The sequence below is a fragment of the Bufo gargarizans genome, chromosome 4 (assembly GCF_014858855.1).
Source record: "Bufo gargarizans isolate SCDJY-AF-19 chromosome 4, ASM1485885v1, whole genome shotgun sequence".
In the NCBI taxonomy this organism is placed as follows: Eukaryota; Metazoa; Chordata; class Amphibia; order Anura; family Bufonidae; genus Bufo; species Bufo gargarizans.
Genome location: NC_058083.1, coordinates 476,718,822 through 476,863,000, shown reverse-complemented (window position 1 = coordinate 476,863,000; position 144,179 = coordinate 476,718,822). Strand labels below are relative to the sequence as shown.

The window sequence follows — 144,179 nt, the reverse complement described above, 5'->3', positions numbered from 1 at the left end:
ACCTAGATAAGGCAGGTAAACATATTAGCTACTTTTCTTTTTTCTTAGCTACACTTTTTTGCCCCAGACACTAGGCATGTACCCAACTTGTTTGGTGCAAATTGAGCAGGAATTATGACACATTTAGTTTAATTAATGTTAAATTTATGTTGTCCTAGATTGTTCCCTTCTCCAAACTCTTCACCCTTTTGTGAATAAGCCTGTGAGCATCTGTTCATTGGTCTTCTTTAGTGACATGGTTAACATATTGTTACGCTGAGCGCTCCGGGTCCCCTGCTGGCCTCGGAGCGCTCACAGCGTATGCCCCCAGGCAGCACTCCAGTGTCTCGGCGTGTGCGTCCTCGCTCTCTAGGGCGCGCGTGCGCCGGGACTCTTAGATTCAAAGGGCCAGTGCACCAGTGATTGGTGCCTGGTCCAAAAGGGTTATTAAAGGGTTAAGGTTTGTGAGAGGCAGTGCTGACTTAATTAGGCTGCACCTGTGCACTGCCCATTTATACCTTCTCCTCCCACAGCTTCCTGCCGGATCTTTGTGCTTTGTGCCTCAGAGAAAGCGTTCCACTGTGTTTGTTTGCCTTGCCTGTTGCCGAACCCGTTGCTACCGTCTACTCGCCTTTGAACCTTTGCCGCCTGCCCTGACCTCTGCTACGTCCGACTACGCTCTTGCCTTCTCCCTGTGTACCACACCTTATCAGCTGCCAGAGAGGTCGAGTTGTTACTAGGGGACACGACCTGGTAGTTACCGCCGCAGCAAATCCATCCCGCCTTGCGGCGGGCTCTGGTGAAGACCAGTAACTGCTTAGAACCGGTCCTTTAGTACAACCCGCGCCATCGCCTCTCTGGTCCAGAGGATCCACTACCTGTCCTGCCGGTACGTGACAGTAAGATCCGGCCATGGATCCCGCTGATGTTCCCCTGCCAAGCCTAGCGGACCTCACCACTATTGTGGCCCAGCAGGGTCAACAGCTGGCCCAGTTGACCGCTATGTTGCAGCAGCTCCTGCCTTCTCAGCAACAGCCAGCTCCTCCGTCTGCTCCTGCTGCGTCACCTCCGCCTGCAGTTGCCACCGGTTCCAGAATCCGTTTGTCCCTACCAGACAAATATGACGGAGATCCTAAGCAGTGCCGTGGGTTCTTGTCGCAGTGCTCTCTCCACCTCGAGCTTCTGTCCGACCAGTTTCCTTCTGAGCGAGCCAAGGTAGCCTTTATTCTCAGTTTACTGTCCGGGAAGGCCCTGGCCTGGGCTACACCACTATGGGACCGCGCAGATCCTGCCACCGCTTCCGTCCAGAGCTTCTGCCTAGAGTTCCGGAATGTTTTTGAGGAGCCTGCCCGGGTTACCTCCGCAGAGACTGCCTTACTAAATTTGACCCAAGGAGGTTCTTCCGTGGGTGACTATGCCATTCAGTTCCGCACCCTGGCCTCTGAGCTGAACTGGAACAATGAAGCCCTTTGCGCCACCTTCAAGAAGGGACTTAACAGTGAAGTAAAGGATGTTCTGGCTGCACGTGAGCTTCCTTCCACTCTTAGTGACCTCATCTTGCTGGCCACTAGGATAGACAAACGTTTCGCCGAAAGACAAGAGGAACTCCTCCTTGAAAAGGAAAAAGCTCGTCCTAGACGCTTTCCTCGTCTGGCTCCCGTTTTTCTGCGTCCACCTCAACCCGCTACTGGGCTTTCCGCCGTGGAAGCCATGCAGGTGGATCGGTCACGCCTGACTCCGCAAGAACGAAGCCGCCGCAGAAACGAGAACCTGTGTCTGTACTGTGCCAGTACCGAGCACTTCCTTAGAGATTGTCCTCTCCGTCCACCGCGTTCGGGAAACGCTCGCACCTAGTAAACGTGGGAGAGGCGTTGCTAGGTGTGGATTCTTCCTCTCCACGTCTCATCATACACGTGCAGTTGATCATCTCTTCCAAGTCCTCTTTCTCCGCAGCCGCCTTCTTGGATTCCGGTTCAGCTGGCAACTTCATTCACGCCTCCTTGGTTGACAAGTACCGTATTCCAGTAATCCGTCTACCCAAGCCGTTTTTCATCTCTACTGTTAACGGTGAGAGACTCTCTGCCACCGTGCAGTTCCGTACCCAGCCTCTGCAGATGGACATCGGAATATTTCATACCGAGGCTATAGAGTTCTTTGTCCTTCCCTTCTGTTCCTCCGAACTCCTCCTGGGTCTGCCGTGGCTTCAACGTCATAGTCCTATCCTGAATTGGTCCACCGGTGAGATCCTGCGTTGGGGTTCCTCCTGTTCGGACCGCTGTCTCAAGCCTGCTCTGGTCAAACAGAACCCGCAAGTTTCTCCGCCTTCTGGGCTGCCCAAGCCATACCATTCCTTCGCGGATGTCTTCTGCAAGAAACAAGCTGAGGTCCTTCCTCCTCACCGATCCTATGATTGCCCGATCGACCTGATACCCGGTTCTACTCCACCTCGGGGCAGAATTTATCCTCTCTCACCTCCTGAGACTCTTGCCATGTCCGACTATATAGGTGAGAACCTACAGAGAGGATTCATAAGAAAATCTTCTTCTCCTGCTGGGGCCGGTTTTTTCTTCGTGACAAAAAAAGACGGCTCCCTCCGCCCCTGCATTGACTACAGAGGTCTTAATAAAATTACCATCAAGAACCGTTCCCCTCTGCCTCTAATCTCTGAGCTATTTGATCGTCTCCGAGGGGCTAAGATCTTCACTAAATTGGACCTTCGAGGGGCCTATAATCTGATCCGTATCCGTGAGGGAGACGAATGGAAGACCACCTTTGACACAAGGGACGGCCATTTTGAGTATTTGGTGATGCCCTTCGGCCTCTGCAACGCACCTGCTGTCTTTCAGGAATTCGTTAATGATATTTTCAGGGACTTACTTTACACCTGCGTGGTCGTATACCTGGATGATATCCTCATCTTTTCCTCCAATTTGGATCAACACAGGGTCCATGTGCAACAAGTTCTTACTCGTCTTAGGAGAAATCGCCTGTACGCTAAACTTGAAAAATGTCTTTTTGAACGGACCTCCCTGCCTTTCCTGGGATACATTATCTCAGCCCAAGGACTTCAAATGGACCCAGCCAAGCTCTCGGCGGTTCTGGATTGGCCACGCCCCTCTGGTCTCCGAGCCATACAAAGATTTCTGGGCTTTGCGAATTACTACAGGCAATTCATCCCTCACTATTCCACTCTGGTAGCTCCTATCGTGGCCCTCACAAGAAAAGGAGCTAACCCCAAATCCTGGCCTTCCCAAGCCGAGGAAGCCTTCCAGTCCCTGAAATGCGCCTTTGCCTCTGCACCCGTTCTCTCTAGACCAGATTCCACCAAGCCTTTCTCTCTTGAAGTGGATGCCTCCTCGGTGGGAGCCGGAGCTGTCCTCACCCAGAAGTCTTCCTGGGGCAAGACTTCTACTTGTGGCTTCTTTTCTAAAACATTCTCTTCCGCAGAGAGAAATTACTCCATTGGGGACAGGGAACTGCTGGCTATTAAATTGGCACTGGAGGAATGGAGACATTTACTCGAGGGCGCCACACATCCTGTGTACATCTTCACGGACCACAAGAACCTGGCTTATCTCCAGTCTGCTCAGAGATTAAATCCCCGTCAGGCTCGTTGGTCTCTGTTCTTCGCCCGCTTTAATTTTGAGATCCATTTCCGTCCGGCTTGTAAGAACATTAGGGCAGATGCTCTGTCTCGCTCCTCTGATGCGGTGGGCGACGAGTTAACACCTCGATATATTATCCCTCCAGAACGCCTTATAACAGTCGCTCCCGTGGACCTGCGCCTTCTTCCTCCTGGCAAATCCTACGTACCTCCACATCAGCGGCTGCGAATTCTCAAGTGGGGCCACGCCTCCCCTTTTGCCGGTCATCCAGGGGTGCAAAAGTCTCTCCAACTAATCTCCCAAAGGTACTGGTGGTCTTCTCTAGAGAAAGATGTCTCGGACTTCGTCCAGGCCTGTATGATTTGCGCCCGGGATAAATCGCCTCGCCAGAAACTAGCGGGTCTCCTCTTGCCTCTACCCGTTCCTGAAGTTCCCTGGTCTCACATCGCAATGGACTTTATTACAGATCTTCCCTCCTCCCATGGCAAGTCCGTTATTTGGGTCGTGGTAGATCGCTTCTCCAAGATGGCTCACTTTGTACCCCTGCCCGGTCTACCCTCTGCACCCATGTTGGCCAAACAATTTTTCCAACACATCTTCCGTCTCCATGGCCTTCCCAAACATATTGTCTCGGATCGTGGGGTACAATTCGTCTCCAAATTCTGGAGGGCTCTATGTGCTCAGCTCGGGATCAAATTGGACTTTTCTTCTTCATACCATCCTCAGTCTAACGGCCAAGTAGAACGGGTGAACCAAATTTTGGGTGACTATCTGCGTCACTTTGTATCCTCACGCCATGACGACTGGGCTGATCTACTTCCCTGGGCGGAGTTCTCCTACAACTACAAACAATCCTCTGCCTCTAACAAGTCTCCTTTCTTTGTAGTTTTTGGCCGTCATCCTCTTCCACCTCTGCCGCAGTCTCCCACTCCTTCTTCTGTACCTGCCGTTGACAGTCTTGTATAGGATTTTTCCTCCATCTGGCGAGAAACCCACGCTGCTCTCCTCAAGGCTTCCGCCCGTATGAAGGTTCAAGCTGACAAGAGACGCGGATCTCCTCCGGAATTTCGCCCGGGTGACAAGGTGTGGCTCTCCTCTAGGTACATCCGATTTAGGGTCCCAAGTTACAAGTTGGGCCCTCGTTTCTTGGGTCCCTATAAAATCAAGAGTCGTAGCAATCAAGTTTCTTATCAGCTCCATCTTCCTCCCTCCCTCCGAATCCATAACTCCTTCCATGTCTCCCTTCTTAAACCTGCTGTCTTTAACCGTTTTTCTCCCAAGCTTGTTTCTCCCACCCCTGTCGCCGGTACCTCCGATATATTCTCTGTCAAGGAGATCTTGGCGACCAAGATCTCCCGGGGAAAAAGATTTTTTTTGGTCGACTGGGAGGGCTGCGGTCCTGAGGAGAGGTCATGGGAGCCGGAGGAGAACATCCTGGACCGCAGCCTCATCCGCAAGTTCTTCGGTACCAAAAAGAGAGGGAGACCAAAGGGGGGGGGGTACTGTTACGCTGAGCGCTCCGGGTCCCCTGCTGGCCTCGGAGCGCTCACAGCGTATGCCCCCAGGCAGCACTCCAGTGTCTCGGCTTGTGCGTCCTCGCTCTCTAGGGCGCGCGTGCGCCGGGACTCTTAGATTCAAAGGGCCAGTGCACCAGTGATTGGTGCCTGGTCCAAAAGGGTTATTAAAGGGTTAAGGTTTGTGAGAGGCAGTGCTGACTTAATTAGGCTGCACCTGTGCACTGCCCATTTATACCTTCTCCTCCCACAGCTTCCTGCCGGATCTTTGTGCTTTGTGCCTCAGAGAAAGCGTTCCACTGTGTTTGTTGCCTTGCCTGTTGCCGAACCCGTTGCTACCGTCTACTCGCCTTTGAACCTTTGCCGCCTGCCCTGACCTCTGCTACGTCCGACTACGCTCTTGCCTTCTCCCTGTGTACCACGCCTTATCAGCTACCAGAGAGGTCGAGTTGTTACTAGGGGACACGACCTGGTAGTTACCGCCGCAGCAAATCCATCCCGCTTTGCGGCGGGCTCTGGTGAAGACCAGTAACTGCTTAGAACCGGTCCTTTAGTACAACCCGCGCCATCGCCTCTCTGGTCCAGAGGATCCACTACCTGTCCTGCCGGTACGTGACACATATGGGATTATTTACAAAGCCCTGGTGTTTGCTGGAACTACTTTAAACTATAAAGAAAAGTTTTCAAGAGTGTTTCTCTCTTTCTCAGGTCTGAAGCAATACCAAGGAAGAAAGGAAAACTCTTGAAAGCTTGTCTTTTAAGTATTAGGTTAGTACAATAAAAAGGTATACCTGCATACTGCAATACTCTCGTATTTTGTAATCTTATTTATATATACTTATTTAGTTTTTTTCAGTAGTATAATTAAGTGGTGAAAATTTTTGTGCCCCCCCATTTTTGACTGTGGTATCTTATGTGCCCCTATATATTGTTCCTAGAGTCGCCACTACCTCTAGCCGATAACCGCCAGCTCAGAGGCAGAACTGTGCAAACATGGGCTACAACCTGAGCAGATTCCCGCCATTTCACCCATCCAATTCTAATGGCTAAGGAGTCCAGAGCCCTCTTGGCCGCCTCTACACCACTCCAGAGCCACCATTCTACCGACTCCAAGGACCCCCCAACCGTCAAGGCCGCTATGACAAAAGTATTGCCCGGCCAACCACCAGTTTGTGAGTTTTTTTCACCTGGTGCTATTTTTGGGTAAAACTTCAACTCCAGATGTTAGTTGAAAGCCTATAGTAAATATTAAATGCAGGACACAGGAGTTTGTTGGCTTTTTAAATTTTTTTTTTGCAGTATGTCTAGTACTCCAGAGCGTGCACTACCATTCCTACAACCTTCTACTGTCTGTAATGTCTAACCAGTGTGTGACACCAGGGCCGGTGCTACCATAAGGCAGACCAAGCGGCTGCCTTAGGGCGCACCCTGGGGGAGGGCGTAAAAATTTACCTTTTATTTTTCAATGAGTTACTTGTGAGTTGCGCCGCAGCGCTGCTGGCTACCCGCCCTAGCACTCACTCACAGAGCGTCACGGGCCCAGCAGCACGGCAACACGGTCACGAGGTCAGGCCAGGGGGGTGCGAGTGGCGCAGCGGCGGCGGGTGGCAGCAGGGACTGGAGCTGACTGTATCTATAAGGCTACATGCATACGAATGTTGTTTGTTTCCGTGTCCATTCAGTTTTTTTTGTGGCTAGGATGCGGACCTATTCATTTCATGGGGTCGCAAAAAACGTGTCCGCATCAGTATGTCCGTTCCGTTGCCCCGCAAAAAAAATAGTGCATGTCCTATTTTTTTCTAGTTAGCGGACAAGGATAGGCATTTTTACAATGGATCCGTAAAAAAAAAAGGATCCGCAAAAACAACGGATACCATACGGAATTTCATCCTTTTTTTGCGGATCCGCAATTTGCGGACCGCAAAACACATACGGTCGTTTGCATGAGGCCTAAGTCTGACTCACACACAGCCAGATTGCCGTAGCAGCAGGACAGGTGGGTAGGTGATCACTGATGAGCGCACTAGCGCCAGAATGCACGGCATAAATGTGTTTTAAAAACATTATTACACAAACAACAATCATAAATGGAGGGGGGAGGATGGTAACCATGACATGATGGAAGGGGGGACAACGTCTGTAGTCTGTGACATGGGGATGAGGCCAGGGCCGGCCGGGGAGGGGGGGGGGGGATGATGTGCCATGGAGGGGGGGGGACTGAAATGTGACACAATAGGGGGTAATGATGTGATCATGATGTGACACGAAGGGGGTGATGTGATATGGATGGAGGGGGAGAAATGTGACATGGAGGGGGGGAAATGTCACATGAAGGGCTGATGTGACATAGGGGGGTGATTTGACATGGAGGGGAGAAATGTGACATGGGGGCTGATGGCTTACATGGGGGCATGATGGCTTACATGGGGGGCTAATGGCTGAATGGGGCTGATGGATGGGGCTGATGGCTGACATGGGGGTCTGATCTGAAGCATTGGGGGTCTGATCTGAGGTCTGATTACCATTGGGGGTCTGATCTGAGGTCTGATTAACATTGGGGGTCTGATTGCTGGTCTGACCTGAGGTGTAATGGAAAATATTTTTTTTTTATTATCCTCCTCTAAAACCTAGGTGCGTCTTAGAGGGCGAAAAATACGGTCCTCAAACTAGCAATTGTCTGAAGCAGAGAGAAGATACCAGGACCACACAGAGGAGAAGCCAGACGGGACCAGGGCCAAGTGAGTTACGAGTGGGGGGCACCAAAATGTAGCTTCGCTTGTGTTGCCAAAAATCCTTGCACCGGCCCTATGTGACACCACTATGTCTTTTGTTTCCAGGTCGGTTCAGAAGGTGCTATGTAACTGTTATTTGTTGTATTTCGTGCATCGTGTCTGGTTTACCAGCAGGTTGCAGTGTGTCTGACAGTGAGCTATAGGTAGAATGAAACTAAAACATTACATTCTCCCCCTCCTTGGAGGAGTGGGCTCGCCTAGTTCTTCCAAGGGGAGGGTTGTCTTTCCTGTTCAGACTTAGTGGAGTTGAAAGTTGGAAGGAGAGCAGACATGGCGCAGTGAGGGAAGTAGCATCTAAAGCACCCCAACTCCAGGCAGTTCATAGACTCAGTATTAGGAGGGAGTCAAAGGCCCAAGTCACCCCATTCAAAGGTACCAGAGCTGCTATACGGTACAGTAACCAGACCGAAGTCTGAACAGGAAAATTGCAGAACGGATATGTACACATCACATCACCGTTTAGCTTTCTGTTCTTCTTTCTGTTTGCATCAATTTGTGTCAGTTCCATCGGAAATCAGTTATTTTTGATGGGAGAAAAACTCCTGCATGCAGTACTGATCATAGCTGATGCACAAAGTTAGGCCGGGTTCACAGCACACTTTCATTTTCCTTTCTTCTGATCTATCAGAAGAACAGAAAAAAAACGGATCCTGTAAAAAAAAAAGCATCCGTTATGCACATTTTGCATCCGTGTTAGCCATGTCTGTATGATGCAGGACTTTTTTTCCGTAAAAAAAAAATGGATCTCAGACAGAAATGGTTAAAACGAATGCAAAATGTGCATAATGGATGCTTAAAATACCGAATGTTTTTTTTTTCTGTTCTTCTGACGGATCAGAAGAAGGGAAAATGAAACAGTGACATGAACCTGGGCTAACACATATCACTATCAGACAGCAAACAAAAATGTATGGCCACAGCACACCATTACACATGCATAGGAGTGCGCACGGGGTGTGCCGGGTGTGCCTGGGCACACCCTAATCAAGCCTGCTGGCTGGCGAATACTAATGAGCGCTTTCATTTTGGAAGCGCTCATTAGTACTGGAGGACCAGGAAGCGTTGAACGCTCTGTACTTACCGCTTCCTGGTCCTCGGCTGTCGGCTGTGCGCGCCAGTTCAGTGCACAGCCGACAGCGGGAAGTAGAGGATCGCGGGCGGTGAGGAGCTGCTGCGACCAGGAGCAGAGAGGTAAGTGTTTTTTTATTTTATAAAAACTGAGGCTGCTGGAGGCATAATGGAGGCTAATGAGGGGTATAATGGGGGCTAATGAGGCATAATGGGTGCTGAGATGGGGCTAATGAAGCATAATGGGGGGTAATGAGGCATAATGGGGACTAATGAGAGGCATAGTAAGGACTGAGAGGCATAAGGGCTGATAATGGGGCAAATGAGGCATAAAGGCTGATGATGGGGGGCTAATGAGGCATAAGGGCTGATGATAGGGGCTAATGAGGCATAATAAGGGCTGATGATGGGGCTAATGAGGCATAATGGGGGCTAATGAGAGGCATAATAGGGCTAATTGCAGTGTCCCAGGGGGTCAGTAGTGTAGCTTTAGGTATGCTGGGCTTTGTAGTGCAGGGTAACCCACTAACCTGGGACTCACTGTCGTCTTCAAACAGGTCAGCACTGGAACAGGCAGGTGATGAATGTCGTGACGCCAGTGCCAATTGAACGGTGGCACACCGTGTAGTGACAGGCGGAATAATTGAGGAATCTTTATATTTGAATAACAGGGTAACTTTACTTGTCTTTTAGTAATCATCATGCATGGACAAATAGTTGGAAGCGCAGTTCCTTTGAAGACAGTTGGTTTACGTACATTGCAGACAGGCCTTATGTAGCAAGGTGACTTCAGAGGGTTAAACACAGGACTTGCAGTACAGACGGCTTGCACTCTATTCCTGACTGATCCTGAAACAAGGAAATTATTCTCCAAGGCCTGATGCCCTCACTCTGGCGTATATCCTTGGGTCTATATTTATCAAGTACCTCCTCTGCTACTTCGAGTACCTCTCGCTTTATTAGACTTGCCTCTGCTCCTTTCTGTTCCTCAGGCTGGTTGATTATGGAGGTCCTGCCTTAACAAATAAGGACTCAGGAGGGGAACCTTCTCCTTGGATCTGGAACCCGGTTACAGGGATTGCAATACCCTCTCCTAGTCTGCAGGCTCCAGGCCTGCTCTGCTCTCACAGGCCCATGGCCTGGCCTTAACTCGGATACAGTCTAGTCTCTCTCTCTCTCTCCCACTCTCTGCTATTCTTCTCCCTGACTGGGCCTTATATAACCTAGGGCTCCCTAGCTCCCTCTAGTGACTCAGAGCTGGAATAACACCCCTAGCAGGCCTGCACATGCACATTTCACAGTAACAGGGAAGTACATAGAATTACATTATGAAGATGACTTATACCAACCTCCCCATAAATAAGGGGAAACGACAGCACACAAGTGACCCTTCTGTAGTGACGGGCATTACAGCTCCCGTACACTACATACCCCGCTGCTTTAAGCTGAGTACGACCTCGTACTCCATCAGGGCCCGCCCAACTGGAATCTTTACCTGAAATGGAAAAAGACACATGCAGGCCTACATATATGTAATTCATCTGCATTTACGCTCATATCAGGTCCAATTGGCAAAGGTGAAGTGCGGTGACAAGGGGCGTCGTTCTCTTCTCTCAGGACAGTGAGTGGAACTGGGGCGCTGACCTGGCACAGCGGATGTTAAAGAACCAGGATAGTCCATGACAATGAAGAAGTCCATAATAAAATCAATATCTCAGAGGCTCGCACATAGGAAGTCCATCTCTGGGCACATAGACGTGAATAAAAACGGTTAATAAATACGGTCAGCAGCACACCTATAAAATGACAATACAGGACTCTGACAATACCAGGGCCATGTTATCCTGGCAAGTCCTGCCTACCCCTTAAAACGGTGCTGACATAAAAGAGCCTTTTCAACCTGAAATGGGGGTTAAAAGGGGAAAAAGGTGCAAACAAAGGCACAACTGGGATCTTCAGCAGCAGGCAGGGTGTCCCAAAAACAAACATGGGCAGGCTGGGAGCAGTGGTTCACAGTGGCAACTTCACTTTACTATAATGCCACCAGCCGTGTAGAACTGGCAGAAAGCTTCACCAGCCCGGCAAACATAAGGGACAGCTCCAGCCATAATGGTGACGTTTCTGTGGGGACATACAAAAAGGCCTAGCAGGCCTACTCACAGACGAGTATCGAACTCTTCTTCAGAGGAATATTCATGGGATTCTTGCAGCAATTGTTCTGGCCTAGCAGGCCATATTTGGAATCCGTCTCCTCGCACTATTTTGACTGGAGGAGGCCTATCCAGCATCGCTTCCACCTCTACTTCGGTTCTAGGGAACGGAACCCACTGGACGCACCCAGCGTAACCGAGGCTTTCCACCAGGTATATCTTTCTCTGCAGGGATTCCACAGCCGTAGGTCCGCTTGCAGGCGTCTCCGGTGGACGTGCGGTGACTGCTGCCAGACGTCGGGCTTCAGCACAGACTTCAGACCGCCGGCAACTGTCTTGGATCTCCCGCTTTATCTCCCGCTTTACTGCCTCAGGAGGGGGATACCGGTCAGCAGGCCTCTGCAGGACTATGGGCTCCCAGAACACGTCGGGCCCAAAGAAGATCTGGCTGTGCAGGTGAGTGGAGCGGGGCGGTACAGATCCCGGCTCCTCTTTTTGGGCCGGTTCGACATCTTCATTCTCTTCCTCCCAGATCTCAGGCTGCACCCTGGGGCGGATGACTGCAGTGGCATAGGGTCCCCTTAAACCCTCCGCTGGAGTATATTCTACTATTTCCCCCAACACCAGATTATGTAGGCGCTCAGGCAGATAGTGGCGCTTCACTGAGCGCCTATTTACGAAAAAGTCTCGGCCGGTCCCCAGCTCTTGGATGAAGCCGAACCCCCGTTCTTTGTCAAAGGCCACCACGATCCCGTGGCGCCGCTCCAGCTGTGGCTTACCCGGGAATGAATCCCCCTGGATAGATTTGGCCATCTCTTCGAACCGCTTCTTTCTGGTGGTAGTCTTCTTTGCCACCACGGCCCGTAGTTCGGCCATCAGCGTCGGCCATTGTGGGTGCCGTCGGCGGGTCACACTCAGATCCGTGGCTTGCTCTCTCAAGCTGGTCGTCCAGGCTAGAGGGTCCCATGCCTCCGGTGTAGGGGAGTCCGGTGGAGTGGCGCCCCACTCCCTCGTGGGTTCAAGCTCGGGCCTTCTAGCGTCCGACATCGCCATCTTTTTCTCAGCTCCTCTCAGCTCCCACACCGGTTCCTCCTCTGGGCTGGGCGGATCTCTCCTCGTCACAGGCCCGCCTCCTAGGCGTAACACTATAGGGAAGGCAGCCACATTATAATCCATCAAGGTGGGTGGTGCCCCAGGGCATTGTTCTCCTCCCTCTTGGAGGGTTTTGGCGCCAAATATTCGCGCCACTGCATACCGTGATGGCGCAGGAAGAAGCTCAATGGCGCCGGCGGCCATCTTGGGTGTCCTGATGCAGCTATTCAGTGAGAGCAAGCAGGATGATAAAAAGTCCAATAAACCACAGTCCACCAACACGATTTTCTCTCTGGGGTTAGCGCAACACAGCGCAGCGCCTCCGATTCTTCCCAGGCACAATTATAATCCACAGACTTGGGAATAAAGGGTACAGTCCTTGCAATACGGTGATGGAATAGTTAAAGCACACAGTTCACACTTCTCTGCACTCCAGAAGCATGCGATCCTGTTCGTGACGCCAAAAAGAGCGATGCAGTGTCCCAGGGGGTCAGTAGTGTAGCTTTAGGTATGCTGGGCTTTGTAGTGCAGGGTAACCCACTAACCTGGGACTCACTGTCGTCTTCAAACGGGTCAGCACTGGAACAGGCAGGTGATGAATGTCGTGACGCCAGTGCCAATTGAACGGTGGCACACCGTGTAGTGACAGGCGGAATAATTGAAGAATCTTTATATTTGAATAACAGGGTAACTTTACTTGTCTTTTAGTAATCATCATGCATGGACAAATAGTTGGAAGCGCAGTTCCTTTGAAGACAGTTGGTTTACGTACATTGCAGACAGGCCTTATGTAGCAAGGTGACTTCAGAGGGTTAAACACAGGACTTGCAGTACAGACGGCTTGCACTCTATTCCTGACTGATCCTGAAACAAGGAAATTATTCTCCAAGGCCTGATGCCCTCACTCTGGCGTATATCCTTGGGTCTATATTTATCAAGTACCTCCTCTGCTACTTCGAGTACCTCTCGCTTTATTAGACTTGCCTCTGCTCCTTTCTGTTCCTCAGGCTGGTTGATTATGGAGGTCCTGCCTTAACAAATAAGGACTCAGGAGGGGAACCTTCTCCTTGGATCTGGAACCCGGTTACAGGGATTGCAATACCCTCTCCTAGTCTGCAGGCTCCAGGCCTGCTCTGCTCTCACAGGCCCATGGCCTGGCCTTAACTCGGATACAGTCTAGTCTCTCTCTCTCTCTCCCACTCTCTGCTATTCTTCTCCCTGACTGGGCCTTATATAACCTAGGGCTCCCTAGCTCCCTCTAGTGACTCAGAGCTGGAATAACACCCCTAGCAGGCCTGCACATGCACATTTCACAGTAACAGGGAAGTACATAGAATTACATTATGAAGATGACTTATACCAACCTCCCCATAAATAAGGGGAAACGACAGCACACAAGTGTTCTTCTGTAGTGACGGGCATTACAGCTCCCGTACACTACATAATGAGAGGCATAGTGAGAACTGAGAGGCATAAGGGCTGATAATGGGGCAAATGAGGCATAAATGAGATGGGGCTAATGAAGCATAATGGGGGTAATGAGGCATAATGGGGACTAATGAGAGGCATAGTGAGGACTGAGAGGCATAAGGGCTGATAATGGGGCAAATGAGGCATAAAGGCTGATGATGGGGGGTTAATGAGGCATAAGGGCTGATGGTAGGGGCTAATGAGGCATAATAAGGGCTGATGATGGGGCTAATGAGGCATAATGGGGGCTAATGGGAGGCATAATTGGGGCTAATGAGAGGCATAGTGAGGACTGAGAGGCATAAGGGCTGATAATGGGGCAAATGAGGCATAAAGGCTGATGATGGGGGGCTAATAAGGCATAAGTGCTGATAATGGGGGCTAATGAGGCATAAGGGCTGATGATGGGGCTAATGAGGCATAATGGGGGCTAATTCCTCAGTATCTGAGGAAAGGGATTTAGGGGTCATTATTTCAGAAGACCTAAAGGTAGGCAGACAATGTCATAGAGCAGCAGGAAATGCTAGCAAAATGCTTGGGTGTATAGGGAGAGGAATTACCAGTAGAAAGAGGGAGGTGCTCATGCCGCTCTACAGAGCACTAGTGAGACCTCATTTGGAGTATTGTGCTCAGTACTGGAGACCATATCTCCAGAAGGATATTGATACTTTGGAGAGAGTTCAGAGAAGAGCTACTAAACTAGTACATGGATTGCAGGATAAAACTTACCAGGAAAGATTAAAGGACCTTAACATGTATAGCTTGGAAGAAAGACGAGACAGAGGGGATATGATAGAAACTTTTAAATACAGCTACAAGAGGACATCATTTTAAATTAGAGGGACAAAGGTTTAAAAGTAATATCAGGAAGTATTACTTTACTGAGAGAGTAGTGGATGCATGGAATAGCCTTCCTGCAGAAGTGGTAGCTGCAAATACAGTGAAGGAGTTTAAGCATGCATAGGATAGGCATAAGGCCATCCTTCATATAAGATAGGGCCAGCGGCTATTCATAGTATTCAGTATATTGGGCAGACTAGTTGTGCCAAATGGTTCTTATCTACCGACACATTCTATGTTTCTATGTTTCTAATGAGAGGCATAATGGGGACTAATGAGAGCCATAATGGGGACTGATGAGGCATAAGGGCTGATAATGGGGCAAATGAGGCATGGGGGCTAATGAGGCATAAGGGCTGATAATCGGGGCTAATGAGGCATAATAAGGGCTGATGATGGGGGCTAATGAGGCATAATGGGGGCTAATGAGGCATATTGGGGGCTAATGGGAGGCATAATGGGGCTAATGAGAGGCATAATGGGGCTAATGAGAAAAATAATGGGGGCTAATGAGGCATAAAGGCTGATAATGGGGGCTAATGGCATAAAGGCTATATATACATACATACACGCTGTGTTTGTGCTTTAGGGTGTACACCCTAATGCAATAGGCTGCACACGCCTATGTACACATACAAACAATAGAACTAGGGATTAGGGATTATTTTGGATTAAAGTGGTACTATTCCGACTATACATGAAAAATAGAAGCTCTTTGCGCACATTTTTGATCAAACGTGTGTCGGGCCCATCTACCGGCGTCAAGTTGGCTTCTGCAGATCGGTACCTAACACTAACAGAACTGCCTCTCCTGGGCCTAACCTAAGCCTACAATGTTCAGGGCGGTGTAGGAACCAGCTATATTTATACTCTGCTCAGAAGCCCTGGGAGTGGTCAATCTAAAGGCGGGAGCTACCCGCCAAACACACTACAAGAAAATTTAAACTAGCACATTTAAAAGTCACAGGTGCGCACAAGAGCTTCCATTATTCATGTGCCGTATAGTCGGTATAGTACCACTTTAATCCAGAATAATCCCTAGTTCTATTGTTTGCATGTGTAAGGCTGGGTTCACACCTGAGCGTTTTACAGCGCGTTCCTACGCGCTGTAAAACGCTCAACAAGGAGAAACCAATGATTCCCTATGGGAATGGTTCACACTTGGGCGTTTTACAGCGCGTACGATCGCGCTGTAAAACGCCCGACGCTCCAAAAAGTACATGAGCGACTTTTGGGGCGTTTGTGGCCATAGGACACTGTAGTGAATCACACAAACGCGCGTCAAACGCGCGTTTACTATTACAAAAACGCGCATAAAAATGCGCGTCAAAAACGCGCGTAAACCGCGCATTTGTGCAACGCTCAAGTGTGAACCCAGCCTTATGGTGTGCTGCCATAAGTTTTTTGTTTGCTGTCTGTATGCTAGCTTTATGGATGTGCACCTGTGACTAGGGTTGTTGCGGGTATCAAAATATCGATACCCAATCTATACTTTTGCCCCGATATCGGACCGGACCCGGGATTTGCCTACCGCGCAGCCCAGGTTAAGAGAACATGGAGCGCGCTGCTGTCAGCGCACGCCATGTTCCCTCGGCAGCACAGGGGAGAAGGAGTCTTTCTCTCCCTACTCCTGTGCCGCCGCTGCCAATGAGGAGAGAGGGGCTGAGGAGGGGCGGGCGCACTGTGCCACCAATGAAAATTAACGTCTAATACAGATACAGAAGGCAGGTGCGGCGGCAGAATCACATAGCTTCCACCCGACCTCTATGACAGGGCGCTGGGTGCCGCACCCGAGGGCTTAACTGACGTGAATTGCAGCGCCCTGTCATAGAGGTCGGGTGCCGGCTATGTTATTCTGCCACCGGCACCCCCCTCCTGTATCTGTATTAGATGTTAATTATCATTGGTGGCGCAGTGCGCCCTCCCCCCCTCCCCAGTATTAAAAACATTAGTGGCGCAGTACGCCTCCCTCAACCCCCCCCCCCCCCCAGTATTAAATCATTGATGACAGTGGCCACAGAGTTCCCTCCCCTCCTCTCCATTGGTGGTACAGTGGCAGTTGTGATTGGAGCCACAGCAGTGTAGTCCTGGGGCTCCGATAGGTTACCATGGCAGCCAGGACGCTACTGAAGCCCTGGTTGCCATGGTAATCTACCTGCTGCTGTGTGCACTATGCACAGGGCAGCAGGGAGAGTGTGAAGTTCTATTCCCCCTAATAGAGCTCTATCAGGGTGCAAAGGACAAGGGATGAAAAGATCCCAGGTTCTAGCCCCGAAGGGGGGAAATAGTTATTAAATAAAAAGTAAAGAAAATAAATAATAAAAAAATATTAAGTATAAATCAACCCTTTTTCCAATTTTACATATAAAATATATAAACAATAAATAAACATATCATATTGCCACGTCCGAAAAGTCCAAACTATTAAAGTATAAAAAAATCTCCTATGCGGTGAATGCCGTAACAGAAAAAGAATAAACAAAAACTGCTTGATTCACCATTTTTTTAAGTCACTTTGTCCCCCCAAAAAATAGGATAGGACTGTTTGATTATGGGCCGGACATTCCATAAAATGCGGAATGCATGCAGCTTTTTTTGGTATTTTGTTTTTTTTAGCTTGGCATCAAATGGTATCGAGTATCACAATACTTTTTTATGGTATTGAATCAAAATTTTGGTATCGCAACAACCCTACCTGTGACTTTAGATGTGCTTGTCTACATTTTCTTGCAACATTCACTATCAAGCATTTAGAATTTTCCAAATCAATTCCGAACTGTATTTCATGAAATTGTCACTAGGTGTCGCCATAGCATAGCTACTAATGTGAAAAGTATTTGCAGGTCTTATGGAAAGTTATGTAACTATATAGGACAGGCTTCCAGCCCCCATCACATAGGGTTACACATGAGCACGCTGTATACATGACATAAATGCATCATAAAGACATGTTATTCTTATGGGATTTCATTATTTGTGGAGTGTGCTGCTACTTGCAGCAATTATTGACTTATAATGGGGTCTGCTGCATTCCAGCATGGTGTCTGGAGCCTCCACCACAGATGTGAACAGAGCCTGAAACATCCACGTTTGTTAATTATCTTGCATACAGATCAGTTTTAAGGCTAGGGCTACACTGCGGCTTTTGTATTTTTCAGTATTTTGTGGTGCACAAAAAAACGGATCCGCAAAAAATACGGATGAGGTCCGTGTGCATTCAGTTTTTTTGCAGAACGGAACAGCTGGCACCTGATAGAACAGTACTATCATTGTCCATTATGCGGACAATAATAGGACATGTTCTATCTTTGAACAGAACGGAAAAACTGAAATACGGAAATGGAAGGCATATGGAATATCTTCCTTTTTTTTGTGTATCCATTGAAATGAATGGTTCCCTATACGGACCGTATACGGAATGCAAAAAACGGAACGGAAAAAAAAAATGTTCTTGTGCATGAGGCCTAAATGCAATCTTGTGGACTGGAAGTGTCACTCAATATTTAAAATCAATCAGTAGCGCTACAAAAAGTCGCAGTGTAGCCCAGGCCTAAGGCTAGGGCGACATGTGTTGCGTGACGTTTTGTTGTAAAAATGTTGCGCAACATTTTTTATAATGACAGTCAATGGTGCCGCACTGCAACATGCAAGATGCTGCAACTGTGACACGACAGTCGCAAAAAATCCATCCACATCGGATTTCTGTGTGACTGTCGCGTCGTAGTCTCAGCATCTTGCATGTTGCAGTGCGGCACCATTGATTATCATGACAAAAAATGTTGTGTGTTGTAGTTGTACCCTTTTTGTCACCTAGTACAAGGCCCCTTAGGGTGGGTTCACACTAGCTTAGGGATTCCGTTATGGCTTTCCGTTATAACAAGGTTATAACGGAAAATAACGGAATGCCCAGACAGAATGTAAACGTAAGCCTTTAAAAGGCATTCCGTTTGCTTTCCGTCCTAATAGAAGTCTATGGTAAAGCATAATGGATCCGTCTGGGTCCCGTAATGCAAGACGCAAAACAAAGTCCTGACCAGGACTTTGTTTTCCGTCCTGCATAACGGGACCCAGACGGATCCGTTTTGATTCCCATAGACTTCTATTAGGACGGAAAGCAAACGGAATGCCTTTTAAAGGCGTCCGTTTTGCATTCTATCATAATACAAGTCTATGGGCAGAAGAACAGATCCGTCCTTCCGTTTTATGGATTCCGTTATTTTACGTTATAACGGAAAGCCATAACGGAATCCCTGACGCTAGTGTGAACCCACCCTCATAGGTGCAATAAGGTTGTGGTTCTAAACATGTGGCAACACAAAAACTAAGAACTTTCTTAAAAGTTTTCATTGTGGAAAAATAGTAATACATAAAATACTATATACATTTTTATATCACTATAATTGTAATGGCAAGTAGAATAACGTTAACATATCATTTAGACCGCATGGTGTGTGCTGTGAAAGCAAAACCCATACAATGTTTACTTTTCCATTCCCCAGTAATAAAAAATAAATAAAGTTTTTCAATATAGAGGCTTGATTGTCTTCCAGTAATAATACTTGTTAGATTTCTTTGTCCAACAAAATAGGTATCTGAGCTGCTGAATATTTACTATAATAAGACGTGGGATTTCTCATTCCGCTGCAATAATATTTTCCCGCCAGCATAAACCCCCTCGCTTTGAATTGCACAACATCAGCAAAATTCCAGTCTAGCAGAAAGCTTGGGAAAATGTATTTGCTTTGTGTAAGGCTTAAAATTAAAGAAACAAAGTACAGACGATGATATGGTAACAAAGTAGCAAACATAAAGCATCTGTAAAGGTGTCTACTGCTATTCCTGATCCTCAATTCTCGCCCCCCAGAGAAGTCATTCATATTTATGCATGTTACTTTTATTTGTAAAGTGCATCTTCACCTAAATAACAAAAGAATACATGGCACTTAGGACTACTTTCCCTCCTAGAGCTCCAGCGTGTGTTTCAGGGCTGTTCTTAGGCTACTTTGCGTTGTTATTTTCCGGTATTGAGATCTGGCAGTTTAGTCCTCATGCATTTTGAATGGAAAGAGATCCGTTCAGGATGCATCAGGACGTCTTCCGTTTTGGCAGCATTCCATTTTTTGTGCTGCTGCAAGCTGCGGTTCTGTGTTTGGTCATAAAAACAGAAAAAAAATGGATCCAGCCCTAAAAACAATGTAAGTCAATGGTGACGGATCCGTTTTTTAAGATCTGTCATCCATTGACTTTCAATGTATTTAGGGATAGATCCGTTTTTTTTCCATTTTGATTTCACACAACCGCATCCTAACGGAACAGATGTTTCCTGATGTGCAAAATCAAAATGGATCCGTTTAATTCCAGTATTAAGGTCCTCTGCCGGATCTCAATAACAGAATTAACAACGCAAGTGTGAAAGTAGCATTACCCTAAGTTCACACCTGAGCGTTTTACAGCGCGTTCAAACGCGCTGTAAAACGCTCAACACATGAAAACCAATGCTTCCCTATGGGAATGGTTCTCACCTGGGCGTTTTACAGCGCGTACGATCGCGCTGTAAAACGCCCGACGCATAATCAAGTTCTTGAGCTTCTTTGGGGCATTTTGACGCGCGTTTGTGGCCATAGGACACTGCAGTCAATTACACAAACGCGCATCAAACGCGCGTTTACTATTACAAAAAACGCGCATAAAAAGATGCGGCAAAAACGCGCGTAAAACGCGCGTTTGAGAAACGCTCAGGTGTGAAAACAGGGTTACAGTAGAAGTGGGGATAGGAAACTGAAATAACTGTAGTCAGGTAGCTACGCCATATTTTACTATAAAAAGCATCATAAATGGTGATGGATACTTAGCGCACATGGATGGTAATGTCACTGTAACAGCATCAATTGTCACCCATAGCAACAGAATGTTAAGGATACAATTTTAATTGTAAGAGGGACAATTGCATTTCCAAGTCTCTTATAAGCCCATCAACTTTAGATGCAGAACCAGGTCAAGAGGATTTTCAGCCTCCTCCATTTACTGGCAGTAAGTGAAGATCTTGAGAAAGGAAACACAAAAGTGCACATTTATTGAAAAAAAAAACACAATTTAGGATGTATAAGAATTAGCTTCTATATGTACAGTATGTTAAAGCCTGCTCACTAAAACCCGAAGACTCAGACATACTGTATGTTGCAATGTTTCCTAGGATTTTCATATTGATGGCCGATCGGCAGGGGTCCAACTCCCAGCATCCCCGCCAATTAGCTGTTTGAGGAAACCGCAGCGCTCACCGGAGCACAGTTGAGTGCCATGGCTTCCTCAAACAGCTGAAGTTGGACCCCTTTATAAATGATTATTTTAAAGGATATGGATGCAAATTGTAAAACCCCTTTAAACCAGACTGCAGATTTGATATAAGTTTTTATAATGTGCCTACCATTCATTAGTAAGTTTCATATAACATTACATTGGAGAATTGCTGTATATGGACCCCCACACACAAATTTGAATTTTTCTGCCATTTTCCCTATGGAGCAGGAGATGTCACCAGAAAAAAAACTAAAAGTTTCAGCATGCTGCATTTTTCAAAAAAATCTAGAGACCCAAACAATGGCATCTAATTAACTAAAGCCCATGGCAAAAAAAAACACTTGTGCGTCCTGCATTTCCTATTTCCCATGGACTGTCAGATAACATCTGGAGATCGCGCTTTTACAGAAAAAAGAAAAACACAAAAAAAAACAAGTGCTAAAGACACCATTACAAAATCAAAAGTACACAAAAATACTGTTACAAACTTATGAGCAGTGATGGTCAGTTCGCAGTGTTCACCAACGAACACATGCGGGCTGCCATCTTTAGTAAGGTAGACTCACCCGTCCGGTGATGCACAGGTAAGCCCTTACCTGTGTCGGGAGCCGGTCTGAAATCAAATGCAGTCACATGGAGCAGGCAGTTCTGAGAACAGCCGCCGGGGGCCTTCATCGGGCTGTTCTCGGAACTGCCTGCTCCCGGTGACCGCATTTGATTTCAGACCGGCTCCCGACACAGGCACAGGTAAGGGCTTACCTGTGCATCGCCGGACGGGTGAGTCTACCTTACTAAAGATGGCAGCCCGCATGTGTTCGCTGGCGAACACTGCGAACTGACCATCACTGCTTATGAGTGAACCTACCCTAAATAACGCCATAAAACCGCTTGTGTTATAGACAAAAAACTCCATTGTAAATTCATGTGTGATCCTTAGGCTACATGCACATGAACGTTGAGTGTTTTGCGCAAATTGCAGATCCGCAAAACACGGATGGCGTCCGTGTGCGTTCCGCAATTTGCAAAACACGGACAAGAATAGGACAGGTTATATTTTTTTTGCGGGGCCACGGAATAGAGCAACGGATGCGGACAGCACACGGAGTGCTGTCCGCATCTTTTGCGGCCCGATTGTAGTGAATGGGTCCGCATCCGAGGACAACGGCCGCGTGCATGAAGCCTTAGGGTCATTTGTAGGGTCATTTGAGGACTTGGATGAGAAACATATACCTGCAGTGCAGGTGGACATAATATATTATTTAACCAGATTGAGATAGCAGAGGTTTCACAATTCTGTGTCCTGACAGAAAATGTGAACAGCAGCTGATAATCAGAAGTATTCATACCGCCGCACGTTCTGTGTCAGGATCTGTGGGTTACAGTTGCACCAGGGCATCGGAGTGTGGGGTGTCACAAAAGACCCTACTTCCCCCATATTGAGGACACCAGTGATATAAATGACTAGTGATAGTTTGGGTACCATGTTTAAGATTTTTCATCAGGGCCTATGAGCTTCATCCCCTCTGGACAGTGATTGCATTGAGGTCAAACCCTACAGAGAGGACCAAAAGTACAACTCTACAACATTGAATTAGTATAAAAAAAATTAACATTGTGAAAAAGTCATATGATAAACATAGTAGACAATGAAGCAGAATATACAGTGCAATTCATTGCATACAGTTGTCCACTAATCCCCTATGGTTGTCTTGGTGTTTCCATTTATGGTTAATTGAAGTTAATGTCCTCAGATAGATGATGATATGGCATGTGGCAAGCAGACAGTTATTGACAACAAACCCTCCCACAATGCCCTGGGCAGAGATTTTATATGTATTGGCATTGACGAGTGTGTGCTGAGAAAACATTCACAAAAGGGAATCCTGAACATTGCGTGATCTCTTGCACCTCCCCTGCACCTTGGTGGGGATTTATCATGAAGAGAATTTTTGAGATCAGTTTTTCTGGAGTCTGCATTGTGAATATGTGCAACAAACTTATCAAATGTTGCAAGTTGAATTTGGTGCATCTTTAAACATAACACTTTTGTCTAGAGATGTTACTCCATTTTTTTTTTCACCCTCTATTGGAGTAAAATTACTTTTTTTCTAGACTTAAAGTTGCAGTTGATAATTCTGGTATAATATATCTTTACAGTAGTCAGAGCTCTGTGTTTCTGATACAGAGCTCCAAATCTCATGCATAACGTTAATTCTAGCCACCTGCAGCCACTAGAGGGAGCTGAAGAGCTTACAGCATATTGTTTTATTATTAAATGGAGCCCATGTAATATCAGTAGGCTTTCTCATTACAAACTCCAAAGTTTTACACTGGAATGTTGTGGTGTTTCTGAGAAAACATGGTTTAAAAATGAGTCAGAAACAGGTAAAGCGCTCATCTTGATTGACAAAACATTCCCTACTTGTTTATTTGTCTGTAATCTACGCACAGTATATACAGTGAGTCCCTAAGCTCCCTCTAGTGGTGGTCCTAGGAAGACAGTGTTTTATTATTTAGGATGCTCTATATTTATACTGGGTATTTGGACCTCTGTAGTATCTAATTGGCCCTTACAAATGAATGGGATGAGCAGTTGTAATTACACTGCACCACTGCTACAAAAGAGACAGGGTGCAGGTAAACTCTGAAGAGGAAGCAGCTCTCGCACAAACACCGCGGCCCCTTCAAACAGCCTATCGGGAGATGCCAGGAGATGGACCCCTGCCATTCTGATATTGATGACCTATCCTGTGGCTAGATCATCAATATGACTCGAATACCCAAGCAATTTTAATATATATATTTTTTGCAATAACCAGGTATTGGGAGAAATAAAGAAACTTTGTAAGAAACCTTATGTGGGGAAAGTGTCAACTTCCTCACCATCACTAGTCTGTTGTTCCCTTTTACCTGCCTATAGGCTCTTTATAGATTTTCAGACAGCCTGGATGAACCAATAAATGCTGCAGTAGGCAGGGAGGTGCCCTAGCAGAGCGAGGAGAACGCCATTCTGTGCTGGGCTGTGAATGAGGGTGGTTGGGTCTTACAGTGTCTGCCAGAAAAACAATCTTAGGCTAGTTTCACACTAGCGGCAAGGAACTCTGGCAGGCTATTCCGGCGGGTGAACAGCCTGTCGGATCTGTGCTGCTGCTGGTGCACGCGTGCCCCCGGACTACCGCTCCGGCCCCATTGACTATAATGGGGGTGGGACGGAGTTCCGGCGGCAGCACCGCAAACATGCGGTGGCTGGAATAAAAGTATGACACATGTCGTACTTTTATTTCGGCCACGTCTCGGCATGTTTGCGGTGCTGCCAGCAGAACTCCGGCCCGCCCCCATTATAGCCAATGGGGCCGGAGCAGAAGTCCGGGAGCACTCGTGCACTAGCGGCAGAACGGATCCGACAGGCTGTTCACCTGCCGGAACAGCCTGCTGGAGTTCCTTGCCGCTAGTGTGAAAGTACCCTTGGGGAGAGTGAAAAACACAATCAGGGACAGTCAGAAATTAAGCTTGTATTCTACTGCCAGGGAGAATGAAGGGAAAGTCTAGAATTACAAAGAAGAAGAATTGTGTGTAAAGAATAGGTACAAGAGGGAAGCTGACAGCCAGGGAGGAAGGAGTGCGGAGCTGTGGCCTCCTAGCAAAACTACAGCTACTGCAATCCTCAAAAGCAGCTACCTGCAAGAAAATGTTTCTTTTTTGGGGGGGAGGGGGGGCAGTGGGGTACTAAGGGGGGGTGGGGGCAGTCCGCCCCGGGTGCCATTAACAATGAGCGCTTCCATCAATACAGATGGAAGCGCTCATTGCTGTAGCACTGGGAGCTGCGGTCCTGTCCCTCACCGCTCAGCTCCCAGCGCTCCTCCCCTCCTTCAGGCTATCGGCGCATAGAATGGTGAAGCCTTTTCCCTCGGTGCCAGAGAAAGGACCTGCCCCGGATGCTAAACACCCTAGGCACGCCACTGGGGGAGCCTTGTTAGAATAAGCTAAAAGTCGTGTTCTACTATTAATCTAGAATAGCATATCGTATACTAGTGAGAACTCTGTGTCAGATCATCTCACATATTTAATTTCATTTATATATTTTTTGTTTTAGTTTGAAAAACCCTATATATCAGTGAGTGAGAATGAAATATTAGAGCTAAATCCATTTATTATCTACACACACGTTTTGTTTTTTTTAAGGGGGGGAGTTACTGAATTTAACGAAACCCATATATAAGTGATCAATTCACACTAGGGTAACAATTTACCTGTGAGTGTTAACCCGATATTAAGGTTTAAGCCTCAACCGTCCATTTCCGTATATTCAGTTTCCACACTGTTAAAATTATATGTTTTACGTTTTTTTTGGATGAATTAATATGTCCAGATGTTGCAGAGAGCATTCCTCATGACTGAGGGCCCTCGACTGTGTGGTAACAACTGGGTTTTTCAACAGGACAACGCTACAGTACACAATGCCCTCAGGACAAGGGACTTCTTCCAGGAGATTAACATCACTCTTTTGGCCCATCCTGCGTGTTCCCCTGATATAAATCCAATTGAGAACCTTTGGGGATGGATGGCAAGGGAAGTTTACTAAAATGGACAACAGTTCCAGACAGTAGATGGCCTTCGTGCGGCCGTCTTCACCACTTGGAGAAATGTTCCCACTCACCTCATGGAAACGCTTGCATCAAGCATGCCGAAATGAATTTTTGAAGTGAGCTACTCATTACTGAGTTCATGTTTGGAAGTTGGATTTCTGTTTTAGGGGGGGGGGGGGTTTAGTTTTTTTTTGGAGGTGTGGTCCTAAACTTTTGATCAGCTTAAAAACAACCTGTTTCAGTTTATTCATTGTTTTCATTAAATTGAATGCTCAAAAAATGTTTTGTCTCACTCCCATTTCTTCTTGTTGCATGTTGAAGCTCTACTTGGAACCTTGTTAAGATTCAGCCATGCTAAATATGATTTTTTGCCATTTTTCAAGTGGTCTTAAACTTTTGATCAGGACTGTATGTGCCTCCCACTTGTTAAGGGACCAAAAGTAATGGGACAATTGGCTTCTCAGCTGTTCCATGGCCAGGTGTGTGTTATTCCCTCATTATCCCAATTACAATTAGCTGATGAAAGGTCCAGAGTTCATTTCAAGTGTGCTATTTGCATTTGGAATCTGTTGCTGTCAACTCTCAAGATGAGATCCAAAGAGCTGTCACTATCAGTGAAGCAAGCCATTATTAGTCTGAAAAAAACAAAACAAACCCATCAGAGAGATAGCAAAAACATTAGGCATGGCCAAAACAACTGTTTGGAACATTCTTAAAAGGAAGGAACGAACCGGTGAGCTCAGCAACACCAAAAGACCCGGAAGACAACTGTGGTGGATGACCGAAGAATTCTTTCCCTGGTGAAGAAAACACCCTTCACAACAGTTAGCCAGATCAAGAACATTCTCCAGGAGGTAGGTGTATGTGTGTCTAAGTCAACAATCAAGAGAAGACTTCCCCAGAGTAAATACAGAGGGGTCACCACAAGATGTAAACCATTAGTGAGCCTCAAAAAACAGGAAGGCCAGATTAGAGTTTACCAATCTAAAAAAGCCTTCACAGTTCTGAAACAACATCCTATGGACAGATGAGACCAAGATCAACTTGTACCAGGGTGATGGGAAAAGAAGAGTATGGAGAAGGAAAGGAACTGCTCAAGATCCTAAGCATACCACCTCATCAGTGAAGCATGGTGGTGGTAGTGTCATGGCGTGGGCATGTATGGCTGCTAATGGAACTGGTTCTCTTGTATTTATTGATGATGTGACTGCTGACAAAAGCAGCAGGATGAATTCTGAAGTGTTTCAGGCAATATTATCTGCTCATATTCAGCCAAATGCTTCAGAACTCATTGGACGGCGCTTCACAGTGCAGATGGACAAGGACCCAAAGCACACTGCAAAAGCAACCAAAGAGTTTTTTTAAGGGAAAGAAGTGGAATGTTATGCAATGGCCAAGTCAATCACCTGACCTGAATCCGATTGAACATGCATTTCACTTGCTGAAGACAAAACTGAAGGGAAAATGACCCAAGAACAAGCAGGATCTGAAGACAGTTGCAGTAGAGGCCTGGCAGAGCGTCACCAGGGATGAAACCCAGCGTCTGGTGATGTCTATGCGTTCCAGACTTCAGGCTGTAATTGACTGCAAAGGATTTGCAACCAAGTATTAAAAAGTGAAAGTTTGATTTATGATTCTTATTCTGTCCCATTACTTTTGGTCCCTTAACAAGTGGGAGGCACATATGCAAACTGTTGTAATTCCTACACCGTTCACCTGATTTGGATGTAAATACACTCAAATTAAAGCTGACAGTCTTCAGTTAAAGCACATCTTGTTTGTTTCATTTCAAATCCATTGTGGTGGTGTATAGAGCCAAAAATGTTAGAATTGTGTCAATGTCCCAATATTTATGGACCTGACTGTACATGATTACTACAGCAATACACAGCCTTAGACAGCAATCTACCTGTGAGTCTTAAAGGGGTTGTCCGGGATTGGGGACATTGGTGTAATAGTACTAGAGTGACCTTTGCCACATATTTCTGAAGCCCTGTTTTCATATAGGAAATTCTTAGCCGGAAGTGACTGTTTTCTTATACTTGGTGACATACCAGGTCTCTTGCAGGCAAGCTGAAGCCTCTTCTTCCGGCTGCTCAGGGAGCCTGGTGAAGTCACCGGCACTGATGGGCGGGCTTTAGCACTGCTCTAGCCAGTAAAACGGCTAGGGCAGCGCTAAAGCCCACCTATCAGAGTCTGTGACGTCACCGAACACACTGCTGGTTGGAAGCCTCTGCCCGACAGTGTGTTATTGTAAACAAAAGAGCCTTTTCCCTGTGCGATTAAGCGCAGGGCAAAGGAGAGCATAGGAGCATGAACTGCTCCGATGCTAAAGTCAGGGGGGCTGCCTGGGTGAAAATGGAGGTTTGTCCGGGTTCATCTCTGAACCTGGACAACCCCTTTAACATGAATTTGAGCGTAGGCTTGGCCCTTATTCATCTGTTAATGTTCAGTTATTTCTCCACACTGTTGAAATTTAATTTTTTGGGGATTTGTCCAATTTAACCACCTCCGGACCGCCTAACGCAGATGTGCGGTCCGGAGGTGGCGGCCCTGCGCAGAGTCACGCATATATGCGTCATCTCGCGAGGGCCGGGATTTCCTGTGAACGTGCGCACACAGGCGCGCGCACTCACAGGAACGGAAGGTAAGCGAGTGGATCTCCAGCCTGCCAGCGGCGATCGCTCGCTGGCAGGCTGGAGATCCGAATTTTTTAACCCCTAACAGGTATATTAGACGCTGTTTTCATAACAGCGTCTAATATACCTCCTACCTGGTCCTCTGGTGGTCCCTTTTGTTAGGATCGACCACCAGAGGACTCAGGTAGGTCAGTACAGTCGCACCAAACACCACACTACACTACACCCCCCCCCCCGTCACTTATTAACCCCTTATAAACCCCTGATCACCCATGATCACCCCATATAAACTCCCTGATCACCCCCCTGTCATTGATCACCGCCCTGTCATTGATCACCCCCTGTCAGGCTCCGTTCAGACGTCCGTATGATTTTTACGGATCCACGGATACATGGATCGGATCCGCAAAACGCATACGGACGTCTAAATGGAGCCTTACAGGGGGGTGATCAATGACAGGCGGGTGATCACCCATATACACTCCCTGATCACCCCCTGTCATTGATCACCCCCCTGTAAGGCTCCATTCAGACGTCCGCATGATTTTTACGGATCCATGGATACATGGATCGGATCCGCAAAACACATGCGGACGTCTGAATGGAGCCTTACAGGGGGTGATCAATGACAGGCGGGTGATCACCCATATACACTCCCTGATCACCCCCCTGTCATTGATCACCCCCCTGTAAGGCTCCATTCAGACGTCCGCATGTGTTTTGTGGATCCGATCCATGTATCCATGGATCCGTAAAAAATCATGCGGATGTCTGAATGGAGCCTTACAGGGGGGGTGATCAGTGACAGGGGGGTGATCACCCTGATCACCCTGATCACCCCCTGTCATTGATAAGCCCCCTGTAAGGCTCCATTCAGACGTCCGCATGTGTTTTGTGGATCCGATCCATGTATCCATGGATCCGTAAAAAATCATGCGGATGTCTGAATGGAGCCTTACAGGGGGGGTGATCAGTGACAGGGGGGTGATCACCCTGATCACCCCCTGTCATTGATAACCCCCCTGTAAGGCTCCATTCAGACGTCCGCATGTGTTTTGTGGATCCGATCTATGTATCCATGGATCGGTAAAAAATCATGCGGATGTCTGAATGGAGCCTTACAGGGGGGGTGATCAGTGACAGGGGGGTGATCACCCTGATCACCCCCCTGTCATTGATAACCCCCCTGTAAGGCTCCATTCAGACGTCCGCATGTGTTTTGTGGATCCGATCCATGTTTTTTTGGCACAAGTTAGCGGAAATTTTTTGTTTTTGTTTTTGTTTTTTCTTACTAAGTCTCATATTCTACTAACTTGTGTCAAAAAATAAAATCTCACATGAACTCACCATACCCCTCACGGAATCCAAATGCGTAAACATTTTTAGACATTTATATTCCAGACTTCTTCTCACGCTTTAGGGCCCCTAAAATGCCAGGGCAGTGTAAATACCCCACATGTGACCCCATTTCGGAAAGAAGACACCCCAAGGTATTCGCTGAGGGGCATATTGAGTCCATGAAAGATTGAAATTTTTGTCCTAAGTTAGCGGAAAGTGAGACTTTGTGAGAAAAAACCCAAAAAAATCAATTTCCGCTAACTTATGCAAAAAATAAAAAATTTCTAGGAACTCGCCATGCCCCTCATTGAATACCTTGGGGTGTCTTCTTTCCAAAGTGGGGTCACATGTGGGGTATTTATACTGCCCTGGCTTTTTAGGGGCCCGAAAGTGTGAGAAGAAGTCTGGGATCCAAATGTCTAAAAATGCCCTCCTAAAAGGAATTTGGGCCCCTTTGCGCATCTAGGCTGCAAAAAAGTGTCACACATCTGGTATCGCCGTACTCAGGAGAAGTTGGGGAATGTGTTTTGGGGTGTCATTTTACATATACCCATGCTGGGTGAGAAAAATATCTTGGTCAAATGCCAACTTTGTATAAAAAAATGGGAAAAGTTGTCTTTTGCCAAGATATTTCTCCCACCCAGCATGGGTATATGTAAAATGACACCCCAAAACACATTCCCCAACTTCTCCTGAGTACGGCGATACCAGATGTGTCACACTTTTTTGCTGCCAAGGTGGGCAAAGGGGCACATATTCCAAAGTGCACCTTTCAGATTTTGCAGGCCATTTTTTACACATTTTGATTGCAAGGTACTTCTCACACATTTGGGCCCCTAAATTGCCAGGGCAGTATAACTACGCCACAAGTGACCCCATTTTGGAAAGAAGACACCCCAAGGTATTCCGTGAGGGGCATGGCGAGTTCCTAGAATTTTTTATTTTTTGTCGCAAGTTAGTGGAATATGAGACTTTGTAAGGAAAAAAGAGAAAAAAAAAATCATCATTTTCCGCTAACTTGTGACAAAAAATAAAAAATTCTAGGAACTCGCCATGCCCCTCACGGAATACCTTGGGGTGTCTTCTTTCCAAAATGGGGTCACTTGTGGCGTAGTTATACTGCCCTGGCAATTTAGGGGCCCAAATGTGTGAGAAGAACTTTGCAATCAAAATGTGTAAAAAATGACCGGTGAAATCCAAAAGGTGCACTTTGGAATATGTGCCCCTTTGCCCACCTTGGCAGCAAAAAAGTGTGACACATCTGGTATCGCCGTACTCAGGAGAAGTTGGGGAATGTGTTTTGGGGTGTCATTTTACATATACCCATGCTGGATGACAGAAATATCTTGGCAAAAGACAACTTTTCCCATTTTTTTATACAAAGTTGGCATTTGACCAAGATATTTTTCTCACCCAGCATGGGTATATGTAAAATGACACCCCAAAACACATTCCCCAACTTCTCCTGAGTACGGCGATACCAGATGTGTGACACTTTTTTGCTGCCAAGGTGGGCAAAGGGGCACATATTCCAAAGTGCACCTTTTGGATTTCACCGGTCATTTTTTACACATTTTGATTGCAAAGTTCTTCTCACACATTTGGGCCCCTAAATTGCAGGGCAGTATAACTACGCCACAAGTGACCCCATTTTGGAAAGAAGACACCCCAAGGTATTCCGTGAGGGGCATGGTGAGTTTCTAGAATTTTTTATTTTTTGTCGCAAGTTAGTGGAATATGAGACTTTGTAAGAAAAAAATAAATAAATAAAATCATCATCATTTTCCGCTAACTTGTGACAAAAAATAAAAAGTTCTATGAACTCACTATGCCCATCAACTCTCCGAAATGGGGTCATTTGTGGGGGTTTTCTACTGTTTGGGCATTGTAGAACCTCAGGAATCATGACAGGTGCTCAGAAAGTCAGAGCTGTTTCAAAAAGCGGAAATTCACATTTTTGTACCATAGTTTGTAAATGCTATAACTTTTACCCAAACCATTTCTTTTTTTTGCCCAAACATTTTTTTTTTATCAAAGACATGTAGAACAATAAATTTGGCGAAAAATTGATATATGGATGTTGTTTTTTTTTGCAAAATTTTACAGCTGAAAGTGAAAAATGTCATTTTTTTGCAAAAAAATCGTTACATTTTGATTAATAACAAAAAAAGTAAAAATGTCAGCAGCAATAAAATACCACCAAATGAAAGCTCCATTAGTGAGAAGAAAAGGAGGTAAAATTCATTTGGGTGGTAAGTTGCATGACCGAGCGATAAACGGTGAAAGGAGTGTAGTGCCGAAGTGTAAAAAGTGCTCTGGTCATGAAGGGGGTTTCACCTAGCGGGGCTGAAGTGGTTAATTAAGCCAGCTTATAGGTGATCAGCAATATACAGAGTAGGGCAGCAATCTCCCAGTGACTGTTTTTTGTTTTTTAGGAATGATTTTTTTTTTGGGGGGGGTAATCCATTTTAATTTAAATAAACCAGCATATAGGTGATCATAAAGAGATATTAAGTCAGGCCTCAATCATCCATTTGCATATCTTCACAGTCTCAACACGGTTGGAATGATATTTTTTGGGGGGGAATTGTTTAATTTAATTAAATCAGCATATAGGTGATCAACACCAATATATAGGCAAGCACACAGTGGTATCTGTAAGGGATAACAACTTTAGGCCTAAATCAGTTTCCCTTTATTTTTGTGTTCACAAACATGTTTCCAATCAAATATTTTTTTATGGGGTTGTGTATTATTTTCAATTTAGCAGTATATATATATGGAATGACGACACCGATAGACAGGGTAGCATGCAAAAGTATCTGGGAGTGATAAGGAGTTTAGGCCTAAAGCGATTTCCCTTTATTTCAGTCTTAACATGTTTTCACTAAATTTAATTTTTTTTTTTGGGGGGGGGGGGGGGTGTTGATTATAGTCAAACTAGCAGCATATATACGTGATTACTACATCAATGTAATAAACTTACCTGTCCAGGCTCCAGCGGCGCAATCCTAAGCCTTGGCGCAGTCACGTCAGGAGAGTCGTGCTGCTGAGCCAGGTCCCTGGTAATGCAACCACATCCTTAGTTACAGGATGCAGTACTTTATTTCTTCCTGTAGCAGGTGTGTGCTGGGGGAGATTAGCAGTGGGGTGATTAGATCAGCTGCTCTATTACTGTGTACTAGTGTTTATAATGGAGTGCAGAGTCATGGACCTATCAGGTTCTGATCCAGGGACTAAACGCTTTATTAAAATCCCTTATTGGCCAAACACCATTGCCAGTGATGGCAGTCTTGTTTCACTCACTAGATAGGTTCCTTTTTACGCATTCTTGTTTCGCTTATTGATATCTTGTGTTTCTGACCTCGGCTTGTCTTCTGTACACTCTCCGTCTCCCATTCTGGTACTGCATAGCACATCTGGCTCTGACCCATTTTTGATGACTCTGGTATTGTGTTTCTCTGTCTGTTTGTTTGCTTGTCTCTTCACTTAAGTAGCATAGGGACCATCGACCAGTTGCAGTCTAGTCATCTAGGGCTTGTACTACAAGTAAATAGGGACAGTGGGGGATTGCAGTACAGGGCCTAACTGTCCTTTTCCTTATCTACTCTAGTGATGTGACAACCAATACACAGGGTAGTGCACAATAGTATCTGAAAGGCCCAAAAATATCCAGACAAGAAAGGTTTCAAAACAAAAAGAACCAAAGCCAGAATGTGGGTAGTAGCAGCACCAACTCTCTGGTCAGAAGTAGTAGTAGTAGTAGTAGGCCGCCGTTGTCCTGCTGGCTTTGAAAAGGCGCAACATTATAGTTGAGAAGAAAGAGGATGAGATTGTGGATTGGATGGCTCACTCCTCCTCTCAGTCGTAGCAGGATGATGTGGAGGTGACTTCAGAGTCTGACACCGTGCCATGGAGCCAGTGGTCACAGCGTTCATCCTGCCCCTCCTCCTTGCAGCCCCAAGGAAGGATTTCAGTGGAGTTCTCTCAGTCTTCACTGCCCTTTCCTAGAGGGGTTCCCAATTATGTTTCCAAATCATTGAGCAGGCATTACCACCACGGAGATGGTGACAGAATCAAGATATTGAAAAAGCGGGAAGCCTTTTGGATCCACAGATTACAGACTCTGGAGCCAAAGGGCTTGAATCGTGATTATGACAATAGCTGCTTTTTATGATACAACGCTAGTACCATTATATTTTGTATTGTACCCTTTTGTTGTCCCTTTTTTTTTCACAGAAAACATGATGGACATTGTGATTATTGCCCTCCCACATCCTTCCATAGTGTTTCAATATATACAGTGCCTTGCAAAAGTATTCATTCCCCTTGACTTTTTTTTATGTTTTGTTACATTACAGCCTTAAGTTCAATGTTTTGTTAATCTGAATTTTATGTGATGGATCAGAACACAATAGTCTTAGTTGATGAAGTGAAATGAGAAAAATATATAAATAAAACTATTGTTTAGAAATAGAAAACATAAAATTGGCATGTGCGCATGTATTCACCCCCTTTGTTAGGAAACCCATAAAAAGCTCTGGTGCAACCAATTACCTTCGGAAGTCACATAATTAGTGAAATGATGTCAACCTGTGTGCAATCTAATTGTCACATGATCTGTCATTACATATACACACTTTTTTTGAAAGGCAGCAGAGGCTGCAATACCTAAGCAAGAGGCATCACTAACCAAACACCGCGATGAAGACCAAGGAACTCTCCAAACAAGTAAGGGACAATGTTGTTGAGAAGTACAAGTCAGGGTTAGGTTATAAAAAAAATATCCAAATCTTTGATGATCCCCAGGAGCACTATCAAATCTATCATAACCAAATGGAAAGAGCATGGCACAACAGCAAACCTGCCAAGAGACAGCCGCCCACCAAAACTCATGGACCGGGTAAAGAGGGCATTAATCAGAGAGGCAGCACAGAGACATAAGGTAACCCTGGAGGAGCTGCAGAGTTCCACAGCAGAGACTGGAGTATCTGTACATAGGATGACAATAAGCCGTAGGCTCCATAGAGTTCGGCTTTATGGCAGAGTGGCCAGAAGAAAGCCGTTACTTTCAGCTAGAAACAAAAAGGCACGTTGTGAGTTTGCGAAAAGGCATGTGGGAGATTACCACAATTTATGGAGGAAGGTGCTCTGGTCTGATGAAACTAAAATTGAATCTTTTGGCCATCAAAGAAAATGCTATGTCTGGCAAAGACCCAACACATCACATCACCCAAAGAACATGATCCCCACAGTGAAACATGGTGGTGGCAGCATCATGCTGTGGGGATGTTTTTCATCAGCTGGGACTGGGAAACTGGTCAGACTTGAGGAAAAGATGGATGGTGCTAAATACAAGGATATTCTTGAGCAAAACCTGTACCCCTCTGTGCGTGATTTGAGGCTATGATGGAGGTTCACCTTCCAGCAGGACAATGACCCCAAACACACTGCTAAAGCAACACTTGAGTGGTTTAAGGGGAAACATGTAAATGTATTATAATGGAAGTAAAAGACCCCCCTGCGCTCCTATTGTTTAGATGTGTCAGTCTACCTATAGAGGGAGACTCCGCTGCTGAATGTCTGGCAAGGAGCTATTGTCCTCCTTAACCTGCTCACGACCGCCGTACGCAGGATTGCGTCTTCTCGGCGGTCGTGCTCTTCTGGGTGGACGCGCCGGTGCGTCCTCTCGCGAGACGCGAGATTTCGGGGGAAGCCGGCCCGCGCATGCGCATCGCGGGCCGGCAAAATTCAAAAGACAATTTCGTCAGCAACCTGCCAGCCAATGATCGCGGCTGGCAGGTTGCTGATTTTCAAAAAAACAAATCAGCAGCCAGATAACCCATCATATTAGTAAATATGATGTGGTTATATGGCTGCTGTGCTCCTCTGCTCCTTCTTTTGGTCGGTTGGTTCCAGCAGAGGAGCAGAGGAGCACACATCACTGTGAGTACCCACCAACACCACACTTAGCCCCCAGATCACCTCCCAGCACCCAATTAACCCTTTGATCACCCCTTCTTGCCCCTGTCAATCACTAGTGAAAAGGAAAAAAGTGATCAGTGCAAACTGTCACTTTTTTCTTTTTCACTGGTATTGACCGTTAGGTTTTAGGTATAGTTTAGGCCCCTTGGTTAGGTAGTTTAGCGATCAGTTAGCGCCCAGCCCACCGCACCGCAGTCCCTTATTCGCTGATTAGCGTATCGCTAATCAGCATTTGTACTTTTATAGTATCTGGAAGTAATCAAAACTGATCACGGTCAGATCTATAATTGTATTAGTGTCACTTCAGTTCGCCCTCCACCCAAAACGCAGTGTTTGCCCGATCAGGCCTGATCGGTCGCCCACACGTGCGTTCACCCACGCCCGCCCCACCGCAGTGACAAAAAAATTATTATTTTTTTGATCACTGCACATTCACTTTACACGCACTGCGGCGATAAAAAAATCAGTTTTGATATTTTTTATCAACCGCAGCGGCCTCCGGTACTTCGCTAGCCTCCCCTTTGTAAGACAGGCTTGCTTTTTTTTTCTTGGGTAGTCTCAGGGAATACCCCTAAATTTAGTTGCCCAAATGTCTAACAGGGGGTATTCTTCTGAAGAGGCCTACAGGCTTCTGACCCAGTCAGATGAGGAATGGGAACCCTCATCTGACGAATCTAGCGGGTCAGAATATGAACCTGTAGAAAGCAGTGGCTCTCTGACCCAAAGTTCGGACGAGGAGGCTGAGGTCCCTGATAGCACCAGGCGTACCCGGCCCCGTGTCGCTAGACCGCAGGTTGCGCAGGATCCGCTTCAAGAGCAGCAGAGTGGGGCTGGTGCTGTCGGATTACGTGGTGAGGCATACACCAGCAGCCCAGCCCTTCCTGGACCTAGTACCAGCACTGCCGTACAACCTGGTGAAGTGGCGAGCACCAGAAGGGCAGTTGAAGCTGGTACGGTGGCACGAGCAGTAGTGACCCCGTCGCAGCCACCGCAAAGACGTGCCCGTAGAGCCCCTAGAATCCCTGAGGTGCTGGCAAACCCTGATTGGCAGTCCCCAACTTCAGCCGCACCTGTAGTTTTCCCTTTCACTGCCCAGTCTGGAGTTCGGGTTGAGACAGCTCAGATCGGTTCGGCCCTGGGATTTTTTGAGCTGTTCTTGACTGCGGAGCTCTTGGACTTAGTCGTGGCCGAAACAAATCGGTATGCCACACAATTTATATCCGCCAACCCGGGAAGCTCTTATGCCCAGTCTTTCCGGTGGAAACCAGTCCAAGTTTCCGAAATTAAAACTTTTCTGGGCCTCCTCCTCAACATGGGTCTAACTAAAAAGCATGAATTGCGGTCATATTGGTCCACGAACCCAATTCATCACATGCCCATGTTCTCTGCTGCTATGTCCAGGACACGATTTGAGACCATCCTGCTTTTCCTGCACTTTAGTGATAACAGCACCTCCCGTCCCAGAGGCCACCCTGCTTTTGACCGGCTCCACAAAATTCGGCCCCTCATAGACCATTTCAACCTGAAATTTGCAGATTTGTATACCCCTGAGCAAAACATCTGCGTAGACGAGTCCCTGATACATTTTACCGGGCGCCTTGGCTTCAAACAATACATCCCAAGCAAGCGCGCCCGGTATGGGGTCAAATTGTATAAGCTCTGTGAAAGGGCCACAGGCTATACCCACAAATTTCGGATATATGAGGGAAAAGATCAGACCCTGGAGCCGGTCGGTTGCCCTGACTACCTGGGGAGCAGTGGGAAGACAGTCTGGGACTTGGTGTCACCCTTATTCGGCAAGGGGTACCATCTTTATGTGGACAATTTTTACACAAGTGTGGCCCTCTTTAGGCATTTGTTTCTAGAACGGATTGGCGCCTGTGGCACCGCGCGAACTAGTCGCGCGGGCTTCCCCCAACGGCTCGTTACCACCCGTCTTGCAAGGGGGCAGAGGGCCGCACTGTGTAACGAAGAACTGCTCGCGGTGAAATGGAGAGACAAGCGTGACGTTTACATGCTCTCCTCCATTCACGCAGACACGACAATCCAAATTGAGCGAGCAACCCGTGTCATTGAAAAGCCCCTCTCAGTCCACGACTATAATTTGCTCATGGGAGGGGTGGACTTCAATGACCAGATGTTGGCTCCGTATTTAGTGTCCCGCAGAACCAGACGCTGGTATAAGAAGGTGTCTGTATATTTAATTCAATTGGCTCTGTATAATAGTTTTGTTCTCTACAGTAAGGCTGGGAGAACTGGATCCTTCCTCAAATTTCAGGAAGAGATCATCGCGAACCTCCTGTACCCAGGAGGTTCCATGGCCCCATCCACCAGTGTAGTTAGCCGTCTACACATTGCCCCAGTGTCGTTCCTGGTACCTCAAACCGACCGCCACCCCGAAAAAAATGTTGTGTCTGTAGCAGGAGTGGAATAAGGCGTGACACCCGCTATTTCTGTCCTGACTGTCCTGACCACCCTGCCCTATGCTTTGGAGAGTGTTTCCGGAAGTACCACACACAGGTACACCTAGCATAGGGATCATCTCACCAGGACAGGCACACAGGGCTATTAGGGCCCATTCACATACAGCTGCTGCAAACCTCTCCTTTCACCTGGGACAAAGTGCATAACGCACTTCGCCACATCTTTGGGCGATTTGCGCTTTGCACATTGACCCATGGGGAAGGAGAGGTTTGTTCTATAAAGGTAAAAAAAAAAAAAAAAAACACCAGTAAGCAAAAAGGTTAATGTTTAGTTCAAATAGTTAAAGTTTATATGTTCTGTTCCAAAGTTAATAAAATTATTGCGTTGCAGCATGGTTTTTTAATATTTTTTTTTTCTTTTTTTACCTTCCAGGTGGACCAACCGATCGACTAGCTGCAGCACTGATGTGCATTCTGACAGAAGCATTGCGCTGCTGTCAGATTACACGCAAGTCGGTGTATGCGGCGCTGCAAGATGAGATTTCTACTCTGCAGTAACAGATACGTTTGCCGAGGCATACAAGCTGAGGAGGAGGCGGTGTTCCTATGCTTTGGCAAACACTTTGTATGTAAAAAAAAATAAAAAATCCCGGCAATGATTTATTCATCCACATCGATTGATGTGAATGGAGAAATCTGGTTTGCCAGGGCATACGAGCTAAGTGGGTATGGATGTTGTGCGGAGCTCCTATGTCCTGGCAGACGCCTTTCCCCTCCATTTTTTTTTTTTGGGCAGAGATTTTTTCATCCACATTGATCGATGCGAATGAAGAAATCTGTGCCGTTCATTTTTTTCTGTCAGCCCAGAGGCTGAACGGAAAAAAAAAATCTCATTACCTGTATGCTCAATATAAGGAGAATAGCAGAAACTCCTAATGCTGGCCATACATGTAATGATTGCGGAGACCCTCAAATGCCAGGGCAGTACAAACACCCCACAACTGACCCCATTTTGGAAAGAAGACACCACAAGGTATTCGCTGAGGGGCATATTGAGTCCATGAAAGATTTAAATTTTTGTCCTAAGTTAGCAGAAAGTGAGACTTTGTGAGAAAAAACAAAAAAAAATCAATTTCCGCTAACTTATGCCAAAAAAATACATTTCTATGAACTCGCCATGCCCCTCATTGAATACCTTGGGGTGTCTTCTTTCCAAAGTGGGGTCACATGTGGGGTATTTATACTGCCCTGGCTTTTTAGGGGCCCTAAAGCGTGAGAAGAAGTCTGGGATCCAAATGTCTAAAAATGCCCTCCTAAAAGGAATTTGGGCACTTTTGCAGCCTAGATGCGCAAAAGTGTCACACATCTGGTATCGCCGTACTCAGAAGAAGCTGGGGAATGTGTTTTGGGGTGTCATTTTACATATACCCATGCTGGGTGAGATAAATATCTTGGTCAAATGCCAACTTTGTATAAAAAAATGGGAAAAGTTGTCTTTTGCCAAGATATTTCTCTCACCCAGCATGGGTATATGTAAAATGACACCCCAAAACACATTGCCCAACTTCTCTTGAGTACGGCGATACCAGATGTGTGACACTTTTTTGCAGCCTAGGTGGGCAAAGGGACCCACATTCCAAAGTGCACCTTTCGGATTTCACCGGTCATTTTTTACAGATTTTGATTGCAAAGTACTTCTCACACATATGGGCCCCTAAATTGCCAGGGCAGTATAACTACGCCACAAGTGACCCCATTTTGGAAAGAAGACACCCCAAGGTATTCCGTGAGGGGCATGGCGAGTTCCTAGAATTTTTAATTTTTTGTCGCAAGTTAGTGGAATATGAGACTTTGTAAGGAAAAAAAAAAAAATCATCATTTTCCGCTAACTTGTGACAAAAAATAAAAAGTTCTATGAACTCACTATGCCCATCAGCGAATACCTTAGGGTGTCTACTTTCCGAAATGGGGTCATTTGTGGGGTTTTTCTACTGTTTGGACATTGTAGAACCTCAGGAATCATGACAGGTGCTCAGAAAGTCAGAGCTGTTTCAAAAGCGGAAATTCACATTTTTGTACCATAGTGTGTAAACGCTATAACTTTTACCCAAACCATTTTTTTTTTGCCCAAACATTTTTTTTTATCAAAGACATGTAGAACAATAAATTTGGCAAAAAATTTATATATGGATGTCGTTTTTTTTGCAAAATTTTACAGCTGAAAGTGAATAATTTCATTTTTTTGCAAAAAAATCGTTACATTTTGATTAATAACAAAAAAAGTAAAAATGTCAGCAGCAATAAAATACCACCAAATGAAAGCTCTATTAGTGAGAAGAAAAGGAGGTAAAATTCATTTGGGTGGTAAGTTGCATGACCGAGCGATAAACGGTGAAAGTAGTGTAGTGCAGAAGTGTAAAAAGTGGCCTGGTCATGAAGGGGGTTTCAGCTAGCGGGGTTGAAGTGGTTAAATAGTGGTATATAAATAGTATATCACCCGTGGGTGATGTGGGACATCAGCGCTGGTGGACACAGTAAACCAACTAATCCTATAAGTGTGTAAAAAAGAGTTAATATTAATCGGGAAAAAAACAGCGCGGCCCTGGCCGGTAGCACGCGCGGCGCGAGGGAGCTTGTAAGTCTGTTGTCCTGGAAACCGCTTTCGGTGACGTCACCTCTGGGAGTACGAGGGACTCAGTAGGACAAATTACTACCTATGCATTTCGGGGCCAATCGGGCTCCTTCCCTGACGAAGGAGCCCGATTGGCCCCGAAACGCGTAGGTAGTAATTTGTCCTACGGAGGCCCTCGTACTCCCAGCGGTGACGTCACCGAAAGCGGTTTCCAGGACAACAGACTTACAAGCTCCCTCGCGCCGTGCGTGCTACCGGCCGGGGCCGCGCTGTCGCTGGTAGGTGAGCGAGGAGGACGCCGCGATTTAAAGAGACAGGATCAACACAAGAAGCATACAGAATAGTGAGCGGTGCACCGGGACCTTCAATCAAGTGACCACTTTGGATGAAAAGATAAGGTACAGACCGCACCACTTATTAACGCTTTCATCTCTTGCCTTCACAATTTTACGTCCAATTTATTCAGCTGCATACACTCACCCTTTTACCATCTGTTTTTTTTGACCTGATCATACACCGGGTTTCTTACATAATAAAACAAAACTCTTCTCAGTCCAAACCGACCCTACAAGTTACAATCCCCCATTTTTTTCCTGATTAATATTAACTCTTTTTTACACACTTATAGAATTAATTGGTTTACTGTGTCCACCAGCGCTGATGTCCCACATCACCCACGGGTGATATACTATTTATAAATGTATTATAATGGCCTAGTCAAAGCCCAGATCTCAATCCAATAGAAAATTTGTGGTCAGACTTAAAGATTGCTGTTCACAAGCACAAGCACAAACCATTCAACTTGAAGGATCTGGAGCAGTTTTGCAAGGAGGAATGGGCAAAAATCCCAGTGGTTAGATGTGGCAAGCTCATAGAGACTTATCCAAAGCGACTTGGAGCTGTGATTTCCGCAAAAGATGGCTCTACAAAGTATTGACTTAATAGGTATGCACATTGACTTTTTCTGTTAGGTGCCATTTTCTAGCTAGAAATCAAACTGTAAACTGCACTCACCATGACTGTGGAGGAGATGCTGGCCCAGATTAGAATGGAGGCAGAGTCAAGGGGACCCAGCTGGCTGAGGGAGCAGGTAGGAGGCCTGCTGCAGGGAGCCCCAATGGCAATTGAGATCCCTGATAAAGGGGCTAGACGGCTGCGGCGGGTCCGACCACCGGTGCACTTGAGCCCCGATGAAACCCCTAGGGTCCGGCGCCGATTGCAGAGCCCCTCCACGGCGAGGAGCGGCACAGTAGGTTTCGGTAAGACGCTCCCACCGTGGAATCCTATGCAACGGCAGGACCCAGAGCAGAGAGGGATGTGCGTCGGGATCGGAACCAGGGTCTGTGGATCCTCCCAGGCGTCCCACTTCTGGGGACTTCTCGGCGAGGGAGCAGTTCTGCCGGAGTACGGGCTGTGCAGGAGGCTTCCAGGGCTGTGGACAGGACCCAGGCTGTCCGGGATGATGAAGAAGGCCATGCCTCCCACATGGCAGGAGCCATCTTAGAGAGGAGCAGCAGCGTCGCTAGAGGAGAAGAATCTGTAAGTCCGGACTACAGGGTCAGCGTTGCAAGTCATCCAGGGATCGTGAAGACTGCGACCAGGAGCGGCGGGATACAGGATCAGCAGCTACAGGTTACACAGCGCCCATGCAGCCTGATGAGACCCGTGCAGCCTGGTGAGATCTCATGGGGTACTCTTCTTTCTTTACTTAGCTGTCCAGGGAGCGTCGGGGGAGCGGGATGAAGGGGGAAGGGGTCTGGGACAGCTTTTGGGCGGATTGGCAGGGTGGTTGTCGGGTTTAGGGACTGGGGGAGCGTCGCCGCTTCCGGCTTGGGGAGTGGGTCCCGGGAGTGGGGTGTCTGACGTGGGTTCGGCTAGTAGGTCAGGGGCGTCAGTGTCAGTACAGACACAGGCAGGGGGAGAGGATGACAGGCCTAAAGTGGACTAAGCGGCAAAGGGTGAGGTGTACGTGTGTTTTGAGGGTCCGTTGGGGGCGCACTTGAAACAGGAGGTTAGGGAGAGGATTTGGAAAGGGGAGTATGTGGAATTTTTTTTCCTACTTCCTTTGGAGAGATTTAATTTGGATAAGGGAAAGAAGTATGAAGGTAAAAAAGAGGACAAGGAAAAGCGGCGGTATCGCTTGATCACACGAACGTTTGAAAATTGGTTGCAGGCGTTTGCAATTTTGGCCAGCGTCATTGGGGAAAAGACACCGGAATGTTGTTCGGTACTGTTCTGTTATATGGATGCGATAGGGGAGGCGTACCCGGTTTAGGGGGGTACGGGCTGGCTTAGGTATGACGAACAATTCAGACAAAGGAAGGCGGTGCAGCCCAACATACGTTGCGACCACAAGGATATTGGTCTCTGGCTAAGGGTTACAGCTCCAGTAAGGTCAGGGCAGTCCTTTCGGGGCGAAACTGGGGGGTCAGGACAGGGTAATTTTGCGGCTGCATCAGCAAAAGGGTTGTGTTTCCTGTTTAACAAAAGGAAACTGTAAATTTGGTGCAAAGTGTAAGTTCAAACATGAATGCATCACATGCTGCAGATCCCACGGAGCAAATAGATGCTTTAAGGGAAATAGACAAATGGGGGGGGACTGCTAGGACCTGCCCTAGGTTGCTAATATAGCTTGTGTGTCTATACAGCTAGACATGCCAATAACCTTAATACAGTTCCTATGTTTGTGTGTTAAAGACAAAAGCAGAGTTATTTACAGTGACTTCATGTTTGGATGTCATATAACAGTTATATTTTGAAGTTCACAGAAGCAGAAAAGATAATATGCCTTTAAGATATAATTATATAATATAAGGTAAGCTCAAGGACACATCAGAGGCCAAAATAGGTATTTAAAACAGTTATATAATGTTCCTACTGTTAATATAGTGATTAGAACCGTATAAAGAACCAGTTATATGTGTGTTTACTTACAGTTCCACCAATTGCAAACTACAAATTGCATACAAATTCAAATTCCGTATTGCAATCCAAATTGCATACAACTATACCAGATCATACTGCTAATCTGCAATTAGTTACTGCTAATTCAGCAAGTAGAACTATTAGTTACTTAGGTAGAACTCAGATATACCTCTCAGAGAGATCATAAAGTGCTTAAATAACTTAAAGTGGGAGTACAGATACTCAAGAGAGAAATATATTCACCATTTTATGTTGAAAGACAAGATTTAACAGTTGAACCACCATCTTATCCATACTGCCATTTTATGATACTTTATTCAACACGTGTTTTGTACATGGACTATCTGCTGTGGAGGCGGCAGTGTTATATATGAAGAAAAGTTGAAGTTAATAAAGAAGTTATTTCAAGCATTTGGTGTGCTAGGTGTTTGCCAATGGGGTGCTCACTGTCTTGCGCCTACTTCGAGACATTCAGTTCGTTCCTGCAATCAGTAATAGTGGAAGTGTCCGGTTGTGCTTCAGTTATTCATTACTTTACGACTTTTTGTGTCTGGGCCCGGCGGGTTCACAGGTATGTTCGTTGCACACTGTGCAGTCTGATTTTGGGGAGTTCGGGGTGCCGTTGGCAGTGGATGAGTCAGAGGGGCCTACAACCAAATTGTGTTTTTGGGATATTGTGATCGACACGGTTGAAATGGAATGCAGGCTGCCGGAGGACAAATTGAGAAACTTGCGGTTGGAAGTCAGTAAAGCAAAAAGGGCGACAAAAATTAGGTTGAGGGATTTACAATCCCTGTTGGGTAAATTTTTCATGTAGGATTATGCCGATGAGGCGCATTTTATGCCGGCGGTTGGCTTCTGCGACGTCGGGGGTCAAGGCACCACATAATTTTATTCGGCTGGGTAAAGAAATGCGGGGGGATTTGAATGTTTGGGCGGGGTTTCTGGAGGTCTACAATAGGAGGACGTTAGTTATGGGTGAAGCGGTTAATAACTTTGATTTTGAGCTTTTTTCTGATGCGGCTGGGGGGTAGGTTTCGGGGCATACTGCCATGGGCAATGTTGTGTGGGCCGGTGGCCTAACTCTTCGGTGACTAAAGGATGGGTGAGAAATTTGGCACTTTTAGAGCTTTTTCCAATTGTTATGGCGGTTGTTTTGTGGGAAGATAGGTTTGCGAATAAGAAGGTTCGGTTCCATTGTGACAATCTGGGGGTAGTGCAGGCAATTAATAATTTGTCTGCTTGTCCATCAATGCTTGGATAGTGGCCGAGCTGGCATTTATCGGCTAGGGGAAAGATAGAGTTGCCAGTTTGTTTTGGTGAATTTATTTTATTTGGGCTTCTAGGACTTCCCTCGTCATTTACTCAGGTTATTGGGGGTTAATGTTAAGTTAATTATGTTTTGTTATGTATATTTATTTAATAAAATGGCTGCTGTGGCCGAATTAATCCGAATCTGGAGTCTGGCTCTTATTCGTCAATGGGGAACAAGAAGGTTAAGGAGTTAGGGAGACCCAAGCAGTCTAACCAATACCATAGTCATGTAATTTCTATATTACTGCCATTTTGTCAGTATTACAGCCATGCATGTTCTCTATGTAATCCCTTGATTACCATAGTTCTTGTGAATATTATTTTTGTTTATGTTGTTTCCTTGACAACCTGACATCATGGCAGTTTGAGAAAGACTCGATTGTAGAGTTGAAACGCGTCATTTTCTTCTGATGATAAGATAAGAATTGCATCCATCTTGCGAGTGCCAGTATTCTCCTTGTATATGTAAGCGGGATGCCGACACTGGACACGTGCACCGTGCATCAGTCAAACGGAGTGTCGACTGTGCTCTTGTAAATTGTGTGAGAGCAGTCAGCATTTGTACTGCCCTAAAGAGGAATTGGGGGAGGCTGCAGACCTCAGACCTAGCCATGTTGGTGGTGGTAGTAGTGGCCCCCGTAGCCACGGTATTAGCATTGGGGGCAGTGACAGTGGCAGTCAGGAAAGAGAGCGGAGGAGGGAGGGCCAAAGAACCCACCATGATATCCCAGAGTCTGCAGCAAAAAGGAGGGTGAGGATTCCAATGACAACTGTGTCCTGGAAGGATCAGGGTGCTGAGGAGGAGGCAACATTAGAGGAGGAGGGTGATGGCAGCAGCAATAAACAGCAGAAGTCATGTACCTCCCAAAGAACAGCCAAGGCCACGTCTGCTTCTGGATCTGGTGATGTCGCTGACGCCTTGGGTGGGTTAGGCCCAACACGTGTCAGAGCTAAGCCGAGCTCGGCTGCCTCTACTTCTGCTGAGTGAGAATCTCCTGTCTAGCATTTTTCTCCACGCTGCAGGGATACAGAAGCACTGTCTGCGCAAGATGAGCAAGTGCAAAATAAAACGTGGGCAGGCAAACATAAACGTAGGTACCACAGCTCTATTGGACCACATGAAGTAACATCACTTCATCCCGTGGGCAAACGGAGGCAGCAGCCAACCACCACAGAAGGAGTTCCTTCCTTCTCCCAGTCCCCTTTGTGCCAGCCAGGCCACATCCACGGGCAGTACAGTGTCTTTCACATCATCATCATCCCTTTCCACTTCTCCCACTCAGACTTCTCCTCCTCTGCTACATTGTCAGCATTTGATAACTAGTGTTGATCGCGAATATTCTAATATTGGCACTTCAAGAATTCACGAAAATGTAGAATATAGTGCTATATCTTCATAATCGCGAATATTCTCTTTTTTTTTTTTCATCAGTACCCTCCTGCTTCTTGCTTGTGGGCCATTGAGAAGGCTGCAATATCTTTGTCTGAGCTTAGCAACATCCCTAGCAACCAATAGGAAAGTTGCCTATCCCTTACTATATAAGTAACTCCGCAGCCATTTTCTGCAGTTTTTTGCAGTTCTGAGAGAGAGAGAGCAGTGTCATAGCTGTGCTCTGTGCTTTGCTGAGTCACCTGGATCCTTATTCAATTACATTAGATGGTGATACAGTGTAGCTGATAGGTTCCAGTGCAGGGTGTTAGGTAGTGTGATAGGAATTACTGTGCTATGATAGGGATTAGTGTATTTGTCTTTCGTCTTTAGTCAGTAATATCTACTCAGACCTGATACAATGTGAAGTTGCATGTATTGCACCAAAAATATGCGCATCATTAGTGCCAATTTGCGCAATCGCAAATATATTGGAGCACTCTATCTGCATATAAAGCTATTGTTCTGCCATGCATGCAAAATGTAATCAAAAACAGTGCTGTAATGTAAAATTACTTACAGTGATCAGGAGTTCTTCCCCGCAGTCACAAAAGTTGCTGCCAACCATTTTCTCCAGTCTCAGGAAACTTCTAGCAACTTGAAAAATGTAGCAAAAGTGAGCCACGCCTGTATTGCGCGCATATTACATTGCCAATTTTCGCAATCAAGAAAATAATGACTGGAGATCACGAATTCTAGAATTTGAGAATTTATGGCAAATATAAGGCCAAAAATTCACAAAATATTGCAAAAACGAATATTGCCTATGCTGCTCACCACTAGAGATGAGTGAATTTTTAAAAAATTCAATTCGGCCGGTTCGCTGAATTTGTCGGAAAAATTTGCTTCGATCCGAATTTATTTGCAGCGAATTGCGTAAAAAAAACGGCTATTTCTGGACTACAGAGAGCCTTTATAGGGGTGTAGAACACTTGGCCTTGCAGTAACACGCATAGGGAGTCTGCTGTGGTAGTGAAATAATACTGTGAGTCCGTATGACATGCAGATGACAGGCGTCGCTCTTAGAACCACTGCACACTTCACTTATTTGGGCAGTCACGGGGCCAAAACTGACTAAATAACTTCAGTATCAACTTTCAGCCTTACAGGTCGATGTTAGCGTCAAGAAGAAGCGCACTCCTTTTACACCGTCGCCAGCTCTTTCCACATAGATGTCTACAGAACCTGTTATATTAAACACTTATAAAAGTAGAGCCCCCTGGACAGAGTGGAGAGGGTGTCAGCAGTAAGTTTGTGTTGACGTCACTGATTATTTTACCCTTCCTCTGATCCGTCACAACTATAACCCCTCAAAAACAGATCCTGTCTGTTGAGCATTTGGCTTCACTCGGTCAGAATTTGGTCAGTAATCCATCAGTAGTGCTAATGCCCAAAAAAAAACAGGAGTGGATCTAAAACAGAGATGACAAGTGAACCGAATATTTGCATGTCTTCTATGTTTTGTACCCACTCCTGCTTTTGGCTACCAATTCATAAGCCAATTCTGATGGGACCATACAGGCCTTACAGCTGCTACACAGACAGCATCCGTTGTGCGTCTCATTTTACCTTCCTTCTGAAAGATCAGAAGAAGTGTCAAATAAATGATGATGTCAGCCAGGCCGAAAGCCAAAATAGTGGCCCAGTCATGAAGTGGGGAACGGTGGGAACAGCATGAGAAGTCCACAGAGTGGACCTATGACACAGTGGTGAGGTGGAAGCAGCATGATGAGACCACAGAGTGGCCCAATGACAGGGTCTGGAGGTGGAAGCAGTATGAGAAGGCCACTGAGTGGCACAATGCCAGAGTCTGTAGGTGGCGGCAGCAGCATTAGGGCTCATTCAGACGGCCGTATGCTGTCCGCAAAAATACTGAATGCTATCCGATAGCATACAGTATTTTTGCAGACCCTCAGACTTCAATGGGGCCATGTCCTGATTTTCACAGACAAGTATAGGACATGTTTCATTTGCTTTGTGGAACTGTGGAATAGAAAAGGGCCCCATAGAAGTGAATGGGTCAGCATCTAATCCGCAAAAAAACGGATCCGCATTTTTACGGATAGCATACGGCCGTCTGAATGAGCCCTTAGGAGAAGGCCATCGAGTAGCACAATGACAGAGTCTGGAGGTGTCAGCAGTATGAGGAGGCCACCGAGTGGCACAATGTTTCAAGATGTTTAATCCGAAGTCGACTCGCTCATCCCTAGTTTTGTGAGTAGTGACACCGAAACTGACCAAGTTATCCCCGCCATTGTCCAAAACATCACTTTTGTGAAACCAAGTCTGGATTCAGGAGGATTTTCACATTCCTCGAGTTTATTGGATGAATAGATCTAGCCTGGCTGGTAGTGCCCCATCTTGCCACTGTTTCTGTCTGCCTGCCTGCCGCCATCATGCCACTGCTGTGACCTGCCAACCAGCACCTTCCTTATGACTGGTGCCGCCTCCATCATGCCACTGCTGCAACCTGCCTACATTAACATTCCTTACGGCAGCTGTTGCCGCCTCCATCATGCCACTGCTGCGACCTGTCTACCATCACGTTCAGTACCGCAATTGCTGCCACCTCCTTTATGTCACTGCTGTAACCTTCCTAAATTCACATTCGGTACAGCTGCTGCTACCATGCTACCACTGCCTCCATCTTTCCACGACTGCCATCATGTGCAGCATACGGGTAGGCTACCCGACACTGCTAGATTTGAATGTGTAGTTCCCTTTAAGCCAGTCAGGCCGGTTACCGGCAATCCTTATCACAGCCAGCAGAGGGAGCCCCCAGTTCAGTATAAATAGGCTAGGGCCTAGCTCAGGAAGGGAGAAGTTTCCAGACTCAGTGCAGAGAGGGTTCCCCTCCTGAGTCCGTATGCATAGAAGTCAGAAGGGCATAGCTAAACAGCCTGAAGACACAGAATACCACAGAGGCCGCTCAGATAAAGCAAGAGGTACTCAAGATAACAGAGGAGGTACTAGATAAGGACAGCTTCAAGGATGCGCCAGCTATAGGGCATTAGACCTTGGAGAAAAAGTCACATGTTTCAGGACCAGTCAGGAATAGTGTGCAAGCCGCCTGTACTGCATCTCCTGTAATTAACACTCTGTAAAGAACATTGCTAAAACCGGCCAGTCTGTACTTCTAAGAACCAACTGGGTTCAAATAGAAACCAACTGTCTTCCTTGGAACTGCGCTTCCAACTGCGTCCATGTATGATTCTCACTGACGTTCAGTAAAAAGTTCCCGTTTTGGTTGGCTAACCCGTGGTTGCTTCATTCTTCTACATTACTATACACGGCGTGTCACCGTTTAATTGACACTGGCGTCACGAACATTAAATACCTGCCTGTTCCGGTATCTGACCAGAATTGAAGACGACAGTGGATCCCAGGTTAGTGGGTAAATCTGCACTACAAAGCCCAGCATACACTACTGACCCCCTGGGACACTGCATCGCTCTTTTTGGCGTCACGAACAGGATCCGCATACTTCTGAAGTGCAGAGAAGTGTGAACTGTGTGCTTTAACTATTCCACCACCGTATTGCGAGGACTGTACCCTTTATTTCCAAGCCGGTGGATTAAAATTGTGCCTGGGAGGAATCAGAGGCGCTGTACTGTGTTGCGCTACCCCCAGAGGGAAAATCGTATTTGTGGACTGTGATTTATTGGACTTTTCAACACCCTGCTTGCTGTCAGGGAATCGTGATCAAGATGGCCACCAGCCGCCTGGAGTAAAGTTTCCCGCGCTGCTGAGGACCTTCGTGGGCGGATCCCTTCAAGGACACCGAAAAGCCCGCCCCTCTTCATCATCGCACCGCCGCTTGCCCTGTTTCCTCTACGTCACCGCGGTCGCAGGAAGTCCGGAGTCTCTCGAGATTTGGCCTGCGCACACCCGGCGAAACCGGTAAGAACTCGTATCCGGAGGGAAGGGGATTGTTCCGGCCCCTTTAGTCACCAGCGGCCACCTCGTAATAAGGTAACATGTCAGATCCGGGAGTTGCCGAGCGGCCGGATCCGGGAGAGCTCGCGGCTCCTAATCATCCTATAGCCCCCAGCATGATGCCCTTTACCATGCCTTACTATTTTGGGGCCCCATGGTTTCCCCGCTATAACGGAGAGGCCCATACCCTAAGAGACTTTAAAGAAAAGTTGCTGGCCTTATTCAAACTATACCCCATAAATGCCGATCAGCAAATGGAAATCCTGCTAGCGCAACTGGAGGGGGCTGCCCGCAGAGAGGTATTATCCTGGCCTGCTGCGGAACGGAGTACTCTAGAGCAGATATTCACCCGCCTCAGGGCCACTTTTGAAACGAGGACTGCCTCGGAGGTAAAGATGCACTTCTTTGGCAAGAAACAGAAGTCCGGTGAGTCCCTCCGTGACTATGCCCTATCACTTCAGGAGGCTTTGGGGGCTGTAATTCAGATAGATCCCAAGGAAGCTGATAACCAGGATCAGACCCTGAGGGAACAATTTATTACCGGAGTGGCTAGTGAGCAAATAAGGACCCAATTAAAGATGCTGTCCGCCCAACACCCTAACAGTACCTTTCTGGACTTTAAAGAACTGGCTATAAAAATTCTGGGGTCAGCAGTATCTACAGAGTTGAACACCCCAACTGAGTTACCAGCCTGCAGGTCAAAACCGTTTATCATTAACCGAGCTGAGGCCGGTCAAGCTGTTCAAGCTACAGCTACAGATACTATCGCCATGCTGACAGAGCAAGTAAATCACCTCACTAAAAGCCTAGAGAGAGTGTGCAGAAAAATGGAGGAATGGGAAAAACCTATGATGTCAGAAGAGGAGTTCCTGTCACCCCTTAAGCCGTTCCCACCTCCATACCAAGAGACTCACCCCAGGGATCCTGGGAGGCGTAATAGGGATCGCAAGCGGCCCGTGTGTACATACTGCAAAAAGGTGGGACACACAGAATCCACTTGCTGGCAGTTAAACGGGCAACCCCTGAGGCTGAGGACCACCCCTCGGGAGGTAGAACACTAGGTCCAAAAGATCCAAATTGGATGCCACGGTATGTAGGATCCCATCCTAAAATCAATGTAGAGATTAACGGGGTCCCCTTTGAAGCCCTATTAGATACTGGGTCTCAGGTCACTACTATTCAGCTGCCCGCCTTTGAAAGATTCTGGGACACCAACCAATTGACCCAGCCGCCTGAATCCTGGGTAGAGATTATCGCCAGCAATGGCAAACCGGTAAAGATCCATGGATACTGGGAACCCACCCTGCAGGTGGGAGAAGTAACCTTGCCTCAACAGGGGGTGATAGTAGTACAGGCCGGCGACAGAGGAGGACATCCTGTCATTCTAGGCACCAATGTCTTCAAAAACTGTTATGCAGAAATCCTTGCCGTATTACACCAGACTCTGCCCACCGCTTCCTCTGCATCCAAGAGGGTGATTCAAAAGACTATCACTGTGTTAAGTGCCCAGCAGAGGTTTGCTAACGGGAAAGGAGAAATTTGTACTGCCAAGATTCGTGATAATAAGCCTGTGACTTTGCCTCCTAATTCCCAAACTCTCTTATGGTGTCGTGCTGTCCTGGGAGTCCAAGGCCAAGATTATCCAGCCCTGGTGGAACCAATCCAGATGGAGAACTACCCTTATGTGAGAGCCGCCAAGTGCCTGGTGAACGTCTCCCAAGGTAAAGTACCTGTCCGTCTGATTAACCTGAGTGATCATCCTGTTGCGCTTACTAAGCATTACCCTGTTGCCCAGCTTTCTCAGGTGTTCTTCCAAGACATCATCCGTCTTCCAGTGACAGAAAAGCCGCCAGCTGCAGTCAGCGGATGTCCGCCGGTGCCCCAGTCACAAGTACCCTGGTGGGAAGAGCTACATGTCGGGGACGAGACTACCCCCCAACATCAACAAGAAGGGATACTACGGCTTGTCAAAGAGCACCACCAGGCCTTCAGTAAACATGCTGCTGATTATGGAGAGGTTAGTGCCATACAACACACCATACCTACTGGCTCTCATCCTCCTATCAAGGAGAGATACCGACCCTTACCGCCTACTTCATATCAGACTGTAAAAGAATTGATCCAAGAGATGAAAGACTCTAATGTAATCCGGGACAGTCGTAGCCCGTGGGCGGCACCCCTGGTCCTTGTAAAGAAGAAGGATGGTGGTATCCGTTTCTGCGTGGACTATAGAAAAATTAACCAAATAACCCACAAAGACGCGTACCCACTGCCCCGCATTGAAGAGTCACTAACTGCTCTGGGCTCCGCTGCCTATTTCTCCACATTGGACTTGACCAGTGGCTACTGGCAAGTACCCATGGCCCCTGCAGATAGGGAAAAGACTGCTTTCACCACTCCCATGGGCCTGTTCGAATTCAATTGTATGCCGTTCGGGTTATGTAATGCCCCAGGAACTTTCCAGAGACTAATGGAGCGGTGTTTGGGTCACAAAAACTTCGAAACAGTGCTGCTGTATCTAGATAACGTCATTGTGTACTCAAAAACATATGAAGACCACCTGAAACACTTAGCAGAGGTCTTTGAAATCCTTGTCAAATATGGCCTGAAGGTAAAGCCATCTAAATGCCACTTGCTCAAACCTGCGGTAAAATACCTGGGGCATGTGGTAAGCGGAGAGGGCGTACAACCTGACCCTGATAAGTTAGCGGCTGTCCGTAACTGGCCGGTACCCACTACCGTCAAAGAGGTGAGGGGTTTCCTTGGTTTTGCCGGCTACTATAGACGTTTCATCCCCCATTTTGCTCAAATAGCCGATCCTATCCAGGAACTCTTGAGGGGGCAGCCCAAGAAAAGTCCTAGAACTCCAGTGCTCATTGAGTGGAATGAAGAGAGAGAGATAGCGTTCCAGTTGTTAAAAAAGAAACTGACCGAGCCTCCCGTGTTAGGTTATCCCGACTACAGCAAGCCCTTCCATCTGTATACTGATGCTAGCAAGCGGGGCCTGGGGGCTGTGTTAGCCCAGATTCAAGAGGGAAAAGAAAGAGTGATAGCTTATGCAAGCCGCTCCCTGAAAGGAGCTGAGAAAAATGACCAGAATTATAGTTCCTTCAAACTAGAATTCCTGGCACTAGTGTGGGCAGTGACGGAAAAATTCAAAGATTATCTAGCCGCTACCCCATTCATTGCATTCACTGATAATAACCCTCTGGCACATCTAAATACAGCTAAATTGGGGGCTTTGGAGCAAAGATGGGCCTCTCGTCTCGCCAACTATGATTTCTCTGTAAAATATCGCGCTGGACGTACTAATGACAATGCTGATGCTTTATCCAGACTTCCCACAGAGACAGCTCCTGATGATGTGCGAGATGCTTGGGAAGATGTAGAAATGCCGGCCTTCTACCATAAATTTGCTCAACAGGATCAGGCTCGGGCTACCAGTAACAGAGCTGCAGTTCCTTCACCCTCCAGTAGGCCGGAACTCAAAGAAAAAAAGTGGGTGAAACTACAGTCTGAAAGTAGAGTGCTGGGTGAATTGTTAGACTTCATCACCAGTGGCAGAGCCCCTGAGAGGATTCGGCGTAAGAGTACAGATCCTGAGCTCATCAAACTGTGGAGACAGCGCCATCAACTCTTCATACAAAAGGGCCTGTTGCTACGGAGAAGCCTAGACCCAGTGTCCAACGAACGAGTGCATCAAATTCTCATACCCCGACGAGATGCAGTTATGGTGTTGGAGATGTACCACAATCAATCCGGTCACTTTGGGGTCCAAAAGACTGAGGCAAATATCCGACAGCGGTTTTACTGGGTGGGCATGAGAGAAGACATGGAGAAGTGGTGTCGGGAGTGTGTAGCCTGTGCCTTGAAACGAGGTGAACACCATGATCAGAGGGCACCACTGAGACCCATTGTAAGTACTCGTCCTCTTGAACTTGTCGCCATCGACCATGTGAAACTGGAGCCTAGTCGCTCAGGGTATGTGTACGCTATGACTATTATTGACCATTTCACTAAGTTTGTTGTAGCGGTGCCTGTGAGAGACCAGACGGCCAAGACTACAGCCGAACTGTTCTGGAAACACTTCCTCCTGCCCTACGGTTGTCCAGAAAAGATCCTCACCGATCAAGGTCCTGCTTTTGAGTCCCACCTGTTCCATGAACTGTGCCGCCTGCATAACTGTAAGAAGATCCGGACGACGGCCTACCATCCGCAAGGTAATGGATTATGTGAAAAAATGAATCAGACCTTGATAGAGATGCTGAGGACCGTGCCTCCTGAAACCAGGGGAGATTGGCCTAATCTGTTGCCACAGCTCATGTTCACATACAATCATACCATACACTGTTCCACCGGGTATACCCCCTTTTATTTGATGTTTGGGCGCCAAGGATTATTGCCTGCTGACCACTCCTTGGATGTACTCGTACCTGATTGCATCAACCCATTCCCTAATACCGACTGGGTTGCTGAACACCAAAGGCGATTGAATACGGCCCAAGCTATTGTTCAGGAACGTATGGACTATGCTAGAGACCGGCAGCAGAGAGACTATGACCAAGCAGCCCATGCAGAACCCCTGACGATAGGGGCTGTGGTATGGTTAAAAAATAACCGCCGTACCAGTAAACTGGACAGTACATGGGAGCAAAGTCCCTATGTTGTCACTGCAATCCCAAATGTTGGAACTCACACTTATGAGATCACCCGGGAGGGCAGGGGATCCCAAATTGTGCACCGAAACCGGTTAAAGCTCTGCCTGACACCAGGACCCAGTGCCGAGAGTTCTATATCTGAACCCCCTGTGTCAGAGTCATCGATACAGCCCGAGGATCCTATGCAGGCTGTCCGAAATCTAAGGTATGACGCTGATCCCATGCATTGGCTTCTGACACCATGGTTGAACTTGTTGGTGCCCGCTCCGGCACCTACTGTACCTTTACTTCCAGAAGAGCCGGTTCAAGATGCCCCGGATCCAGTTCCCCCTCTAGTGGATCCTGTTGTTCCTGTTGTTCCTGACCAAGGTCTCACGGATGGAGATCCTCCTGTTGCTCCTCTCTCTTCTACCTCGGTGCTAAGGGAAGAGGAAACCCCTGTGTTGAGAAGGTCCACCCGGATGACCAGGGGACGTCCGCCAGTCCATTTAGGAGACTTTGACTATGCTGGTGGTGTCTCCTCCCGAACAGTTGTTACTAGAAATAGCCTGCTTGACGTGTGTGCGCAAGAATGGACTCCTCCCCGTGAGCCCTTGCCTGTTCTACACCCACGGGGAAACCCTGTGTAGTTCCTTATTATACTTCAGTCAAGAAAAATAGACTAACCTGGTTCACCTTAAGTCCGCTGTGCCAGGTCAGCGGCCGTGCCTAAGAAGAAAGAAGACGCCCCTTTTTCTCGCGTCATTTATTGCAAATGTTATATTTTTGTGTGAAATAGTTGTTTATTATATTTATAATGCCATGTTTAACTTATGCATCAGCTTATGTTGGTTCAGGCATGTGTGTGAGTACGAGGCCTTACTCATGTTAAAGTCTGGGGGTGTGCAGCATACGGGTAGGCTACCCGACACTGCTAGATTTGAATGTGTAGTTCCCTTTAAGCCAGTCAGGCCGGTTACCGGCAATCCTTATCACAGCCAGCAGAGGGAGCCCCCAGTTCAGTATAAATAGGCTAGGGCCTAGCTCAGGAAGGGAGAAGTTTCCAGACTCAGTGCAGAGAGGGTTCCCCTCCTGAGTCCGTATGCATAGAAGTCAGAAGGGCATAGCTAAACAGCCTGAAGACACAGAATACCACAGAGGCCGCTCAGATAAAGCAAGAGGTACTCAAGATAACAGAGGAGGTACTAGATAAGGACAGCTTCAAGGATGCGCCAGCTATAGGGCATTAGACCTTGGAGAAAAAGTCACATGTTTCAGGACCAGTCAGGAATAGTGTGCAAGCCGCCTGTACTGCATCTCCTGTAATTAACACTCTGTAAAGAACATTGCTAAAACCGGCCAGTCTGTACTTCTAAGAACCAACTGGGTTCAAATAGAAACCAACTGTCTTCCTTGGAACTGCGCTTCCAACTGCGTCCATGTATGATTCTCACTGACGTTCAGTAAAAAGTTCCCGTTTTGGTTGGCTAACCCGTGGTTGCTTCATTCTTCTACATTACTATACACGGCGTGTCACCGTTTAATTGACACTGGCGTCACGAACATTAAATACCTGCCTGTTCCGGTATCTGACCAGAATTGAAGACGACAGTGGATCCCAGGTTAGTGGGTAAATCTGCACTACAAAGCCCAGCATACACTACTGACCCCCTGGGACACTGCACATGCCACTGCTGCGGCTTGCCAACCATCATCTACCGTAAGGCTGCTGGTGCCTGCCTGCCATCATGTACCATATGGCTGCTGCTACTCCTTGCTGCTCATCCCCTTCTGCCAACACCATTAATGGAAAGCATCTGCCACCACTATCACTAGTACTACTAATACTACCCATAGACAGCCTTGCATATTCCATGCTTTTGCTGCCACTACTATTGCTGCCGCATGCCACTATACTCATACTGCACCCTTTCCACATCCACACTGCACTGTTCTCAATTAAAAGGGAGAATTTTTTTAGGCTTGTTCACAAAAAGCCACTATTTCATCTGACATTCAACACTTTTTCGACCCTGTCAAAGAATAATGTTTTATCCCATAACACCATGTGTGTTTAAACATCATGTTCCCCTGATAAGGCCCCATGCACACGGCCGTTGTTCACGGCCGTGTGCGGGCCGTGGAACCGCGGCCTGGATCCCTCCTGAGAGCAGGAGCGCACGGCGTCACTGGTTGCTATGACGCCGTGCGCTCCCTGCTGCCAGCACAGTACAGTAATACACTGGTATAGATCATACCAGTGTATTACTGTATTGCGGCGGCAGCAGGGAGCGCACGGCGTCATAGCAACCAGTGACGCCGTGCGCTCCTGCTCTCAGGAGGGATCCAGGCCGCGGTTCCACGGCCCGCACACGGCTGTGAACAACGGCCGTGTGGATGGGGCCTAAGGGACAATATTTGGAAGCTTTGGAATATGAAAAAGCATAACACATGTGCCGGCGTGGTGTGTTTTTAAATATGCTTTATTTTAACGCCGTCAAATATGCATTTATGACATGCTATGTATGTCAGAGACATCATTTACTATTGCTGTCACTGCATTCCAGAGCTTGGGGAGGGGAGGGAATTCGTAAAAAATGCACAAAAAGAGATACGTTTTCCTAAAAATTCTGAGTCCTAGGAGGCTAGAGGGGGTTATATACCAACTTTCAGGGCAATTGGAGCAATTTTTATTTATTTTTTAATCGGTGAACTGGACCCAAAACAAATCTTGAGTGTTCACTCATCTCTACTCCCATCTCTCTGTTATCTCCCTATCTCTATGTCTATCAACCTTACCATCTACAGTATATGTATTATATAATTCCCCATAGAATGGCAAGGAGCTGCCCATCTGTACAACAACCCGTGAGCCTGTGCCTCCACATCAACACTTCCTGAATCTTGAGGATCATAAAGGAGGCTTTAACATCAATCTCCTCTAACAAATAATCTACTTTCTTGTAACCACTCTCATGGAATCGGGCTTAGCAATTGCCCTGGGATTCATCATTAATCCAGGTGCCGGGGCAGGTGCCCTGAACTCCAATGCACTGGGCATAGAAACCACCATCACTACCAATAAAGAGACTGTGGACTCTTTCCTAGACCTTGACAGTTAATTTTTTAAAATTTTAAGTATAAAGTGCTAGGTACTACTATATCGTATATCGTATTTCATCCGGTCAGTAGGTTACTAGTTCAGTAAGTCAAAACTAGCAGAAAACTGTAGTGCAGTCAGCCCATAATAATTAGCCATTGGAGAAGAAGAGGGATGTGCACTCCTTGGTTTCTTTTGAGGTGCTGTGGTGCAATACCCAGTCCCCATAGCTCTCTGTGCTTTTATTGTGTTAAAAAAAGTTTTGATCCATATGCAAATGAACCTCATATGTGTCCTGTATCCGGAAATGAGTCCAGCGGAAAGGAGCCCAGCACCGCCCCTCGTCCTCCGAATCTCCTCCTTGCTGGCTGACGTCACAGAGCTGCTAGCGCATGCGCAGTGTCGGCATCATGTGCATCGCAAGATTTCGGCGCTCCAGCTCTGTGACGTCAGCCAGCAAGGAGGAGATTCGGAGGACGCGGGGCGGTGCTGGGCTCCTTTCCGCTGGACTCATCTCCGGATACAGGACACATATGAGGTTCATTTGCATTTGGCCATCTAGCAGCCCATGTCCCCAGCTCTATGCACAAAATCCTGGTGACAGGTTCCTTTAAGTAATAATTTGGAGGAAACCACGCACACTCGAGCAAGTTCAAAATATGCAAAGTGGATTTATTACGGTACAATCCACAATGTGAATAAGAAAGTGCTCAGAAGAAATATGTTGGAGCAAAAAATTGACCATCAGTGAAACGCCTAGACCATAAATAGGTCTGGCGTATGTGCTACAGCTCTAAGAGTCCAGTTATGCCGTATAGCAGGGATGTCAAACTCGTAGCCCTCCAGCTGTTACAAAACTACAACTCCCATCATGCCTGGGCATACTCCAGTTATCAGGGAATGATGGGAGTTGTAGTTTTGCAACATCTGGAGGGCCATGAGTTTGACATCCATGCCGTATAGGGTCCAGTGGAACCGCGATAATTTTGTATAGACGTTTCGGTCGTGGCTGACCTTTCTCAATAGATCGCTGTAACATAAAGAGAGCAATGATTATCAAGAGCAAGCACCTAAGTATCAAATCCTCATCAGAAAGATAACCTATATATACATATATACACTCACCTAAAGAATTATTAGGAACACCATACTAATACGGTGTTGGACCCCCTTTTGCCTTCAGAACTGCCTTAATTCTACGTGGCATTGATTCAACAAGGAGCTGATAGCATTCTTTAGAAATCAGCTTGAATCAGTCGGCCCATTCTCCTCTGACCTCTAGCATCAACAAGGCATTTTCGCCCACAGGACTTCCGCATACTGGATGTTTTTCCCTTTTCACACCATTCTTTGTAAACCTTAGAAATGGTTGTGCGTGAAAATCCCAGTAACTGAGCAGATTGTGAAATACTCAGACCGGCCTGTCTGGCACCAACAACCATGCCACGCTCAAAATTGCTTAAATCACCTTTCTTTCCCATTCTGACATTCAGTTTTGAGTTCAGGAGATTGTCTTGACCAGGACCACAACCCTACATGCATTGAAGCAACTGCCATGTGATTGGTTGACTAGATAATCGCATTAAAGAGAAATAGAACAGGTGTTCCTAATAATTCTTTAGGTGAGTGTATATACCTATTTACAAATTTGTTTGTTTAGGAGTCTAAAGCCGTCATAAATAAAGTATGGAACTATGTATCATTCTGGTGGTTCATCTGTGGTCATAATGGTAAAGGCATGTTTCTAATTATCTCAAGGTGGCGAATAGGCACAGGCAAGGGATAGGAAAGATTGTAGAAAAGAGTTGGCAAGAGCCGGATACCGGGTAAGTATGATTGTGGAAAGAGCTTACCTGAAGTGGAGATTGCGAGGTAGCGTGTCGGCAGTCTGTATTGAAGCTATGGTGTGGGACTGCAGTGTGCGCTGGTTAAAATACCGGACGTGTGTGCCAGAATGCCGGCGCATGCACACAGGAATCAGAGCTGTGCGCATTGTACAGAAGAGGATGGCACCCCAGATCAGATCACCCCACAGATTTTCAATCGGATTCAGGTGTGGGCACTGGCTGGGCCATTCCAAAACTTTAATTTTCTTCTGGTGAAGCCATTCCTTTGTTGATTTGGATGTATGCTTTGGGTCGTTGTCCTGCTGAAAGATGAAGTTCCTCTTCGTGTTCAGCTTTCTAGCAGAAGCCTGAAGGTTTCGTGCCAATATTGACTGGTAATTGGAACTGTTCATAATTTCCTCTAGCTTAACTAAGGCCGCAGTTCCAGCTGAAGAAAAACAGCCCCAAAGCATGATGCTGCCACCACCATGCTTCACTGTGGGCATGGTGTTCTTTTGGTGATGTGCAGTGTTGTTTTTGGGTCAAACATATCTTTTGGAATTATGGCCAAAAAGTTCAACCTTGGTTTCATCAGACCATAACACCTTTTCCCACATGCTTTTGGGAGACTTCAGATGTGTTTTTGCAAAATGTAGCCTGGCTTGGATGTTTTTCTTCGTAAGAAAAGGCTTTCGTCTTGCCACTCTAACCCATAGCCCAGACATATGAAGAATACAGGAGATTATTGTCACATGTACCACACAGCCAGTACTTGCCAGATATTCCTGCAGCTCCTTTAATGTTGCTGTAGGCCTCTTGGTAGCCTCCCAGACCAATTTTCTTCTCGTCTTTTCATCAATTTTGGAGGGGCGTCCAGTTCTTGGTAATGTCACTGTTGTGCCATATTTTCTCCACTTGATGATGACTGTCTTCACTGTGTTCCATGGTATATCTAATGCCTTGGAAATTCTTTTGTCCCCTTCTTCTGACTGATACCTTTTAACAATGAGATCCCTCTGATGCTTTGGAAGCTCTCTGTGGACCATGGCTTTTGCTGTGGGATGCGACTAAGAAAATTTCAGGAAAGACCAACTAGAGCAGCTGAACTTTATTTGGGGTTAATCAGAGGCACTTTAAATGATGGCAGGTGTATGCTGACTCCTATTTAACATGATTTTGAATGTGATTGCTTAATTCTGAACACAGCTACATCCCCAGTTATAAGAGAGAATTTTAGAATTATTTTTGTTTTCTTCCCTCCACCTAAAAGATTTCAGTTTGTTTTTCAATCAAGTTGTACAGTTTATAGGTCACATTAAAGGTGGAAAAAGTTCTGAAATGATTTATCCTTGTCAAAAAAAATTTACAGCACAGAAACCTGACATTTTAACAGGGGTGTGTAGACTTTTTATATCCACTGTATATATGTATATATAGGTTATTTTTCTGATGAGGATTTGATACTTAGGTGCTTGCTCTTGATACTCATTGCTCTCTTCATGTTACAGCGATATATTGATAAAGGTCAGCCACGACCGAAACATCTATACAAAATTATCGCGGTTCCACTGGACCCTATACGGCATAACTGGACTCTTAGAGCTGTAGCACATACGCCAGACCTATTTATGGTCTAGGCGTTTCACTGATGGTCAATTTTTTGCTCCAACATATTTCTTCTGAGCACTTTCTTATTCACATTTTGGATTGTACCATAATAAATCCACTTTGCATATTTTGAACTTGCTTGAGTGTGCGTGGTTTCCTCCAAATTATAATGATTAGCCAGGCATCCTGGGCCTTACAGTTCATCACCGCCTAGAAAAGTACAGATTCTGGGGCTGCATTGTTCCTATAGGGTGATAAGACAATGCAATAGGTTATTGTTCTGACTTATGTTAAGCCACTGATAACACTTACTAATGCCAGGATATGTAGTGGCAAATGACAAGCTCAGCACTGCTACATTCAAGCTGCCGGCCACATGCTTTCAGCCTATTGTTTCATACTCTACCCAATAAATCAGACTATTTCTTAGCTCTGTTTGATGTACAGCTCTTGAATCATTATAGATATTTTCTTTAATGTAACAATTAACCCTTCACAATTTATCTTCATGTAACATGCAAGTTAATACATGAAATCTGTCTATATCCTAACACAGTATTCCCTTCTACAGCAGTGCAGCCCGGCACGTGGAGGTGCATACTCCTGTACTTAGTCCTGCTATGTATAGAACATTATCATCGCTGGCATGTGCAGTGTCTCTCATATGATGCAAGACCACACCAGATTTACAAGCCCATTGTTGGGGCACTACATTTGCATGGTGGTTATGTAGGTAGTTTGCATACATCCTCTGCTGGTATTGAGACGAAACATGAAGAACTTGGAATGTCTTGAAAGATGACAATGAAGATTTTATACAAAGTTGCAACAATTCTTAGTGGCCTGATGCAGTCACAGCAGGGAAACCTAATTCTGGTCATGGACAGAACAATTATGGTCAACTGTCAATGACCCTAATTTTTTCTATGCAGCCAAAGCAAGTATTGGGTTTGGTCAAAATTTTCCTCACTTGTTCACATCTGCTTCAGAGGCTCTGTTCAGGTCTTCCATCATAGATTATGCCAAAAAGACCGGACAAAAAAGTCCGGCAGGCAAAAAAGCGGGTACCCATCTGGACCCCATTTCAGTCAATAAGGTCTGTTTGGCTCAGTTCATGTCAGTTATGTATCAGATCCACTTCCATTATTTCCGTTGTTCTGCTCTTATATCAGAGCAGTACAACAGAAATAACTAGAGCTGAGGTGAACGTGGCCTTAAAGGGGTTGTCCGGGCTTTTACTATTGATGATCTATGCTCAATATCAGCGCTGCTGTCTATGGTCTTTGCCATAGACATACAGCGGAGAGCAGGAAGAGAGAAGGGAGACGGCAAATGCTCCGTCTCCTCAAACAGCTGATTGGCGGGGGTGCCGGGTGTCAGACCCCCTCAATATTAATGTATTAAACATGAACTTTGGGCACATGCGAGCTCTGTCCCTCTGCAGGTCATCTCCACTACAATCTGCCAGTGCATTGCATGGCTCCAGCTTTCATTGTCAGGGCATGAGGGATATTCTGCTGTCAATCTGTACAGATCTCTGGCAGCTTTTGATTAGTGAATTACTGATAACAATTGAGCGGACTGAAATCGATGCCCGAGAAATTGCCAAACCTCTCACATCTTGGGGAGTCCTGGGAGTCCAGTCCAGCTGTAGTCAGAGCTCTCAGGTCAGATCTGGTGGCAGGTCCACGTTCCTAATTGTCCACCATTTAGTACTCGTAATGATTAGTAAGCGCTTTTTCATGAGGGCTACCTTCCAATGAACTGGGTTCTAATCAGGATGTAAGATAGAACTAATGTAATTCGTTTCCTGTCCATGACTAAACACCACAGTTCTCACTTTGAGTATTTTGCACCTAAATGCAAAACAACATAAGAATCAGAGGGTGGCAAGGGAGATAATGGGAATGCGTGTGTCTTCTTAGTATTACCATAAATATCACTGATATTTCTATAGGGGTTCGGCAAAGAGAGGCTTCTGGGTGTTGAAGCCTAAAGTCCTTAGAGGTCCTTCTGGCCCATAGGGTTGGGCAATAGGTCAGGTCCACAACCTTTTTTAGAGGGGGCTTGCTATGGATATCATTGTGGTGCACCTGTCTGACAGAATGCACATACTCAGCTGTGCAGAGAAGGCAAAGATCACGTCATTCCTAATGTCTATATAGTGTTTATATAAAAAAGTTGAGGATAGGTGATCACTATCTGTAGTCCAGACAATCCCTTTATTAATGTTATTGTCCTCGTGATCCTATTAGGAACTGGAATTAACGTTCTAAAAAAAAAAGATACTGTATATGTAAGCTATCACTTCAAGGCTGAATTGTCTCATAAACCCATTTTGCTTCACAAATCAGTCGATTACTATGGGTCTGGCTTCTGAGACTGCTGACTATCAGCTGTTGTCACTGGGGGAAGCTGCACAGAAAATGTGCATTTCAATGATTATGTTGAAATTAATATAATGACTTCCATCTCCAAGACTTTTCTCAAGCTGCACAAGTTCTCTGGAATGAGCTACCTTAGACAATTAGATAAATTCCCAAAATCGACAGCTTTACGAGTCTCTTAAAAACATCTCTTTAGGCTGGCCTATCACTTTCCATAGTCTCTTATCCATCCACCCCGTGCACCCTCCATTTACACTTCTCCTAAAAACCTGATCTTTGCTTTCAAAAGGAACTCCCACGCTCCGTGCAGCCTAATGCACCCCCTTCTCATAGATACGTAGTTATTGGCAAATGCTGCTTTATTTCACAAAAATGAGTTCACACAAAGATATCTTTAAATTGAAAAATTTGTACAGTGCATACAGCAACTGCATCGTAAGCACACTTCTTTATAGAAACGAACAGCGTGCGTGTAGTTTGCAGTGGTTGGTATATATTGATTATTGGGGTCCCATGATCATTCATGGTGTATTTTTTTCTTATTATTATTTCTCAATCCTATCCTTTGCTCAGTGCAGCCGTATTTGCCATGCTTATCCATACTTGGCTTATTGTAGCCAGACAGAAGAGAGAGAATAGAGGGCTGGTGGGGAGGACTTGGCACAGACAGGGAGCAGGAGGGAGGGATATTCAGATAGAGATGGGTGGGAGGGAGAGGAGGAAGCTCTGTTGCATCAGCTTAAGCTGCAGCTCTTTTAGTGGTTGTGAGAGCCTCACGAGTTGAGCAGAGAGTATCTGGAGCTCGAGACCTCACATAGCCCAGACAGCGGCATATTCTGCCATTCTACAAAGCTGCACACACCCAACCGTGGGCACAACTGGACCTGCCGCACCCACTCAGCATCACTGCTCTGGAAAAAAAAAGTACCACCGCCAACTAATGATGGAGAAACCCTGTGAGACCAATGGTCACATTGACAAGTACCCTGACTACACTGCATGCCAGGTGGAAGATGCTGGCAAAACTGCCAAAAGGAAAACAAGACAAAAATGTGCCCAATTTCTGAGAAAGAACGCCATAGTGATCCTCACAGTGTCTGGGGTGCTGGTAGGTGTTGGCTTGGGCACAGTAGTAAGGAACATGAATTTGACCAAAGCTCAAATGACCTATTTTGCCTTCCCGGGAGAACTGCTACTGAGGATGCTGAAGATGATCATCCTCCCACTGGTGGTATGCAGTTTGATTTCTGGAGCTGCCAGTTTAGACACCAGATCACTGGGCAAGCTGGGTGGCATTGCCGTAGCCTACTTTCTTGTCACCACTCTCATGGCATCGGGCTTAGCAATTGCCCTGGGATTCATCATTAATCCAGGTGCCGGGGCAGGTGCCCTGAACTCCAATGCACTGGGCATAGAAACCACCATCACTACCAATAAAGAGACTGTGGACTCTTTCCTAGACCTTGCCAGGTAACTTTTTTTAATTTTAAGTATAAAGTGCTAGGTACTACCATATCGTATTTCATACAGTCAGTAGGTTAATAGTTCAGTAACTCAATATTAGCATGAAACTGTAGTGCGGTCAGCCTATAATGATTAGCCAGGCATCCTGGGCCTTATAGTTCATCACCGCCTAGAAAAGTACAGATACTGGGGCTGCATTGTTCCTATAGGGTGATAAGACAATGCAATAGGTTATTGTTCTGTCTTTTGTTAAGCCACTGATAACACTTACTAATGCCAAGATATGTAGTGGCAAATGACAAGCTCAGCACTGCTACATTCAAGCTGCCGGCCGCATGCTTTCAGCCTATTGTTTCATACTCTACCCAATAAATCAGACTATTTCTTAGCTCCGTTTGACATACATCTCTTAAATCATTATGGATATGTTCTTTAATGTAACAATTAACCCTTCACAATTCATCTTTATGTAACATGCAAGTTAATACATGAAATCTGTCGATATCATAACACAGTATTCCCTTCTACAGCAGTGCAGCCCGGCACGTGGAGGTGCATACTCCTGTACTTAGTCCTGCTATGTATAGAACATTATCATCGCTGACATGTGCAGTGTCTCTCATATGATGCAAGACCACACCAGATTTACAAGCCCATTGTGGGGGTGCTACATTTGCATGGTGGTTATGTAGGTAGTTTGCATACATCCTCTGCTGGTATTGAGACGAAACATGAAGAACTTGGAATGTCTTGAAAGATGACAATGAAGATTTTATACAAAGTTGCAACAATTTTTAGTGGCCTGATGCAGTCACAGCAGGGAACCTAATTCTGGTCATGGACAGAGCAATTATGGTCAACTGTCAATGACCCTAATTTTTTCTATGCAGCCAAAACAAGTATTGGGTTCGGTCAAAATTTTCCTCACTTGTCCACATCTGCTTCAGAGGCTCTGTTCGGGTCTTCCATCATAGATTATGCCAAAAAGACCGGACAAAAAAGTCCTGCAGGCATAACTTTTTTCCAGCAAAAAAGCGGGCACCCATCTGGACCCCATTTTAGTCAATAATGTCTGTTTGGCTCAGTTCATGTCAGTTATGTGTCAGATCCACTTCCATTATTTCCATTGTTCTGCTCCTATATGAGTCCAGAACAACGGAAATAACTAGAGCTGATGTGAACGTGGCCTTAAAGGGGTTGTCCGGGCTTTTACTATTGATGATCTATGCTCAATATCAGCGCTGCTGTCTATGGTCTTTGCCATAGACCTACAGCGGAGAGCAGGAAGAGAGGGGAGACGGCACATGCGCCGTCTCCTCAAACAGTTGATTGGCTGGGGTGCCGGGTGTCAGACCCCCACCGATCTGATATTGATGACCTATCCCGAGGATAGGTAGTGAATATGAAAAAGCCCAGAGAACCTCTTTAAAGGATAATATTATGATTGTAGCTTTCAACTATTGGTCAGAAAAAAGAAAGTGGGAGTCAGTGCTGAAGCGCCATGGTGGGATCCATTTTCCTTGCCCGTGCATGCAAATGATGTTGATGATGATGAATACAGTGGAAAATGTGGGAACATCACATGGGATGGACACATTTTACTATACATCTTTAAGCTATCAGTCGGGCCCCATTTCACTATTGAGAGTTTTCGCAACTCGCCTGATAGAATAGAATTTTCATCTTAATGTATGCATATAGAATAAGTAACCATAAGTAAATTATTCCCCTCCAACCATAACATGGCAGTATGACTGATGACATTGCATTGAATTGTTAGATTTTTTTTAACTCTTTTCCCCAGTGATACGTACTTCAGCACTAAATGAGACAGTTGATTTCAGCACTAGTTAGAATGAAACTCACCCTGGATCCACTGAATGCTGTGGGTCTGAATTCTCTTACCCTTAATCATAAGCTGTTATTGTTAGGCCTCTTTCACACGGGCGTTGCGGGAAAATGTGCGGGTGCGTTGCGGGAACGTGCGCAATTTTTCCGCGCGAGTGCAAAACATTGCAATGCGTTTTGCACGCGCGTAAGAAAAATTAGTTCTGTAGATTGTATTATTTTCCCTTATAACATGGTTATAAGGGAAATAATAGCATTCTGAATACAGAATGCATAGTACAATAGCGCTGAAGGGGTTAATCCACTTGCTCGCGCAGCATCACATGGTCCATCACATGATCTTTTACCATGGTGATGGATCATGTGATGGATCATGTGATGACTGGAGTGATGTCACCACAGGTCCTTTTCCTGCACACAGCACAGAAGGCAGACAGAAGAGATGCCGGACTGTGCGAGCAAGTGGATTAAGGTGAGTTAAATAATAATTATTTTTTTTAACCCCTTCAGCGCTATTGTACTATGCATTCTGTATTCAGAGTGCATCCACACTTGCTTGCGGATGCTTGCGATTTTCATGCAGCCCCATTCACTTCTATGGGGCCTGGGTTGCGTGGAAAACGCACAATATAGAGCATGCTGCGATTTTCATGCAACGCACAAGTGATGCGTGAAAATCACTGCTCATGTGCACAGCCCCATAGAAATGAATGGGTCCTGATTCAGTGCGGGTGCAATGCGTTCACCTCACGCATCGCATCCGCATGGAATACTCGCCCGTGTGAAAGGGGCCTTAGTGGAAACTCTATGCGTCAGATTTTTTTTGCAAGGGAAAAGAATCCTTTGAATTAAAGGGGTTTTCCAGGACTCAGATATTGATGGCCTATACTTAGGATAGGTCATCAATATTAGATCGGTAGGGGTCTTACATGGAACCTTCTGTTTTTGGTTCCATCCACTGTATAGTTTCTGCTGCTGGTAGCTGCCTGAAACAGCTGATTGGAGGGGTCGCTGGTTGTCCTACACCTACTGCTCTGATATTGAGGCCATGTCCTGAGGATATTGATATTAGAATATCTAATATAAATATCTCCATTTATGGGTGACTATATTATACATGATTATATTATTCAGTTGTGTTGAAAGCCATTGAAGAGAAGATAAACATTTTGTCATGTGTTGAAGCAGCTCAGGAAATGAAACTTTATCTAGATAGTAACAGATATTTCTAAAGCTGTGGTCAAGCTGATGCGATTATCACAGATCTTTTTTTAAGCAGACCAGAAATTTTGGTTGCTTAAAACAATAATCTTTTTTAGTGAGAGTTGCAATGGCTGAAAGACTGAGCAATAATAAAGACCTCTCACGATACACCCTCCTAGAAACAAAGGTGAGCATTGCTAAAGGGTTGTCCACTTTGAACAATCCCTACTTGTAAGATAGATCACTTGATTCCAAGCTGATCCCAAAGTGTCACACTGCTCTGACCCCCAGTGCTCAGCGGTAATCTGTGGGGAAATCTGGAGCAAATGTTCAGTTTCTCTACAGAGCCACCACAGGAGAAATTAAGCTTTACATAGAGCCACTTCAAATCAAGGAATTCTCTGTATGATGGTTCCCAACATTTCTCAAATCTACTCTTTCCTCAACATTGAGTCATCAAAAAAAAATTGTGTATGCCCTAATCATCATTTGCCTAGTATACTGCAACATCCTTCTCTGCTTGTAGCAAAGAAGGATGGCTACCCATTTCTGAGCGAATTCAATATTAACAATGACATACTGTCTACAACCTGCCCCCTCCATATATCTTGGACCTTAGAGCCCTATACCATGACATGTGTAATCTCCGATCCTCACAGGACCTCCTTCTTTGCTATCTTCTGAACTGCTCCTTACACAATCATCTACAGGATTTTTATTGTTCATCCCCCATACTCTGGAACTCACTACTCCGGCACATCAGACTTGTCCCCAGCATTGAAACCTTCAAAATAAATCTAGAACTACCTCTTCGGGACATACATTAAACCCTGCTGCCTCTATAATATCATATGACCAACTCCTACCCTCAATTGCTGTCTCCTTCCCTCCACAACGAGAGAAACTCTTTGTAACCACTCCTTACTTTGACTAAAAGATGAGGGTCCTAAACATGGTAGCCCCTTCTATTAACTTTGAATTCCCTGACATGGTGTATGAAAATGTTTTTCTAGACAACCCCTTTAATTAGTCCCATCCTATTGTGCTTGTTGTGTTGTTGCTATCCTGATCTCCCAACAGAAGCGTGATCCAGATTCCTTTCCCTGTAAGGTTTCCTCTGGCAGTAGACACCTAAAGCCTATTGCTTGCTCAGGCTGTCTTTATCTGTTTGGCACCCGAGAACTCATCTAGCCAGAGGAATGCTGCTACAAAAATTGGGGGACTTTTTATCTATATATACTTTGTGTGTTCTTTGGCCATGTATGAGACGTATGGAAATAATGCATCTAGATCACAGTTTTGAGGCTAAGGGGGAGATTTATCAAACTGGTGTAAAGGAAAACTAGCTTGGTTACCCACAACAATCAATCAGATTATACCTTCCCTTTTTCAGAGCTCCTTTGGAAAATGAAAGGTGGAATCTGATTGGTTGGTATGGGAACTAAGCCAGTTTTCCTTGACACCAGTTTGATAAATATTCCCCTAGATTTGCAAAAGCAGTACGTTACTAGAGCAAATCTTGTCCCATTTAAAGGGGTTGTCCCATCTTGCAAAGTTGCTTTCATTTTGTTCATTCTAGCATAATATTAAACTTACTCTATGTATGTTATTTTCCACATGGCCTCCTTCTCTCCCTATTCCTACTTCTTCTTTCCCTTTGTTTATAGCTCGTTGTCAGGGGTTATGGACACGGTGGCCATGCTTGTGATAGTCTTCTGTTCCTTGATCTGGGCTGTGGTGGCCGGGGCCACAGAAGCGTGCATATTTGCACATGCGCACCATCTCCCATCCCGGCAACCTTTCTGATGCTCCATATAAACCAATTAAACAGCTCCTGGGCATCTTGGAGTAACTGCTCAGCATGTGCGGTTGTGAAGACCCTCTCGGATTCCCTTGCTGGTGACCCTGTTAGTAGAAACAGCTAGTTGCTTTATCGGGAGCACACCAGTACAGGCAAGCACTGTGATCTCATCAACAGAGCGACACTCGCTGCTTGTAATAACAATCAAATCATTGGTAAATGTCCCCACAAGATTCAGGAAGCAGGGAGCTGAAGCAGAGATAAAGTTAGTGAACAGCCCAGATGCGACAACACCTCTAAGCTTGTCTCAAAGCATTGTGTGGTAAAAGAAATTGTTCCCAAGATGTTCCTTATTTGAAAAGTCAAGGTTGGTTCTGGAGCACCTGACTAGCCTTCTTCTAGTTGTGTATTTATATACAGTAAGTGTTCAATATTGGTTTGTCCTCCTTTAGTGCCAGCTCACCAGGTGCCCTGGACAGATCATTCTTTCATTTGGTAGAGCTGCCATAGTTAACATTAGGTTCTGTACCAGAGCCTGATGAGCTTGGTATCAGAAAACCGGTGCAGGGAACACTAGTGGCAGACCTTCCAGAATGACCAGGGAGGTAAAAAGAGAAGTCAGCAAACAGGGTAAAAACTAGGAGGGACAGACATGGTCAATGCAGTAAACAAGAGATTACTCCAGAGACAGGCCAAGTTCAGTTACTAGGAGAATAATTATTAGCAAGAACAACAGACACAGGGTTAATCCAGAAACAAGCCAGTAGTCAGTAAAATATACAATAATGAGCTATCACACAGTAAAGAGCCCTGATACAAATGAAATCACAGGCAGTTCAGTTAGGAAACAACAATCTTAAATCCCCCACCTAGCTCTGGAATTAGACAGAATTAGAAACCTGATTGGCTCAGCTTCCAGTCACACTGACAGGTCAAACAAGCCGGGACTTGGCTGGTCAGCACAGCAACCCTCCTAGCACTGCCCTGCATAGTGACTTAGCTGGCTCCTGACACCACCTGTAAGAACAGTGAAAGAGGCATACATCTGAATGAATTCTTACACTGTGACTAGACCTTTCCACCATCACTGAAAAATATCTTGTTGTACTGCACTTATCTTATTTATGACTACGTTGTTTAATATATATGTAATATACACCATAAGGCTCCTTAAATTATAAGAAAAATCAAAGCCACAAAGTACTTTTATTCAATATGCAAACCTCAAGTGAATGGAAGCAGTGCTGCAGTATTCAGCTCAGTGCACTACAGTGGATGGAGCTGTGTAGTTCCAGAGCCTACTTCTGCCACCAGGGTATATCCGAACAGCTAAAAACTCGTACCCTCGAGGATCAGATATTGATGAGATATTCTGATTATAGGCCATCAATATAAAAGGACTGTACAAGCCGTTTAAAGGAAAAATAATACTACATAATATGAGATTCTAGTGAATTTGTATGTGCATCCTATTTTTGTTATTTTGACATACCAGTATGACAACACTGGTGCACAAAAAGGTCTTGAATTAGATTTTAACATACAGATGTATAGCTCAGGCTACTGTATGTTCATACTATGGCTGTAGTCCTTTCCTTCTAGTTTGTCTGGTGGCCAGAATAGAGTAGAGTCCTGCACGATTCTTCCCTGTAAAGAAAGTGGAAGCCAGATGGATGTATTAAATCAATGGTTCCTCTAGCAATGGAAGCCATGATGCAGGAGTAAACAGAGCCTAATCCAGAGCAAATTCCAGAATGTTGCATTTCTAGATTATAATCTGAGATGCAAGGATTACATCAATACTATCTCATCATTACCATTCAGCGTTCCCTCATCTAGGGCGGTTACGGCTTCCAGCACATTCTCATAATGACTGGTTGGATGGCTGGATGTGTAATGACGGTGGGTTTTTTGTTTGACAAGACCCGGCATACTGTAATGTGCAGTAATTGATTCCGGTAGCAATGGAAGCCATGATGCAGGAGTAAATTTAGCCTAATCCAGAGCAAATCCTAGAATGTTACATTTCTAGATTATAATCTTAGATAGAAGGATTACGTCAATACTATCTCCTCATAAGCATTCATCGTTCCCTCATCTAGGGCTGTTACGGCTTCCAGCACATTCTCATAATGACTGGTTGGACGGCTGGATGTGTAATGACGGTGGGTTTTTTGTTTGACAATACCCGGCATACTGTAATGTGCAGTAATTGATTTGCTCTGTGGACCAAAACCATGCTCTCAGAAGGAAAGCAGGAATCCCAGGAAGAGTGTCGCATTCAGTAGTATTACATAATTTATCAGCTTCAGCAGTCGCCAGCTCGATATCCCATCAGGTGTAGCTTACTGCTAGGAACTGAAACGCACCAGCAGAAAATCAGTTCCCTTTAATGCAGGGTTATACATAGATTATTACATAGTGCCCAGTGATTGTCTACCGCTTCTCTCCCGTAGCGACATGGGGGAAGCGGTGGTATGAGACGATCCCCAACACTGCACTGACATATGTAATTAGATGTCAGCACCATTATTTAAGTAGGACTGCTCAGGTAAAGTAAATACCCCAGTAGGACTACTGCAAAGGGTTAATTATTGCCAAAGAGTTAATGCAATGTTATTGAGTTGTTATTTATTATGTGTATGTACACAATAGCAATGTATAAGACAACCAAACGGTTAACAATTAACAATTTGGCAGACTGTTTAGGTTACCAAGGTAATTGACCTGGTTCACCCCCTTGCCAGTCAGTGAAGAGTGTGAGTCTAGCAAAGCAAGGTAGAAAGACCTACAGGTGAAACTCCAAAAATCTGAATATCGTGCAAAGTTCATTTATTTCAGTAATGCAACTTAAAAGGTGAAACTAACATATGAGATAAACTCCTTACATGCAAAGCGAGATATTTCAAGCCTTTATTTGTTATAATTTGGATGATTATGGCTTACAGCTTATGAAACCCCAAAGTCACATATGTGGTTATCTTGGGAAGAAGTGTTTGGAGTCAGGCTCAGGGAGTACTACGGCTACCATTATTGCTATTTACTCTACACTGCTATTGAGAGTAGATAGTACTTTGATATACTTTGGAACCGTGCTTTTGCTGCTGTATGTACTACTACTACTCCTAACATCAACTCAGTAAAGAGCTTCTTATTTATTGCAACCTGCTGCCTGGTTGTTGACTCCACCATCTGCTGGGCGCAGCATCTCCACACCTGCCTTGCCTCCAGCCAAACATCCTCCATAAAGGGCACCCCAGCTACCAAAAGGCAGGAGCCCCAATACCAGGGTTTGCCCTGAGGGAAGAAAGGATGTGCCCTCCAGTCACTGTGCAGGTGCCTTATCATAAATTAGAGACATCCACCAGCAGAGTAGGGGATATCATAGACCAGCGCAAACTGCTGGTCTTTTAGAAACCCCCCCAAAAGGTTTTTATCCGGCCGTTATTTTTATTGCATTTGTACGTTTTGCTGTTTTTGACGAAACACAGAATGCTTTTAGTATCCAATTTTTGTATGGATAGATCGTCAGCATCTGATCGGCCGAGTGCATGAGCCCTTACACATGTGGATTTTGGTGTGGAAATGCCACAAAATTTGCACAAAAATCTGTGTGGAAAATCTGCATAAACTACACTGCCATGTGCCTGTACCCTGTCGCCTGAACTCCTGCAACGCTCTGCCCTCTGGTAACACAGCAGAAATCAGAACTTTAGACCTGAAAGAAAACTTTGTGTAGGCGAGAATCAGCGAAGATAATCAATAACACACAGTATTTACCAAGTTATTCAACTTATGTGGATTTTATCTCTGGAATTTTATACGTTGTTCATGAGCGCAAATTTCTTCAATGAAGTTCAGACTATATTTTGCCTTTTCTTCCTAGCTTAGCAATGAGGAACTTGATATTCTCTGTTTAAAGCGGTAATGCCACTATTGGTGTCAAAAATGAAAATCAGACATCATATAGTACGTAACCAGCCCTGTACTGCACATGGATCCAGAGATCTCCCCATTCATCGCTCCAATTGCTCTGCTAGATTATCTTCAGCCTGGGAGCTCAGGGGATGTGTCCTTTCTGCTTCAGCTCTCTCCCTGTAACTGCCACATCTTCTAACAGAACATACGGCTGGTGGCAGTTGAAGATTGATGATTTACGTTCGACCAGCTCAGTGAAAGGGACAAAAAAACAAGGAAAAAACAGACAGCGGGTGGCTCTATTCAGATACATTTTATTGAATAGCTCACTGGATATACTTAATTTTTTATTAAATGCAAATGCAAAAGTATTTAGATTCAGGTGCTGGTTTGAAAAATATAGAATATGTTTTGTGACCCAACGCCTTTTCTACTGATTGCCTATTCTCAGTTTGTTGTGCAGTAGCTCTGGACGTTGGACCAGACGTACATAGCTTTGTCTACTGTAGGACTGGGGTGCCTAGGGTTGACCAGTAAAATTAATTCTAGGGGCCCACTGTACTGCTACATGCAAACACCACCTGTGCACACAGCGGCAGGCAGCAGCAACATGCCAAAAATGACTGATTATGGGTGTCCCTGCAGTGATTTTGAGAAGACAGGTCATGGAGAAAAAGGATACTGGCTGACCTGAAGTCATCTCAGCCGGCTGTTGCATGTATAATAATAATAATAATAATAATAATAATAATAATAAAATAAAAAACTTCCAGTCTATATGAAGTGCAGTCTGTCTACTGTGCCTCTTGCGCTGGTGGTGGGGAACCAGGGGACCTCCTTGTTTGGGAGCCCACCAGGGGATTCACCTGTTCCCCTGAGGGCCAGTCCGAGCCTGGCTTTGTCCATTGTGTGTGGTGGATGAAGCTGGTTACTGCATCTATTGAAGTCAATGGGAGCAGCACTGGGGGGATATATCTTCTGCAACCCCGCCAGAAATTAGATGATCAGATGGCCACGTATCATGAAAAGGCCAGGTCCACCAGAGAGAGAGAGAGAGAGAGATGCTTTCATATAGCAGCTCTCCATTCTGGCTTAAATATGGAACTCCTGAACAGGTGTCCCACCCCCCTCACATCCATCTGCCTTAACAGAGCATGTTTGAGCAATGGGAATCTGAGTACAATGTTTTGTGCACTTAAGAAAATATTGATGCGGCGGGAAGAGTAAACTTTGTTGCATGACAGATACAATATCCGCTGTTATGTGATTCACATGGGGCTTGTCTTTGCCTTTTCTTACCCCCATGGCTTTCTTATTGACACTTGCCATTTATTATTGGTACGGTAGTGGATGTGGAACCACTTGTTAACCGAACAGGTTTGACTATAGCCTACTCTGAAGGGCATTATCCTGGTTCTTCCCTGGTTTTTACCCTTTAACCCCTGTATGGGGATCTTGACTTTGCTGCAGGATCTCCACTAGGCTGCTGCCTCTTGAAGTAGCCTCTGTTTGGTTGACAGCAGACTTACAGGGCTCAAGACACCAATGCGGAGCACCAAGGAGTCAAGCAGAATCATAGTCAGGGAGAGTCCAACTTCAGGTACAGGTCAGGTCAGGCAGAAGAGGGTCACAATCCAAGAAAAGGGCAGAGGTAGGTACACAGGCAGATGAACTATAGCACACCTCAGAAAAAAACAGCAGTGTTTGAACCTTATTGCTCAGGCACCCTCCCACACTATACAGTAATATGAGCTTGAATCCTATTTCAGGGGCTTATGATATTGACAGAATCAGACCTGCACTCATTTGTCTATAGAATATAATATAATATAAGACCTGTACGTTACCATAGGAGAGAAGTGTTTGCCTTTACTTCTTTTCCATCAGACTCATTTTTGGTCATTACTTTGGAGTCATAAACGTTTGGCTGAGGTGAAGAAGACCTATAGGTCTTTAGATGTTTTATTTCTGGAGGGTTTTGTGTCTTGAATGAGCTGTCACTACACCCATTGGGGCAAGGTTTGGCTGGTCCATGAGAGTACCAGAGGATCCCCTAATGGCTCTGACACACTAATGGTCATTTAATTCAACAGCACTCCAAAGGTCTAGTTGAAGAAAACCCTATTTGGAGGTGACAAAAACCACAAAACCCAAAGACAAGAATAGTGCTGGTAGAATGTGGACATGTTTTAATAGTTTATACAGATCTGTTAATGATGCGAAAATTGGACAATGCTGGTGAATTTTATGCTATAAGATATAGAGCAGTACTTACTATGCATATCCAGGGCCATCACACTGGTTCTCCTGGTTGAGCTTTGTTTAGATGGCTGCAGCAGTGACATCACGCCGACAGCTCATGACTAGAGTTGAGCGAACACCTGGATGTTCGGGTTCGAGAAGTTCGGCCGAACATCCCGGAAATGTTCGGGTTCGGGATCCGAACCCGATCCGAACTTCGTCCCGAACCCGAACCCCATTGAAGTCAATGGGGACCCGAACTTTTCGGCACTAAAAAGGCTGTAAAACAGCCCAGGAAAGAGCTAGAGGGCTGCAAAAGGCAGCAACATGTAGGTAAATCCCCTGCAAACAAATGTGGATAGGGAAATGAATAAAAATAAAAATTAAATAAATAAAAATTAACCAAAATCAATTGGAGAGAGGTTCCATAGCAGAGAATCTGGCTTCCCGTCACCCACCACTGGAACAGTCCATTCTCAGATATTTAGGCCCCGGCACCCAGGCAGAGGAGAGAGGTCCCGTAACAGAGAATCTGTCTTCATGTCAGCAGAGAATTAGTCTGCATGTCATAGCAGAGAATGAGGCTTCACGTCAGCCACCACTGCAACAGTCCATTGGCATATATTTAGGCCCAGCACCCAGGCAGAGGAGAGAGGTCCCGTAACAGACAATCTGGCTTCATGTCAGCAGAGAATCAGTCTGCATGTCATAGCAGAGAATCAGGCTTCACGTCACCCACCACTGCAACAGTCCATTGTCATAAATTTAGGCCCAGCACTAGTGTTGAGCGGCATGTCCCATATTCGAATTCGCGAAATTTTGTGAATATTCGAAAGAATATTCGTAAAATATTCGCGATTATTCAAATTCGTTATTATTTCGCATATGCGATAATTCGAATTTTCGCATCGCATAATACATATGCTATGCAAAATTCACATGTGCGCTAATGAAATCGCCTTACGAAGATTCGCAACTCAATTCAATCACTAATGTATGAATGCAATGCCCTTTGCCTCTGTTCTGGGACAAGTGTAGATATTCGCATGTGCGCTAATAAAATCGCCTTACGAAGATTCGCACCTCAATCACTTTCTAGGGAATGTGAGACTTTTGGGAATCAATCGAGATACAGTGGGGGGTGATGACAGTAGTTGACAGAGTACAGATCAATGTAATCTGTAAGGTGGAAAGTAAAATAAAAAATACGAATTTTCGTTAATCAAATTTTACGAAGTTCTACGTATTCGCGAATATGGTGCTATACTATATGAATGCACAGGCCTTTGCCTCTCTGTTCTGGGGACAAGTGTAGATATTTGCATTTGCGTTAATAAAATCGCCTTACGAAGATTCGCAGCTCAATTCAATCACTAATGTATGAATGCAAAGCCCTTTGCCTCTGTTCTGGGACAAGTGTAGATATTCGCATGTGCGCTAATAAAATCGCCTTACGAAGATTCGCAACTCAATCACTTTCTAGGGAATGTGAGACTTTTGGGAATCAATCGAGATACAGTGGGGGGTGATGACAGTAGTTGACAGAGTACAGATCAATGTAATCTGTAAGGTGGAAAGTAAAATAAAAAATACGAATATTCGTAAATCGAATTTTACGAAGTTCTACGTATTCGCGAATATGGTGCTATACTATATGAATGCACAGGCCTTTGCCTCTCTGTTCTGGGGACAAGTGTAGATATTTGCATTTGCGTTAATAAAATCGCCTTACGAAGATTCGCAGCTCAATTCAATCACTAATGTATGAATGCAAAGCCCTTTGCCTCTGTTCTGGGACAAGTGTAGATATTCGCATGTGCGCTAATAAAATCGCCTTACGAAGATTCGCAACTCAATTCACTAATGTATGAATGCAAAGCCCTTTGCCTCTGTTCTGGGACGTGCCGATATTCGCATGTGCGCTAATAAAATCGCCTTACGAAGATTCGCAACTCAATTCACTAATGTATGAATGCAAAGCCCTTTGCCTCTGTTCTGGGACAAGTGTAGATATTCGCATGTGCGCTAATAAAATCGCCTTACGAAGATTCGCAACTCAATCACTTTCTAGGGAATGTGAGACTTTTGGGAATCAATCGAGATACAGTGGGGGGTGATGACAGTAGTTGACAGAGTACAGATCAATGTAATCTGTAAGGTGGAAAGTAAAATAAAAAATACGAATATTCGTAAATCGAATTTTACGAAGTTCTACGTATTCGCGAATATGGTGCTATACTATATGAATGCACAGGCCTTTGCCTCTCTGTTCTGGGGACAAGTGTAGATATTTGCATTTGCGTTAATAAAATCGCCTTACGAAGATTCGCAGCTCAATTCAATCACTAATGTATGAATGCAAAGCCCTTTGCCTCTGTTCTGGGACGTGCCGATATTCGCATGTGCGCTAATAAAATCGCCTTACGAAGATTCGCAACTCAATTCACTAATGTATGAATGCAAAGCCCTTTGCCTCTGTTCTGGGACGTGCCGATATTCGCATGTGCGCTAATAAAATCGCCTTACGAAGATTCGCAACTCAATTCACTAATGTATGAATGCAAAGCCCTTTGCCTCTGTTCTGGGACGTGCCGATATTCGCATGTGCGCTAATAAAATCGCCTTACGAAGATTCGCGCCTCAATCACTTTCTAGGCAATGTGAGTAAGATCTGAGCTGTTGGACCTTTGGGAAACAATCAATTATATGTGTACTGTAATTTTGTGGGGGGGGGAAAAAACAAAAAACGAATATTCGTTTTTACGAATATATAGCACTATATTCGAAATATTCGCGAAATCGCGAAGTTGCGATATTCGCGAAAAAAATTTGCTTTTCGAATATTCGCGCTCAACACTACCCAGCACCCAGGCAGAGGAGAGAGGTCCCGTAACAGACAATCTGGCTTCATGTCAGCAGAGAATCAGTCTGCATGTCATAGCAGAGAATGAGGCTTCACGTCAGCCACCACTGCAACAGTCCATTGGCATATATTTAGGCCCAGCACCCAGGCAGAGGAGAGAGGTCCCGTAACAGACAATCTGGCTTCATGTCAGCAGAGAATCAGTCTTCATATCATAGCAGAGAATCAGGCTTCACGTCACCCACCACTGTAAGAGTCCATTTTCATAAATTTAGGCCCAGCACACAGGCAGAGGAGAGAGGTCCCGTAACAGAGGATCTGGCTTCATGTCAGCAGAGAATCAGTCTGCATGTCATAGCAGAGAATCAGGCTTCACATCACCCAACATTGGAACAGTCCATTGGCATATATTTAGGCCCCGGCACCCAGACAGAGGAGAGGTTCATTCAACTTTGGGTAGCCTCGCAATATAATGGTAAAATGAAAATAAAAATAGGATTGAATGAGGAAGTGCCCTGGAGTCCAATAATATATGGTTAAGGGGAGGTAGTTAATGTCTAATCTGGACAAGGGACGGACAGATCCTGTGGGATCCATGCCTGGTTCATTTTTATGAACGTCAGCTTGTCCACATTGGCTGTAGACAGGCGGCTGCGTTTGAGGCCTAGTATTTAGGCGCTGGGTGACCGGTATGGATTTAGTGACAGAATTAGACTTGGAAATGCACAGAAGCGTGTGTGTGTGAAGTTATTCTGAATGACCCAATGTGCACCTTGAATATTATATACCCTTTTAGGGATAGATTTCAAATAGCTCTGATATAGCAGAAACCACTAAATTATGAAATTGCTAAATTGGGAATTGTACTTCAACCCAGAACAAAAAATGTGCTTTGACGGACACTAAATATCTTGCCCAGCAACAACAGTACAGCGGTGGGTAACGAGAGATTTAGAGGGAATTAAATTTGAGGCCTAGTATTTAGGCGCTGGGTCACCGGTATGGATTTAGTGACAGAATTAGACTTGGAAATACACAGTAGCGGGTGTGTGTGAAGTTATTCTGAATGACCCTATGTGCACCTTCAATATTATATACCCTTTTAGGGATAGATTTCAAATAGCTCTGATATAGCAGAAACCACTAAATTATGAAATTGCTAAATTGGGAATTGTACTTCAACCCAGAACAAAAAATGTGCTTTGACGGACACTAAATATCTTGCCCAGCAACAACAGTACAGCGGTGGGTAACGAGAGATTTAGAGGGAATTAAATTTGAGGCCTAGTATTTAGGCGCTGGGTCACCGGTATGGATTTAGTGACAGAATTAGACTTGGAAATGCACAGAAGCGTGTGTGTGAAGTTATTCTGAATGACCCAATGTGCACCTTCAATATTATATACCCTTTTTGGGATAGATTTCAAATAGCTCTGATATAGCAGGAACCACTAAATTATGAAATTGCTAAATTGGGAATTGTACTTCAACCCAGAACAAAAAATGTGCTTTGACGGGCACTAAATAACTTTCCCAGCTACAACAGGACAACGGTAACGAGAGATTTAGAGGGATTTAAATTTGAGGCCTAGTATTTAGGCGCTGGGTGACAGGTATGGGTTTAGTGACAGAATTAGACTTGGAAATACACAGTAGCGGGTGTGTGTGAAGTTATTCTGAATGACCCTATGTGCACCTTCAATATTATATACCCTTTTAGGGATAGATTTCAAATAGCTCTGATATAGCAGAAACCACTAAATTATGAAATTGCTAAATTGGGAATTGTACTTCAACCCAGAACAAAAAATGTGCTTTGACGGACACTAAATATCTTGCCCAGCAACAACAGTACACCGGTGGGTAACGAGAGATTTAGAGGGAATTAAATTTGAGGCCTAGTATTTAGGCGCTGGGTCACCGGTATGGATTTAGTGACAGAATTAGACTTGGAAATACACAGTAGCGGGTGTGTGTGAAGTTATTCTGAATGACCCTATGTGCACCTTCAATATTATATACCCTTTTAGGGATAGATTTCAAATAGCTCTGATATAGCAGAAACCACTAAATTATGAAATTGCTAAATTGGGAATTGTACTTCAACCCAGAACAAAAAATGTGCTTTGACGGACACTAAATATCTTGCCCAGCAACAACAGTACAGCGGTGGGTAACGAGAGATTTAGAGGGAATTAAATTTGAGGCCTAGTATTTAGGCGCTGGGTCACCGGTATGGATTTAGTGACAGAATTAGACTTGGAAATACACAGTAGCGGGTGTGTGTGAAGTTATTCTGAATGACCCTATGTGCACCTTCAATATTATATACCCTTTTTGGGATAGATTTCAAATAGCTCTGATATAGCAGGAACCACTAAATTATGAAATTGCTAAATTGGGAATTGTACTTCAACCCAGAACAAAAAATGTGCTTTGACGGGCACTAAATAACTTTCCCAGCTACAACAGGACAACGGTAACGAGAGATTTAGAGGGATTTAAATTTGAGGCCTAGTATTTAGGCGCTGGGTGACAGGTATGGGTTTAGTGACAGAATTAGACTTGGAAATACACAGTAGCGGGTGTGTGTGAAGTTATTCTGAATGACCCTATGTGCACCTTCAATATTATATACCCTTTTTGGGATAGATTTCAAATAGCTCTGATATAGCAGAAACCACTAAATTATGAAATTGCTAAATTGGGAATTGTACTTCAACCCAGAACAAAAAATGTGCTTTGACGGACACTAAATATCTTGCCCAGCAACAACAGTACAGCGGTGGGTAACGAGAGATTTAGAGGGAATTAAATTTGAGGCCTAGTATTTAGGCGCTGGGTCACCGGTATGGATTTAGTGACAGAATTAGACTTGGAAATACACAGTAGCGGGTGTGTGTGAAGTTACTCTGAATGACCCTATGTGCACCTTCAATATTATATACCCTTTTTGGGATAGATTTCAAAGAGCTCTGATATAGCAGGAACCACTAAATTATGAAATTGCTAAATTGAGAATTGTATTTCAACCCAGAACAAGAAATGTGCTTGAACGGACACTAAATAACTCGCCCAGCTACAGCACTAGGGACAGATTTAGCTGGATATAAATTTGAGGCCTAGTATTTAGGCGCTGGGTGACCGGTATGGATTTAGTGACAGAATTAGACTGGGATATGGCCAAAAAATGAACAGACTATTGCTGGTTAAATGCACTTGGTGTGACAGCTTCACCCTGATGTAGGCTTTAGCCAAATAACAACCACACCATTGAGGGTTAAATGCACTTGGTGACAGGCGCAGCTTGCCCCTGATTTTGTATATGGCCAAAAAATGAACAGACTATTGCTGGTTAAATGCACTTGGTGTGACAGCTTCACCCTGATGTAGGCTTTAGCCAAATAACAACCACACCATTGAGGGTTAAATGCACTTGGTGACAGGCGCAGCTTGCCCCTGATTTTGTATATGGCCAAAAAATGAACAGACTATTGCTGGTTAAATGCACTTGGTGTGACAGCTTCACCCTGATGTAGGCTTTAGCCAAAAAACAACCACACCATTGAGGGTTAAATGCACTTGGTGACAGGCGCAGCTTGCCCCTGATTTTGTATATGGCCAAAAAATGAACAGACTATTGCTGGTTAAATGCACTTGGTGTGACAGCTTCACCCTGATGTAGGCTTTAGCCAAAAAACAACCACACCATTGAGGGTTAAATGCACTTGGTCGCAGCTTGTGCTGGCGCACCACAAGACACAAAATGGCCGCCGATCACCCCAGAAAAATGAGACTGACAAACGGTCTGTGCAGCCTAAAAACAGTGAGCAATTGAGGATCAGCAGCTCAATGATCCACAGCTGCAGATCGATCAGTTAATCAAGTCCTTTGGAGGAGTTAATCTGCCTAATCTCGCCCTACTGTCGCAGCCGCAACCTCTCCCTACGCTAATCAGAGCAGAGTGACGGGCGGCGCTATGTGACTCCAGCTTAAATAGAGGCTGGGTCACATGGTGCTCTGGCCAATCACAGCCATGCCAATAGTAGGCATGGCTGTGATGGCCTCTTGGGGCAAGTAGTATGACGCTTGTTGATTGGCTGCTTTGCAGCCTTTCAAAAAGCGCCAAGAAAGCGTCACAAAAGCGCCAAGAAAGCGACGAACACCGAACCCGAACCCGGACTTTTACGAAAATGTCCGGGTTCGGGTCCGTGTCACGGACACCCCAAAATTCGGTACGAACCCGAACTATACAGTTCGAGTTCGCTCATCCCTACTCATGACCACTGCAGCCAATGACTGGCCTTGGCTCTGCACCAAAGAGGCCAGTGATTGGCTGAAACGGTCACCTGTTGTGAATGTGATGTACCGCTGCAGCCAGGAGAAACGGAGCGGTAGCACTAGATATGCAAGATAAGTACTGTTCACTTTCTTATTGCAGGCCATTCCCCAGCATTGTTCAGTCTTTTACTGAAACTGGATAACTTTGGAGACTGACTTACAGCAAAAGTCTAAATTGGCCCCCTTGTTGGTTCATATCATCATCTGTTGTGGACTTGACAGCTCCATGCTTATTTTCCTCCTTCCCATCCCTTGAAGAAGAGTTGGTAGCCATAACCTATAGCCATTTCCTCATTTTCTTGTTAACATAGTTGTTATTGTGGAGACATGGAGCCTTCATAGCCCAAGACAAAAGGCTAGTCAGATCTTGGCTTCCTTCTCAGGGGCCCATGGCAACCATATGGGCAACTTCTATGACATATACTGTATGTGCGACGCACAACAGCGGACAAGGGTCCCCTTTAGTGAAATATTTGTGACTCTAGTTGCAGTGAAGCAACAAGGGCACATGGCCCCTTTTAGTGTTACTGTAGTTGATGGTACCCAGGGTTAGGAATGCCAGAGTGGTGTAGGGTGGCCTAAATGTCCCTTAATGTTGGTGCACATGTCACAGTGCTCCTACCTGGATACGATTGACCCCAGGCATTGTCGTCCGAAGCAGAGCAAAAGGGGTAAAAATGAGGAGGTTCCCATATCATGTACTGTATATATATATGTGTGTATATATATATATATATATATATATATATATATAGTATGAAGAAAAGAAGGCAGCACTCCAATTGATAGTGAAAAGTGGACGGTTTATTCACTCATCAGCTCAGCGATGTTTCGGCTCTCACTATGGAGCCTTTTTCCAGCTGAGTAACATGTGCCAAATTACATCTATATATAGTGCAGGTAATTGATTAGATACAAATTTATATAAAATATAATAAAGTGCAAATGCATACATATTACAACCATATTGTCAAATTGATCAATGTGACAAGGTAATTCGGGATCACAGCGTTATCGATACAGTAATAAACATTTCATAAAGTGAAAGAACGGTACAAAATCACAAAAGACATCATAATTGTTAATTACAAGTGATCAGTGAACATATGTGTTAAATATAAAAATTAAAACCTTTGAATGTGTCACATCAGGCACGGTGAACATGGTGGGAGCTTGTTGGCGTCCGGAAAGGAACAAGGCGCATGCGCCGTTCCAACCACTATCGCGAGATTCACAGTGAAAGTATAAGAGGTAGAAACCACATCAAAGATGGCCACTTTAGAACATAACTTCAGGGCGCATGCGTGTGCCGGAACACCGCCCATATGGTTTTGACAGATACTATTGTAGTACATGAGCGCCGCAGCAAATAGCAGAAAGAGCTGGTCCAAACATCAGGGGCCGGCGGGTCAACTGTATGCCCAGTTTATGTATTCCAAAGGGGGCATTATTGGCGTCTTTTGACGTTGTAAGCCTATATACCTCCATAGAGCATAAACTGGGCATACAGGCCATTGAACAGGTTTTACATAAAACCGATTATAGTATCATCTGTCAACGTTTCTTGATTTCTCTGCTGAGGTTCATCCTGACTAGGAATTATTTCCTATTTCAGGATGACTTCTTTCTACAGCTACGTGGGACCGCGATGGGGTCCAACGTGGCGCCGACTTATGCAAATCTTTACATGTCACATCTTGAGGAGTCTTTCATCTATGTGAGCCACCACTTCAGCCATGTGCTGGGGTGGTGGCGTTACATTGATGATATTTTCCTGGTTTGGGTCGGCGCCACGGGGGACCTCATCGCGTTCCACAACTTTTTGAATTCGATTGACCCCAGTGTCAAATTCACATTGGCGCATTCAATGACCTCTTTGCAATTTTTGGACACTCAAGTCAGCATCCATAATGATAAACTAGTGACGGATTTATATGTGAAACCGACAGACAAGAACACGTTATTACGTTATGATAGTCATCATCCTAAACCCATGATTAGGTCGCTTCCTTTCAGTCAGCTCTTGAGGGTCAAAAAAATTGTCCAAGATCCTGTTACAATAGATAAAAGATTGCAGGAAATGGGGTCCAAATTCCAGACATGTGGGTACCCCAGAAAATTGATTCATGATCAGATTAATAGAGTCAAACCACTCACCACAGATGTCATCAGAGGGGGATTAGGTAATCATAAATGTTCCCAGGCCCGAATTCCCTTTGTGTCGGAATTTAGCACAAATAGTGGCAAGATTGCTGCTATAATTAAAAAGCATTGGCAAATTCTCACCAGCAACTTTGATAAAGTGCAAGAGTTCAAGCTGCCACCCCTATGTTCTTATCGACGCAGTCCCAATTTAGGGGATAGACTAGTCAAATCTGACATTGGTTCTAACAGGGAGACATGTGAAAGTTATTTTGGTTCTACCCGTAAAGGGTGTTATCCTTGCTACAACTGCATCAACTGTAAATTGATGCAGAGAGGCGACTCTTTTGTGCATCCCACTTCAGGGCAGAGGTTTAAGATCAGACAGTACTTAACATGTGATTCCTCTTATGTTGTTTATTTATTGACGTGCCCATGTGGCCTCCTATATGTCGGGGAGACCACATGGGACGTCAAGACTCGTCTCAACCAGCACAGGTTTTCTATTAGAAAACAAAAAATGGATCTCCCTGTATCCAAACATTTCACTGAAGCCAAACATACACAGAATGACCTGCGTTTTAGAATCTTGGAGCAAATATCTCTCTCTAGGCAAGGTGGTGATCGAGTGAAACTTTTAAAAAAACGTGAGCTCTATTGGATCTACACACTTGGTACCCTCAAGCCACACGGCTTAAATGTAGAGTTTAGGATTGTCTAGTCATGTTTTGTGTTGTTTTCTCTCTTTGTCTGATAACGTATGTGGAGAATTACATGTGCTATACATTAACAGAAAATATTTTCTTCTTGTTCCTTCTTTTTTATTTATTTTTATTTATTTTTTACTGCTCAGTATTTTGCCTTGTTGGCTTTCCTTTTATTCCTATAAGGTATTATTCAAAAGAACATTTGTATAAAGCTATTATTTTTACAATTGTTGGCTTTGTTTTTCATACAAATCCATTACATTTACAATTGTTGGGTTAGTTTCTTTATTTGAGAACCAACTGAGAGCAACCCACTTTACACAAAACGACTGAAAGAAAGGAAACACAAAATAAAATATTCTCCATCCTTTGTTCACCTCTTGCAGAATCCTCTTCATTTTGAGCAGTAATGTCTTTACAGATGTACAGTCTTGCATCATCAATCTAAAAGGCAATGATTCCAAGCCAGTGCAATCTTCCTGTGCATAGGTCCATTCCACAGATGGGCTGCTGGGCACTTGGCAGACACGAGGGCACTTAGTATCATCTGGATCGCTGTCTTTTGGCAAATGTAGAAACAGGTTTCTTTTTGTAGTTTCAGACATTTTTGGTTCTTCTTCTTTAGATTTATTTGTTTCGCTTGCTTGTTCCATATGGGGGAGCACCACTGCTGAACATGATACGATGGACTGGTATGAATCTTCTTTGCACACTCGCCGAAGCTGCTGCTCTTCTGTAAACTCCAGGTCAAGCATGAGATCATCTTCATCCAATTCACAGGAGCCCAAATTATTTAACACATCCATGCTATTCATTTTTGAAGACGTTGAAATTGTTCTCTGTTTTCGAAAATGACCCCCATCATCTGAATTTCCCTCCTTTGGTTTGAAAGCCATACTGCTGCCCCCTGCTGTGCCCTCTGAGGAAGAACGCAAACGTCTCTCTGAATATCGGCCATCTCGATGTGGGCTGAAACTGCTGGCATAGTTAACTCTAGTAAGACCATGATGGATCACGGCAGACTGTGTCTCGAAAGATGCAATTCTATTTGTTCCTTGCAATGAATGATGGTTTGGCATGGTAGAAATTGCATGGCGTTGATGATATACTGCTGGCTCAGATCTCTTTGGAAAAGTTTGTGTAGAGTAAGAGTGTTCTCCATTTTGAAAAACTGACTTGTCTATATGTTGCTCCCCGATACCATTTTTGACATTGTAAGCATTGCTTGAAGATAGTTCACAAATAGGTAACAGTGGTTTGGATCCTATAAGAGACAAATGTGACTCAGATCTTTCCACAATTGCCTCAACTTTGGGTTTTGTAAGGGACAAACCATCACTTTGGGAGACGTCTTCTACTTGGTCTTTATCGTTTTTGTCTTGTGTAGTACTGGGGATTGGGCTGGCAAAATTTTGTGAGGTAGAGACTGGATGGCAAAAGTGCTGCTTGCTGGAATGATGATTTGTACTGTTGGGCAGAGAATCAGATTCAGAGGCCGTATCATCCATAAAAGTGAAATCAGATGGTGTCTGTGGGGCTGTTGTATGATCAGTTGATACAAGGTGTGACTGCAATGAGGGTTCTGTATTATCTGTTACTTCAGTGGTGCTATGTGACATCTTGGCAGTTAAAGAACTTGTTTCAGTATAAGTTTGAACATCTTCTTTACACCCTGATAATTGTGACGGTGAAACTGTGGTACACTGAGATCCATGTTTGGAGAACCTGTAATGGGATGAAAATGACCTAGGAAGAAGTTTCCTTGAGGAATGTTTAACAGAACGCCTGGTTTGACCCTCTATATATCCTGAGTCATCTTCTTGACTTTTACCTAAGCAGTTTGTGAACACATTTTTATGAGAATGTTCTTTCTTCCCTTCAAAGTTTTCAGTATAAGATCTGGTAATTTTCTTTCTACATGAGCCAGGAATACTTATTGAACCCTTTAATTTGACCTTAGACTGCTCCTCCAAATCAATATTCTTCAGTGCATTTTGGGCTGCCTCAGAACTATTTGTTACTTGGCTACATTCATATCTTTTATCGTTCTCTTTTTTATGTTGAAAACTTAAGGATGGAGTGCGAAATATACTTCTGCGTTTTCCGGTGCTTCCTGAGCTGGAATTGGTACTAGAAGGTGAGGAACTGTGCAGTCCACCAGTATTGTTGGAAGAAGGCGAGGAAGGCAAGGAGTCTTGTTTACGGCTTAAAGTGCGTCTAAATATTGGCAGCTTGGAGACAAGTGCTGAGCGCTTTGTTCCTACCTCCCCCATCAGGGCTAAGGTTTGTTCCTTTCTGTGGGTGTCAGCTCGCTTCCTTCTCCTTTAAATGCTCTTTCTGCTGATGTGCTGGAAAGCGCTTCCGGGTTCCTAGTTGATCATAGTAAGAATCCTCATGCCAGGGCACTCCATGCCAAGTCCTCCCAGCCTGGTAAGACAGAATAGTTGTGAAGTGGATGGATTGGTAGCCTCTCAGGCAGCTGATTGTGAAGGGGAAGCCCTTCTTTTTCTGTAGGATATGATTCTGAAATACAACATACGAATGTTCACATATGGCGATGACTGTAGGAATCTTGTTGGCGACCTCTCTCTACTTGTTTATTTCTTTGTACTCTACAGTATCTACAATTGATGTTCTGGGGCGGTTGCTGTCGGCAATGTGGTGCACCCCTAGCCCCTTTCGGGACTTGGGTTGCACTGCGCTGACAGTCACTGCCCTATTATATAAATATTACATTGATCATATTGACACATTTTGAGCCCTGATGCAGTTCTTTCCGTGTCCCTCTGGCAGATGGTGGTTTGTGCACACAGATTCCGCCACACTGCTATGAGGACCATGGAGCGGATAAGCTGTAATTCTGGACTACTTGATGATGACGGTGTGACAACCGTACCATCATGTAAATACAGATATCCCATTGGTGACCGACGTTGACCCGCCGGCCCCTGATGTTTGGACCAGCTCTTTCTGCTATTTGTCTGTCGGTTTCACATATAAATCCGTCACTAGTTTATCATTATGGATGCTGACTTGAGTGTCCAAAAATTGCAAAGAGGTCATTGAATGCGCCAATGTGAATTTGACACTGGGGTCAATCGAATTCAAAAAGTTGTGGAACGCGATGAGGTCCCCCGTGGCGCCGACCCAAACCAGGAAAATATCATCAATGTAACGCCACCACCCCAGCACATGGCTGAAGTGGTGGCTCACATAGATGAAAGACTCCTCAAGATGTGACATGTAAAGATTTGCATAAGTCGGCGCCACGTTGGACCCCATCGCGGTCCCACGTAGCTGTAGAAAGAAGTCATCCTGAAATAGGAAATAATTCCTAGTCAGGATGAACCTCAGCAGAGAAATCAAGAAACGTTGACAGATGATACTATAATCGGTTTTATGTAAAACCTGTTCAATGGCCTGTATGCCCAGTTTATGCTCTATGGAGGTATATAGGCTTACAACGTCAAAAGACGCCAATAATGCCCCCTTTGGAATACATAAACTGGGCATACAGTTGACCCGCCGGCCCCTGATGTTTGGACCAGCTCTTTCTGCTATTTGCTGCGGCGCTCATGTACTACAATAGTATCTGTCAAAACCATATGGGCGGTGTTCCGGCACACGCATGCGCCCTGAAGTTATGTTCTAAAGTGGCCATCTTTGATGTGGTTTCTACCTCTTATACTTTCACTGTGAATCTCGCGATAGTGGTTGGAACGGCGCATGCGCCTTGTTCCTTTCCGGACGCCAACAAGCTCCCACCATGTTCACCGTGCCTGATGTGACACATTCAAAGGTTTTAATTTTTATATTTAACACATATGTTCACTGATCACTTGTAATTAACAATTATGATGTCTTTTGTGATTTTGTACCGTTCTTTCACTTTATGAAATGTTTATTACTGTATCGATAACGCTGTGATCCCGAATTACCTTGTCACATTGATCAATTTGACAATATGGTTGTAATATGTATGCATTTGCACTTTATTATATTTTATATAAATTTGTATCTAATCAATTACCTGCACTATATATAGATGTAATTTGGCACATGTTACTCAGCTGGAAAAAGGCTCCATAGTGAGAGCCGAAACGTCGCTGAGCTGATGAGTGAATAAACCGTCCACTTTTCACTATCAATTGGAGTGCTGCCTTCTTTTCTTCATACTATCTACATTTGGGATCTTGGTCACAGGTCTCGTTAGAGGATTTTTTGCACCCACACACTTTTTTGTGTGCTGCTTCCCTTTCTTCTATTTTCTATATATATATATATATATATATATATATATAAAATACAAAAAAGGGCAGCACTCCAAGGTAAAAAAGAAAAACGTTTATTCACCCAAGTGGTACAGAGACATTTCAGCTCAACAATAGAGCCTTTCTCAAGCAAGGAAAATGGACAAAGTGCTCAGTACATATAGTGTTACCAATAAAACTCATAATTACATATCATTATCACATAATTGGTTAAAAAAATTACACAAAATTGCATCAAAGGTAAATAAAAGTGCATAGTGTACAATAATTAAAATTATATCAAAATACATTGAATTTATATAGTGTATGTATAATTAAGTGCCAGGTGCAGATCATCTAATAATCATGAATCACATGTGATTGTTAAAGTGCCATGTGCAGTTAATATGATATGCTAAATCAAACGGGGGGAGGACGGACTAGGGTACACTAACCAGGTGTGGAGCGACATTGTGTATAATATCCGCCAAGTTCGGCGTATCAAGATCACGACCGCGCATCCCGGGTTTCGTTCAATGCCTATAATGCGTCATTACGCTAGACGGCAAATAGAGCATGCGCATACATGCCTGACAAACTAGTCGGCCATATTAGAAAAGGTAAATAACTGGCGCATGCCCAGAGCATCCCAAGACCTATCAAATCGCCATCTTACTAATTGGCCACATGTACATGTACTCATATAGGGGCACTAAGAGTCATAAAAAGGGCAAAGGACATTGCGGACTTAAAGAATAAGCGGGCGCATGCTGACCAGAAGGCATCTACTAAGCGAGGGACCATATGGCTGTCCCCAAGTTAATGGGGCATCTATAACCATTGCCCCCTAATGTCCTACACGTCAATATAAGCCCTTGAGGGATCTCCTCTTAATTGTACAAAGGCAATACACAAACAAGTAATATCATTTGGTCCAGGAGATCGTGACACAACCCGGGTATATTGAGCAGATCATACATAAAAAAAACTTTCAAACACTATTGTCGCACAAACATCTGGCAACTGTCTCCATCATCCCATCTGTCTCCAGAACATCATCTATAAAGATAAATATAAATTAGTAAAGATTACAAAAATATTATCATTTGTCCAAAATAAACTACCTAACAAACAGACATGAGGAAAATAGATCCCCAAGGGACAAAGGGCAAGCTGACCTCTCACAATGAATTCCCAAATTTATCATCAGCATTAAGGCCAGAGGGTTTCAAAGAATTGAGTTTGTGTATCCAGAATAACTCCCTTTTCTTTAACATGTTCACTCTATTGACCCCTCTTCTGGGCATAGGAACATGATCTATGATGTAACACTTTAGGTCATTTTCAATATGTTTACAATAAAAAAAAATGCTTGGAAACAGGTAAATCAATCATGTCCGTGGAAGTCTCACCCACATACAATAGTCTATGTGGGCATCAAAGTACATAAATAACGAAGGTCGAGTCACACGTAAGGTGAAAACGTATATGATAGGAAACCCCCGAAACGGGGTGAATAAAACATTTTCCTTTCCTTATGTAACGGCAATTTACACAGCTAAGGCATGGAAAACATCCCAGGCCGGCTTGTGTCAATGTAGTCTGTTTAATAGTTCTAGTAGGCCCAATATCCGCTTTGACCAATTGGTCACGCAGACTTTTTGACCTAGGATATGAGAACAAGGGGGGAGATTTGAACTCAGGAACATTCCTGTAACAAACACTTAATATGTTCCAATGACGTCTGATGACTTTGCTGATCCCAGTGCTCAAATAATAATAAGTGGAGATAAAAGGAATTCTAGACATCTGCATTTCGGACCTATTGCTATCAAGAGTGCTTTGTCTGTCTAATTTACAAACCATATCCTTGTGTGATTGTAATAATTTTTGTGGATAGCCCCGTTGTGTGAATTTATCCACCATTGCACTCAAAGTAGTGTCCAATGTACTTTGGTCAGACACAATACGTCTTACCCTTAAGAATTGTGAATAAGGGAGATGTCTGACCATATTCCTTGGGTGACAACTATTGTAACGCAAAACTGTATTAACATCAGTAGGTTTTGTATAAAGCTGCGTGCCTAATTCTTCATTTTCTCTTATCTCGGATGACATTTTGGGGCTTTGGAACCAATTACTAAACTTACAATAGATTCAACATACAGTGGTCCTGCTGGAACCAATTTATATTGTATCTTGAGGGACCACTGTATATATTTTAGATTGAGGTCTTAGGGTGTCCTCATGTTGTGTTCGAAAGGAGAAACTGTATAAAGGAGTCTCATGACAACTCCTGCACAGGAACACAAATGCAGTATAACTCAGCGAGAGCCAGGCAACTGACAAAGAGCCTTTCAAAAATGGGAATCTCGCCAGATTGCCCCCAAGCTCCCACTCTTTGTTCACTCGAAAGCAAACTGCCACTGTATGAATAAAGGCCCAGAAAGCTGCTGGGAATGTCCAAACTTTTAAAGGACTTTGAATAGATAGATTCTGGAATTGGAAATATCATAGAAATTGAATAAAAATGTATACAATTATTTTTATTTTCAAATAAAATTCTTGAGCAGTTTTCTTTCACACAGTTGTAGAATACATCAAATGTCACCAGATGGTAGCCAAAAGAATCCCATTTTGATCTCTGTCAGGCTGGTAAAGGAAGATGCAGTACACTGAAGCACTGTGAGAAACAACGAGGGGTGCCATAACTGTGGTGACACAGGCTACACACCTGTCTCTGTGTTCTCTTTCTGAGGAACATCAGAATGCCTCTCCCTGGGTTCTCTGCCATCTATTCTCCATGTTTCCTGGACTCACATGGGTGCTACACCTAGGAGACCACCTCTTCTTAGGTGCCGAATGTGTTTTGTCTCTGGGCTTCTTAGATATCCTGTATTTCAGCACCTTAGAGACATCATTTAGTAATGACTTCAGATTCCATGATGGCTTCAGGTTCAGAGATGGCTGGAAAACATCATTGTGACAGAGGTGAGGGGGAAGAAGGATGGCAAGAGTGGACAATGCCAGGACCATGGGAGGAATACCCTATGTACATGGGAGGTAAATTGATTGTGGGTATTTTCTACAAAGTGGCTGGGCCTAGCCTAAATTGGTAGTGGGTTCCCAGTGCTAAGAGGGTTGAGAACTCTGCATTAGAGCCTATGAGCGACATTTGCCACTGTATGGCTATACAGTGAAATACTTCAGAAGCATGCTTAGAGAAATCTTGACTGCATATACCTCAGATGTAATAGACCCTACAAAAGAATGGCATGACAAGAATGGATGGCATTGCAGATTATTTCAGATTGGAGACCTGTCCATGATATGGCTTGCAGAAGGCCAGTGAATGTGCCTAGACATGAAGGCCCACTCAAGATGTTCTATCAATATATAGAATCATCTTAGCAAGTTGGATGGGTTACCACTGTGTCTATGCCAGTACTGTGGGTCTGTCCTCGTGGAAATATTGCATTTAGTTTACCTTTACAGTTAAAGGGGTTGTCTCACTTCAGCAAGTGGCACACTATTGGAAAAAGTGCCGGCCTCTCTGGTGGCAAGGACTGTGGGATCGCACATAGACAGGCACTTTTTCCTATAGTGTGCGAGCTGCTGGATTGCAGGGTGGTCGTAACCATGGAAAGAGCAGAGTATAATGTATATGGAAAAATTAATCAAGCCAGCAAAGGAAGCAATATGAATAATAACAATACATCAGTAAGTGCCTTGTATTAACTTTCTGAATGACATTTGCTGAAGTGAGACAACCCCTTTAAGGAAAGACTCCACTTCTTCCATATTTATTTGAATAGTGTTGTCTTTTTTGCAGCATTACTTTTAATAACAATATCCACTTACAATTTCTGATAATGTAACAGGGGATCACCATCTACATGATCACAGGGCCAGTGTCACGACAGAGGGAAGGGATAAGTGCTGCCCTAAACTCCACCCCACCTCTGTCCCTGCCTACTTGCATGGCCCGTCCTAACCGACGGCGTTCAACTTGGGGACAGTCCCTCGCTTAGATACATGCAGGGGCCTAAGAAGGTAAGAGGAATACCATAACAGAGTCAGGCAAGCCAAAGTCAAAGCCAGGAGGTCACGCAGGTACACAGGGAGCAATACAATAACGAGGTCAAAACACAATCCGGAGTCAGAAGCCAAGAGGTCACGTCAAATCCAAGGAGGTCACAAGGTTTGAGGTCAAACACAGTGCCAAGGTCAAAACAAACAGAGTACACGATATACACAATGCTGGTGAGGGTAGCAAGACCAATCACAGGCAACCTGTGGCCAGCAGGCTGCCTGTTTAAATAACCCCTACAGGTGAGTCACATAACGTGGCCAGCGTCACATGACGCTAATTTCTCATAACACAGCTGAGCGCCAATTCATTAATATCGGCGCTCAGAACCTCTGCTGCTCATTGTCTAGGGGATGGAGGACGCCGGCCACGCTGAGGAGACATGCGCGGCTGGGTCCTCCCCCCCTCCTGGTCCCCATGGAGACGAGTACGCCGACCTCGTCCTGGCTCCGCTGTATGTGCGCCAGCTCCCCATGACAGCCAGTTAATAGAAAATGGTGCCCTGGCCAACAAACAAAGTATAGCTCTCTGGTGGGCCCAGGTTCTGACACTATATTGAGCCCCAAGGTCCTCCAGAAGAGAACCCTAAATTTGTCACAATAGTCTATTTCTTATGGGATGATTCACAAATAATCTACTGGAACTTATTGCTTATATGACCTGTGTGTGCAAAGTTTACAGAAAAGATTACATTAAAGTATAACATTGCATAAATCAACAGTACAAGCAAATATAAGAAACTCTGTAAATACCACTAAAACCAAATCTCAACCCCCACCTCCTGAATTAGTCCGCAACTCTGAATTCACAAGTAAAATCAGTTTCTAGAGTGGAAATGGCATTTTTAGAACAGTGATAGATCAGGTTATAGTTATTCATAGAAGTCTATGGAGAGGCAAGGTGATGCTGGAGACTAGCTGCCGTGATGTCTCCTATACACAGCACACAGAGAAGAGGAGATTCTGATCTGATATTCCTCTATATCACACCATTAAGAGCAGCAGCAGTGACATTAGGACATTATACAGCAGTAATGAGCAGTGAAACTGTGATTCCAGCTCTGGTTGAGATACAAAAATTACTAGAACCTTTAGAAGTATCTCTGTGTATCTCTTGGACTCTCATGCTACAACAGCTTCCTTTCCCCTTGCAGCAACCCAGGAGGAGAGGAGTGATAGTAGCAAGAATGATGGTGATAGTACTCACTCGTTCTGTCGCTTCTCTGGGCAGTGCAGTGATGGGAAGGGCGCGCCTGTTCTTCCATTATGGGTCCACCCTGGTTCTTGGGGTTCTCCTGCCAGATGGTGGTTCGAGGTTCCCTTGATTTTGGTGGTTAATCTTGTGTTAATTACAGATAATTTAAGTGCAGTGTCAACAAAAGCCAGTCCCCTGCCCCTTAATCATACCCAGTGTCACCCTAAGGGCTCTTTCACACTTGCGTTCTTTTCTTCCGGCATAGAGTTCCGTCGTCGGGGCTCTATGCCGGAAGAATCCTGATCAGTTTTATCCTAATGCATTCTGAATGGAGTGAAATCTGTTCAGGATGCATCAGGATGTCTTCAGTTCCGGAACGGAGCGTTTTTTGGCCGCAGAAAATACTGCAGCATGCTGCGCTTTTTGCTCAGGCCAAAAATCCTGAAGACTTGCCGCAAGGCCGGATCCGGAATTAATGCCCATTGAAAGGCATTGATCTGGATCCGGCCTTAAGTTAAACGTCGTTTCGGCGCATTGCCCGATACGACGTTTAGATTTTTCTGAATGGTTACCATGGCTGCCGGGACGCTAAAGTCCTGGCAGCCATGGTAAAGTGTAGTGGGGAGCAGGGGGAGCAGTATACTTACCGTCCGTGCGGCTCCCCGGGCGCTCCAGAGTGACGTCAGGGCGCCCCAAGCGCATGGATCACGTGATCGCATGGCACGTCATCCATGCGCAGCTCTGACGTCACTCTGGAGCGCCCCGGGAGCCGCGCGGACTGTAAGTATACCGCTCCCCCGCTCCCCGCTCCTACTATGGCAACCAGGACTTTAATAGCGTCCTGGCTGCCATAGTAACACTGAAAGCATTTTGAAGATCCGTCTTCAAATGCTTTCAGTACACTTGCGTTTTACCGGATCCGGCATGTAATTCCGGCAAGTGGAGTACACGCCGGATCCGGACAACGCAAGTGTGAAAGAGGCCTTACCCAGTCCCCTGCCCCCCTTAAATGAAGGGTGACACCGGATAAGGGTGACACTGGGTATGATTAAGGGGCAGGGGACTGGCTTTGGTTGACACTGGGTATGATTAAGGGGGGCAGGGTCTAATTGAGGGGGCAGGGGACTGGGTAAGGGGGACACTGGGTATGATTAAGAAGGGCAGGGGACTGGGTAAAGGTGACAGGGTATGATTAAGGGGGGCAGGAGACTGGCTATGGGTGACACTGGGTATGATTAAGGGCCTTAATCAGTGGTGGCTGTGAATACAGCCTATTAATGATATGTGCACAGAAATACATGAAACGCATAGTACGATGCAAAAACATATTTGTGAACCCCTATAAACACTTTCCACAGAATTCTATGGGCATTTGTTTCCTTTCTCCAGATTGAATTCTGAGTAAGTGAACAGCATTACAGAATGTTTATAATGAGAGGTATACTTTAAAAATGGTCATGTTCCAGGTGAAGGATGAATCCATTTCCTCTGATGAGCCCATAGGAACTTTGTCTCCAGCACATTCCCAATATACTGTATTTGCTTTTCGTGTAGGAAACCGATAACGTTTCCTGTGATGATACAGCACTATAAAGCTAAATGCACACAATCAGGATTGCGTGCAGATTTTCCGCACGAATTTGCGTGCGGAAAATCTGCACCGTAGGTCATGTACATTGTATTCTATGAGAATTTGAAATTCTCAATGCACACGATGCTGATTTTTTAGTGTGGATTTCAAAATCCGCAGAATGTAATTTATTTTATTTGATGCGTATTGACCTCACGGATTTGCCTGCGAACACCTGTGGATTTCAGTGCGGATTCTCCACACGTGAATCCTGAACGTGTGCATGTCCCCTAAAATGTCAGATCTGTGTCGATACGTACACTAACAGAATTCTTTCAGTGCTGGCAGCGTTTCCTTCTGTTTGGTTTTTCAAGGTTACAAGTCAATGATAAACCAAATGACTCAAAAGCAAACTTACATGACAGATTGGATGAAATGTCCTGCATCTGGTTTCGTTCACATATTTCCTATCTCCTTTATATTCATAAATATTAACTATATTTTCTGGAACATTGGGGGATTTACATTTGAACAATATGATGTTGAAGCAGGACATACTCCTAAAGTAACATTTCTTCAATTTTTAGGTCAATGGTGTAAAGTCCATGGGCTGAAGTGGAGTAGGTGAACATTTTGTATGACAGCATAGTTTTAGTTCTGCATTGTGAAAAACCTCCATTGCTACAGAGGATTATTACAATTGTGAATACTGTGTGGGCAATTATTATTTATCACTAAGTTTTATAATGTACTGTATATCAAGCTTTTTTTAATTATAAACTTGGGGGACATTTATTAAGTGATTTATGCCACAGTAGTGGCATATTAAATTGACAGACTTTGTTGCACACCATTTTTTACTGCTAACTGCAATTTAAAAAGTGGTGCGAAAAGGGGTGCGAGGGGGTGTTGCATCAGGTGTGCCACCTTTACAGTGGGAATCAAGACCAGTATGGAAAGAGCCAGTCTTGATAAATGTCCCCCTTAGGCTTTAAAATGAATGCCCAACCAAACACCATGTTCCTTCTTTCTAATAGGCAGTATTTTAGTATTTTGATATAGCCTTATCATCATTTTTTGAAGATAAAATTCTACCTGCTGGCAGTCACCACTAGAGGGAGCTTAAGAGATTCCTGTATGTGTTTATAAATTAAACTCAATAAAATAACAGCATGTAGTAAGATCCCAATAGTGGTGGCAGCAAGTAGACATAATAACGCTATATTTGCATTGAACGCTACATAAAAAACAAAGCTCTAACCACTATAAAGGTATATTATGAAATAAAGCACCTTAAAATTTTGGACCTAAAAAATCATAGTGTTGGCTGCACAATCACATATATATCACAGTTTGTAATACATGCAATTATGATACAGCTCCACCTTCTTTATTGGTTAATAACACTAGTAAATATCTAATAGTCAACTTAGTAAACTGCATCTTATCATTTAGGTCATACTGACCATGCTCCCCTACTATGTCAAATAACTAAATAGCTCACTGACAAGAGGTTTTTTAATTTTAAAATTATAAACTTGCAGGGACATTTATTAAGTGATTTATGCCACAATAGTGACATTGTAAAGTCGCAGGACAGGCGCAGTGAGAAAGTTGGCTGCCGGCTTTCCCACTATGCCAGCGCCGAATACTGAACGGGACGACGCAGGCACGAGATTCACGCTGCAGACGGGGCCAGCAGGAGAACCAACGCTGGCCTGGCCCTGTCAATCAAGACAGAAGGGTGTGGAAATGAGGTGGGCGAACAGAGCCTCTAGGAGCAGGTGCAATGCCCCCCTTCTCCTAGAGGCTCATTTGCATATAATAAAAGATAAAATTACACGAAAACGGCGGCATACTTAAATAAAAGAAATGCAGAGTTAAATTCAGGTGACATTTTCACATCTATAATGTCAGCCTGTTTAATAGCGAAAATTGGGGTGACAGAAAACCTTTAAAATGAATATCCAACAAAATACCATGTTCCTTCTTCCTAATAGGTCATATATTCTGTTTTGATTATTATAATTGGTGGTAGTAGTAGTAGTAGTAGTAGTAGCAGCATTTTAATATAGCTTTATCATCATTTTATAAAGATAAAATTCTACCTGCTTGCAGTCACCACTAGAGGGAGCCTAAGAGATTCCTGTATGTGTTTATAAATTAAGCTCAATAAAATAACAGCATGTAGTAAGATCCCCCTAGTGGTGGCTGCAAGTAGACATAATATTATCTTTTAAGGTTTTGAGGGGACCTTATGTAGCTTTTCTTTTATTAGTAACACTTTTATTACTATTAAGATAACAAATACAGTGTGAATCAAAGTCAGGAACCACCCAAACCTAAACATAAGAAACAGAAATTAGAACTCCAGTGGAGAAAACCATTAATAATTGTAATTAGAGATGAGAGAAGTAATAATTGTTACTTTGTGAGTAGCAGGCGCAATGATGAAGAACAGTGATTATGCCGTCCCCCGTCATTAAACCTCTCAGATGCCGCGTTTATCGCTGATCTCGGCATCTGAGATGAATATTCATGCCTTTCAGGTGTTGATGAGTTAGAAAAAAAAGTAAAATTATACTAACCTTATCCACTTGAGCGCAAAGAGCCCGCTGAGGCCATCTTGCTTGGAGATTTTGCATGGGATCTTCAATCAAGATGGCGCAGAGGACTCTTCTCGCGCAAATGGATGAGGTGAGTATGATTTTTTGGGGTTTTACCGCCATTTTAGGGAAAATTGATTCGTTACCACGAAGCACAAGGAAATTGGGCTTTGTGGCGAATCAAATTTTCCCTGAAATTTGGATCGAAGTCCACTTTGTGAACTTCGATTCACTCAATACTAATTGTAATAGTGAATTATTTTGCAGAGGTGCTGGATTTAGGAGTTGCAATGCAAAGGGTGAAATCCGCAGCTGCAGCAAAATCTGCAGCTAAATGTGCATGGCTCTGTCTTTACCAGTAACATATGCTAGATCTGTGTGTTCAGAAATCAAACGGTTCTTTTTTCCCCCCTGCAAACTTCCCTGTGTGTGCATTCCACCCTATCTACAGCTTGCGTGAGCCTCCCTACTTGGATTGTTGCACAACCTCCTCCTCCTCACTGGTGCTAAAAGGAAAAGAGCAAGTCAGAAACAGAAGCAGAGCTCTTACAGATTTAGGTCAGATTTTTGCAGCACCAGCAGCTAGATGAAGGAATTACATGTGTGTTGCCGAAGCAAAATGATAGGAAATTTTTTATAAAGATTATTTAGAAGGTTGCTTAAAATTTGCATTTAGGAAGCAAATGAGCAATAAACAAATTGTTGCAAAGGTGTCCATAGTCTTTATTACAATGTATACAATGTATATAGTGACGTCCCCTATAGAGTGTATGTTTTATTAGAGCATAGCTTTTAACTTAACGAATACTGAACCGGACGAAGCAGGCACGAGATTCACACTGCAGACGGGGCCAGCAGGAGAACCAACGCTGGCCTGGCCCTGTCATGTAACTGTTATTTGTTGTATTTCATGTAATGTGCCTGATTGTCCAGCAATGGCAGTGTATTTGGCAGAGTGAGCAAGAGATCTTTAGATAAAATTAAACTTACCATTCCATTTTCCCCATTTTGGGCAGATTTTGGCTAGTCCTGTTTCCTACCAAGGGAAAGGTTGCAGGAATTTATAGTTAGTTCTAGTTTATTCCAGCTCGATTGTGGAGCTGAGAAGACATGAAAGATGAAGCAGTGAGGGGAAGGCCCCCCTCCTTCTGCAGGAGTTTCTCTAGGGAAGCAGCTCATAGAGCACCATGACTCCTTACAGATACAGACAGAGTATCAAAAGGGGGTCAACAGCCAAAGGCACCCAACTCAAAAAGTACCAGAACTATAATAGAGTCCAGCTACCATACTGAAACCAGAGATTAGCACAGCAGAGGGAGGTAGCAAGGAATTCAAGTTTGCCTGCCAGTTTACCCCAAAACCTGCTGGAGCCAAGAGAAAGACTGAATATTGTCAGGATGCATGTTTATTCAAGTAAAGCTGTTGAACTTTATTAAGTCTGGACTTCACTTATTCTCCACCTCCTACAACTTTTCCCTTTATTACTCCGGAGCCTAACCCTGAAGATCGATGATGTCCAGGTAGGAGCACTGTGACACACAGAAAACTACAGAAAACTATTAAGGTCGCACCCCACCAGTCAGCAATTCCTATAAACCTGGGACACGATCGACCCTGGGGTGCGGCACGTTGTACCTGCAGATACACAAGGCAATTAGAATCTGGATCCAAGTAATATGAATCTAATTATCTTACTAGAGATAGCCATCTATGAATTGCGAATAATGGATACATTTTATGACTGAACTATTAAATTTATAAAAAGTTATAAAAATAAAATAGACATTAGAAAACTTTTAAATACGGTATGAGAGTATAAATAAATAATTGAAGACTCCCACATGATGATTTACACGGGGCCTATAGTAATAAGGTGTTCTCTCTTTCATTTTCAGAAACCTGATGCCTGCAAATCTTGTGGCTGCAGCTTTCCGATCGGTAAGACAAATACTGAATTGTAGCTGTAAAATAAGATACGGCTACAACTGTATCCTTCACCCAATACAGGGATAGGCTATATCTGTGAATCTGCGTGTATTAGGCCCTTTAAATATAATGAGAGCTTCGATGCTGTGTGATTGCTAAGACGATCTGATCATTTCAGCAATGTTTAAACACTTCAGGAAGTTTCTTCATTAGGTAAAGGATTATAAAACTAGTAGTAAAATAGGAAATAGCACACATACAATGCATTGCGTCCCACTAACAGCCTTGTATGCCTGATAACAGGGAACAGTAGATTGCATACACAGTCGAAAGTCGCCAAACACATAAGATAACTGTCGCTAGAAGTTCGCTTGCCTGACAGCTCCCTCTGCTTATGCCCCAATACACATGCATACTCGGCTGAGCATGTGTTTTGAATTGGAAAGGCGAGAAAACTGCTACCAGCAAACGTCTGGAAGCTTATCTTCCAGAGAATAAAAGGATCAGAGATGCATGAAATCCATCAGTCAACGGAAAACTGGGAGGACAGCCGAAAACATCTGGTTTGGCCAACACCCTGCTAATGTCAGACAACATAAAACCCAAAAACAACTCTTCTGTGTTTTTCTGATTTTTATATATTTTTTTCCAGTATGCAACAGAATATGTGACGTATACCAGGAACACAACCGAAGGAAACATCACCATTGAACGGGTGAGCTTCTACAGCATCTTTAGTGAAGTTCGGGGGTCTTAGTGCGTTCTACAGTATAAAGAAAGCTGCAAAGCAGATGGGTGGTTCATGCTGGAATAAATAAATCACCTTTCACATTTGGGATAACATATATGTCATCTTAAAATGGCTCTAAAGAAAATATTGGGGGATTACTTAAAGAAGTTGTCCCAGCAGAGACCTTGCATATACCCTATTAGGTTATATAGATAGCATAGACTGAGGGTACCATGCTCCAGGCCTCCATTATGAACCAGATTGAATGGCCGTTAACAGAATCACTCTAGTAGACTCGGACCCTCCATGTATTAAAGGGCCACATTTTGAAGTCAACTCCATCCATAAGATAGGTATAACAGACTGATTGTTGGGGGTCTGACCACAAGTACAGTTATTTCTGGGAGTCCCATAGAGAATGAAAAGAGAGGCAGGGAGCATGCCCAACCTGCCGATATAACAGATCAGAGGGAACAGGACCCGCGTTCTTGGGATCGTTAAAGGTTCGACCATTAGTATCCCCACTGTTTAGTTAATTATCCCCTGTCCTGTGGATAGGGAATAACTTCAAAACTTGGCACAACCCCTTTAAGTGAACACCCACTAAAGGGAACCTGTCACTGGTTTTATACTGCCTTATGTAAGGACAGCATAAACTGGTGACAGATAAAAATACCGGGCCTTTATCCTGAATTGACCTAGGCAAACCCAATCAAATCATGGTGATTATGTACTTCACATTGCGACAAATGCTATCCAATCAGAATTACATGGTTAATTTGATATGTGCATAATTTAACTACGTATGAATATAGTTAGTCATATAAGCAGGAACAACAGAAGTAGGCTGGGCTTGCAATACTGTAGTGCAGCACACAATACCGCCCCTGAAGAACCAAATAGCACAGGGAAGCGCAAAACACTGCCTCCGCAGAAGCAAATACCACTGTGCAGCACAAAATATTGCCTCCCTCACCACAGTATTCAACTATATGACCATCCTGAGGACGGTGATACATTTGAGTTCAGGAGGGCACCTGCAGCTATTGGCCAGGTGCATAAGTACATGATGCTTCTAGCATTAATTCATGTTTAGCACATCAGATCATTATGTACCTGGCCTGTGACCATGAGGAGGGCTCGGGTGGCCCCCTGGTCATCGGCCCACCGGGAAATCACCCTGTAGGGTCTATGGCCAGTCTGCCCCTGCTTCTGGCAGATTGGAAACATTCTCTACTCTGGAATACTAGCACAATCCCCAACAGAACCCCAGTAGTCACCTCACAATTTTGGTGTTCTGGTTCGGCAACCCCTATAATAAGTACAAAGGGCTTATGATATGAATGAAATTAGAGTTTTTTGAAATTATTAATTACACTAAGTGATACAATATATCCCTTGGATGATACTTAGGGGGTCATTTATTAAGACTGGTGTTTAGACATTGGTCTTAATATCCCCTATAGCTGGTGTTGGATCCGCCAAGTTATATAGAGGAGCCAGCCTCTACATACGCAGTTACATAGTTGATACAAAGTCCATCAAGTTCAACCAATAGGTGGGGACGCGAATCCCATAAGAAGCGAGACTCAGATTTCTACACGTTTTCATAAGCATTAATGTTGTTTACTTTTAAGAAATCATCTAAACCCTTTTTAAAACACTTTTAAAAACATAACTTTGGGAGATCCACATTCTGAGCCGTCTTACATTTAGACCATTTTCTACAACTAACACATGCGTAGAAAATGGTAAATGAGACGGACCTACCGGCCCATCTCCTTCCACGCCCACGCCTCACTTTTTCAGACCTTGGGTGATCAGGGAAAAGATGCAGATTGCGGCACAAAGGACCTTTGTGCCACAATGTGCACCAGAAACATAGGTGTATTTCTGGTTAATAAATGACCCCCTCAATGTCTAGTATTGGATGGATACAAATCCCTGCATTACTTGTGATCATTACGGTTTATAGATTTAAATAACAGAACACAGAGAGAAGTCATCCTTCAATAAAAATATATTAAAACTCATGTGCCCCTTAATTCACCCCGTGATCCCGGTGGTTCCCTTGTATCTGCACACTAATGACTACTTTGCAGACCAACATCACAAATGTCTCATTAGGATCTCTTTTAATGAGTCCATATCTGGCGTTTACAGGAAGCCGGGAATTATAATGTATTTGCCACAGTTTCGTGATGTTCTTGTTTTCCCATCATTAGACATTAGCCAGTCATTTTTATATTTGTGAAATTGTGATAACTGAAGAGGTCAAGGAAGCTGCAGGACTGACCACCACACAGGATAATGTGTTCTTCTAGCCTTTGTCTACACTTTGCAATTACTTGCAGCTTCTTAAAAATTCCAATTCCAGACAAATTAGTCTAGCATGCTTTTTGGTGAATTACCTATCATAAAGCCCCCCACAAAAACTATTTATGTACCTATGATGTCTCAAGGAGGTTCAAAGGAGCTTATATGAATATCTATTAAAGGGCATCTGTCAGTAGATTTGTACCTAATGACGTGTGCACTTGGCAGCTAAAGGCATCTGTATTGGTCGCATATTTATATGGGCAGGCAGTGAAAACGTGATCACACCTGCCCTTTCAATCCAAGTGCAGGGAGTGTGGCAGTTGCAGAGAGAGCAGAGCCTCTAGGTGTAACAGGTAACGCCCCCGTTGCTCCTAGAGGATCATTTGCATATATTAACACATCATTTTTCTCAGCAATGCGGGCACATATGAACATGGGACCAACACAGATGCCATCAGCTGCCAAGTGCACATGTAACAGGTCAGCCAGTGTCATAGGTACAAAACTGCTGACAGATGTCCTTTAAGATATAATAATTACTAATATTGAAGATTTGACTGAAATGAAAGTTAGGCCTAATAAATAGATACTATGGTGCTCCCGAGGTTAATCCATGTCTGATCACCATCTAAAATCCCCCTGACGTTTTTACAGGCCCCTGCTTCTTTCACCGATCAGTCCTAATAAACAAGACCACATGTGTATACATCCTGTTCTAAAGCTTTGTACCAGTCTGAATTAGGCTACTTTCACACTTGCGTTTGGTGCGGATCCGTCATGGATCTGCACAGACGGATCCGCACTGATAATACAACCGCATCCATCCATTCAGAACGGAACCGTTTGTATTATCTGTAACGTAGCCAAAACGGATCCGCCTTGAACACCATTGAAAGTCAATGGAGGACGGATCAGTTTTATATTGTGCCAGATTGTGTCAGTACGGATCCGTTTGGCTCAGTTTCGTCAGAAGGAATGGAGGCGGAACGGAGCCAAACTGATGCATTCTGAGCAGATCCTTATCCATTCAGAATGCATTAGGGCAAAACTGATCAGTTTTAGACCGCTTGTGAGAGCCCGGAAACGGATCTAACAAACGGAAACCAAAACGGCAGTGTGAAAGTAGCCTTAGACATAATGTATGATGGGAATTAGAGATGGCCTTGCGGTTCGCCCGGCAGTCGTTTCGTGGCGAACTTTGCTCGTCCACAGTTCGCTGAATGGGCGAACATATGGCGATGCCCGCCGGTGCCATATTCTTTTACATTGTGAAGAACTTTGACTCATGACACATCCATCAGGTGGGACAGGACAGCCAATTGAGACGTTTCAACACGTGGACATACCCCCTACCTTGTAAATAGACCTGATCTGGCCGCCATTTTACATTCTGTGTTTTGCCAGTGTAGGGAGAGATTGCTGTGTGGAGCAGGGACAGGCTGTTAGGGACACTAAACGCTAGCTAATAGGGCTGCAAAAGTCCTTTTAAGGACTGGTATAGGTGTGCTATCGATATGTGTGATATACTGAGGGGTGTGATATACTTATAATATACTTTCTAACATAGAAAGTATATTATAGTGCATTTGTATTGTGCAGCAGTTGTGTGCGGTCCTGCCGCGATACAGCAACTATACAGAGGGGCAAACACTATTGGAACAAATAATTTCTACTATTGTGATATACCAATTTCTACTGGTGTGATATACCAATTTCTACTGGTGTGATATACCAGTTACCCCCCCCCCCCCCCCCAAAAAAAAGTGATTGAAGCAGGGGTGTTATATACCAATAATATACTTTCTATATACTGCATTTGGGTAGTGCAGCATTTGTTTGCGGTTTTGCTGCTGTAAAATTGATATCCATGACCGTGTAATCTACCTCCAGCCACATACTTAGGCCTCATGCACACGACCGTTGTGTGCACCCGTGGCCGTTGTTCCGTTTTCTGTGATTTTCTGCGGATCCAATGGGTCTGTTGAAAACTCGGAAAATGCACCGTTTGTCATCCGCCTCCGTGATCCGTTTATCCTGTCCGTCAAAAAAATAGGACCTGTCCTATTTTTTTGACGGACAACGGTTCACGGACCCATTCAAGTTAATGGGTCCGTGAAAAAACACGGATGCACACAAGATTGGCATCCGTGTCCGTGATCCGTGGCCGTAGGTTACTTTCATACAGACGGATCCGAAGATCCATCTGCATAAAAGCTTTTTCAGAGCTGAGTTTTCACTTCCCCCCTCCCCCCCCCCCCAATCATTGGTGGCAACGGAGTTCCGATCGGAGTCCCAGTTTAATCGCCGGGGCTCCGATCGGTAACCATGGCAACCAGGACGCTGCTGCAGTCCTGGTTGCCATGGTTACTTAGCAATATTAGAAGCATCATACTTACCTGCTGGCTGCTGCGCTGTCTGTGACCGGCCGGGAGCTCCTCCTACTGGTAAGTGACAGATCATTAAGCAATGCGCACACTGTGCCACCAATATTATAAATACAATAGAAGGAGGGAGGGGGGGGCCGCACACTGGCCACCAATGATATTAAAACTGGGGAGGGAGGGGGGTCTGCCCCCTGCTGCCTGGCAGCCCCTGATCTCTTACAGGGGGATATGATACGCACAATTAACCCCTTCAGGTGCGGCTCCTGAGGGGTTATTGTGCTGATCACAGCCCCCTATAAGAGATCGGGTGCTGCCAGGCAGCAGGGGGCAGTCATGTACACAGTTTGTAGTATATTCTAACTAGAAGCGTCCCCATCACCATGGGAACGCCTCTATTTTAGAATATACTGTCGGATATGAGTTTTCACGATGTAACTCAAATCCGATGGTATATTCTAACATAGAGGCGTTCCCATGGTGATGGGGACGCTTCAATTTAAAATATACCATCAGATTGGAGAAAACTCCGATCCGATGGTATAAAAGGGACTCCTGACTTTACATTGAAAGTCAATGGGGACGGATCCGTTTGCAATTGCACCATATTGTGTCAACGTCAAACCGATCCATCCCCATTGACTTGCATTGTAATTCAGGACGGCTCCGTTTGGCTCCGCACAGCCAGGCGGACACCAAAACGACTTTTTTTTCATGTCCGTGGATCCTCCAAAAATCAAGGAAGACCCACGGACGAAAAAACGGTCACGGATCACGGACCAATGGAACCCCGTTTTGCGGACCGTGAAAAAATACTGTCGTGTGCATGAGGCCTTACTTGTTCTTTTCCCTACGGTGAATGCCTAATAGTTGGGGCCTTGAAGGAATTCAACACCAGTGACGACCACGTGTTATCGAATTTAAACTATTATCATTAGGTTTTTTTTTCAAGAGGGGGGATTTTGTTAGCCATGTTTTTAATCCAATTTAATATTTTTAGTTCTTTTAAACATATGTATTTGACCTGTATTTGTACTGGCCTGCAGTAAAATTGATATCCATTGACCGTATAATATACCTCCTGCCACATAATTGATCTTTTCTGTCCGGTGAATGCCTAATGTTTGGGGCCTGTAGTCCAGTGGCCTACAGCAGGGGCATTGCTAGGGTCTCAAAAGATCCGGGGCCCAAGGATCAATGCATATGGCCAATTCTCTAAGTTAAACAACCGCATCCCCCCCCCCCCCTTCCTGCAAACACTAGCACTGAAGACATTTTACTGTACTTGCTATACCTCTCACATCCAGTGCCTCCCAGATGACATCTACTCTGATGTAGATCTTCTCTGTCATCATCTTCTCCATTCGGTCCGGACACTTCTCTCAGCCGCCTCGTCTCTGCAGAGTGTGACGCACAGACATCTTAGCTTCCTTTCTTCCTGTACCCCCAAATACTATCCTAAAGAAAAATGAGTGCCCCCCATAGTAACATTACTCCTCATAGTCGAACCAATAGTAATTCCCTTCTAGAATGCTCTCATTAGTAATACTGCCCCCTACTGGACTCAACAGTGATAATACTCCACAAGAGTGCCTCCATTAGTAGAAGAGCCCTCCAGTATCAATAATGCCCTTACAGAGCCCCCAGTAGAAATAAGTCCCCCTATTGTTCCCCCAGTGGTAATAAAGCTCTCTACAGACCCCTCAGTAGTAATAAGGCCCCCATAGTGCCCTTAGTAGAAATAATGTGGATCCCTCCTATAGAGCCCCCAGTAGTAATAAGACGCCTAATGTCCCCTGGATTTAAAATGCCTCCACAGTGCCCCCATATTAATATCGCCCCCTAATGTGATAATGCTCGCCCTGAAGCACCCCCAATATTTATAATGCTGCCTGTTTGTGCCCCCTGTAGTTATATTCCTCCGTTTAGTGTCCTCAGAAATTATAATTCCTCAGCACCTCCGCCATACAGTCTCATGTAAATAACACTATTTCCCTTCCTCAGCCATAGAGTCCCATATAAATAACATCACACCATCTCTCCAGCCCCCTCCAATATACAGTCCATGTAAATAACATCCCTCTCTATCTACAGCCCCCTCCAAAATACAGTCCCATGTAAATAACACCACACCATCTCTCCTGCCCCTTCCATTATACAGTCCCATGTAAATAACATCACTCCCTCCCCAGACACCTTCAACATACAGTCCCATGTAAATAAAATCACCCCCTCTCCATCCACCTCCAACATGCAGTCCCATGTAAATAACATTACCCCTTAACATTCAATCCCATGTAACTATTATCACTCCCTCTCATAGCTGCCTTCAACATGCAGTCCCATATAAATAACATTACCCCTCAAAATACAGTCCCATGTAAATAACATCACCCTACCCCAGCCACTTGTAATTAACATTACTCCACCTCACTGTCCTATGTAAATAACTTTCCTCCCTTCAGCCCTAACATACAGTCCCAGTTAAATAACTACAACTCCCAACATTGCTCTGCCTCTTACACTGAGTAATCTTCACTTACCTCTCCTCATGTAGCAGAGCCGTCCTCTCCTGCACTGGTCACATGATGGTGACATTATCCAGGTCCTTTTGAGCTACTGCATTTAAAACTGATCACATGACCTGTGAGGTCATCAAAGGTCCTTCAGCTCTTGTAGTGAATTAGATTCAATTGTATTGCTGTCCTGAGGATGGCAATACAGTTATATCTAACAGGCAGGCAGGACATTTGGGGCCTGGGCCTAAAATAAACATTTTCTAGGCTCCAACAGGGCACATTTCACAGAATTTCTCTTTAAGACGCATATAAATGTGCCCTGATTAAGATACATATTTTTTGTTGGAATTTTGTCATTGATCCCCCTCTGGTATGTCACTGTCCATGTTGTGGGACTATCTGTGCACTTCTACTAAGTATTTGGTGACTGCAAATATGAGCTGAAGGTTTTTCAGGTTCGCCTGCCATTAAAGTGAATAGGGCCCACCGCAAACTTGCGGTTCGCGAACATTTGATCGCGCTTGCGAACCGTCCCGGACGATGTTCATCCATCAATAATGGGAATACCCCTTTAAGTGCATTTTTTGGGACTTAAACATTGATGCTTTATGCTCACGATAGGTAATCAAGATCAGATGAGTTGGGGTCTGACTCCTGGCACCCCCATGGATCAGCTGATTGAAGAGGTCGTGGTGCTGGGATGAGTACTGTGGCCTCTTAATTGATTCCAGTCACAGCGCCATACATTGTCCAGTGGCTGTTCTTGGTATTGCAGCTCAATCCCCTTCACTTCAATGGGACTGAGCTGCAGAAAGGACATGGGCGTGACACTACAGGCCAATGAAGAGGCTGCAGGGCATGCCCAAGCACTGTGGCCTCTTCTAAAGGCTGGCAAGCATGGTTACTGGGAGGAAGACTCAAACTAATCTGACATTGATGACCGATCCTGAGGACAGGCTGTTAATATTTAAAGGGCACCAGTCAGCAGGATGAACCCGATTAAACCAGGCAAACTACCTAGAAAAGTTGATCCTGCTAAATAAAATGATATCTATCTTGTGAAAACTGGTTGCAGCATTCAAGAGAAAAAAATGATTTTTTTCTATGAAAATTAGGGCTTGAGTGGGGCGGGGCCAGATCTGGAAAGGTAAGGCGCTGAAGTGCGCCGAAGGGCTAGGCCCTGGTGCACTGAAGCTCTCATTAAAAAATAAATAAAGTTTTTTTTCTCGTGAAGCCTGCAACCAATTTTTACAAGACAGACATAATTTTAATTAGCAGGTTCAACCCTACCAAGCAGTATACTTGGTTTAATAGGGTTGATCTTACTGACAGGGGCTTTTTAATTCCAGAAAACCCCTTTAATGCTGTCGATAGACATATAACAGTATTTTATTAAACTTCAGGTGCCTGTGGGGATGGACGTTGAAGGAATGAACATTCTGGGACTTGTCCTCTTCGCACTTATCTTGGGAGTGGCCTTGAAAAAGCTGGGGGCAGAAGGAGAAGAGCTGATCAGATTTTTCAGTGCATTTAACGAAGCGACAATGGTTATTGTTTCTTGGATAATGTGGTAAGTAGGTCCAGGAAGTCATCTCATATAACACAATTAGAGACCCAAGGTGGCCACAGGGCTCACAAGAGCTTTCCTAAAGTTCTAATTATGCCCTTGCGGCCCAGCAGGAATCCCATGATTCTCAGCCAAGGCCTCATTCACATTTCTGAGAAAACATCAGTCTGTGTTTCATCCGTGAAGATGATCATGAAGCACCCATGTTTGGTCCACAAGTCCGTTTTTTGCTTTCTGTGTGTCATCCATATTTCAAAAGCATCTCCATATCAGTGGTCAGTGAAAAACGGACCTAACATGGACCAAATGTCATACATGTTGTAGCCGAGATTTTCACGGACTAACTTAAATGGGCGTGTTTGGTATAATACTATAAATCATAGACCAAAGTAGCGCATGTCTCCCATGGTCAGTACAAAACTACTGATGTGTGAACAAACATATTAAAATCAATGGATAAGTGTCAGTGAAAAACAGAAATGTGAATAAGAGCTTATGCCTCATTCACACATCAGTGTTTTGGTCAGTGATTTCCATCAGTGATTGTGAACCTAAGCCAAGACTGGACATAAGGTATAAGGGAAAGATCTGCACCTGTTCTGGGTATAGAGCCGCACCTGGTTTTGGGTCAAAATTACTGATGGAACTCACTGCCCGAACACTGATGTGTGAATGAGGCATTACTCACATGACCGTGTTGTCGACCATAATGGGTCTATGATCTGCAAGATGCGGTGAAAGATAGGACATGTACTGTCTTTTGAGGCATGGAGGCACAGACCTGGAAGCCCACAGCAAAAAGTGTGGGCTTCCAGGTCCGTGCCTCAGAGACACAAAGGATAGAACATGTCCTATCTTCCGCCGCATCTTGCGGATCGCAGACCCATTGAAGTCAATGAGTCCGCACCATGATATAGGGGGCTCATGGCCAGTGTCCTTGTTTTGTGGACCCGTGCTTTGCAGTCTGCAAAACAAGCACGGCGGCCCCACGATCATGTGAATGGGCTTAAGTCTGTTAAATCTTCTGGATAAAATGTATTCCACAGTGACCAATAACGTAACTAGAACTGACTGGGCCCCACAGCAAATATTTGAACTGACCCCCCCAAGCAACCCCGACTCCTGTGGCTAGTCCAGATAACTTTCTCAGATGATGCCCGGCAGCCACTCCGTCCGTTTCCTACAGTCTCACTGTATAGACTTTCATTGTATATCAAAAGGTAATCAGAGCAGCTCTCACCTGTCTGGAAACTTCGTATAGGCACGAACCGCTTCCTCACCCGGATTGGGAGAAAATTTGTATAAGTGGAAAAAAAGAGGTTTGTCCAGCATTTCTTATGCAAAAATCCAGTAACTTTTCTGTTGCCTGAAACGCGTAGACCAACATTCACTGTACCTGGATGTTTTTAAACTTTATATGAAATAAAGTGTTACTGGATTTTTGCATAAGAAAGGCTGGACAAACCTCTTTTTTTCCAGACTATCATTGTATTATACTTTTGAGGGGGCCCTGACAAAAAAATATTTTAGTTCTCCTCCTAGGTGGGCCCCTTCTGAGTTTGGGCTCCAAAGCAGCAGCTTCCCCTTTAGCTACACTCCTGACAGTGACATAGATGAAAAGAACCAAATGCAATTTTAAGTTTTTAAAGGGATTTCCAACTTGAAAATTCGTATTTGGCAGATAGGTCCCCAAAAAATAGGATGATCACAGAATGTATGGCTCCCAGCGATCAGATGTAATTTGTGAGGAGACCTGGCAGCAAGTGCTCATTTTTCCTGCAGTGCCATCAGAGGAGGAATGAGGTATTACATGGTGTCCATTGAAATCAGGTTGTCTGTGGAAGGCAGGTCATGTCGGGTCCTCCAAATAGAGATATGTTCTTTGTAGCTCCTCACCACACCGTTCATATTTAGTAAAATATCATTAATCAATTCATCTAAGTAGGAAACAGAATGAGCTAAAGCCTCGGATGTTATCTTATAAAATGTAATTGTCAGTTTGTGCCATATTGACAGTGGTTACATATCGTATTCTTGTGATCCAGGTACGTCCCTATTGGAATTATGTTTCTTGTTGGAAGCAAGATTGCTGAAATGGGAAACATTGCGCTCTTGGTGACCAGTCTTGGGAAGTACATCATGGCCTCTATATTGGGTCATATTATCCACGGAGGAATCGTTCTTCCACTTATTTATTTCGCCTTTACACGAAAGAACCCCTTTACATTCTTGTTAGGATTAATAACTCCGTTTGCAACAGCATTTGCAACATGTTCAAGGTAAGCGAGTATTAAACCTGTTAAATCTATATTCAGGTTGTTCACAATTTTTTAATTATTATTTTTTTATTCCACCCGCACCAGACCTGTGCAGTATATTCACCTGCTCCCTGCCGCTCGATGCCGGCTCTGTGGGTCCTGGGCTGTCATCACTGCATTTCTGGTCCCTGTATGTAAACTTCCTGGACTCAGAGCTGATGTGTACTCAAGCAGCACATCATTGCTGGGTCACATCACCGTTGGCTGTAGTGGCACATGTGACCCCTTCTGTACTGGAAGTTTACATATGGGGATCGGAAGTGCACTGAAGACTCTAGCTCTGTGGGTCCTGGGCTGGGACCCACAGAGCTAGAGCCAAGCAGCGGGGAGCTGATAAGTGTACTGTCTTTCACAGGTAGGTCCAGTGGGGTGTGATAGAATATAAAAAGAAATACAAAATCATGGACAACCCCTTTAAGTACTTTGCTGCTAGTCTACTGTCTCATTCATTAAGTGAATAAAGCTCAGTTCCATTTGGAATATGTGCCTGGTATTGACGTGCCTGTCTAAATAGTGACGTATACATGGTGCAGCAATTTTTGATCATTGGGCTATTGTAAAGCTGGACCATCAGTACTTAAAAGGGAATTCCGGTTTTCGTGAAATTGATGATCTATCCTCAGTACAGGTCATCAGTTTCAGACTGGTGGAGGTCCAACTCTCGGCACCTCCGGCGATCAGCTGTTTGAAGGGGCTGCGGCGCTAGTGTGAGAGCTGCGTTTATTTTAGTGTTAACCTGCATGCCGTCGACATTGTAGTCATGGTTCAGGGTAATTACAGATGTTCTTCACATTCAAGTAAACAGGAATGGAAGCTGTAATTACCCTGCATCACAATGTACAATGCAAGTATTCATGGAAAATGACACAGCTCTCACACTAGCACCAGAGCCTCTTTAAACAGCTGATCAGGGGGGTGGGGTGGCAAGAGTCAGCACCAACCTGATATTGATGACCTTCGTCAGTATCACGAAACCGGGATACCGCTTTAAGCCCAGAAACCCCTTTAAAGGTCTCTCTTATTGCTGTCACTATATTCTGTTCTACAAAGTTTATACTTTAAATTGACACTGTATTTTCATTAAACTTTTGATATGTTATTATAGCGACATATCAAAAGTTTAGATTGGTGGGGTTCTGAGCTCTGAGACCCCACTGATCTTTAGAATGAAAGGAGAGAAGCACGCGCCTAGAGGACCTTCTCTCCTCGCTGCATGACACGGGACCAAGACTGACTTTCTAATGAGTCCATCTCGCTTCCTGTCCTTCAGTGAGGAGAGAGAGAACTATGTGCATACTTTTATCCCCATCGTTTGAGAGATCGTGGGGGTCTCAGCGCTCAGACCTCCACTGATCTAAACTTTTGATATGTCCCTATAACATATCAAAGGTTTAATTAAAGTCCAGTGCCACTTTAACAAAAAATATGGCCTGTTCCTAGAACGTAGACCTCACCAGTCAGGTAACATTGCCGGTCCCTAACAAAAAGGGTCGAAGTCCCCCATTCAGAGCATCAAAGGATCCTATGGATCTGACACAATAATGGGCTTCAAAAGCTCATCAGAAGACAACCCCATTTGGAAGTGGGTGACTTTGGAGACAGTCATTTGCCACTAACGTCTATTTCCTACAAATGACTCACAAATAGCTGATGAGGCCTTATGGTTGATATGTGCAGACGTTCTGTCCGTGACTGTTTTGTGCCATCTTCGGAAGTTTTTTAACCAATTATATTTCTCTGTTTCATAGCTCTGCAACTCTTCCAACCATGATTAAATGCATAGAAGAAAACAATGGGATCGACAAAAGGATCAGCAGGTTCATCCTTCCCATCGGGGCCACAGTGAATATGGATGGTGCCGCAATATTCCAGTGCATGGCAGCAGTATTCATTGCCCAGATGAATAACTTTGAGCTAAATGCTGGACAGATCTTTACAATTCTGTAAGTCATTCCATGTCAATTAGTTGCGACTTGTGTGTAGCCATACAAAAAAAAAAAAAGTTACCATGAAACCATACAAGCATTTTATAAACTGATATGTTCTAAAAATCTGTCTAACAAGACCGAATAAGGAAGCGCTGTGTATTTCAGGAATGGTCACATGATCTCAGTCAGCATCAGACTAAAGTCCCTTGGGCCAAGGGGCGTAGCTAAAGGCTCATGGGCCCTGCTGCAAGACTTCAGCTTGGGCCCCCCTTCCCTCAGTGCTTTGTGGCCCGGGGCAGGGAAGCACATTGCCTTCGTGCTGCCTGAGGCAAAAATTGAAACAGCTCCCCCATGCCAAATTCTTGACCTATGGAAAATTTCAGCCCGCACAACCCCTAGCAGGTGCAGATTGCTATGGCGAAATAGAGATATAAATTTAAAAACACAAAATGCAATCGCACACTGCAACCAGCACTCTGCCCTGCCTTTATGCTGGATGTTGAATAAGGCATTGGTGTACATTTTGGCCAAAGCGTAATAAGCCACTCACCGCGTCAAGGTTGCCTTCATGAGTGGTCCCTAACACTAGTTCCTACCTGTTATGGGCCATGACAGCCACATAAAGTCCAGGGAGCGCAGGTACAGCATGCACGCCAAGCACACTCTGCTTTTAACCCCGTCCGGTGCCATTACAGCTTTCATCGGATCCAGGGATGCAAGTACTCACATGCATGCTGAGCCCACTTTATACTTCTCCTGGAGCCTAAATTCTTGACCTAACCCCTTCCCCCCAGCCAGAGGTGTAACTTGACCAGCATGCACTTTCTATAATACTGGTGTCTTCTTATATGGCACAACAGTCTTTGGGCCCCCTCAGGCTCCTGGGCCCGGTAGCGACTGCTACCTCTGCACTCTATATAGCTACGCCCCTGTTTGGGCCCACCAGAGGAAATTATTCTTAGGGTCCATCTTCTGTGCATATAATGACCTTACAGGCCCTGTTTTTTTAGAGGCCCAGTATTGTCCATTGTTATGGCAGTCAATAGCAGGCTGCAATGGGGACGAGCCTGCCTAGCATCACGGGTGACGGTAGGGAGGCTTGTCCCCATTGCGGCCTGCTATTGGCTAGCCTCTTCCCCACCCCACCCCCATCGCCAGATGTTTTGATCCGGGGATCTGATTCTTGGGAGATGCAGTGGCGGCCCTGCGGGCATCAGGAGCAAAACGGGTGCCGGGTAGCGAGGTATAACCTATATGAGGGGCCCGGGCATTAGCCGGGACATTATAGGGGTTGGATAACCCCTTTAAGTACTTTTGCATGCTGCAAAAATATTTACTAGTACGTCCCCAGTATGCCTTCACCCATTTCAACTATTTTTGCTTCATTCACAGCGTGACTGCTACTGCCTCAAGTGTCGGTGCCGCTGGAATACCTGCAGGGGGCGTTCTCACTATAGCTATTATTCTAGAGGCCATTGGACTTCCCACAAATGACTTGTCACTGATATTGGCTGTAGACTGGATAGTGTAAGTATGTGAAAGGGGTTCTTTAGTTTGTGCTATCCACCGTATGTCCATCTTTCAAAACCAATCTTTTATTTATTGCACTTGCGTATCTACGATGATAAATGAAGCAGCTTAGCAAACAGTCTTGATTAAAATTCCCCTACAATCTTGTGGTGTCTCCAAGGTTAAAGATCACAAAAAACCTGCTTGCAGTCTATGGCCTTATGCACACGACTGTATCGGACCGTGAGATCTACATAGATCTGCAAAACACAGATACCGGCATTCTGCATGTCCCACCCGATGTTAGAAATGGCTATTCTTGTCAGCAAAACGGACAAGAATAGGACATGTTCTATATTTTTTTGCAGTGGAACAGACATACGGAGCCAACAGGGCAGCCATTGGTTATCTGTGAAAGCCCTGGTCTCTAAAGAAACCAGGTCTTTTAGAGCTGTAGTTTCTATAGAGCCCTGCCGGTAGCGGGGCTCCATAAGAACATAGGAAATCTGCAATGAATTGCAATAGTAATTTAATGCAATGTATTGTAGAAGCAAACTAATGATAGCTTATTAGTCCTTTAGGGTGGCTTAAAAAAAAAGTTCAAAAATAAATTCTAAATATAAAAAATATATAAAAAAATCAAATCACCCCTCTTTCCCCATAATAAGTTAAAAAAATAAACATAATTGCCACATCCCAAAATGTCCAAACTATTAAGATATAAACATATTTATACCATAGTGTAAATGAAAAAAAAAAATCTAAATGGCCAATTTGCCTTGTTTGTCTCTTCACTTTACCCCAAAAAATGAATAAAAAGAGATCAAAAAGTCATGCACACTCCAAAATGGTATAAATAAAAACTACAGATCGCCCCACAAAAAGTAGCCCACACATCTCCATAGACCTAACTATGAAAAAGTTATGGGGGTCAGGATATGGCGATTAAAAGAAAAAAAATTCACCTTTTTTTTTTTTTACTATTACAATACAAGAAAAACTTTATAAATATGGTATCATTGTAATTGTACTGACCCAGAGAATGAAGGGGCAGATCAGGTTTACCACAAAGGGACACTGTAGAATTGCATTTTCTGTTCCAATTTCACCCCTTTTGGAATTTATTTCCCGCTTCCCGCTACATTGTATGCAACAGTAAATGGTGCCATTACAAAGGACAACTTATCCCACAGAAAACAAGGCGCAGGACTGTTAGGGCTCATTCACAGGACCGACCGTGGCCCAGCCACATGGGGATTGTGGATCCATTCACTTGATCGGGTCCGCGATCTCTCCGTTCTGCAAAAAGATAGAGCATTTTCTACCTAACAGAACCCCAGGAAGTACTCCGTAGTGCTTCCGTAGTGTTCCGTTCAGTGCTTCCATTCCGCACCTCCGGATTTTCGGACCCATTGAAGTGAATGGGTCCGCATCCGTGATGCGGAATGCACACGGAACGGTGGCCGTGTATTGCGGATTATCAAAGGTCTTTTGGCAGGTCCTGAAACAAGAAACAAGAAGACGATGCCGGCTGCACGATTAATTGGAGGAGATGAGTTATTTATTTATTTATTTATTTTTAACCCCTCAATCCACATTTTAGTAAGCATTCTGTATTAAGAATTCTATTATTTTCCATTATAACCATTTATGAAAATAATACAGTGAACACACTTTAATGGGGTCCGGGGTTGCTTTCATCCTTATCATCTCCTAGCAACCATGTGTGAAAATCGCACCGCATCTGCACTTGCTTGCAGATGCTTGCGATTTTCATGCAGACCCATTCATTTCTATGGGGCCTGCGTTGTGTGAAAAACACAGAATATAGAACATGCTGCGATTTTCACGCAACACAAACCTGCACGGAATTCTCGCCTGTGTGAAAGGGGCCTTAGAGTTTTTAGATAAAAATTCCATAAATTTGCCCGGAAATATTTTTCTCGTTGGGCATAATCCATAACTATCAAAAAATATAGAGACGCCGTTCGGTTGTAATATAATTAAAATCTAGTGCTTCCTCCGCTGATATGAATTGTCCGTATTTACAATATAAGCCACCGGATGGCCGATAATTTTATTTAACGGTAATAAATCGCACGAAAATACACCTTTGAATATACGTCGGGCGTGAAAGTCGGCTTTGATAACGCAGGTAATTTCGTAATTATTCAGTTATTGAAAATCATATAAAACCTCCCACCTATTGTTTATTTCAATAATATTTTGATGAACGGAATACACAATCATGTTAATAGGGCCAGATTTATCATGACTCTGACAGCTCACTCCACTTTCACATATGGCTAAAGTCAGTTTTAGCCAAGTCAGATTTATGATCGGCCCTTTAAGACTGTAATAAATGTGGTTTGACGGTAGCAGTTTATCCGTCAGTAAGCAGCTTTACAAAAGTCACACATCTTTACGAAAAAGTCGCACGTCTTTACGAAAAAGTCGCACGTCTTTACGAAAAAGTCGCATGTTCTATTAAAAAGTCTCATAAGATAAGCATGGTCCTCACTGGAGTGAAATTGCGCAATTTTTTGCGACTTTTTTGCGACTTTTTAAATAGTCTCAATAGTAAATCTGTCTAGAGATTAATTTACATAAGAAAACACGCCCACTTTCAGAAAACTGGCGAGCATAGTGCAGAGCAGAAAAAAGTCACAAATTTTTGCGCAGTTTTAGTGATTGCGCAAAAATGTGCGACTTTTTCACTCCATTATTCTGACTTGAGCTAATGATAAATCTGGCCCATAGTGTTTAGCACCGTCTCGGCAAATCTAATTTCAGCTCTGAGATTTCCAGTTTTTCCTAGTGAGAAATTTCCGCCGGGTTTTTGATCCGGCGATAAATCAAAAGCGAACAAAGTGTAGCCGTTCAAAAATTCTGACCGATCCACGGATAAAGCGTTGTCAGCCTTTTGCTTCCCAGAAATGTGTACGAGCGACATATATTCACGAACGGCAGAGCCGTCTTGAAAATTAGGCTGAAACGATTTTTCAGGTATCTGTTGTCCGTCCAAGTATGAGGCGGCATAATTCACATTATAGTGATTGAAACACCAAGGATTTCTTTGGTAATTCCCAGAAAATGATTTGTTGTCCACAAACGCTAGTATCACTGTTTTCGGGGTGTTTCCCAGAAAAAGATTCTCATGGTTAGATATGCGCGTACCTGCAGGAACACTTTAAGCAACACGCGATCTACCGAGTACTTTGTGTTAGCGGTTAGCATAGCGCGACTGTGTCCGATTCTCACAGCCGACGATACTTGAACTCTTTTGACAAACAGCGACGCATGCTGTATTTGGACTTTAAAATTAACGTGTCGCCAAGCGTTTTGTCCAATTGATTAAAAAGGCTGGCAATAGGGTAGTTAATAAGGGCGACGCAGGACCCGTCTGGTATGAGTGTGTTATCCGGACTAACGATTCTGCAAACGACTTGTAACAGAGTGTTATTTAGGTCGTAATAATATTCACTGCTGGTCGAAATGAAGAACTCCAAAGGCGCGTTGTCCGCGATGGCCGCTATCGGTTGTACCTCTACATAATTATTTTTTTCAATACTTGTTTGCGTGGGCGGTATTTGAAAGATGTCCAACTCTGATTTGGCGTATTCGGGGGATGCGTCGTGTACAAAAGCCGTAGCTGATAATTAGAAGATGTCGCTCGGTGAACAGCTTCTTGTTTCCTGCCGACGACGTCTCTTAGCCGGCTCTACTTTATTCCTAAAAGGGTGTATGACAACGCCTTCTCGGCCGCGTTTCCTTTTCAACATTTCGTCACGAATTTGCACGACGCCTGAGCCTTCCTGCTCTTGCGTAGATCTATTTATACGATCCATAACGGCGGTCGAGGCCTTAGCGACAACATCTTTAGCTATATTCCTGGCAGCTGTTTTCACATGCGGTTTCTTGAATAGGGGAACGACTCGTCGGAGCAAATTACGTAATAACCCTGCGAGATCAGAACCGTGCATGAATTCTGCGCCATGAAACCCGTCCAAACCATGACCCGCTTACGTTATATAATAATGCATATACGCCTCCGGGTCTCCGTACACTTTCTGGGACAACATTTTAATACGTCGGACTTGTCACAGCGCGAGGTCTAAAGTGTAATCGCACTATAGTTTTCCCATATTTGAATTTAACAGGTTTAGCTTGATCCATGAGTATCGATATTGTAATGGTATCAAAGTGTTGCTCGCAGAGAGGTATATAGTCCGGCCTGTTATACTTTTGCGTGACTATTTCGCCATTCTTACCGCTTAACTCCACAGTTCTCAAAAGCTGTACGTAGCTATCACCGACAAGTTGATCTGAATGATATCGGTATAAACAAACATTGTATAAAAACCGGGATATCTTCTTCTCTTTATAGGTAAAGATTTGTTATTTTTTGTTAAAACTAAATCAGCATCCGCGAAACCTTCTAAAACAGGCAAGCCAGATTCATTGTAGCGCAATACGAAGTGCTCCGAGTCTACATTCTTGTTTAAACGATCGCGCAAATAACCTTGAAGACCCAATATATTGCCCAACTTTTCACAGGGCATAAACTCGTATAAGGGCGATTTTGTTACATAAACGGTTCTGTCAATATCGTCGTATCTTAGGCGCAATTGATCAGGTCGTATTTTTATAGAATCAAGTTTGTTATTAATGGCTTTGATCAGTTTGTGCATATTAGGGTAATAACCCGGTTTAACAAAAACCTCTCTGATCGTTTTGTCGCGATACGCGATGTAGAATACACCATCTCCGGGCCCAAAGGTTTCCCACGTATGGGGATACTGAATCTCCACTAACGCCGCTTCTAAAGGGCCTCGAAGATGAACGGCTTTTGCTAATTAAGTGGTGTAATTGGCGATGGTATTTTCAGGGTAAAGTTTGGAGGAGGCGTGGCAGGGCAGCGTAATAAAAAATGACCCGTCTCCCATAGTTTACACGCTCGTCAACTTCTTTTCCAGTACCCAAGAGTTAAACTTTTCGGGGGAACCGACCCACTTTACAAAATATAGTGTTTTTCCCCTAACCTTCTTCTTTTTAATGATTTTTTTATTCTGGTAAACGCGTCGCTTATCGAGGGGTACTTTTTAAACTTCTTCCGTGTAGAATGAACCTTCAATGAGCTCGTCGGACAGTTCTTTCAACTTCTAAAGGGGTCTGAGGCCTCTAGTGTTTACAGTGTAAATGGTAAATATCTCGTCTGTATAAGTTTGTTCATAGCCCTTCACGAACGGCCCCTTATAGCGTGCAATTCTGACGTGGTCGTATTTCTCTGAATAAGGGTTCAACGACTCCGTAAGAACCGATGGCGTGTAGTACTGTTTTCGCAATATTTTGGCGTTCGCTATCATTTTTAACAATGTTTTTAAGTCCCAGCTATCGATGTCGATCTCTAGCAGTTTATACAATTTTAACTAATCAAGATAGTGTATTTATTGTAAAAAATAAAAAAAATGCATTTTTATATAAAAAGTCATTTTCGTAAATATTATGAGAGATTACACGCAAATACATTTTTATATACCGTAAAAGTATAAGTTACAGCGTTAACCAAGACGACTGTAACAAAGGCGGCGTTCTCTTTTTAGGTAATAAAGAGCCTTGCGTTAATGTCTGGGATGTTGTTATGAACGACGGCTGCCTGAAGGGGTACGAACCGCTTCAAAAGATTTCTCGGGCGGCCGCCTTTTTAAATTATCGTAAAGTTCTCTTCCATGAAGAAGTCCCACCCGCGAAGCATTTTAGCCTTAAGCAACCCGTGACTGCGTCGCAATGCGAATCAGGTCAACCATGTTGAACACCGGTATAACTTGATCTTTGTAAATGAATTCACCCCTAGAGTTCCAATACGGCTTGTTACCCGATCGTCGCAGTTTGTTCAACAAAAACTCTGCATCTTTCCTATACCTTATTATTAACATTGTGGAGTATCTCTTTAATATCGTCCCTGCTAGAAGAGTCATTTTTTGATCCGGTTGCGGTTGCGCAATTTTACGGTTGACGCCGTGTAACTGTTTGGCTTATGTCTGGTGTTTCTACAGCAGTTTTTTTTTAACCGTTCCAACTCGTGTTTGGAAACCAGGAACATTTTCTCTGCATACTCCATTATGAGACGCCGACTCTACTGGCTATCAAGCTAGTGATTAAAGGTATCGCAAAACCGAGCAGAGCACCTATAAAACCACCGCGTTGGTTCACAATGCGCTTCTTGTCTTTAATGGGGTGGCTTTTATTGCTTAATTTCCTTATAGCCTTGCACCTTTTTTTGAGTATATTTTTTGTTGCTAAGAGGTATCTTTCCTTTAAGGATATTGAGAGCAATCTCGCCAATAGCGGATATCAAATCATTACTGGAGCTGCGTAATATTGATTTGTGGACCGTCAGTTTTGCTTTGACCAGCGCTTTTAAAAGATCCCAATTATGTCGGATCCTGTTCAACATCTTTACAGAAGTGGCGACGCTACCAAGAATGACCGCCGAGATTAAAAATATTGCATTTTAGAACATCTTTTTGCGAACATAAACAGCCTGTAAATCTGGCGGGAGCACACCAGTTCTTAGCCATAGTTCCTCGGGGGTGTCGGATCTTAAATCTACGAATAAATAGCCGTAAGGAGCGTGTGTAGCGTCTTCAAAAGCTTCTAAAAAGAAATGTGTTTTACCGTGTATTTAGTGTTTAAATTTATGGATCGGCTTTTCTTACCCTGAATTTTTTTAACGAGATACATGATGCTCAAATTTCTGAGGTGCACATATTTAGTGAAAGCGTTTTGTAATTCAAGATTTTTCGCAAGCGGCCTCCATAAGATCCTCGACGTAAAATTATGCAGTATTCCCTTCGATAAACCTGATATTTGTAAACATAAGGGCTAGCTCGTCGTACAATTTCTGCCAACACGCGTGAAACGCCAAATGACGTTGTTGGGTTTGTGCGACATTAGCGTATCGCGTGTATTAACATTCGCATTACAAAAAAACTCTTTCCAGAATTTGAGGGTCCTGCTAAAAAACAAGAAAACGGGTGTTGAAATTGTGCGGCCATGTTTAATAGCCGAAAGGTGTCGTCAGTCGCCTCTTTGTGTAGCCGCTGTTTTTTGTCCTTTACGTAGCGGGATCGTCTCTATGTCCCGACGCCTCCCAAGTTGAGCGTTAGTTGGGTTGATTACGAATATGACGGCTTCTGTGTCATGATAAAGGCAACGTTCTTTCAGTCTGTCTAGGAGTGTGTATAATTCGAGTCTGGCGTAAGCGGGTATAAAACAGGCTATAAAAATGTAATAATATAAATAATAGTCTCTATATATTTTTCCTCTGTTATTCCACCTAGAAGTCGCTGTATAGATGTATAGAAAGATAAATGCTAGCTAGATAGTAGAGATAGAACGATAAATAGATAGATAGAGTCGCATATGTTGGTAATATGTAGTCAGTATATGCCGTAATATTTGGTCAGTGTATGTTGTTATATTTATTCAGCATTTTGCTGTAATATGTAGTCATATGATTTTATTTAATACTTAATGTCTTTGTGTTCTGTTTGGGAAAAAAATAAAAAATTTTAAAAAAAAGTGGTGTTAGTTCTTTTTATGACCTGTTTAGCTTTAATTAATTACTGATGCCTGCTAACACATGTGAAAACAACTTGTAAACAATCGTCTTAGGCTACTTTCACACCTGCGTTAGGTGCGGATCCGTCTGGTATCTGCACAGACGGATCCGCACCTATAATGCAAACGCTTGAATCCGTTCAGAACAGATCCGTTTGCATTACCATGAACAAAAAAAATAAAAAAATTAAATAATAATATATATATTTTTGGGTTCATGATAATGCAAACGGATCCGTTTTCAATTGCACTGAAAGTCAATAGGAGGCGGATCCTTTTTCAATTGCACCATATTGCGTCAGTGAAAACGGATCCGTTCCCATTGACTTACATTGTAAGTCAGGACGGATCCGTTTGGCTCCGCATCGTCAGGCAGACATCTAAACGCTGCGCTGTGGACTATTGACAAATCCTGGAGAACTCAGCTGTTCTAAACATGTGAAGTTCTACTTGAGTCAAATGAAAAAACCCAAAATCAAATGCAGGAACAGATAGATATTTAGATAGAAGCATGCATTAACTATTGTAAACTAAAGAATGTTACCGGCTGATATAAGCTTAACATAAGCTTATTACCATTTTATTTTTAAACATGTTAAAATGTAGTTATATTACTGTTATAATCTGTAAGAGAATGGCTGATTCTGTGAAAATCACATAAAGTCTGACCGACTGTGGCTCTGAACAGCTGTGCATAAAGTATCCTAGCTATTTTAGGACCTGCCCTAAAGTCACTGGGAACAGGTGTCACTGACTGAAAAGGGGGCATGGTACCTGTCACTTTGGAGTTTGACGACTATTGGTGTCCCTTACTACTTACCTGATTCTCCTAGCATTAATGCTGAGAGAATCAGATTGGTATGTACCCAGTCAGCGGGGGGTGAGGAGGGCTCGGGCGGCCCACTGGGCATTGGCCCACCAGGAAATTTATCTGTAGGTTATATGCTAGTGTATGTTGCTGTGTATATGAGGCGCTAGATTTTTGTGCTTTTTCACTAATATATGTTCCTTTTTTTGCTTTCTGGAAAGGGATCGGACTACTACAGTGGTAAATGTTGAAGGAGATGCTTTTGGAGCAGGGATCCTACATCATCTCAACCAAAAAGGAGCAGAGAAGAACCGACAGGAGGAGCTGAATGATGTTTATGTAGAAGCCATACCAAACTGCAAGTCTGAAGAGGAAACGTCCCCCCTTGTAATGCACAGGGACCAGATCTTAAATCCTCGAAACACACCCATGCCCGAGTCTAAGGAATCAGTTCTGTGATGTGCCATGTTGTGCTCATTTTCTCGGTTAGACTGCTGGTCGGTCCTTAAGACCAGACGTTGCTCACTGCCAGTATAGCTACTAGAGTCTAGAATAGCGACTCCTTCCCAAATCCCCAACAAATCTTTGAAGATAGCCACTAATAAATCTTACTGCCGCAGGACGATGTCCATATTGAAAAAAAAAAAGGTTGTTTCGTCCAATGGGCCTCATTTAACAAAATTGGGTTTGTTGCCCATTGCAACCAATCAGAACTCAGCTTTGATTTCTTAAACTGTTTTTCAGAGACCTCAGTATCCGGGACCCCCACCGATAAGCTGTTTGAGAAGGTACCAGTGCTCGTAGTAGTATCAGACCCTTATGATCAGATACTGATGACCTATCCAGAGGATAGGTCATCAGTATACAAGTCTTTGAAGACCCCTTAAATTTCTCAGAAAAAACTGCACTGATTGGTTGCTATGGCAACAAGACCAATTTTATTGTTAGATCATTTTTATAAATAAGGCCCAAAGTAGATTGAAGATCATATTTTCTGGTTGGTGCAGTTAGCACAACCGATAGTTCAAAAATTGCCAAGCTTGTTTAGAATTTTCAGTGAACAATCCCAGAAAATCTGGCTTGTCCTGGGCTGAAAATTGATAGATTTATGTGTGTATTTGAGGCATGCCCAGGGTGCAACTTAAAGCGACCCTCCAGTTTAAGTGGAAAAAAAACACATGAAATGGGTAACAAACAGCCTCCTTTATATCTCAGGCTCATCTTCTGCCATTCAATATGGCCAAACCACTTCTCACATGCACACTGTCAATCAGTAGCCCAAGACACTTCATACTCCTTGTCCAGCCCTGCTCTTGGATTGGCCAACACTTCTCACATGAGCTTTGTTGGCCAATCCAAGGGCAGCAGGAAGTGTCTTGGGCTACCAAATGCACTGTGTGCATCCAGTAGTCTGAAAAGAGGTGCAGCCATCTTGGGTGGCGGAAGAGGAGCCCAAGAAACTGTCGGATTTGCATCTGAAAAGATGGAATTGGGGGCACCAGGTACATGTCCTGTACATTTGCCAGTTAATATGATATTTTTTTCTTCAGCCAGAGGGTTACTTTAAATGCCCCAAATATAACAACAGAAATGTTGGTAAGTATGAGTTATCAGAACGTCAGGAGGGTAATGGTAGCAGTTCCGCTCCGGCCCTCGTTCTTGACTAGGCCTAAAGACCTCTCTGTTGCATAGGCAAAACTAGTATTATAAATGACACATGGTAGGTGAGGGCCTTGTTACAAATTCTACTTTGAGGTCCAGGAGCTTCAAGATACACCTCTGCATTTGATCCCCTTTAAATCATGTAGCTTGGAGGTTGCCTTATGACGAAGCACGGTTTTCCTAAGGGCTTTGGTCTCCACAAAGATATGTGACATTTACTTGAATTTTGTTGTTTGGACTGTACCGTTTATTGCCATACATTGTAAATTCACCATTATCTGAAATGGAGGATCATGTTAGTCGTAATGGACTATGGGACCCGGGATATGGGGAAATTGGTCGATCCACTTACTATTTACTATTGAAATGTTTTACTGTAGTTGTCATTGTTTCCTGTGTTGTCTGTTTTTCTATAACCTGTGATTTCCATGTTACTGTTGCGGCCAGGGCAGTGCCTCCGCAGCATCACCTCTAATCCCTTGTACCCTACCACGAATGCTTGGCCTTGGATTTTGTGCTGTATGTATGGTTGCTATTTGCAGCTTTTTTAGAAGTAGTAGCAAGATAGACGGTTATTTTGAAGGGCATCTGTCATCAGATTTGTACCTGAAACTGTTTCACTTGGCAGCTGAAGGCATCTGTGTTGGTCCCATGTTCATATGTGCCCGCATTGCTGAGAAAAATTATGTTTTAATATATGCAAATTAGCCTCTAGGAGCAACGGGGGAATTGCCATTACACCTAGAGGCTCTGCTCTCTCTGCAACTGCTGCTCCCTCTGTACTTTGACAGGAGCAGGCTGTGGAAACATCATCACAGCTGGCCCAGTCAATCGAACTGCAGAGGACACAGCACGGTCTAAGGGAAACACCCCCATTGCTCTTAGAGGCTCATTTGCATATATTCAAATTTCATTTTTCTCAGCAATGTGGGCACATATGAACATGGGACCAACACAGATGCCATTTAGGCCTCTTGCACACAAATGTGTGCCCGTGGCCGTACATTGGCACCGGCCCGTGTGCACTCTGCATCATGGGGTTGACCCATTCACTTGAATGGGTCCACAATCACGGAGATGTGGAACGGAAGCACAGATCGGAAGCCCACCGAAGCACTACGTAGTGCTTCCATGGTGTTTCTATCCGTACCTCCGCCCCATAAAAAAATAGAACCTGTTCTATTTTTTTTGCGGTGCGGACGGATCACGGGCCCATTCAAATTGCGTTCCCCAATGCACGGAATGGATGCACAACGTTCGTGTGCAAGAGGCCTTAGGGTCACTCCATAAAAATGTTGCTGTTGTTGGGTTACTTTATCCATGGTTTAACTGTGCAGTCATTTAAAGACAATTCTACCAGTAAAGATATAAGACCTGTGGCTGTTCTGCTCCTTCAAAATAAAAAAAAGTAATACATTTGGATGATGAACCTGATTGAAAGCCACCAAGTCACAGTTTAATATATCAGTATACACAAAAGACTGAAATAATGAATGACATGAAATAAGTTGCGTAATTCCAGTCCACATCCACTGGGTATTTTTGTAACATTTGATCTGGCTGGGAGTCAGGGAAATGTCACCAATAGCAAAGTGACCTTAAAAGTAGTGAATTACAATTGTGTGATGATATCGGTCCGCCATGTCCAGGACTCGTCCTATCCACGTTCTGTGTCCTTGTTTGTAATATGTATACAATGTAGCAATCGCATATTAAACACGTGTTGCATTTCATATAAAAACTTTTCTGTAGCACTGTTGCCTCATTACTCTCTGCTAGGGTATGATGATAGACAAACAAGTTTGAGAACATCCTATGTTTTTATCAATAAACTATATATACAGACAGTAGCCCGAGGACCCCTTTAAAATAAAATAGAGTAGTTCCATTTTCTGCTTTATCCTTCCCGCTAGATATTATAGATTTCTGGTTGACTGGCCATAGCAAACAGATCTCAATTGGTCTGAATTCACACTAGCTGTTATCCTGAGAATGAAGGCATTGCCTGCTGGTAAAAATAAAAAAAAAGTAGCACTCAACAGGATGCTGTTTCTTAGCAGTACTGAAAGGCCTAATCTACTGCAGTAGTAAATATTACAAAAATCTGTATGGCTGAGATGAATAGAGCCTAAGGGTATATTCACACATGGGGGATTAAATCTGACATGTATTTAACAAAAGGGATGCATGAAACAAATCTAAGGCTGAAGCCTAGATTTCTGCTGTTGCTGTGCCAAGTATATGTCGCAGATCTGCAGGAGGATCAGAGCTATTGTCATTCAGTGGAGTTAATCCGTGGCTTTTCTGTACAGAAGCTGTGAGAAGAATAAGCATGTTCATTCTTCTTGCAAATTGCTTTTTTTCCCCAGAGCAGACATAAATATGAAAATTCACTTGGATTGGAACCAGAATGTTAACTGATCTGATGAGGATTCGAGGTAGGATCCTCATCAAATCCTCCCTTGATAGCAGCAAAGTCTGTTGTGAAATGGATCAGAACAGGTCACATTAAAGGGAGTCTGTTATGACTTCTGACATTGCTAAACTGCTGAAGTATAGTGCAAACATACCTTTACTCAAGTTTTTATTATCAGGAGTAGTGAAAATATAAAGTTTTATTCTGCTTTTTGCACTGGGCTGCTTCACAGTCACTCCTCTCTGCTCTGAGTGACGACTGTAGCATCCAATCAGGAGACCACTACAATTGTCACTTAGAGCAGAGAGGAGGGACTGTAAAGCAGCTGAATGCAGAGAGCACAGTGTAGCCTAGTCATGGGCACTTGATGGAACAGAATTTGGTGAGAAAAGCTTCACAAAACAAATGTTTGTCCTGCTCTCCTCAGCTCCTACTTAGTGCTGTCAACAGTTTAGCATGGTCAAAACTGCTGATGGTCTGCCTCTAAGGCCTCTTTCACACATCTGTGTCCGTGATGACGTGGTAACAAGATGGTCAATGGTTTATCTGTGAAGATGTCCATGAAGGATCCATGTTTTGTCCTTCATGAACTACCAATGATCCATGAAAACCATGAACCAAGGATGGATGGCACCCGTGTTGTGTCCATCTTTTTAATGGACCCTTAGACTATAATGTGTGTAAGGGATCTCATGGACAAAATAGGGCATGCTTCCCCAAGGACTCATGGTTGTGGAAAACCCACTAAGGTGTGAATACACACATTAAAGTCAATGAACAGCAGATGTCTGCGATTCAATGACGTGTAAGGCTACTTTCACACCAGCGTTTTTGCTGGATCCGTTATGGATCAGCAAAAACTCTTCCATCATGATAATACAGCTGGCTAGATCCGCTATGAACGGATCCGGTTGCATTATCTTTAAAATAGCCATGACAGATCCGTCATAAACACCATTGAAAGTAAACATTTTTTGCTGCTGGTGACAGCGACATTACCTGCACTACATCTCCTGTATAGCGTTTGCGCATCCTAAATATCAGGGACATTTATTCAGTGTAATTTTTTATTAGGCGCTGGTAACAGCGACATTACTTGCGCTATACCTCCTGTATAACGTTTGTGCAATCTAAATATCAGTGACATTCATTCAGTGTAATTTTATATTAGCCACTGGTGACAGCGACATTACTTGCGCTATACCTCCTGCGATTCAATGACTTGTAAGGCTACTTTCACACCAGCGTTTTTTGCTGGATCCGTTATACCTCCTGCATAACGTTTGCGCATCCTAAATATCAGTGACATTAATTCAGGGAAATTTTTTATTAGCCGCTGGTGACAGCGACATTACTTGCGCTATACCTCCTGTATAACGTTTGCGCATCCTAAAATTATCTGTGACATTCAGTGTACTTTTTTCATAGACGCTGCGGACACATTCTATGTACTTTATTTGAGCATACACTTACAAAACCTGCGCAACTGTAAGTGTGACATACTTGCAAGCATATATACTATTTAATATGCACAAGGCGAGCAGTAAGGAACAGGGAAGTGCCGTGCTTCTGATGGTGCACGCAGAGGCTGTGGCCCTGGGAGCAGTGAAACTGTTCCTGCTGCTAGAGCACAAGGAACACAATCATCCATGATACCTAGCTTCATGTCCCAGTTTGCAGGGCGACACAGGACACCACTCTTGAAGTCAGACCAGTGCGACCAGGTGGTCAGTTGGATTGCAGCAGATAATGCTTCCAGTTGGTTAAGTACCACCCTGTCTTCCACAAAGTCCAGTCTCAGTAGCCAAGAGTCTGGTCAACAGAATCCTCACCCTGATACTCATTCCTCCCACCATGGAGAGTCTTGGCAAACAAGTGATCCCAGACTTGGAAATTCTGGGGAGCTCTTTTCATCGCCATTCCTTGATTTGAGCTTCTTGACAAGCCCGCTTGAAGAGGGACATGAGGAGATAATGTGCCCTGATTCCCAAACTCTTGAGCATCCACAGTCAGAAGAAGATGGCGGTGGGGAACGGCAATTAGTGTTTCACGAGGTGGATGATGATGATAAGACACAGTTGCCAATAAGTCAACCGCAATTAGTGTCTCAAGAGGTTGATGATGAGGATGAGACACAGTTGTCAATAAGTGAGGTTGTTGTTAGGTCAACAAGTCAGGAGGATGACCAGAGTGAGGAAGTGGAAGAGGAGGTGGTGGACGATTAAATCACTGACCCAACCTGGGAAGGTGGCAAGCCGAGCGAGAGCAGTAGTACAGAGGTGGAGGGATCCGCAGCACCGCAACTGGCTGAAAGAGCAAGGGGTGTGGCAAAAGGGAGAAGGTGGGCCACACCAAACAGGCCCATAACTGTTCCCCGGAGCACTCCCTTGCGGCAATCTCCCTTGCCATGGGGTAGGTGTTCCGCAGTCTGATGCTTTTTTGAGGAAAGTGCGGACGATAAAAGAATTGTCATTTGCAACCTGTGCCGTACCAAAATGAGCAGGGGCGTGAACACTAGCAACCTCACCACCACCAGCATGATCCGCTACATGGCATCAAAGCACCCTAATAGGTGGGCCAAACGCCTGGGTCCACAATCAGTGTCTGTGAGTCACACCACTGCCTCCTCTTCCCCTGTGTTACATGCTGGCCAATCCCCTGTCCAAGATGCAGGCCCAGACAGTGGCGTAGCGTGGGTTGCCAGCACCCGGGGCAAGCCAAAAATTGCGCCCCCCCCCCCCGCGCCTACCCCAGGCACGCCACTTTTAACAGATACTATAGTAGATCACTAGCAGTCCTATGTAACACCTCAGATAACACAGAGATAACTCTCTGAGTACAGATAATGTAGTAGATGGGTGTGAGCCCCCAGAATTCTGAACACATACAGTGTGACCTGAAGTCTGGGGCCAGAATGCGGCAGTATGGGCCAAATTCTCAATCTTCTCCCCCAACCCTACCATGAAACAGATATGTGGATGGACATTATTATTACAGTAGAATACCGCACCATACCTGTTACATCCAGTGACGTCTCCTGTGATGTGGACTCTCCTCGACGTCTTCATTCAGAGATAAGACCGCCATGATAACTTCTTTCAGCCGCTTCTCGTCTCTGCAGAGTTTCACCGAAAAAAATTTAGGTTCCTCACTTTACTATCATGCTCTCCTTCCTTCAACACTGTCATCCTGCTGCCCCCCAATACTGAGCTAGAGCCAGACAGATAGCTTTCATTCCCCCTGTATATTATAATGGCCCCCTCTTTATTATTAATGTACTGGCCCCCTCTTTAATAACAAAGAGGGGGCCATTATATTAGCAAAGAGGGGGTCATTACATTAATAATAAAGAGGGGGTCATTACATTAATAATAAAGAGGGGCCATTACATTAATAATAAAGAGGGGCCATTATATTAATAATAAAGAGGGGCCATTACATTAATAATAAAGAGGGGGTCATTACATTAATAATAAAGAGGGGCCATTATATTAATAATAAAGAGGGGCCATTACATTAATAATAAAGAGGGGCCATTACATTAATAATAAAGAGGGGCCATTATATTAATAATAAAGAGGGGCCAATACATTAATAATAAAGAGGGGCCATTACATTAATAATAAAGAGGGGCCATTACATTAATAATAAAGAGGGGGCCATTATATTAATAATAAAGAGGGGCCATTACATTAATAATAAAGAGGGGGCCATTATATTAATAATAAAGAGGGGGCATTACATTAATAATAAAGAGGGGGCCATTACATTAATAATAAAGAGGGGGCCATTATATTAATAATAAAGAGGGGGTCATTACATTAATAATGAAGAGGGGGTCATTACATTAATAATAATAATGTACTGGCCCCCTCTTTATTATTAATATAATGGCCCCCTTTTTATTAATAATGTACTGGCCCCCTCTTTATTATTAATATAATGGCCCCCTTTTTATTATTAAATGTACTGGCCCCCCTCTTTGCTAATATAATGTCCCCCTCTTTGTTATTAATGTACTGGCCCCTCTGTTATTAATGTACTGGCCCCCCTCTTTGCTAATATAATCGCCCCTCTTATTGCTGTGCCAATGCCTGTGAAGCCTTTCTGCTCCAGTCCTCTCTTCTCCTCTCCTTTCCCACCCCCCATACTGCCGCCAGAGCCTCTGCAATTAGGTAAGTTAACATAAAAAAAAAATACTTACCTATCTCCATCCCCGCTTGTTCCCGCCGCAGGCGGTCACGAACGCCTCACTGTGCCTTCCTGCGCCGCGTCATCGCGTCATCTCGCGAGACCCGACGCAGGAGGTCACAGTGAGGTTATCGTGACCGAGTCCTGCGTCGCTCGCCTCTACTGCCTTATAGGCTTCAGGCCTAGTGGCCTGAAGCCTATGGGGCATAACGGAGGGGACGGGAGCCATAGGCTCCCGTAGCCCTCATTGAAATTTCGGATGCCTGGCGCCCCCTGCAATTTGGCGCCCGGGGCAACGGCCCCTCCGGCCCCCCCCACGCTACGCCCCTGGGCCCAGATGCCTCTCGCCATGCACCTGGACCTTCGCAAGCACCATCAACTAGCACATCCACTTCTGTGTCCCAGCACAGCGTACAGATGTCTATACCCCAGGCCTTTGAATGAAAGCGAAAATACCCAGTCACCCACACACAGGACATAGCACTAAATGCACACCTTTCCGAATTTCTGGACCTGGAAATGTTGCCATTTAGGCTTGTGGACACTGAGGCTTAACGCAGCCTGATGGCGGTGGCCGTCCCGCGTTAATCTGTCCCCAGCCGGCACAATTTTTCATGGTGTGCAGTCCCAGCCTTACACCAGCATGTGTCCCGTAACATCACCTGTGCCCTGACCAACGCAGTTACTGGGAAGGTCCACTTAACGACTGACACATGGAAAAGTGCTTTTGGCCAGGGACACTACATTTCCCTCACCCCTTATGCTTTAGATGGTCAGATCAGCAGCAGGCACTCGCCCCTAATGTTTTAGAGGGTCAGATCAGCAGCAGGCCCTCGCCCCTAATGTTTTAGAGGGTCAGCTCAGCAGAGGGCCTCGCCCCTAATGTTTTAGATGGTCAGATCAGCAGGCCCTTGTTCCAATAGTTTTTGAGGGTCACCAGCAGGCCATCAATCATAATTTTTTAAGGGTGTGTATGATGCCTTCCTTTATGTGTAATAAAGGGTGTATTGGAGTGCCGGTTCCTTGTAATTTTTGGCAGCCCTTTCCCTTAGTGCATAGGCTTTATGAGTGTAGGAGTCCCACAACATGAACAATTGTACCACAATGTGAATGAGGCCCTCCTTTATGTGATATACAGGTTGTATTGGAGTGCCTCTTACTTGTAATTTTTGGCAGCACTTGCACTTTATATACAAGTAAATATACAGGAAAGATTGTTTCCTAACAATTTTTCCTCTAAAATCAATTTTTTTTTCTTTGGTTTTGTGCTTATTATTGTCAGTCTGTAAAAGTAGTGTACTTCTCAGACAACATAGTTCCCAGCAGCGACCTGGGAGTCCAAGATGCATCCAGACATCCTCCCCATGCTGTTCCCGAACCATTTCAGTGGTGTTTCCATCAATTTCTGACCTTTTCATGTGAACCAGACATCCTCCCCTCTTCAGAGCAGGGGGTGTCTGGTTTAATGCTCAGGTTCTCCCATTGACTTCAATTGTGCTCGGGTGCTCAGTAGAGTACCCGAGCATCCCGAGGTGTTCTACTCAAGCACCCAAGCACTTTGGTGCTCGACTAACACTACCTATGATGGATCTCAATAGCGGAAAGGGAAAGTGCAAGTGTGAAAGTAGTCAAAAGAGGCCTAACGATACGGCAACTTTGGCAGCACACATCTCGAATGGTAAAAGATTGTAGTATTGTGCTGCCAGCATCACAAGTAATAGCAGCTAGTGTAAGTGAAAGGGATATATTTTGGAACCACAAATGCTATTGCATAAAAGTGTACCGAACAGTGCACCCCCGTGCTGAATCTGCACCACTGTTCCTACCTATTTGCATGATCTACCCTAAGTGACTGCCCACAACTGGACAACAGTCCCTTCTTAGCTTAGTGCAGAGGCCTAAGGGCTCTTTCACACCTGCGTTCTTGTCTTCCGGCATAGAGTTCACACCTGCGTTCTTGTCTTCCGGCATAGAGTTCCGTCGTCGGGGCTCTATGCCGGAAGAATCCTGATCAGGATTATCCTAATGCATTCTGAATGGAGTGAAATCCGTTCAGGATGCATCAAGATGTCTTCAGTTCCGGAACGGAACGTTTTTTGGCCGGAGAAAATATCGCAGCATGCTGCGCTTTTTGCTCCAGCCAAAAATCCTGAAGACTTGCCCCAAGGCCGGATCCGGAATTAATGCCCATTGAAAGGCATTGATCAGGATCCGGCCTTAAGCTAAACGTCGTTTCGGCGCATTGCCGGATCCGACGTTTAGCTTTTTCTGAATGGTTACCATGGCTGCCGGGACGCTTACCGTCCGTGCGGCTCCCGGGGCGCTCCAGAGTGACGTCAGGGCGCCCCAGGCGCATGGATGACGTGATCGCATGGCACGTCATCCATGCGCATGGGGCGCTCTGACGTCACTCTGGAGCGCCCCGGGAGCCGCACGGACTGTAAGTATACCGCCCCCCCCGCTCCCTGCTCCTACTATGGCAACCAGGACTTTAATAGCGTCCTGGGTGCCATAGTAACACTGAAAGCATTTTGAAGACGGATCCGTCTTCAAATGCTTTCAGTACACTTGCGTTTTTCCGGATCCAGCGTGTAATTCCGGCAAGTGGAGTACATGCCGGATCCGGACAACGCAAGTGTGAAAGAGGCCTAAACCAAAATAAAGAAAGAATAGTCAAACAGAAAGAGATGAAAAACAGTACAGGACTAGATCTGTATCCAAAATCAGATACAAATACACATCAAAGTGAAACCAGGAGATAATGACAGAGACAAAGTCAGCAGGCAAATTCAAGGTCACAAACTAGCAAAGTCCAATACCAGGAGGCCATGTAACAGACAAAATCAGTAATCAGAGGCAATATATAAAAAACAGGCAACGGTCAGTAATCTAGAGTAGCAAACACACAGCTAGAATAGCAATCACAGGCACCTGTATCCAGCAGTTTCTCCATTTAAATAGCCCACCTCAGGAAACATGTGACACCGGCACAGAGCCTGATTGGTCTGGAGTATTGGCTCCCTGATAGGTCAAGCAGCCCCACAATCAGCAGGGCTACTTGCTGTAGTAACAATACAATGCCTGGGCCACCGCCATATTACAGTGGAACTCGCCGCAGGAGCACAGACAGGTACATGCAAGACAGCTATGTTGCGGAAACTTGTGGTTTGCAATCTACCCCATTAAATTAAATTAGTTGTGGAGAAGGGTATAGAGCAGAGAAGGGAGGGATGGGAAAGAGCATCTGCAGACAGTGGTGGGCAGAGAAGTTGTTAAGACTGCAGCCAAAAATGACAGGACTGAGAACCTGGGGTGAATGTGCCAGACCTGCTCCCTGCCTGGAGCTGCTTCTGCTGAGGCCCCTATATTCTTCTTCCCAGCTGCCAACATCTACAGTGTTGTAAGAAAGTATTTGCCCCCTTCAGATTTCTTTTGTTTATGCACATTTGTCACACTTAAAGGGGCATTCCTGTTACGCAACTTTTTTCAACTCCTGTAGCGTTGGTGTGTATGTGGTGCACGTAAACTAATCCCACTTCTTCCATGTCTGCTTCTCTTTCTTGAAAAACACAGTGGAGAGTCCAGCCTCACATCCTTACATGCCTTGTGGAATCGGCCGTCAGCTCCCTCTCTGAAGTTCAGAGCAGAGAAGCCCTGACCAGAGCTAGTCCCAGGTGCACTTCATAGAGATGAGACTAGAAACTGAGCAGAGGAACTGAACATAATCGACCAGCAGCAGGAGAGAGCAGACAGGTCATAACTAAGGGATGCAGGAGTGTACTGTAGATGTAAGGATGTGGGGCAAGGGACCTTAAAGGGTTTCTACCACCTCATTTGGACCTCATTAGCTGTCAGACACTAGCGATCTGCTAGTGTCTGCTCTACCTAACCATGCTATTCTAAGATCTTTGTGTGCAGCCCTTACACAAAAAAAACAAGCCCGCCCATCTCCTCTAGATTGCCAGCCTCCATCTCATCCATCGGCCGAATTCTCGCGCCTGCGCCGTGTGCGTCTGTATTCAGCGCGGGTGCAGTGACTGTCTGACCGCTCCCTGCGCCAGCATCTCCACTGAGCCTGCGCCGATTACGTCAGACCCGCGCACAAGGCGCAGGCAAGAGAATTACAGAACACCAATCCCAAGCCTGAACTTCTGTGAAGAACTTCGGGTTTGGGTACCAAACACGCTCGATTTTTCTCATGCGAGTGCAAAACGCATTACAATGTTTTGCACTCGCGCGTGTTCCCGCAACGCACCCGCACATTTTACCGCAACACCCATCTGAAAGAGGCCTATGAGCCGACCCCTAAGGTAGGAGGGCCCATACACTGGAACGTCAGAACCCTGAAATCCCTGAATATCCCTGAGGTTAGGAGACAGGAAATAGAGACAACCAGGTTCATCCAAGACACAGATGAGTCTCAACAGGCCTAGCAGCAGGGAAAAGTGGACGACTGAATACAGCAACAGAGTCGGCAGGTAAGAACACCAGAAAACTCACTTACCTGCCGCAGCCACCACAGCTGGAACCCATGCAAAAGTACAGGTGCCCACACACCAAATAGGACACCGTACAAACAACACCACACACAAGAATCCAGCACTCCTGATACTGCCTGGACCCCATGCCGCAAGGAGCATTGCAGCCCCAGGCAGCACTGCATACAGACTTATGGTTAACCCCTCCGGGAAACCAGCCCCCTTTCGGAGGTATCAACATACAGGGTAACGTATAGCATACATGCAGGGACTAACACCAACAACCGCCCAGACATGTAACAACCAACAAAACGCTACACTCCCAGAACATAAACCTACACCACACATACAAGTGAGGGTAAAGGTACAAGGAGGGTACAAAAGGGAGGACAATTTATGTTCCATAAGGTGGCCCTCAAGGACTGGGCTGTAACACCCAGGCAAGGAGCAAAGCTCCAACACCAAGCAAGGCTGTAGTACAACTGCACTCAGCCAGCAAGCCACAGATTAACCCCTTGCTCACCAAACAGCAGGGAGGCACACCTTAAAGGAGAAGTGCAAGTGCAAACCACAAACTACACTTTGCCTCTGGCAACCAGTCTGCACGGCAACCGTGTCACGGTCAAACACCAATATGACCATGACAGCAATGCTGTAGTACAACTGCACCAGCCAGCAAGCCACAGGTTGATATCAAGCTTGCTGCCACACCCAGGAAAAACCTTGGGCCACACCAAGGAAAGGCCTGGTCCTTTGTCACTGGTGCAGGAACAGAACCTGGCCCCTCCTGGGGTGGTAGAGCATTTTCAGGAATAGTGTCCGATACTGGACAATTGGGGGTGTACGACTCATCAGTCTGTAAAGGCAGCGTAAATCTTAGCCACCACCCTATGTCTCTTGGACTCACAGGCTTCTATTGCCTCTCCTGAACAGCTCCAGAATTATCTGTCGAACAATTCTCTGAAAGACAAGGTCTGAGCATGTTACGGTGTAATCTTTGAGTTGGCCTGTAGACTGGGCCTTCCGGAAACACAGCGGTCATCAAACTTATCTGTGGGCCTTTTAGCACAAACCAATACTCTGTCACCCGGCAACAAGGGTGTATTCTGCACTGATTGATGATTAGCCGTCACAACCAGACAGCTGAGAAGCTCTGACAGAAGCCTTTCAGAACCTCCTCCTTGAGTTTCTTTGTTGTGATGTTCAGTTCCTCATCTCGTTAGCCTCTCTCAGCTGTCATGTAGTTGGACTTATTGCATCCCTTTAAATTCCGCCCCATAATGCATTACTGGGCGGCTTATACTACTTCCTGGAGTGTGTGTGCATGCTGATCTTGTTTTCCAGTCTGCTACAAAGTTAAGTGCTGAACATTTATCTGTTATTTTCTGTTTGCTGGATCCCAGGTGACCCTGACTCCCTCCGTGTCTGGTGTAGGGAGCCGGTGGTCGTGTCCCCTCACTATTGTAGGGTGTTCAGGGGTTATATAGTCGAGGTACGTGGATATGCAACCATCCACCTCTGGGATCTTTGCATAGGCTGAGCAGCCAAGGAAAGGCTCAGGTCTTGTGCAGGGGTCTCCCTTTTGGTTCCTTAGCTTTGGATCCAGTGAGTCATATATGCATGTTGCTTTGTCTTGTTTCCTGTACACCATCCGTGACATTATAAGCCGCCAAAACCGTCTCAAGCATGGATCCGGTTTCACTTTTGGCTGAACGCTTCCAGGGTCTTTCATTGGAGGTAGCTGATCTCCGTAAGACTTTTTCTCAGCTTCAAGTGACCAGTTCATCTTGCGTTCATGGAGTTTGTTCTGAGCCTAAGATCTCGCTCCCGGATACGTTCTCCGGGGCTAGTGAGAATTTTGTGCGTTTTAGAGAGGCTTGCAAACTCCATTTTCGCCTTCTTCCCCATTCCTCTGGTGATGAGGAATGGAGGGTGGGGATCATTATATCGCTGCTCAGGGGTAACGTTCAGTCTTGGGCCTTTTCGCTGCCGGAGGGGGCACGGCCTCTCCGTTCAGTGGATGAGTTCTTTTTAGCCCTGGGTCAGATATATGATGATCCGGATCGTATTGCTCTGGCTGAGTCTACGTCTATTATGCCAGGGTAAACAATCCGCAGAAATATACTGCTCAGAATTTCGGAGATGGGCAGCTGATACTGGTTGGAATGATGCTGCACTCCGAAGTCAATTTTGTCATGGTCTTTCAGAGGGATTGAAAGATGCATTTGCCTTTCATGAGAGGCCTATTTCTTTGGACTCTGCTATGTCTCAGGCCGTTCGTATTGACAGGCGTCTTAGAGAGAGAGGAGAGATGTCCCCTTCCTGTCATACTCAGTCCCAGGACAGTGCAACGGTCTCATTCTGTGCGCAGGGGTCTCGGTCGCTGTCAGCCCCTGCTGAGCAGGAGCCCATGCAGCTGGGGTTGATTGCTTCTGACAATAGAAGATTCAGCTCGCATGGGAGGCTTTGTTTTTGTTGTGGAGGTATAAATCATTTGGCAAATGTTTGTCCTTCTAGGAGATTCAGGCAGTTTTCTGGGAGTAATAAAGAAACAAACAGGAAAAAATCTTTTAAAAATGTTCCGTCTGTTACTATTGGCAGGGTTGATGCGGAAATTGAAGGTTTTCCGTTTGCTTGTAGTTCCCGTTTTGTCCTGCCGGCTAGGGTGGCGCTAGAGAGCAAGAACATTTTTTGTAAGATTTTTGTGGATAGTGGAGCAGCTGTCAATCTCATTGATAATCACTTTGCAATAACTCATGGTTTCCAGGTGCGCACTTTGGGAAAGGATATTCCTGTTTTTGCTATTGATTCCGCTCCACTTTCTCAGAAATCATTAAAGGGCATAGTTCACAATATCCGTTTAATTGTGAGTGATGCTCATGTTGAGGATGTGTCATGTTTCGTCCTTAGCGGTTTGCCTACTCCTCTAGTGTTGGGGCTACCCTGGCTCACTAAACATAACCCCACCATTGATTGGCAAGCGAGGCAAATAAATGGTTAGAGTGACTTTTGCAGAGAGAATTGCCTCACGACATTTGTTTCTGAGGTTGCTACTAAGACTGTACCATCTTTTCTCTCTGAATTTTTGGATGTCTTCTCTGAGAGTGGAGTTCAGGATTTGCCCCCGCACAGGGAGTACGATTGCCCTATTAATCTCATCCCAGGCGCCAAAGTGCCTAAATCTCGTTTATACAATCTTTCCCAACCTGAGAGGTTCGCTATGCGTGCTTATATCTCTGAGAGTCTGAGAAAAGGACACATACGACCCTCGAAGTCACCTGTTGCCGCTGGTTTTTTCTTTGTTAAGAAAAAAGATGGTTCTTTAAAGAGGACCTTTCACTACTCTACAAACGAAAAACTAACTATACCTGTGGGCAGAGCGGCGCCCAGGGGTCCCCCTGCACTTACTAGTAAGTCTGGGCGCCGCTCCGTTCGCCCGGTATAGGCTCCGGTGCCTGCGCTCCCTCTGACTGTTTTCTTGTAGGAGGCGTGTCCCTTGCTGCACTGCTGGCCAATCGCAGCGCACAGCTCATAGCCCACAGGTATAGTTAGTTTTTCGTTTGTAGAGTAGTGAAAGGTCCTCTTTAAGACCTTGTCTGGATTTCAGGGAGCTGAACAGTATCACTATTCGTGACCCTTATCCGCTTCCTCTGATCCCGGACCTGTTTAACCAGGTTGTTGGGGCTAAAGTCTTTTCCAAATTAGATCTAAGAGGGGCATACAACCTGGTCAGGGTCAGAGAAGGAGACGAATGGAAGACGGCCTTCAATACCCCTGAGGGCCATTTTGAGAATTTGGTTATGCCTTTTGGTTTGATGAATGCCCCAGCCGTTTTTCAGCATTTCGTGAACAGCATTTTTTATAATTTGATGGGAAAATTTGTATTAGTGTATTTGGATGACATTTTGATTTTTTCTCCTGATTTCAAAACTCATAAGGAACATTTACGTCAGGTCTTGCTCATCCTGCGGGAGAATAAATTATATGCAAAACTGGAAAAATGTGTGTTTGCGGTTCCAGAAATTACATTTCTGGGGTTTCTTCTCTCCGCTTCTGGTTTTCGCATGGACCCCGAGAAGGTCCGCGCTGTGCTTGAGTGGGAGCTTCCTGAGAATCAGAAGGCGCTGATGCGTTTTTTGGGCTTTGCCAATTATTACAGGAAGTTTATTTTGAATTATTCCTCTATTGTTAAACCACTCACTGATATGACCAGAAAGGGGGTAAATTTTTCTTCTTGGTCAGTAGAGGCGCATAAGGCTTTTTCTAATATCAAGGAGAGTTTTGCTTCCACTCCAATCTTGCTGCAACCTGATATTTCTTTACCCTTCATAGTTGAGGTTGATGGTTCTGAGGTGGTGTGGGGGCGGTCTTGTCTCAGGGTTCCTCTCCTGCCAAATGGCGACAGTGTGCCTTTTTCTCGAAAAAACTCTCCTCCGCAGAGAGAAATTACGATGTGGGAGATAGGGAATTGTTGGCCATCAAGTTGGCTTTTGAGGAATGGCGCCATTGGCTAGAGGGAGCCAGACACCCTATTACCGTATTTACTGACCATAAAAATCTGGCCTACTTGGAGTCAGCCAAGCGTCTGAACCCGAGACAGGCCAGATGGTCTTTGTTCTTTTCTAGGTTTAATTTTGTTGTCACGTTTTGCCCTGGAGTTAAGAATGTGAAGGCAGATGCCCTGTCACGTTGTTTTCCGGGAGGCGGGAATTTTGAAGACCCGGGTCCCATTTTGGCTGAAGGTGTGGTGGTCTCTGCTCTTTTTTCTGAATTGGAGGCAAAGGTGCAGGCAGCCCAGTCAGAGGCTCCTGATCTTTGTCCTCCTGGGAGGTTGTTTGTGCCTATCGCTTTAAGACACAAGATTTTTAAGGAACACCACGATACGGTCCTTGCTGGGCACCCGGGGGCAAGAGCCACACTGGATCTCATCGCTCGGAGATTCTGGTGGCCTGCGCTTCGTAAGTCGGTTGAGGGGTTTGTGGCAGCCTGCGAGACTTGCGCTCGTGCCAAAGTCCCTCATTCACGGCCATCAGGTCTTCTCCTTCCCTTACCCATTCCTTCCCGTCCTTGGACACATCTGTCCATGGACTTCATAACGGACCTGCCTCGTTCCTCAGGGAAGACTATGATTCTGGTGGTGGTGGACCGTTTTAGCAAAATGGTGCATTTCATCCCTTTTCCTGGTTTGCCCAATGCTAAGACGCTGGCGCAGGCATTTATTGATCACATTGTCAAATTGCACGGTATTCCTTCAGATATAGTCTCTGATAGGGGCACGCAGTTTGTTTCCAGATTCTGAAAGGCTTTCTGTTCTCGCTTGGGGGTTCGGTTGTCATTCTCTTCTGCTTTCCACCCGCAGTCGAATGGCCAGACAGAGCGCGTCAATCAGAATCTGGAGACATATCTGCGCTGTTTTGTGGCAGAGAATCAAGAGGATTGGTGTTCTTTTTTGTCCCTTGCTGAGTTTGCTTTAAATAACCGTCGTCAGGAGTCCTCTGATAAGTCACCATTTTTTGGTGCATATGGGTTTCATCCGCAGTTTGGGACTTTCTCGGGAGAGGGGTCTTCTGGTTTACCTGATGAGGACAGATTCTCCTCGTCTTTGTCATCTATTTGGCAAAAGATTCAGGATAATCTAAAGAGCATGAGTGAGAGATATAAGCGTGTGGCAGATAAGAGACGTGTGCTTGGTCCGGACCTGAATGTTGGTGATCTGGTGTGGTTGTCTACCAAGAATATCAAATTGAAGGTTCCCTCCTGGAAGTTGGGTCCTAGGTTTATTGGGCCTTACAAAATCCTGTCTGTCATCAATCCTGTTGCTTACCGTCTTGATCTTCCTCAGACTTGGAAGATCCATAATGTTTTTCAAAAGTCCTTATTGAAACCTTATGTTCAACCCATTGTACCCTCACCTTTGCCTCCTCCTCCGATTATGGTTGATGGGAATCTTGAATTTCAGGTCTCTAGGATTGTGGATTCTCGGCTTGTCCGCGG

General features: G+C 44.7%; 1 protein-coding gene across 1 annotated transcript; it reads left to right on the top strand.

The window, feature by feature from the left end:
• The first annotated feature begins 64,325 nt into the window (after nucleotides 1-64,325).
• On the top strand, nucleotides 64,326-128,087 carry SLC1A4 (solute carrier family 1 member 4). The gene is made up of 8 exons (XM_044291668.1): nucleotides 64,326-65,042; nucleotides 101,706-101,748; nucleotides 102,389-102,451; nucleotides 111,089-111,255; nucleotides 113,298-113,531; nucleotides 115,319-115,513; nucleotides 116,891-117,025; nucleotides 125,660-128,087. The coding sequence occupies exons 1-8, from the start codon at nucleotides 64,513-64,515 to the stop codon at nucleotides 125,895-125,897; spliced, it is 1,605 nt and encodes a 534-aa protein (XP_044147603.1). The 5' UTR covers nucleotides 64,326-64,512; the 3' UTR covers nucleotides 125,898-128,087.
• Nucleotides 128,088-144,179: the final 16,092 nt, after the last annotated feature.

What these genes read in the sequence shown, in the direction of transcription:
- SLC1A4 (XM_044291668.1), top strand. Translation starts at nt 64,513, where the DNA reads ATGATGGAGAAACCCTGTGAGACCAATGGTCACATTGACAAGTACCCT. An exon ending in ATTGTTTCTTGGATAATGTG is followed by an intron (nt 111,256 to 113,297) that starts GTAAGTAGGTCC and finishes CTTGTGATCCAG; the next exon opens with GTACGTCCCTATTGGAATTA. An exon ending in GGACAGATCTTTACAATTCT is followed by an intron (nt 115,514 to 116,890) that starts GTAAGTCATTCC and finishes CTTCATTCACAG; the next exon opens with CGTGACTGCTACTGCCTCAA.